Source organism: Mytilus trossulus, chromosome 5 (genome assembly GCF_036588685.1).
Source record: "Mytilus trossulus isolate FHL-02 chromosome 5, PNRI_Mtr1.1.1.hap1, whole genome shotgun sequence".
Classification (NCBI taxonomy): Eukaryota; Metazoa; Mollusca; class Bivalvia; order Mytilida; family Mytilidae; genus Mytilus; species Mytilus trossulus.
This window is the reverse complement of record NC_086377.1, coordinates 57,931,253-58,075,431: the sequence shown is the minus strand read 5'-3', so window position 1 is coordinate 58,075,431 and position 144,179 is coordinate 57,931,253. Positions and strand designations below refer to the sequence as shown.

The following is a 144,179-nucleotide window of genomic DNA, read 5'->3' as shown; positions in this document are numbered from 1 at the left end:
AGTAGCCAGTACTTCGGTACTGACAAGAAAAAACGGATTTTCGTGTTATTAAAATTTGTTGTTACAAAATATTAGAAATTTAAAAAAAAATAAGGAATGTATCTCCATAATGCAAAGCTCTGATTCCTTTCACGGATTTCGCTATACTTTTTGGACCTTTTGGATTATAGCTCTTCATCTTTTATATAAGCTTTGGATTTCAAATATTTTGGCCACGAGCATCACTGAAGAGACATGTATTGTCGAAATGCGCATCTGGTGCAAGAAAATTGGTACTATTAATTTTATTACTACCACTGGGTCGATGCCTCTGCTGGTGGACTATAAGTCCCCGAGGGTATCACCAGCCCAGTAGCCAGTACTTCGGTACTGACATGAAAATACGGATTTTTTGTGTTATTAAAATTTGCTGGTACAAAATATTAGAAATTTGAAAAAAAATAATTAAGGAATGTATCTCCCTCATGCAAAGCTCTGATTCCTTTCACGGATTTGGCTATACTTTTTGGACCTTTTGGATCATAGCTCTTCATCTTTTATATAAGCTTTGGATTCCAAATATTTTGGCCACGAGCATCACTGAAGAGACATGTATTGTCGAAATGCGCATCTGGTGCAAAAAATTGGTACCGTTAATTTTATTACTACTACTGGGTCGATGCCTCTGCTGGTGGACTATTAGTCCCCGAGGGTATCACCAGCCCAGTAGCCAGTACTTCGGTACTGACATGAAAATACGGATTTTTTGTGTTATTAAAATTTGCTGTTACAAAATATTAGAAATTTTAAAAAAATTAAGGAATGTATCTCCCTCATGCAAAGCTCTGATTCCTTTCACGGATTTGGCTATACTTTTTGGACCTTTTGTATTATAGCTCTTCATCTTTTATATAAGCTTTGGATTTCAAATATTTTGGCCACGAGCATCACTGAAGAGACATGTATTGTCAAAATGCGCATCTGGTGCAAGAAAATTGGTACCGTTAATTTTATTACTACCACTGGGTCGATGCCTCTGCTAGTGGACTATTAGTCCCCGAGAGTATCACCAGCCCAGTAGCCAGTACTTCGGTACTGACATGAAAATACGGCTTTTTTGTGTTATTAAAATTTGCTGTTACAAAATATTAGAAATTTTTAAAAAATTAAGGAATGTATCTCCATAATGCAAAGCTCTGATTCCTTTCACGGATTTCGCTATACTTTTTGGACCTTTTGGATTATAGCTCTTCATCTTTTATATAAGCTTTGGATTTCAAATATTTTGACAACGAGCATCACTGAAGAGACATGTATTGTCGAAATGCGCATCTGGTGCAAGAAAATTGGTACCGTTAATTTTATTACTACCACTGGGTCGATGCCTCTGCTGGTGGACTATAAGTCCCCGAGGGTAACACCAGCCCAGTAGCCAGTACTTCGGTACTGACATGAAAATACGGATTTTTTGTGTTATTAAAATTTGCTGTTACAAAATATTAGAAATTAAAAAAAAATAATTAAGGAATGTATCTCCCTCATGCAAAGCTCTGATTCCTTTCACGGATTTGGCTATACTTTTTGGACCTTTTGGATTATAGCTCTTCATCTTTTACATAAGCTTTGGATTTCAAATATGTTGGCCACGAGCATCACTGAAGAGACATGTATTGTCGAAATGCGCATCTGGTGCAAGAAAATTGGTACCGTTAATTTTATTTTTGTACTAAGTTTCAAGTTGATTGGACTTCAACTTCATCAAAAACTACCTTGACAATAAACTTTAACCTGAAACTCGCACTTTCATTTTCTATGTTCAGTGGACCTTGAAATCGGGGTAAAAAGTTTAATTTGTCTTTAAAATTAGAAAGATCATATCATAAGGAACATATGTACTAAGTTTCAAAATGATTGGACTTCAGATTCATCAAAAACTACCTTGACCAAAAACTTTAACCTGAAGCGGGACAGACGGACGAACAGACGGGCGTACGGACGAACGGATGGACGAATGGACGAACGGACGCACAGACAAGAAACATAATACAACTCTACTATCGTAGGTGGGGCATAAAAATATTACTGCACTACCTGCATATACGTTTAACAAGAAGAACAGAGAATGGATTAAGTCAAGGAGACAAACAGCGGACAAAAGAACAGAAAAAGCCCGAACGCCACTAATGGGTTTTAACGTACCGATAAGATCGTGCACTTGAAGGATCTCTTAATAACTACTTAAATAACATGTCATATCAACAAAGCATCACTTTTGGCATGAAAATCCTTAAACTTACAAATATTTAATATTCCTAATGAATGTAAACTGAGGTATTCACTTTAAACGCACAGAATGTATGATTGGTTTTTTTTAACTCACAAACTAACTGTGTTTGTTTTCTTCACACATCGTTGTCAACATAATGGATTTTGATGCGCCTTTATACAAGTGAGAGTTATAGCTAGCTTTTAAATCAAGTTTAATCCCCAATTTTCGGCATTAGAAAACTTCTGTACCAAGCCAGGAATATGACAGTTGTTATCCATTCGTTTGATGTTTTTTTTCCCGACATAGTCGGTATAATTTCGGTTTGTGCCCTTTGAACTTATGGACGCTGCATTATATAATTGTTAATGTAAACTTTGTTGTACGAACGTACATGACTTTTAGAGCGCACCTGCACATGTGAATTTTGGTGGCATTAGTTTTATTGTTTTACAGTCTCAGATGTCCATTTACAAATCCTTTCTATACCTTTTGTTTGCCTCAACCAAATGTTATGAACATTATCTACAATTGTTTTTACCACATTATTCAGATCAAGTACGCATTTGGGTAGCGTCAATTCTACAGTTCTTGATTTATGTCACTGTTTAACAATGTATACACATTTACAATTTGTTTTAATAAAGATTTACATCAGCATAACAATTGAAGTAGAAAATAATTATGGATCAATTATGTCATGTCTGTCTAAACAAATTAATATAATGGATGATGTTGACATTGGCTATGCATACCAATGTATACCATGCAGTAATTTTTTTTATAGGCATCTGATTCTGACTAACTTCATTTTTTGAGATTATTGGTAGTTATCAAAGGTACCAGGATTATAATTTAGTATGCCAGACGCGCGTTTCGTCTACACAAGACTCATCAGTGACGCTCATATCAAAATATTAAAAAAGCCAAACTAGTACAAAGTTGAAGAGCATTGAGGATCCAAAATTCCAAAAAGTTGAGCTAAATACGGCTAAGATAATTAACGCCTGGAATTAAGAAAATCCTTAGTTTTTCGAGAAATTCAAAGTTTTGTACATAGGAAATTTATGAAAATGACCACATTATTGATATTCATGTCAACACCTAGATGAACCTTTTAAAAAAGTTTAGTACTAAATAGTGTTGGTTTTCCCGTTTGAATGGTTTTACACTAGTAATTTTGGGGCCCTTTATAGCTTGTTGTTCGGTGTGAGCCAAGGCTCCGTGTTGAAGGCCGTACTTTTACCTATAATGGTTTACTTTTTAAATTGTTATTTGGATGGAGAGTCGTCTCATTGGCACTCACACCACATCTTCCTATATCTATTAGCAGTAAAAAAAATGCCTTTAACACACAAATGTGCAAATTTGTATCAGTTTAAAAAAAAATAAACTAATTTTTACATCATATTATTTCAGATGAACGGAGCAGCACTTCCATCACCTGGAGAATTTACAAAAAATATCGCAAAGCGACTTGATACAGAAGTACTAAAAAGAAGGATTAAGAGGCAAAGTCGTTAGTTCAAGAAAAAACGGAAAAAGTAAGAAAGGCGATTTATTATCCACGAATCTGTTTTATATCAATCAGAAATTGCAAAAATAGATTTATAAATATTAATGCTGTAACTATTCCATCGCCATTGAAACTGGAAAGAACGGAATCGTTTACATTTTTTTTTTTGAAATAACAGGTTTAAGTAGAATCAGTGATACTACTCATATAGAACCTGTGCATGATAAAGAATTATATCAATCTTATGTCTTACCGAGATGGGATATTTCTGTTGAAACCTCAGAAGTTAAGGGAATTACCTGCCGTTTGGCTAAGAATAGAATTTATGTACATGGACAGGAAGTTGGACATGACATTTGTAATTTTGACATGGCAATTATGTCAAACAAATTAAAGGAGTTCAGTTATTTTCTTCATTTTGTAATGTTACTTCTGTTTTTCTCAACACACTTAAAATATCTAAAAAGGATTTCCCCCTGAAATGTAGTAGACGATAACAAACATTCAACTCTTATTTTACAGTATGTTTGGTTGGAATATAGTACACACAATGCAATAGAAGATGTACAAGCACTTCAACATCCCTTTCACCAAAAAGTAATGAATACATGAAAACATACTGATCTATATCGCATTAGCTATTGTAATTGTAAATTTACTGATGATAGATTAGTTCAAAACAAACAACAAAATACTTGCATAAGACTTGCAAGAAATTGCATATCTTTATCACACTTACAAAAGAGATTCAAACGGAATAAAATCATTGTTTCAGGAGTTTAACATTCCTACCAATATTGCATCTATATTTGTTTCTGCTTTTGCAACTGAACAGTAAATTTGTATGTCAATAGAAATTTATGTTATGTTCATTATATAAATATACACAAACATTTTATCTTGCCACAATGTACACCATCATGACCAAATGACACAAATATTTACACTTATTGGTCACCGTATGGCCTCCATGAATTAGAAAAACACATACTGCAAATTCAGTTATCAGTTATACAGGTAAGTTTTGGTTTATTGATTTTGATCCAAAATCTTGAATATCAAAATTTAAACAAAACTCGATATTGGAATTTACGTGACTGTGTATATTTACATTCAAAAATGAGTGAAAATCAAAACTGTCAGTATTTCTTATTGATGCCATTTGGGTGATGTACATTGAGTTACTTTATCCAAATGCTTTCCCGAACCTGTTGCTGGGTATCACTCCAGTGAATGTTCTGTTCAATAACTTGAATTTTCGTGCGGTAAAGGTCGTGAAGTTTTTGACAGTTTGTTCTACCTTGATTACATTTACATGGATCAATGTTTATTGTATACACATACGTATAGAGAAATCCTGATCTTTAAACTTTCAAAATTACTTCAATAAATATGAACAATAATACAGATAAGATATTCAATCAAATGCGCTTTTCATTCTGTGGACATGGTATTGATGTTGTATTTCCTCTTACTTCGTATGAACTATTAATCTTGATTGACGTCATTTGATTAATTGAGAAATAAAGATTTTCAACTCGAAAAAAATCATTTCAAGAAAAAAGGGGGTCGTTGGCTCCAGACTGACGCACAGTTCCTTTCAAAAAGATGACATTCGTGTTCATCTTTTACACAGATTTTTTTATAGGAGTCAATTCTAATTTTCGAATTATTCCTTGAACAGTTGAAGAGAAAAATTCTTGTTAGGGGACGTGGTATGAAACTGAACCTCGTGAATAACAAAATAACCACCCCCATGACGAACCACAATTTAAAGTGTCTATTTTTTCAATAACTAGCTAATTAACAAACTTAAGATTAATCCTTTCATCGCACTAATTGGTTATGGATTACCTGGATACCTAGAGGTGTCACAATGATAGAATACAGATCAATGGGTTTCACCTGTATACATGTAATTAAATTGTCAGAACAGGTCGTCAGTATGAAGAAGTTGACTTCTTATTTTGAAAGGTTAATACAAAAATTTTTTGTATTTTTAAGTGAAATTTCCTTCTATAATTGCATTCTCCAACTGATTTCTCTGTATTCTCTGTTTTAAATTTCATTTATGTACATTTTGAAAAAAACAATCATTATGAATGAATGAAATAAAATTTGTTTATCTATCTCTTTGAGACCCCTCCCTTTTTTCCTCCAACATCAACAGCAATTCAAGCACTGAAGTTGGTACCGGCATTTGTACAAAGTGCAACATTTGATGAAATTAAACATTTTGTAGACTTTTACTATACTGATTTGCCGAGTCTATCTACAATGCCTTCCGTACTGCGTTTGTGGCAAAAGAATTGCGAGTCAATGCTTTCAAAACTGTAGCCGGTGCTCTGAAAGAATGTTGCAAAACCGACTTTCCAATTATTTCTGTTATCTTAAAATTCAAAGCTACCATGGGGGTGACGAGTTGCGAATGTGAGCGATCCAACAGTGAGTTATCACTTCTAAAAACCTACATGAGAACAACTATGGGACAATCGCGTTTAAACGGACTTGCGTTGATGCATGTGCACTACAGTTTGGAACTAAAAATAAAACAAATTATAAAACCCCGCGAGCTTGATGTCGAATGACCTGATAAACGACTCTTAAGTTTGTTAAATTAGTAAATTTTGAACAATTTTACGTAAAACTATTTTAACCGATTCGGAACATTTTAGCTAAAACTTTTTTACAGCTTGCCTTATTCAGATGAAAGTTGAATGTTGTGCTATTTTAGATTGCAAGATATTGTATAGAGTCTTAAATAAAAATCAGTTTTACATGTCTTTAAATGCCTTTATCTAGGAATATGTGCACCGCACGGTGTTGTCCAAATTCATGATCTTCCATAATGTCGAAGGTATTTTTTAACCTTTTTCATACCACTCAATATTCATTTGGGACCACCCCCAAATTTTTTTCTTGATCCGCCACTGTCAAATCGTGTCGAATTGTTGTGAAACATATGCAATACTTTCCTTTCGTAATGATTTACCTGCAGTCGCGATTTGAAGTGTAAATAAAATGTTCGGTGGTGTTGTTTAATTTTGTGATGACTAGGTACAGATGCATGGACAGTGGTAACAATGTCATTACTAGTATATAACCAGTTGGTGGATTGGCTACAAAACTGCTGTCTGCATGTGTTACATATAATACCATGTTCAAAAATGTTCCTGTTCAATGTGTTGAAAAATTGTTTGTGTTATTTTGAAGTTTTTCTACAATGGCCTTTTCCGTATGAGCATATTACATGCGACTTTGGGCCTCATTACAATGTAATCAAATCGCGTTATTGGTTATGTACAGACACCTACTTCAGATTGACGACAATTCTTCCTTACATATACATACATTACTCATATAAACACAGCAATGGGAAATATGTTATGATTATGGATAGTTATAAGAATGCACACAATAAGCGACACATTATTTACTTTTTTCTTTAATGAAATGATTTATAGTCAGAATCCATTATCAATATAGCAATTAATCAAACATCATAAAAATATGATGGAAACATTAAATTTGAATATGTCAACATTAAACAGTGCAAAACATATGTGAGATATTTGAACCCTCTCTCCTTGAAACAAGCTTTCATTGACAGTTATATGCTCCAACGATGAAGCCACGTCGATGCTTGTAAACTTACCTGTTACATGTAGGTAAAATTAAGCGATAGTCCGAAATATCATTGAAAAGTTGTGTAAAGTTATTAATGACACACAAAACAAATTTCATTTTTCAAGGACAAAGTTGCATAAATTACAACAATAAAAAAAAACTTTATTTTGGTTTGAATTGTCCTTCGAAGGGGATTCCTTGTTTTTACCACCTAAACACATCCTAATTTCACATATTTGACTTTAATCCTTTTTTGAGGGGTTACCTTTACAATTTTTTTCAACATATCATGATATGGAAAGATAGAGATATTGATTAAAGATCATCAAATATATAAAAAAAAAGATGTGAAATGATTGCCAATGAGACAAATATTTATCAAAAGAATTATTTTTTATAGTTTATTGCATTCTTTCAACACTTTTTGAAATTGGCCCTTTTTCGAAAAAAGTTCAGGGGTATTTTTCCCTACCTCTTTATGAATCTTACGTTTTTCATATGAGTTAAAATAACTTAAACAGCTGGATTGAACTATTTTTGTTATTAAAAGAAAATCTCACTATCTATTAAATGTCTTAAATAGATAATTTAGTATTCAGGCCAATGAAATCAAATTCTAGCATTTAACGATTTTATTTATTTCTTCAAATCGAAACAAAGTGATTACACAACTAATATATATTCAAATTACCAAATTAACAATAGATAACCATTTCTGTTTGGGTCGCCTATATGTTATTTCGTTGCTTAACTCCATTATATAACAACATTTTTCAAAATTATTTTGAATTCACTAAATGTTTTTTTTTTAATTTAATGTTTTCCAAATTAAAAAAAAAATGATTTGTCTTTGATTTTCTCATCAGTCTTTACAAACATGTATGCACCATACTAATCACTAAATAATCACAAAATGTATATAATTTTTACAGGAAGAAAAAAAAAGTCCATATTTAAGGAATATATGGTAGAACCGAAAATATATTTTTACAACAGTTCCTTCTAGAAACTAGCTTTTGATCATAATAAGCTTTTGTCCAAATCTAATAGAAATCCAGGATAGTTTCAGATTTTTTTTTAAAACTTCAAAAATTTAACCTAATGTTATGTTGACTTGAAGAAAAAAAAGTCCATTTATAAGTCAAATACTGAAAAGACAGAAATAAAAATTTTACAAAATGTTCCTTTTGATACTATCTTTTAATCATTAACAAGCTTCTGTGGTAAAATTCCCGGAAAGTTATTTAAATTGTAGAAACTACAAACCAGAGTAAATGTAATGTTAACTGGTAAAAAAACTAAATCCATTTTTTAAGTAAAATGGAAATAGATAGGATTTGTTGTTACAAAGTTTATATCTGGATACTATCGTGTTATCAAAAACTCGCTTGTGTTCAAGTTAGATAGGAATCCAGGATAGTTTCAGAAAGGTATTAAAATTTAAAAACTTTAACCGCAGAGTCGCCGACGACAGATATAGCATCCGTCTGTCTCGCTTTTGAGAACGATTTGTTTTCGCATCGGATATACACTAAACCTAAACAATTAAAAACAATATAAATTTGAACATTTCAAATACTTTAAAAAAAAAACGTATCATACAAATATTTACACAATGCAATCAATGGAGATAATAAAAATAAGAGCATTTCGTTTTCAAGCCAGAATTCAAAATTCATAAAGTATGAAAATAACAAATACATTAGATCGTCAAATACATCAATAACAATAATGACATTTAAAAACATTAACGGTACCAGTTTAAAAAGTAAAAACACAAAAAATACTGAACTCCGAGGAAAATTCAAAAAGGAAAGTCAAAAATCAAAAGGCAAAATTAAAAATCCAAACACATCAAACGAATGGATAACAACTGCACCAGATGCGCATTTTGTAAATTAATGTCTAGATAAGGCTATCAAAGAAGAAAATATGATTCAGTCCTTTTACACGCTAAAATTGAAAAATCCAAACAATATTACAAATTTACTGAATTGCAACCTTCTTATATTTTAAGGTTCGTCGAATACAAAAAATCAGTGATTTCATTCATCAGATTTTGTCTAAACAATTGTAAAAACGACAACTCACACTGTATACAAAACTACTAAAACTTCAAACATTTCCTGATATATTTTTATCAAAATACAAATATGAATCGATGTTTTAAAAAAATTATATTCCGCTAAAATATGCATTCCACAAAGATTGAGATGTGTGTCAAAAGATTTATTTTGGTAAAGCCATAGATTGTATTTTTTTTTAATTAACGTTGACACCGCGACAGCATACTTCAGTCTTATTCATTGTTATTTTATATGATATTGTGTGATATCAATCATAACCAGGTGCATACAACTTACTTTGTAAAAACATAAAAAAAAAAAAATCAACATTTTTATTTGTCAACACAATCAAAATAAAATGAAAAAAAATGATTTACGAATATTTAAAATCTATAAGAATGAAATACAAATAAACTGCAATACAATTTTATTACAAAACATCATGTTTACAACTATATACAGAAAAACAAGTTGCAATTTTAACCTACTACGCTATTATGTTCATTGAAACAATATTATTCCACTGTTTATACATATAAAAAGCTTAATCAATAGTTGATTGATTGTGGCTTTACCACGTTTCCTCGTAAAGATCTTCATATTCCATTCTGAGGATCATATTACCATTTGAATACATTGTGCGAAATTACGCGCGGTTAATGAACATAACGTTTTGAACTTTTTATTCTTCTCAAAATAGTGGTAGCAAAAATCATGATCCTGTTAATATTTATTTCAGCGGATAAAAGAAAAAAATATGTTAATTACATTTTTATCCGTGCTGTTTATCAATGGGTAATTCGTGTTTGATTCAACTTATTAAAACAAGCGGATATGAAAACAATTGTATGCCAAAAAAAATATAATGCATTGAGATAGTAAGCAAAGCAGAGGCAGTGAAATAAAACATACATTTCCCTTTGCTGAGGGACATATGAAGATTAGTTTTCTTCAAAGCATATGCAAACTTTAGAATACCTATAACAGAAACTTAAGTCAAACAATATCAACGGTACATACACGATCAAAACAATAATAAAGACCAATAGAAAGCATTAAAAAAAATCAACTAATTATAAACATCAATATACATGATATACAACAGAAATAAAACAAAATCATAAGCTTAAATGATTTCAAAAATAACATATACTTGTTTGCTAAAAAATAATCGCAAAAAACTCCAAATCTTTTTTTCGGAATTATTTCATATTCGAAACTCTAACTTATATTACCAACTTTCCCTTTTCTCATAGATTTTAACAGACACGTGAAATAAAAGACTTAACTACATTAAAGTTGGAAGGGGTTATATGCTATTAATCCATTTCCTGTTATGCCAATTTCCATTGTTTTGAATTAAGATACAAAACACAGTACATTTTTTTGTATGTTTCAGCGTATATGTAATAATATAGTACTTACCTTATTCTTGATTACAAATCATAGTGTGATGAACTGAGTAAGCTTACCTTTGGACGTGTGATCTCTTAGCTTCGACGTTATGTAACTATTACTGATGACTTCTTACCTTGTTTAACCCTTTTTTTGCATTACCTCAACTTTTACAGCGACGATGTGTAAACATATTGTTGGTACTAGTGCTTTTAAAAAGGTATTTAGCTGAACGCTTTAGTAGTCAACTCCATTCTCAATTTTATCTTGGAACATTTGTATCAAATAAGTCACTTATTACAAGTTTTATATAAAATAACCTCATGCATTTGTGGTATCAAATAATACATTATGAACTAGTGTTTGATGAAATATTTATTTGCATATGTACATTGTAAAGGAATAAGTGAAATACCACAGGTTAAAGGTAATTTTTATTCACATAGTTATATACATTGTTTTGATATACATGATATAAGTGAAAACAAACAGGTTGACTAAATCTTTATTTACATAATAATATATACATTGATTAAAATAAGTGAAAACTAACAAGTTGACTCAAATTTCTATATGTATGTGTTCATTGCTATTAAATAATTGAAAACTCCTACGTTTATTGAAATCTTAACTCACAGTATATACATTATTAAAAACAATAATGAAAACTCATATGTTAACTGAGCTCTCTATTGACGCTTTTCCATAGTTATAACATAAGTTAAAACTCCAAGACTTACTTAAATCTCTATTTACATAATTATGTACATTGTTATGAAATAAGTGAAAACTCAAATCTTTATTGAAATCCTTATTCATATATTATGCACCTTGTTTTAGACTAAGCGAAAACTCACAGATTTGGTTAAATCTGTACTGGCATATTATCATTATTATAACATAAGTGAATACGTATTGAAGTCACCAACAAAGTTTGAATATTCAAATCAAATATGGTACTAACACTAGTGTTAAGTAACGTGAAACGCATGTTTGGTACCATGATGCAAAATAAGTAAAAGCATTTAACTTTTGATTTCAGAAGTTGAATTCTCCTTCAACAGATTTCGCCTTGTATTGAGATAATCAATATGTCCTTTCCTATTTAGCAATGCGATTTTTTCAAAATTTATCTTATTAATGTATGAATCAAGATTTGCCTGAAATTTAGAATTCATGAAAATCCTATTCACATCAATGTACTGCTTTGCTGACTTGGTCTTTGTCATATCATCAAACCATCTTTCTATGTATTGATTTAACACTTCTTCAGGAAGAACAATACCAAAACGTTCAAGACGATTTTCCGCCTTTTCCTTAATGTCATCTTCTGCTAATACAAACATTGTATTCACAAAATCTCTACTTCCCGTCCGAATAAGGTTTGCAATTTTTCCTCGAGTAAGTTGTTTCATGTAGGTTTGCAGGGATATCCGAAAGGTAGCATTCATAACACATCTATTAATGTCGAGACATTTTCTTACAGAATCGGTTTTAGTCAAAACACCAATCAAGATTCCAAGGTATTGCTGTAATAAGTCAACAGGAATAACAATTCCAAAATTTTCATAGCGATTCTCAGCACTGTCCTTGATGTCATCTTCTGTCATAACAAACATTGCATTGGCAAACTCTTTACTTCCCGTGTTAATGATCGTTTCGATTTTGTTCCTTGTTAGTTGTTCGATGTAGATTCGTAAAGATTTTTGAAACGAGTCATCATTAAAACACCTACTTACAACTATGTAGTTATTTAACGAAGACGATTTCACCATACCATCAAACCACCTATCAATGTATTGCTGAAACATATCACCAGGAATAACAATACCAATATTGTCTAATCGATATTCAGCGTTTTCTTTGATGTCATTCTCTGTCATGACAAACAAAGTATTCAAAAATTCATCCGTTCCATTCTTTAATATACCAGCAATTGTTTTCGTGTTTAGCTGTTTCATATAGAAACGTAAAGCAGTGCGAAATGTAGCATTCATATACGATCTATTGTCATTCACGAAATTTTGGGGAGATTTGGATTTTGTCATATCATCAAACCATCGTTCAATGTACAGCTGTAACAGATCAGCAGGGATAACAATACCCAAACATTCATTTCGATTTTCTGCATTGTCTTTGATATCATTCTCTTTCAGTACAAACATTGTATTCAAAAATTTAGTATTCACATTTTTAATTAAAGTTGAAATTGTTTCTGTGCAAAGTTGTTTTGTGTGGGAATGCAATGCAGTACGAAATGAAACATTTCTAAATAGTCTATTCTCATCCATGTAACTTTTGGGCGATATGCTTTTTGTCAAATGTTCAAACCATTTTTCTATGTATTGTTGTATTAAATCATCCGGAATAACAACACCAAAACATTCAATTCGATTCTCAGCGTTGATCCCTTCTTTACTCAAAACAAATATAATATTTAGCAAATCACTATGTCCATATTGAATGAAGGAAGCAATTGCTTCTTTTTTTATTTGTGTTGTGTAAGTATGCAAGGCAGTACGAAATGTAATATGCATCAATGGTCTACTCATTTCTATAAAATATAGAGAATTTGAAGATTCTGTCAAATGATAAAACCATCTATCAACGAATTGAAGTAACAAATCATTTGGTATAACAATGCCAAAACGTTCATATCGGTCACGAGCCCTATCATTTATGGCCTCGTCTGTCATGACAAACATTGAACCAATAAAAAACTTGGGTGTAGTTTGAATCAGATAGGCAATCTTTTCTGTGTTTAGTTGTTTGATGTAGGACCGGAAGTTAGTACAAAATTTTTCATTCGTCAAAGGTCTGTTTTCAGCCATAAGAATATCTGGATACTCTGCATGTGTCAAATGATCAAACCATTTTTCAATATAAAGATGTAACAACTCATCAGGAATAACAATACCATAAGGGTCCACTCCCATACTAGAGATGTCGTCGATGTCATTCTCTGTCATAACAAACATAATTGTTAGAAAATCGGCCGTCCCAGTCTCAATGAGGACAGCTATTTGTTCTATGTTGAGTTGTGTCATGTAGTTTCGGAAGGCAGCACGGAAATTTAAATTCATCATAAGTCTGTTCTTTCCTATGTAACACGGTATCTGGTCGGATTTTGTCAAAAAATCAAACCATTTTTCAATATATTGCTTTAACAAATCATCAGGAATGATTACACGTAACCATTTACATGAATATTCTTTATCTGATTTGCCTTCTATGTCATTTTCGTTCATAACAAACATTGTACTCAAGAAATCGATGTCTGCAGTTTTTATTAATTCAGATTTTTCTTGATTCGTTAGATGTTTCACAAAGTCAAATAACATGTTACGGAATTCGAAATTTTTGAAATTTCTATTTTCGTTTATTTCTCCGTGTGCAAAAGATGAGGTTACCATATCATCAACGACCCTTTTGATGTACATTTGCAGTTTTTCTGCAGGGATAGTTATCAAGTCTTGTGCGCTTTTAGTGTTGTTTGAAACAACAAATCGTTCCCTGAGAAATCTGCCATTTGAGTTTTCTATCAGTAAGCCTAGAAATTGATCTTGGGTTCCAAAGTAATAAGCTAGGAAGTCAAACAGCTTATCATGTATAGTTTGGTATATACCTCTGTCATAAATCACAAATGTTCCTGTCAGTAGTTCAAGTTGTGTCTTTAATGTCCTACCCGTAATATTTTCATGTATATCACACACCTCTACAATGTCATGTATATATTCTTTTATTTTAGGATACTTTCCTGTAAGATGTTCTTCTTCTAGCTTGTTGTTGAATATAACCAGCAAAAGAAGCGCACATAATTTGTACTTACCTTCTTTACAATCGTTATACATGTGAGTAAGATCTTTTTTGTAAAATGTAAATGGGTCATTTAAAAACATTTCAATTGTAAATTGTGGATTCGTTTTCTGAATATTATATAATTTACATAAAAGGGGAAAAAACTCATATTGACCTAAATATTTCAATGCTTCCATTGAATGTTCTTTGAAATAAATTTTCGACATTTTCTCTTTTTCGTCCGACGTCAAACTTAAACTCTCAGAGCTTAAATTACACTCACATGATTTGAAGAGCTCTAAATTTCCAAACCCCTTATCTTGAAAAACTTGTAGTCTGCATGTTAAAATCAACTTATATTTACTGTTTTCTAAAATACTCTCTATATCTTTTATTGATTTCTTCCATTCTTCTATCCGACTTTGGTTTACTGTAAAATGTCCACACATATCGTCGATAATATACAATGTTTTTCTGTCCGATATATATTGATCTCTTATTTCTTTTGCATCTATCACAGTAATAACTGTGTACCCATTTCTGTCCATTCGGAGAGCTACATGCCTGACAAGAGCAGTTTTCCCACATCCAGAAGGCCCTGTCACACTTACACACTTATAGTTGCTAAAACTTGAAAGTACATGATTGGTCGCTCTTCTCTCTATGAAAAGACTGTCATCCTTCTGCCACATCTCTAGTGTATCAATCATGAAATCTAAAATGTTTATGAAACATATATAGCTCACGCTAGTTATATAACATTCATATTAGTTTTTAAGTTAGATTACGACATTCTATTGTCATCAATACATTCAAAATAGATAAGGAAAAAAATGCAGCAGGAATATCCTTGGCAAAAATATTCGACAAGTAAAAGAATAACAGGATAACGGATATTTTAACAATCACAGGACCGAATGAGAAATTCAATAATTATAAATACTATTTTCCGATTCGATTGAAATATTAACATATATATATACATATTAATCATTGTATTGCATTTCAGCTAATCGAAAACATAAAGTCTCACACATATGAATATTTGCTTTTAAGGTTAAACCACTTCAGACAGCTTATCCCCGGAATATAGATAACAACATTTTTGGACAAGTAAACATATCTACAACTTCTTTTTCTTATAATATGAATATTACATCTTTCCCCCCATCGGCTGTACCCGCATATTGATAAACATGAAGAGTACGAGCCGCACCTTTTGAAAACTATATATATTAATATAATAGCTATTGATTTATGAACTTAAATCGGGTTTGTTAAATTTACTGTTTACAGCTTTGTTCCTCCCTATATTGATGACAAATAACTAATGAATTATTTCGTACAATTACAAAAATAAAACCAGCAGAAGTTTAATTTGTAATTATACGTCTGTAATATCAGACGTTTATGAAAAAAGTAATCTCCTTAGACTTGAAACTGTATATTGCTAAAGGTTAGCTATGATCCATATAACCATGTTACTAAAGAGGACCTCATAATCGTATAAGAGAGAGAGGTTATTTTTCTTTTACCAAAATATTGTCCTCCGTCTAGAATAGATTAGAAACAATACAGCCAGGTCACACAAAACGCTCTTTCTGTCTTTTGAAAAATTGGTGTAAACAGGAAAAATCTCATAAAAATTATTATAAGTATTATTTAAATAAATGTATATTTATTCGAATATCACATTTTGAAAATAATTAAGTGATTGTACCAAACGATAAAGCAGCTAACAATAGGGTGTCAGTTAATGTAAACTCTACACGGACGTTCTCAACAATTAAATTTTAAAATGTATTTCCATTAAGTCCGTACGTTCTACTGACAGTCATATATACTAGTATCACGATTTAGTCGTAAACGGTCATTTTGGTCTGAGAGAAAAGCTTCAAGACTTTTACGATCTGTAAGACGCTGTTCCAATCAATTGTCTCGTCAGGTAATCAGTCCCTTAAGACATTTCAAGATGAACAAGACTGCATCTGCTAGCGATTGTCTTAGATCCGTTTCAACGAAGTCAGACCAAAACATATCAAATCTCAAAATTCACGTTCAAAATTGTCAGACCATGTTTATATCCGTTCAGTATGCCGATATGATATCACGATTGACGCCCCTTCTGCTTGATAATGCATTTTAGATTAATATATATATATATTAGAATTTAAGATAAAAAATTGAAGATTAAATCCTCTGTTGATTTTTTTATTTTTGTTGCTACTTTGTTGAGGAACTTATAAATCATTCGTCAATATATGTTGCTTATTCTTTAATAAATGTTAGTATATTTATTTAATTTACTTATAAAATGCAGGGACTATGTTAAGTGTATACACACAAAAATGTTTATTTAACCATGAAATTTTGTGAACCCTGTATTAAAATGTTTTTTTCGTATTTGAAAATTAGTAATGGAAAATCTTAAACGTAGCGTACGAAAATAAAGAGATGTGGTTAAATTCCAAATGAGACTATCCACAGCTATAAAGCGGAGGCAAATTAACACATGCGTATTTTTGTTTTATGTCAGTTGCTTTTATTCGTTTTCTGTTGATATGTTGGTTGTTTTTTTTCCTGTGAGTTACTCTATTAATCTTTGAAAAGCCTCTACTACCATAGCTTTGTACTGTACAATATATTTTTAAACAATTAATCATTTTACACAGTGGTGCGTCTAAATACCACATGATGCCAGAGTACATGAAGCTGATCATGATACTCCATTCAGTCTGTGTCGAGACTGCTAAAACTATAAATAAAGTAATACCATAAAACGAATTTTATTCAAGCAATGTTATATTTATTTGTTAACAATATACTTTACGTATAGAACTAATTATATGGCGTAAATCAAAAAAAAAATCCGTTTTATTTGATTGAGTTCAATGGCACGTGCTAGTAATCAACCGGATCTACAGGTAACAAAATCAATGATCCAAAACGTAAGAACGTACATGACTATTTTAAAATTACACGCATGATTTTTTTTATAAAAAGGTGCCGTAGGACTACAACTAAATAAATAATTAATGAATTTGTGTATACGTATTAGTATTTAAGCTGATGATGTTTGACCGTCAGTTTTAATATTTGCTTTGTTTTATTTTCATTGAATAATGAATTTGAATCTATTATTGCTTAGTATGTGTAATTTAAGGTTCTTTCAATATTATATATTTCTAAACACCAAAAACCAAAAGATGATGCAAATTATTTGATCGCTGCATGGCAAACCATTAAAAAAACATGTACTCATTGGGGAGTTTTTTTTAGTATTCAAGAGAAACTATTCACTTCTCGTCTTATTATAGCTTAGAGAGTATTCTTTTAAATTGTGTAAGTTATAAGAAGTAGTGTATATTTGTATTCTATTGATTTTGCAACATTGTATCACTGAATATATACATACATTTTGTATTCCACAACTATATATACTTTAAATTGTGAATTAAGATTGATTGCTAGTTGCTTAAAGTCCAGACCTTACCCCCCATGGATTTTACTAACCCTCTATGGATCCGTAGGGTGGGAGTAGCGAACCATATAACTTATAATATTACTTGATATTCATTGAAATGATAACTTGAAGAGGTAAACAATTATTGTAATAGCAGGTCATCCTTACATTCTTATAAGTCGATACATAGTTTGACCTATGCAATAATATTTTATTGGAATAGCGGTAGTCTGATCAATTCGAATGCAACAAGCTTAATCAAATTTCGTATTAAATGCAAACTTTGCGTTATCTTTGCGGAGCATTTATAAAGTATTTAAACTAAAATAAGAACTATAATAGCTGCCTGAATAGCTCAATTTCTAATTGTTGAAAATAAGCTCCTAGCTGCAGACATAAACATCTGGGCAAGAATGGTTTTGTTTTTCAAGAAAATTTGCATAATTCTGAAAGCTATCTATTATTAATCTTCAACTCTATCAGAAGTTTGAAGAAATGGGGGATTGAAGTCTAACTGTAAATGTATCGATATGTTGTAGTATTGTCAATGAGAAACGCTCTAAGAGACAAAATGAAACAGACATAAAGAACTGTAAGTCATCGTACAGCCTTTAACAATGAGTAAAAACCATACCGTAATTATCTTCTGTTTCTCAAATTTGCAATGACTACAATGAAACTTGTTTAGGAAACATTTGATTTAATGATAATGCATATTCATTTATTCAAAATTAAAAAAATAATCAAACATATTTAGATCTCGTTTTCAATGTTCATCCCGGTATCTGTAATTTTTTAAGGGTATAAAAATGATCTGTTCCGTCGAGTTGACAAATTTATCACCACGGCTTCAGTCTGTAATTGCATAAACAATTATTTGCAATCACCATGATCACTTGTAAACCCTTAAATATAAAGAATCAGATGCTAAAATTAATATTCAATAAATAAATACTATTTCGACAATCTGTTGATTTTTAACTGAATTCGCAGCGGTTAACGCAGCAGTTTGACTTTGAGCTACTTCTTTTTTGTTAATTATCAGATGGGAAATAATCCAATAGAAGAAGTAAGAATTAAAATTGAGTATTTTTTTTATTTAATTAAGTGGACATGGTACACTAAAAGTTAACATTAACCGTCTTTTTTCTAATTTTTATTTTATCTTTAAAGGAGTAACCCCGGATAAACATTGTTTCGTCCTTTTTATGTTCAAATTATAAAAAGTTTAACGGGACTGAAGACGGTTTGAAAACATCTTCACGTAATTTTGTATTCACGGTCTGTTTTGGTCTGACACCGTTGTAACGGATCTAAACAGCTCGCTAGAAGATTCATTTATTTTTCTTAACATGCCTTAACGCACTGATTCACCTGATGAGACGATCGGAACGGCGTCCTTAAGTTCTTAAAAGTCTTGACGTTTTTCTCTAGAGGTAAATCCCGTCGAATAAGATATAATCTTACCAAAATGACCGTTTCACACTGAAATCATGCTACTAGTGATAGTAAACGAGCATTTCATTTCCACATCACAGCTAAAGGCTTTGTCTTTATATTTGAAGGTCCCTATTATGGTAACAAAAACATACTCACACACACACACACACCAACACACACACATACACAAACTATCGATTCATTTCGTCGTGTAGTAAGTGTTTTGTTAATCTTTCCAGGCTTGTTTAACAAAGAACCTTTGATTAATATTTGTTATAAGATATATAGAAAGAGTTGAGGTTTTTTTTTAAATGTTTGGAGTGTAAACAATTCTTGGATGTTATAGATAAATAACATTCATGTAATGGACCTTTTGATTCTGTTGACAGTTTTGACTTTTCAATTCTTAACACGACACTTCCAATCATTTTTTTTTAAATAAAACATTTCCTCTTCAATTAAAAAGTCGTTTTGGCAAATTTAATTGCAAAATTCTAGCTGTATTTATTTAAAACCTTTTTCTCTGATAAAGAAGTTAATATGCCTAATATGACCGGTGTAATGAGATGATTGAACACGTATTTTAAAGTTTGTAATGTTTTTCAGTGATTTGACTATCATTTAACTGTTAGAATCAGTTATGCTATCTGCAGCTGTCCAATGTTGTTTAGAAAGAGGAGGGCTATTCTTAAAAATATTGGACAGCTAAATGTAACATAATGGTTTCTTACAGGTAAATGATAGTCCAATCACTAAAATAAAGAACGAGTACAACAATATAATGACGTCACAGTGTTTTATAACATACCTATGTATTACTCCATTAACCATGTTAACATGGTCTATACCGATACAGCAAGTTCATAACACTTGTATTAAAGGATTTTCAAGGAACTCAACGTGAGGAAAATATAGAACTTTATATCTGAACATGGGATAACTTTTCTGTTCGCCAATTTCACGTCCATGGATATTTTGTCAACATTGTCCGTTTCAAGAATTCAAAACTTTGTATTCAATGATTTTAAGTTGTGAAATATATTACAACTTGTGTTTAGCATAAGATACGTCTTATGTTAAGTAAGGCGTAAAAATAGCAAAGCCAGAGGTGAATGTCTTGTATTAGCCAATGACTTGGGACAGGCGCAAAAATGCGGCTGGATTAAACATGTTTGTGATATCTCAACCCTCCCCCTATACCTCTAGCCAATGTAGAAAAGTAAACGCATAACAATACGTACATTAAAATTCAGTTCAAGAGAAGTCCGAGTCTGTTGTCAAAAGATGTAACCAAAGAAAATAAAAAAAATGACAATACATTGTAATATATAAATAACAACAGACTACTAGCAGTTAACTGACATACCAGCTCCAGACTTCAATTAAACTGACTGAAAGATTACGATTTCATCCTATGAACATCAGGCACAATCCTTCCTTAGTATCATACCATCATAACATATATGAGAAGAACATAACCCTTGTCATGCCAACAACTGTTTTTTAATAAATGTGTTTACTTTTGATGCAAAGACCCTAAAGTAAATCAATATTAACGCCAAAATATGCAATCTTTTATGTCCTGACAACAGTATCGTAACTATATCCCTTCATTATAAGTCTTTTCAAAGGTTTAGTTAGTTTATGAGCTGACACCTCTGTGCTTTAAAAAGAATATTTCCATAAAAAAATGGATGTGAAATACCTGAACGTATAAGAAGTCTACATGTTGAGTTATATTTACGAATGATGTCCTTATACCGGTGCTAAAATTTAGTAAATGTTTTGACTAGTTTGTGATATCGAAAACCCTGGTGTAATAATTTTTCAGTAATACATAAATCTCTCTCGTTAAAATCTAAAACATTGTAACGTACACGAGCGAATCGTACAAGTTGGGAAATATAAACACCGTAAGATGGTAACAAGGGAACGTCACCATCTAAAAATGGATAATTAACGATAGGAAATGAAAAATCATCCCTTTTATCATAAATTTTATATCGACAGAGGAACGTCATCAGTATTGCACAGGCTGACGTATCTGTATTAGCGCTGATTTTCTCATATTTAATAATTTATAGTATAATACCCATTAGGAGCCCCGGACATAATATTTAACTATGTTATCCAGTTGTCCTGGCATTGGGGTATGAATCGTGGTTCTTTATACTAAAGGTGTTTCGAAAGTCTTTTCCATATAACAAAGTTTTATTGCGGATTTGTCATTCTCGCCAAATGATTATAAAACAATAAAGGAAAACATACGGAACAAAAAACTCAAGCTCAGATAACATTGTTTAGTTCCAATTTAAAGAAGTTGCAATAGAAACTTGTTATTAACAATGCCTTTATGTTGGAAATAGAATACAATACCATTGATTCCGATAGGAACATATACTGTTATATTTATACCTGTGGAAAAAATATTCAAAAATATTTTGTTTTCTTTTTTGAACTTATATTATGAAGGATTCCCATAATAGAAGAAGGACCTAGACGTAGGCGTTCAATGAAAATACAGCTATATTTACCAGTCATTCCATTTCTTCTTTTTCTTTCGTGTTTCATCCTCTTTCCTATCAGACAAATTTAAAATGGGAATATCATTTGACTGTGTCAGAATATCAGCATGATCAGAAATAATAGAATTCATATAAATTTTCACTGATGTTGACATTAAAACAATGCTGCAGTAATTTTCCGATTTTATCATAAATAAACCAACACTTGAAAAAGGAATACCACTGATGTCTTATTGGTGCTCTGACATTACATCTTATGTGGTTTAGCTGAATACTCAAACCATATCTTAATATTTTGTCCAAACTGATACTTTTACCTAAACCTGAACTCTAACTCGAAAGATAGCCTAAGTAAAAGTACCTGTAAATCGTCTTAAATTATAAATGTTTCACAAATGGTAACGGGTTTTTACTTCATCATTGAATGAATTACCATAACAAACAATAAAAGAAACTTGCTCGTGTTGTAAAACCGTCTAATGTTGGTACAAAAGCACATTGCTTAATGTCACAAGAAATCATATGAAGTAATTCTAGCCTATACACATAATAAACTTAGATATACAGAAAGAGAGAACTCATTTAATTGAATATTTAGGTCTGTTAAATTTCATATTTTAGGTTTAAAAAATTGTTAATCATCGACAAAGGTCAATTTCACCTGTTTTTAGGGATGCGCTGTGTCTATCGAATTCGTCATTCAAGTGATTCCAAACTGTCAACGTTGATATTATACTCTGTTTTATTTAATCAATCTTCAGCTAAAGGTTACATTGAAGATCACATCAATACATCTTTAGGTCGAAATAATCATTTGTAGGTGAAAACTTCATTATTATTTTTTTTCTAATAAGCTTATTTAACAAATTTGAATCATACTGTATGTTAATGTCAAGCATTATTTTCCAATTGCACTTTCATTAACGATCAAACAAAATATCTCTTTTGTTTATTATCTTTTTTTATATATATATATCTCATAGCTACAATCAAAAAGTTGTTGAATAACTCACCAATATACAGTAGTTCGAGATCAAAGTCGGATATATCTGTTTCCTCTATTTTGGTAGCATATTCCATATAACAGATATCTTCTTTCAGAAATTCAAGAAATGCAGTATAGGAAGATGACGCATTTTTTCTAATAATTTCTTCTAAAAGGTGTCTAATTTTCTCTTGTCGGCTTGTGTTCTCTGATGTTAGTACTGTATTAACCTGCTGACTAATAAGCTCTTTTGAAAATAATTGTTCAAGTGATCCCGGTTTAGCAATGTTTATTTCATGGACTATTGTGTTATACCATTTGATCAATTTAACTGTTTGTTTCTCTATACCTGTTATGCAATATAAAACAACAATTGATAAACGATTAGGTAAAATGTAGGCTCTCCCTTATAACTATCAAATATTTCAATATGTCAAGCGGACACTTGCTCATTTTATATTTTATCCATTTAAAAAAATAGTACTATTACATTGCTTGAAAATTAGTTACACGGCATGACCGTGAAATGTGTTGAAACGATGTCTTCATTAACTGATTTTAGTCTTTAGTTTCCTATGTTATGTTTTGTCAACTATATTTGGTCTGTTAGTCTTTATCTTTTTTTGTCGTAACATTGTCCGTTTTTTGTTCGACTTTTGAAAGTCCCTTATGTCTATTTCGTCTCTTTTTTTTTCACCATGTAGATCAACATTTTCATTATTTTTAATCCTTTCGAAAATGCTTAATTCTGGAATTGAATCATACTATTGTTGTTGAATCATCATTAAAAAAAAAGATTATATGGAATCTTGATTTGAATTCTTAAAGAATGTATACCATCTGGAAAAGGGTATATCCAAAACTCGTTCGTCGAAGTAAACAGAAACGCACAGAAGTGAAGGAAGGAACAAGTATAAAGATATTACGTTTGACGCCTTGAAGAATACGAACATTTAAAGTACTACTAACCGATGACAATGACCGATCTTTTTTTTAATTTAAAACCATTCTAGGATTGGTACAAGCATTGTCTGATAGTTTGGTATTCCGTGTGAGTTAAGAAGTAGTAGTAAAATCGTATGATATCAAACACACATAAGCATAATTACCATTGTATCGATTGTGATACGATATTTATCCTCTTGAGACAGTTAAATTTTCATATTTAAAATTCAAATGACGAGAGTGGATAAATATCGGATAATAACCAATAAGGAACTGAGATCAAACGGACCACATGTTCATCATTTTTTTATACAATGGATACAGAAAGGTGAAAATTGACGAAGAATTAGAGAAATTAAGTATATCTGGTTTAGGACACAAAATCAGTACATGAAAGTAAAAACAAGCACAAAAAGCAAATGAGGCTTTTAACACAGAGTCTACATTGTAACAACTGGTATTATATCAATTATTTGAAAGGGATCTACCTGCTATTTCGTCTTTTTGTGGAACATTCTTTAAAGTCAAAACTTTGTCGGTTACTATTGCTTCCATATTTGTCACAAGTTGTGTATGACACTGTTGATCAGATTCTTTCACCGCTTCAACAAATATATTAAAAGCGTTGTATGGTCGATGCATCAGTATTTCTAAGAGCCTTTGGTTACGAGATGATTGTTCTGCAAGGCTATCAATATCTTCTCTGTCGTCAACAGTCATGATGCATTTAGAAATTAAGTTATCCAATACCTGTTTATCAAGTATCGTACAACGAACAAGTGTATCTTTGAATTCTTTGAAAGCTCCTGAAATAAATAAGGGATAAAGGCATCTACGCTGAATATAATCAATTCATAATAATGGTCTTTATATCGCTAATGAATACATTTACCTTAAGGTAGCACAGTGCAAAGATTTTGTTAACTTCCGATCTCCAACCATTGAAATTATGTTACATGTTTAAAACTGCATATAGATTAATAAAAATGGTTTACATAGATAGATAAAAGATGTCTCCTTAAATGAATGCAGTACTTTAGTTATGTAATCATTATGTAATCAATTAGTATGCAATTAACGGCAAAATCTTGGTCAGTTCACTTGCATGAATCTAGCTCTATCATCTCTTTAACAATACAGGAGATTTGAACGAAATCTCAATCAACACAGCAGATGCAACAAAAATAGTATCTCAAATTATCGCTATCGTAGTGCATTCTCTAATAAATCTGTGATTAGATTAAAAATCCTTACCACATACAAGTAGATAATGTTTGATTAGGTATTAAATTTTATCTATACATTCTATCCGAGATCTGAGAAATCTTTTTGTAAATATTGGCTTTAGGAACAACATATAATACAAGCGACCCTCTCAGGATATCAATGTAGAAAAATTTTTCAATTGGAAGTGGAAATTTCTTGCAAAATTTTATAGACAGAGTAAAATTCTCTGTTACACAACTTTGAAATTCTCGAAAAACTTAAAACTTTCTTATCCCAGGAATAAATTTCACTAGACGAATTTGGCTAAAATTTTGGAATAGTTGGTCCTCAATGCTCTTCAACTTTTTTTACTTTTTTGCTTAATAACTATTATGATATGATGATTCTTATATAGACGAATCGCGCATCTGGCGTATTAAATTATAATCCGGCTAGTAACTTTGATTACTATTTACACCACTGGGTCGATACCACTGCTGTATGACGTTTCGTCCTCTAGGGTATCACCAGCCCAGTAGTCATCACTTCGGTTTTTGTCACGAATATCAATTATATGGTCATTTTTATAAATTTTCTGTTACAAAACTTTATATTTTATTTGAAAAAATAAAGATTTTCTTATCCTAGGAATAGATTTCATTAAACGTATTTGGCTCATTTGTTTTGGAATTTGGGTCCTCAATGCTCTTTTACTTTGTACTTGGTTGGCTTTATACCTATCTTGATCTGAGCATCACTGATGCTTCTTATGTAGACGAAATGCCCGTCTAGCGTATAAAATTATAATTCTGGTACGTTTGGTAACTATTTACACCACTGAGTCGATGACACTGCTGGTGAACGCTTGTCCCCGAGGTCATCACCAACCAAGTATTCAGCACTTCGGTGTTGAGATGAATATCAATTATATGTTCATTCTCATTATTTTTCTATTACAAAACTTTGAATTTTTAAAAAAAAATAAGGATTTTCTTATCCAAGAAGTAGATTACACAAGAGTGCACACGCTGAAATGTCTCGCCTTCTTTACAAATCATTGATATTATGTTGATAGTCCTAAGTATCAAAGTTTAATAAAAACTGTCACATAAACCTTACATTAACCAAGATAACTAAACAAAGACCAATGAGCCATGCAAATGAGGTCAATGTCAGATTAACCGTGCCAGGCACACATGTCCAGCTAGCAATGCTTCCATACAACAAATATAGTTCACCTATGACTTATAGTTTAAGAAAAATAGACCAAAAAACTTAACACTGAACAATGATCAATGCACCATAAAATGAGGTTGAGGTCAAATAAAACCTGCGCGACTGACATATAGATCAAATAATATTTCCATACACCAAATATAGTTGACCTATGGCATATAGTATTAGATAAAAAGACAAAAACTCAAAAACTTAACTTTGACCACTGAAATATGAAAATGAGGTCAAGGTCAGATGACATCTGCCCGCTAGACATGTACAACTTACAATCATTTCATACAACAAATATAGAAAACTTATTGCATAAAGTATGAGAAACACAGACCAAAACACAAAAATCTAACTATAACCACTGAACCATGAAAATGAGGTCAAAACCAGATGACATCTGCCAGTTGGATATGTACACCTTACAGTCCTTCCATACACCGAATATACTAGCCCTATTGCTTATAGTATCTGAGATATGGACTTGACCACCAAAACATAACCTTGTTCACTGATCCATGAAATGAGGTCGAGGTCAAGTGAAAACTGTATGATGGGCACGAGGACCTTGCAAGGTATACACATACCAAATATATATAGTTATCCAATTACTTATAATAAGAGAGAATTTTACATTACAAAAAATATTAACTTTTTTTCAAGTAGTCACTGAACCATGAAAATGAGGTCAAGGAGATTGGACATGTGACTGGCGGAAAGTTCGTAACTTGAGGCATCTATATACAAAGTATGAAGCATCCAGGTCTTCTACCTTCTAAAATATAAAGCTTTTAAGAGGTTAGCTAACGCCGCCGTAGCCGACGCCGGATCACTATCTCTATGTCGAGCTTTCTGCAACAAAAGATTCAGGCTAGACAATTAGACGTATTTGGCCTACCTTTTTGGAATGTTTGGGTCCTCAATGCTCTACACCTAATTGCTTGTTTGGTGTTATATCTATTTTGATCTGAGCATGACTGATGAGTCTTATGTAGACGAAACGCGCGTCTGGCACCTTTGATAACTATTTGATGTTATAATTGACTACATAATTATTGTATGATACTATCATTGCATTAATTGGAAAGAGTAATATATTAGCTAGCCATAAATACTACTTTAATAAATTTACAAGCACTATAAAGAAAATCATAGCATTTAAAAACTGGGGAATTTGAGGTATAAAATCTTCATATTGTGCTACCTGAAACTGTATTTTAAAAAAATAACGACACTCACGATGTGACTTTGATTCCATAAACAAGTTTGTGACATCTTGTAACAAATAATTTTACGGAAAGTTTCCGCCTACTTCATTCTATAAGTTAGAAGATCTCCACACGAGGCATTGTTTTCTTATACCGCCATTTGTAGACTGCGAGTGATCGATGATATAATCAGCTCAGTAATCAGTGCGAATGTATATGAAATGAACCCTTCTTTGTATTAGACTGACACTGATGTTTAAAGAACTACTCTACAACGTAACAGTCTACTTGATGAACTATTACATTACTTGAACATTCTGAAATCTTGTTTTCATTTCAACTTCTGAATGACGCGAGGATAAAAGAAAAGCTTAAAAGGAACATTTTAAATTCTTGAGTTTTTTTTCCGAGTTTCTTTCCTTGAACAGTCGTTCTCAAGGCAAGAGTATTGTTACACGATCACTGAAGCGGTCTCTTAAATTTGGGATTTCGGTCACTATTTTCGGAGTTCTTCACACTTTTGACAAGACGTTATAGAATAAAGCCAAATACGTATTGACTGCATATTCATAGATAATTTTTCTATGTTCATCATTCTTTTGATTTTTTTTAAAAAATAATGCCAAGTGACCTCTTTCATTACTTTTTAATATGTTCTTGGCTACCTAGAAAAAGTGAAAATATCAAAATAAAGGGACAACAATATTTAAGTCAAGAACGACATAGTTCTATGGCTAAATTTAAAAAAAAATAACATCTTAAGTGTCTCTGAAAGTTATACCTGTTGTGTTGCTACAATAATTTGAAAATAATCTTCAACTAAATTTAAGATGCAGTATAAATATCAAATTGTTTTACAATTCCACCAAAGTAAAAAAAAAGTTTTAAATTTATGAAAAATTAAATTGTGAACATTTAAATCAATAGAATAACTTTATAAAATGTTTTGTAATTAAATTATATACACATATAACGTTCATAAACTATCTAAAGCATCACTACTTAGCCAATGAGCTCACTTGCAGCTTTTCCCTTGTAAAATTGGAAATGAAATATCTAGAAAAAGGATAACATTCATGCTACATTAGATTTATATACAACTTTTATATTCATCGAAAATCCAGGAAATTAATCAATCATATACTAATTAGAATTTAAAAGAGTCGCATCATACCGGTCGCATTTAGATCTTAAAAGAAAAATTGTATTTAAAGAGAAATCCTGTTTGTTAAGATTGTGTAGAAGTTACGTAAAGAAAGTCGTAAAATATTTTAAAAACTATTAAGAATTGACAGGACACTCTTAACAAGGTAATTTATCTAGAAGAGATAAATCTTAAAGAGAAGCAAAAGATACCGAAGGAGTTTTCAAACCTAATGGCATGGTAAAAACAAAACAAGAAAAACAGAAAAAAAGGACTGAGGAACAAGAAGCCTACCATCAATCCGCACGTGTTTCGGAAATGTTACCAGAATTTGCTGTACATGTGACATCCACCAATATGCTCGTGTAACTACAAACCTGGCTTAAAGTCTTAGTTTGTAGGTTGCTTTCGAGAACGTAACTGTTGATACGATAACTGGAACATTTTGTAATTTCAAAGGATTCAAACAAATGTCATCACTTGCAATTCTTGATTGAATAAATTTATTGTAAAAAGCAGCTCTCGATCAAGGAAATCATAATGGGATATGTAAGCTGTGTTAAACCTGGTTTTATAAGTGTCTACACCTTGCACGCATATAACAGTCGCATAGAGAATTCCATTATATCGACAGCAGTGTGTGAGCAACACAACCACTCGTAATAGGTGTTATAATTTTTTTTTAAATCTAGCATCTTGAAAATGTTACTTTCACAGAATTGTTTGTTTACATTAAAACAGATGTTTTCACAAAAGTTCGATGAGGCACGTGACAGATTCAGTGATAAACTGTATAACACTTGCTACAAACCTAGAAGAATCGATATTTCAAATTCGTTTTAAAGTTTAAGTACCCAATAAATAGTTTTAAAATGCATTTTTGATATTATTGTGAACACATTTAAAGTCCTAATTGTCTATGCTTTATGTAGATATAGGAAGATGCCGTATGAGTGCCAATGGGACAACTCTCCACCAAAGTCAAAATTTCAATGTCAACCATTATAGATCAAGGTACGGACTATAAAATTATAAAATATCAATTGGACTGGCTTATCTCAATTAAAAAAATCGTTGTAAGACAAATTAATATACAATGAAAGAATAAATTTGATCTAAGATACAATGTAAAAACAAAGTTGATACCTAATATAACTATTTAAATACCTTTAGAAGTCCTCACATTAACGTCTTTTTTGACTGACAGTACTTCTGTAAGCAAAAAATATACCGATGTCTTTCACATTGAACTTATACTAGGGACAAATCGACTAAAGCATGTGTATTAATACAGCGACTGCTTTATATCATGTGTATTACAACTAAAAAAGTAAATAAAAAAAGAAAAACAGAAATAATTTAAACTTTACAGGGATATTATATAACCACACCAGGTGATTTCTTATATCTTTCTCTTTTATTATAACATGATGCAGATATAAATTGTCGACAACAACGTACTTTCTGCTCGTCACTTTCTATATAAAAAAAAAATACGGTATCAGTTGGCTAAATATTGTCATACGAGCGAAACTTTATAGTATCATAGAGACGAAACGTTTTGATATAACGAATAATACGCCTACTGTATTTAATATGTTTGATGTTCCAGAAGACAAAGCTTCGCGCAATACTGTTTTAAATGCAAAAAACAGTATTTGTATAATACTCATGTCTGCTTTAAAAGAAAAACAAAACATAGAAATATTCTGAAAAAGTAGGTCAAATTATTTGATTTGAGCGAGACAGATCTGTTACATAAACACTAAACGTTTTATATACTAAAGTATACGCTTGGTGTATTTGATGAATTTAACAGTTTATAGGATGAATGCACTGACACAAATAAATTATTTTTGGGAATGCACGTTCAGTTTCAGAATTGTGAACTTGTCATCTAGTATCTTAATACAGATAACTCTGGTATAATTGCGAATGTCCATCAATAGACAAAAACACAATTTCAGGAAAATATTTACATTAAAACACGTTGCCATAATTTGACAAACAAGCTCTTCAATGCTCTAACAGATGCAATATTAAACTGTGGGAAGTTTTTATAATGAAAAAATCGAAATCTTTTTTTTTATAAGTTGTTTCAATAACTTGTAAACTTACTGAATATTGCATATTAAAGGGGGATTTAAATGATCATGGCGCTGTTTGAATTAGTTCTTTCTGATCTATATTCTCGATTTTTTTTCAAAATGAATGCTCATGTTCAAACATTTTTAAGCCAAAGCATTATCAATACAATCTTACACCACATCTTCCTATATCTATTAACAAGCGTAAAATGGTTCCTTCTGTAACTAAAGATGTCGTAATTGATCAATGAATTATTCAAAAAATGTAGGTAATGAATCATGTTGGTAACGGTGCTGATAACAGAGCTGACTATACCCTGAAGGGAAAGCAATCAATAACCAGCGGCAATTATCCATTGCTAGAAAGGGAAACAACTCCCTACAATTAGTGCATTTAATTGCCTTTCTGAGATTATCTTCCCCAGGAATAATGACAATATTCCAATTGCACTGATTATTGATAGCATTGCAAATAGAAATCTTAACAATTTTCTATCATCTTGGAGGAACACTTGCTAATAGAAATAGGAGTAAAATTCTAAATATATTGTTATGCAACAAAATCGTTGGAAAATAATTTTTTTCTGAAACATTACCTTTTTCAATACTTTTAACAGATGTTTCTAGTTTTGCTATTTGTGAAGTATGCTCAGCTAGTTCATTGCTATTGTCTGTTAATCTTTCGACTATACGCTTGATATTGTTATCAAGACTGCCAAGTTTTCCAAACATATTGTAGTCTAAAACTATAGATTTCGCCTCAGCAGTATCTGCAACGTCTTGTTGGTTTCCTAGTCCGTTTATTGCCTAAAAATGTTTATATGTACAAGTAAAATCAAAAAGATGCTTATTTTTTAAAATAAAAACAATATGATTATCATATTGAAGTAATCGTATAACACATACGACCCTTTGTACCTGTCAAATTCTTAAGACAAACGAGAACCAACATCCTACATTTTAGCTTATGTTGCTAATAAAGGCCACAAACGTTAGATACAAAGTTTCAAATGCAAACATCTAGCTGCTCATTTCAAAACTGAAAAGCTAACCAGGCATAGATATATCATAACTTTTAGTTTTTTTCGACATGTAGTTAACCTCTTTGCTAATGTGGGATCCTTTTTGCTGTGAGGGATATATTGACGCACAGACATAGCCAATGTCTAGTGCAGAACTGGTGCCATGCTTTCTGCACTGCAAAAATAATGCAACCATTCTGAGAATTATGGGGCCCATTTTAATGCAAATAATCCCTTTAAGGAATGTGCTTTTTTTCTAATGGAAGTCCAAATATTTTGTTTACATCCTGGTTAGCCCCTTTTGTACTCCCTACTCTCGTATTTATTTCTAATTTGATCTTTTCCTAAAATTGCAATAAATATTTGACACTGGATGGTAAGCAAACAAACAAAAAACAGTCAACTATTACTATGAACCGTTCACATTCATTATTAGACAGAATGGATACATTTTGCTTGTTGTCTCTCATATCAACTACCTACGCTACTGTTTTATAAACAATGTGACCAGTCTAAACACTTGAAAAACATTGTATGTTTTTCTGTAGCGTGGTATTTTTAAAACATTAAATATATGTGTGTTTTTTTACTTTTACCAACAGATCATAATAATGAAAATAGATGTAATACCAGTTCCAAATCCATCCATATTTTCTTAAAATCTGCATCAGATAATTTGCCATCACTTGAATGCGAAATTAGGAAATTTTTATAAAATTTTATCCGAGCTATATGAGCACTATCGGAAACTTCCGCAACAGGCGGTAGGGCATCAAATCCGAAGGCTGGTGGTGAGACATTTGGTTGCAAATGTCGTAGAAGACAAACCATTAAAGTTACATCTAAATCCGCAGAGGAAACTGCATGTGAACCTAAAAAACATAATGAATGAAAGTTAGAGATCACCCCTAGTTTTTGGTGGGGTTCGTGTTGTTTATTCTTTAGTTTTCTATGTTGTGTCATGTGTACTATTGTTTTCTGTTTGTCTTTTTCATTTTTAGCCATGGTCTTGTCAGTTTGTTTTAGATTTACGAGTTTGACTGTCCCTTTGGTATCTTTCGTCCCTCTTCTTTCAAAGGTACCCGGCTTATAATTTGATACGCACGTTTCGTCTACCCAAGACTTATCAGTGACGTTCAGATCAAAATACAAAAAAATGTAGTTATAAAGCCAAACAAGTACAAACTGGACGAGCAAACTATGGTGATCAATGCCTTGGATAAAAAAAAAACATAATTTTATAATGAGAAAATTTATAAAAATGAACATATGATAGATGTTCATATCATTACAACAATGCTGACTACCTGGCTGGTGATACCATCGGGAACGAAAGTCCAACCAGCAGAATATCCATACAAGAACTGTAGATTATATTCTTTCCCTACTTTGTACCTAAAAATTATTGTATATCTCTACCAGTGTGACGTATACAGTCTGACGCCAAACGCGCGATTCTACGTCCGAGTTAAATGTAAGTCTTTCAATCATTTATATGCTGATTTTTGCATAATGTTGACTGCTGTACCTCTAGTTTTCACATTTTTACCAATTATGTCTGGGTTTTTTTTGGTTTATGCATCTAATGCGACTGTCGTACAAGTGAGAGGTTTTGGCCTATGAAACAAGGTTCATCTTCATAAGAAAATGTCTGTACCAAGTTAAGAATTTGACAGTTTTTATCCATTCGTTTTGTGTTTTTGAGCCTTTTATTTTGCCTTTGATTGGGGTCTCTCTGCGTTGAATTTTCCACGGAGTTCAGTATATTAATGATTCATCTTTTTAAATAAAATGGCAGATTAGTACACAAAAACACATCGGTATGAAATTTTGAACATTTTGCACCATTTTTACATGATCAAACACAATTTGAATACAGTATTAACATGATTAACTTAAAAAATCAAATATTCTGGAATTGAAATAATCCCCGAAGGCGTATCAAATATATAGCAATACTACGTTCCTGTGAAATCATCCTATTTGGATGACGTATTGCATTGCTTGATTTTATTAGTCACGATTCGATAATTTTTTCCTTTTAATTTCAAGTTCATAATGGTGATTTGTTCGTCGAATTATATTTTTCTGAGTATATTCATATTTCTATACCATAAAATGTATTAAGAATAGTTTCTGTAATAAAAAATTACCTGAAGAAGGATATAATATATTCCACTGATCCTGGTACAATACTCTTTTCTGTCCTATATGTTTGTAAAGGTTTGAAAGTATTCGTTTATTTGGTGGAGATGACAAATCTGATTGCAAATTAGAATGAACACTGTCAAAATACCTCCTTAGTGCCGTTGTTCCTACTCTGTAGTTTAGGTAAACAACGCGAAGAAAATTATCTTCTTCCTTAGTTATGTTGGTCGCCATGACCACCCACACATGCGCTCACATAACATACAGTTAGAATATAATTTTCGGAGAATTTTCAACTACCAAACACGCTTGCTTTGTTCCCATATGGCTGGTATTCAACTACCAACCGAAGTCTTCTGCAAAAGAATGTCAAATGAAACATGATAATTAAACATTTGAAATTCTTCGTTGGATAGAAATCGACTATACAAATAAATATGCTACCCTATTTCTGGTTGGAAAATATCTACGTAAAGTAGTTACTGTTTGGAATTGAGTTGTTATAATACGTCTAGACAAAAAATCTGAAATTAATCTTTTAAATGTTTCATTTTGTAGGTATAAGAATGAGAGCCAATGAAACAGCTCTCCCTCCAAGTCAAAATTTGTAAAATTTAACCATTACAGTACAAGTACGGTCTTCAAGGTTTCCCTTTGTGAATACAGCTGTTTCTTAAACCACGCCTCTTTGTGGGGAGATTTAGAATAGTCATAGAAAATTAAGTTTGTTTACATACTGGTTTTGATCTGTAGGTTGCATCTCATAGTGACATCATTTGGGAAAGTTACCAGAAAATATACCTGTAAATAATTTTTTTATATTGAAATCAATGGTAACCCTACAAAAGACTCATCAGTGACGCTCGAATCCAAAAAAGTTCAAAAGGCCAAATAAAGTACGAAGTCGAAGAGCCTGAAACAAAAGTGTAAAAATCAACAAGTCAGGACCTTGTCCTTGTTCGTCTTGTAATATTTAAATTTAGTTTCTTGTGTACAATTTGGAAATAAGCATGGCGTTCAGTATCACTCAACTAGTATATATTTGTTTAGAGGTCAGCTGAAGGACGCCTCCGGGTGCGGGAATTTCTCGCTACATCGAAGACCTATTGGTGATCTTCTTCTGTTGTTTTTTCGATGGTCTGGTTGTTGTCTCTTTGACACATTCACCATTTCCATTCTCAATTTCATTTTAACCTTGATCAAACGCAACTATATACAGTAAACTATAACTTTTTGAATTCGAGCGTCACTGATGAGTCTTTTGTAGACGAAACGCGCGTCTGGCGTATACTAAATTTAGTCCCAATCCACTGTAAATAAATATGTTAAAACTAAACTATGATGAGTTTATTGTTCCTGTTAAAACCTTTAAACGCAACTATAAACGCAACAAACACAGGTTAATGAAAAAAATTGTGATACGGTAAACAGTTTAATTGAAAAACGTTTTTTTTTATAAAAGAAATACTATAGTAGTTTGATTGTTCATAGACCGAAGAAGTGAAAATTTATAGTAATACTAAAAACTAATGGAAGTTGATTAATCGAGATATTACCTGTAAAAAAACATTAAATAACAAAAATATCCCAAATTAACCAATGTCTTAATTGTATGTGTGGATCAGGAACATAGTTATCATCCTTTTATTTTTGTTGTACAGGAATATAGTCCCTAGTTAGGACAATGTGTTAATTGCCTATTTTTTTGTTATACCAATTACAAATGTATTTCTTCATGTGTTATGCCTCAATAAGCAAGAAGGGGGGAAATAGGGGAATAAATTTTGAAGAAAAGAAGTGATTTGGTCCAGCTGAAAATTAAGAAGGCTAGAGGGTGCAAAAATAAGCATTTGTTTTTTATTAAACATTTTATTTATTAGTTTATTAGTTGTAACTTTATCATGATACAAAAATCATCCAAAAAAATCAATACGTTTAGGCCCCAGATGCTTTAGTTGCAGTTAAACTAAACGATTGTAAAATTTGAGTAAGTTCTTTTTTATTCCGATATTACCATTATTTCTCCAATTAGGTCAACCGAATAAAATTACCTTATCAATTATGTGTGCTTCTTTCGAAGGCAGATTGTGAGTTGAAATGAACGGTGACCCCATATTTTTATTTCATTGTTCTATTAAAGTATATGATGAGGTTCATTTATTGAAAAATAAAGCGAAATGCTTTATTTAAAAATGATATATACCCACGAGCTCCATTAACATAGAATTTGCCATATTTTGAGTTAGAGGCGATGATTTTTGTTTATATGTTTGATATAATTTATCCCAAAAGTAGTACAACAGTCTGCATATTACATATTATTGAGAAAGCGCCGATCATTTTGTTCTGTTTTCGTTTATTGTCTAAAAGGATTGCACTACCGAATAACTTTGTACTCGAGCCATGTTGCATGAACTCAATATATTTCAGACGCAGCTCATATATACATGTCTTTACAATTTGAATCTGCTATCCTAACAATAAAGATAAATGTCGTGGCTGTTGAACTTCATATTGATAAATGTGTGTATCAAGTATTATTTCTGTTTGTAATAACATTATAATCTATAGTTCGATTGCACAATTAAATGAAACAATGAAATTTTAAAAAAAGGCGTACAAAAAGTTCGCATTATGAGACAGAAAAGAAACAAGAAATTTGAAAAGTCTAAAAGAGGGACGAAAGATACCAAAGGGGCAGTCAAACTCATAAATCTAAACCAAACTGACAACGCCATGGCTAAAAATGACAAACAGAAAAACAGAAAAACAATAGTATAAATGACACGAAAAGACATGAAAGAGAAAACATAGAAATAACTAATTAATAAAAGCTTTATTATCAAAAAAAGCTCAGCATGAATTCGTAAAAAAACCCTCAAATATATCATAACAGTTCCTGCTCGTCCCTTTCATCTTTCTTTGGAGAAAAAACTTATCCTCGATATGCATAACATATGATCGTCTTATATAGTTAATTAAATTCGTCTTACTACTACATTAAAACCAGACTTTTACCCGAGCAAAACAAATGTTGCATGCTTGTCAGTGATGTAATGTTCAAAAGTTATCAAATTACATATTACGCAAAGATACGTCAAGGTATGGATTTCAACAATTCACGCCGTATTTCCCGTCTATAATAAAGCTCCGTTATAACATAGTATTTAAATCATTAGGTCCGCACGAGGCAAATATCAACAAGCTAAATTAAGACGAAGTCACTCACAACTACACCAAAAACTGGCAATTTTTCTTAGTGCTCTAAATCTAAAATAAGAAGTGCGGTTGAAGGATTGAAATTCATGAGCAACTCTAGACAATAATGGTTTATGATCAGTCTTTGCTAAAATAACTGGGAGTAACTTTGTTAAAAGAGAACCAGTGTTCAAGTTTTCGCACAATTTGTCTTCTTTAACGATCAATCGTTGGAAAATGTCTGATTTAGAGAATAAATATTACGTCAAAAACATATAGTGTCATTCACTTTATATGAGATATATATGGCTGCTTATATTTTGCTCAAAGATGTAGCGAATGAAGCAAACACATATCTCCACAAATATATATTTAGACTAAGCAAACACAACAAGTTGTTAAATAATTGTTAAAAGTAGGTTAGCGGTATAATTAGGCTTTGGTAACACTTGCAGATAGCAGTTTTTTTACTACTGCATGTAACAGTAATCCACGCAATATCTTTACAGAATTCACGTACATAAAATAAGACAATAACTTCAAATACTACAATCTCCATTTGTTTCATTTGATGTTATCCATATAAATTTGTAATACCATTAAATTTACCTTTACTGGTATTCATAAATTATAAAAATCTTGTTATCCTCTTAATGGCGGTTATAAGATAAAAAGTTAACTTTTCAAATGAGAAAAAAAACCAATTTATTTTTCAAACATGTTTAAAGTATAGTTTATAATATCTAATGGCGAGTTGAGATCTCACAAACATGTTAAACCCCCCCGCATGTTTGCGCCTGTCCCAAGACAGGAGCCTCTGGCCTTTGTTAGTCTTGTATCATTTTAATTTAGTTTCCTGTGTACAATTTGGAAATTAGCATGGCGTTCATTATCACTGAACTAGTATATATTTGTTTAGGGTTCAGCTGAAGGGCGCCTCCGGGTGCGGGAATTTCTCGCTACATTGAAGACTTGTTGCTAACCTTCTGCTGTTGTTTTTTTCTATGGTCGGGTTGTTGTCTCTCTGACAAATACCCCATTTCCATTCTCAATTTTAAATATACATAAGGTATTTAATTATACTAACTAATATTTCTACAATATTATTTTCTGTACATTGAAGTTGGTACTTTTACTTTGTTCTCCAACTATATCAGGCGTTTAATCATCATTTGTTAAGTAAGTACGACCAAAGTTTTCAAATCAATACTATATTAGATATTTACTATTTTTGCTATTCTAGAGACAAATTTAGCGTGATTCATCTAACTCCATTTGTAACGGCCTAACATCGATTGAAATAGCATACATCTCGTTATATATTCCCAACAAATGTTTATCGAATGCAATTCGATTATTACATTACACTTTTATGAAACTTATATTTTTTCCAATGAATATTTTGTTTCGATCGGTAACATTTTTGCCTATAATGTATTTAGCAGGACTTTAAATTCAGTAAATATTTTAGTATTGGTTATTTACATGATCAATGATTCACAGTTTAAGAAAAACATGTAATCCACTGGACACTAATATTTGTATAGAGCTACAGAAATATGCCCATTATAGATTAATAAATGAATACTCTCAACAGTGTTAGTTAAGTCGTATTGACTCTTGCATTATTTTCATCTGAAGTTCAAGTATTTGTATATTTTCTAATCCAAAATTAAACACAGGTTACTGCTATCTAATAAGTATATTTAAGATTTTTATCGAGAATGGAAATGCAGAATGTGTCAAAGAGACGACAACCCGAACAAAGAGCACACGTCAGCCGAAAATCACAAATTGATTTACAATGTAGCGATAAACTCCCGCACAGGGAGTAGTCCTCCAGATGGCCCCTAAAAAAATATTATACTAGTTCAGTGATAATGGACGTAATGATAAACTCTGAATTATACACGAGAAACTAAAATTAAAAATCAAACACGACTAACAAAGGCCAAATACTATTGACTTGTGATGTCAACGTGTATTTGTTCCACCTAACAGAAGTTCCAGTGGAAACTTTATTATAAACAATGTCATAATACCTGTACCTGTTGGAACAAATATTCCATACTATTTATTCCGTTAGGAACATTTACTGTATTATTTCTTCCTGTGGAAATAATATTCCAGAATAGTTTTACCATTTGGAACTTATATTATGAAGGAACTTCTATTCTGTGACAGTGACATGCAGGCGTCAAATTGCGGCGGGGTTAAACATGTTTTGAGATTTCAACCCTCCCCCTATACATCTGCCCAATGTAGAAAAAACCAAACGCATAACAATACTTTTAGCAAATCTCAGTTTAAGAGAAGTCCAAGTCTTAAACGAATGACAATAATACATAAATTAACAAAGGACTACTAGCAGTTACTGACCTCAATTAAACTGGTTGAAAGTCTCTATAAGTGAATTAACATTAAAATAAATTACCTGAACAAATAAAATGTCCTTGCTCCGATGACAGAATTTAGTCAATATTTTGACTTGTTTTAGATAACGAAACCCTTGGTGTGGTAATTTTTCAGTAATACATAATTTTCTCTCGCTTAATTCTAATTCGTTGTCACATACACGAGCGAATCATACAATTTGAGATATATAAGCATCATTAGATAGTTACGTCAACATCTGAAAACGGATAATTAACATTAGGTAATGAAAAATCATCTTTTTTATCATAAATTTTTGTATTAAGATTTCCGTTAAAGATATAGATATCAAGATCGAGGAAAAGACAGTGGTCATTGTTAGTATTAGCTTTATTTAAAGTTAGTTCAACAGGTTTATTTCTTTAGTATACAAACCGAAGTTGTCATTATATAGAGCCAATACAACATCTAAATTGTTTTTTTTTTATCGTATACCTATAGCTAGCATTGGCATGATAGCTTTTGCATATGTGTTATGAGCGGAAGTACACACGCTATAATATCCCGAGCTGATAACCCATAACAGGTGCATTTCGTGCACAAAACCCATAATAGTGCCCCTCGTACAAGTTACTTCCGGTGTTTCCGGTATAGTTTTTATTTTCATTGTGACGTCAGATATTTTTTTATGACGACGTAAAAATTTACAGGAACTATTGTGGGGATAGTTTGGTACTTGCTAACAAATGTCATTGACAGTTTAGAATCATTTTATAGTACAACAAACATGAAGTAGCAAAGATCATAAAACTCTTCCAAAATTGCAATGTTTTAAAATGCCTCTATAGGAAATGTTACCATAAATATATAAGGAGGTAGTTATTCTGTTGTTGAACATTTATAGTATATTTGATTCATAATTCAACTTCTTTGTAAAGTTTTTGACTGTTTTAGTTATTGCATTTATTTATTTGCATTACAAAAACAATTGTCGGAAGTATATTATAAAGCTATTAATACATGGCCTTTTCTATATCAGCCTGGGTATCATCCATCGACCCATATGAGCATCTCGACTCCGTCTCTGGATGATATGGGGTCTTTAGATGATACTCGGGCTGATATAGAAAAGACCATGTATTAATCTCTATGTATCGATTGTTTACAATGGGTTTTTTTAAGTCATCAATTGTAACTCATAACTGTTACAATACAAATATATTTGCTGTCAACAGTCTGAGTATAGAAGAATAGTACTCCTATTTAGATTCGTTCTATGGAGGTCGTTTTTAATGTACATTTCTAAAAACATATATATATAATATTTTGGCCACGAGCATCACTGAAGAGACTTGTTTTGTCGAAATGCGCATCTGGTGCAACAAAACCGGTACCGTTGATTTTATTTATAGATATAGGAAGATGTGGTGTGAGTGCCAATGAGATTAGACACTTACAGTTCAATAAGTTAAAATTGACATTAAAAACCCTCTTCACTAAAACGACTGTTTATAAAAAAAAAATATTGGGAGTTCTATTGTTGCCAATAATAATGTACTGTATATACTTATACTTATTTATACCTGTAGGTATATTTCATCAATGAACTAAATTTAAGAAATCATATAATTTAAAGTGAAGACAACTGTTTGCAAGTGATTAAGCATAACGCATCTTCGGATCAAAGCCAAATAAGTCAACAAGTTCGTAAAAAAATCCTTTAACCTGAACCTAATTAAAAAGTTTCTAAATATCTATTTCTGGAGAAAGGACATAATGCAATTCGATGCAGCATATCAAGAAAATCAAAACTCTACATAATGATTGACAGAGTAAAGGAGAGCAATGGAAATTGATAAAGACATAAAATTTAAAAGCACATTGAAGCTCGAACGAAGGTTGTTATTGTAAACAGGAATTTTAATATAATTTACTGTATGTAGAGGGATGCGTAGTAAAGATAAGTATACACTAATACTAACACTTCCCCTTTTAGAAGAAGACATAATTCTCACATATATTTGATTTATCTTGTAAAGTAATTCATTTCTTATATTGAAATGGAGAACGTACAAAAAACTACCTACCTTAACCTGATTGAAACATTATATGTTTACTCTTTTGAAAGAAAAAGTTTAAGTTTAAATACCATACTACATTACAGTCGATCGCCTTTCTAAATGAACAAGAAACGTATCTTTATAAAAAGTATCAACGCTTCAGTAAACGAAGTCTGATCAGCCCTTTAAGTCTTAAATATAATTTGTATTTCTATTACATTTGTTTACTGTAATATACTGACGGACTTTACAAACGTAACACTCGATTAGCAATTCAGTTTTTCCATTTTCAAAAACATATGATTCATGCAATACTAAGTTTTATTAAACATTGATTAATTTCTTCTTTGCTAAGGTAAGTTTGAAATTCGAAATTTGAATTTGATATCTCCACGCTTAACGTTAAAATAGTGTGGTTTGCACTAAAATTTTCAGTATTGGTCGTGGCGTGGGGTGTTGTAAATACGGCGCCAACACAACGCAGAAACGTCACTCATTCTTATATTGTATCGTAAAGACTTGTTTACGAGTGACGTGTATACTTTAGCTTTCTATAGATCGATTACATATGTATAACATGCAACGTTTTTTTTTCTTAATTTACGAATGCTTGAAATTTTGTTCACAGACCCAATGAATTTGAATAAGCTCAAACCGATTTAAAAAGCGAACAGAAATGTTGCTCCCTTAATATTTACAAAAAAAGCAGCCGATTTAGCTAGGGTATATCTTTTAGCAACATTCGAGAGTGCAGAACAAAAGAAGAAACGGTTGAACGATTTAAGTCAACAGATTGAATATTCGATTTGATCGGAAGATAAATATGAAACTCTGAATACAGATGATTATACTTGAGATTTAGAAAATAAGTTAAAAAAAATGGGTTTTTTCGTTAAAATAATTCGAGCAATCTTAAAAAAATCAACAGCCCTCATTAGTCTATCAAACATTGAATTATGAAGCACCCAATTTTATTCCAACTTCAATTTAAAAAAAATAAACAACAGAGTTATATCGCACTATCACTGTCAATGTTTAGCAATTAAACACACCGCCTTTCGAAATTAACTTTACAGTCGATTTTCAGTTCCTGAATAGAAATGTTTTTGACTTTTTCGAATCAGCAGTACATATGAATCCAAGTCAATCCGACATTCAGAAATTAAATTATTAAAAATCACACCTTGATGGTGAAGTATCTCATTCTATTGATAGGTTTGCATTTCCAAAGGATAATTATGAAAACGCATTCAACGTAATAAAAAAAGATACGGACAATCGAGTGAGATCACACTAGCACACATAAAAGCAATGATAGTCGTTACACAACCGAACAATTGTCTCTTTGACACATTCCAAATTTCCATTCTCAATTTTAATGATTTAGTCAGTTACCAAGTTTTTTAACCATATAGACGAATTGGACGCTTAAGAACAATAGCAAGACACTAATTAACAACGCATTAATGGAAACAACAATTTTAAGCCAGCTTAAAAGGCCGTTAGCTCTCTCGTTTGAATTGTTTAACATTGTCTTATCGGGGCCTTTTATCGATGACTATGCGGTATAGGCTTTGCTCATTGTTGAAGGCCGTACGGTGACCTATAGTTGTTAATGTCTGTGTCATTTTGATCTTTTGTGGATAGTTGTCTCATTGGCAATAATACCACATCTTCTTTTTTATAAGATTAAGTTTTGGTGGTCAATATCTCAGATACTATAAACAATAGGGCTAGTATATTTGGTGTATATAAGGACTGTAAGTTGTACATGTCCAACTGGTAGGTGTCATCTGACCTTGACCTCATTTCTCTCTCATTATAAGTAATAGGATAACTATATTTGGTATGTGCATACCTTGCAATGTCCTCATGTCTGTTGGACAGTTTTCACTTGACCTCGACCTCATTTCATGGATCAGTGAACAAGGTTAAGTTTTGGTGGTCAAGCCAATATCTCAGATAATATAAGCAATAGGGCTAGTATATTTGGTGTATGGAAGGATTGTAAGGTGTACATGTCCAACTGACAGGTGTCATCTGACCTTGACCTCATTTTCATGGTTCAGTGGTTATAGTTAGATTTTTTCTCATTCTTTATGCAATAGGTCTACTATATTTGTTGAATGGAATGATTGTAAGGTGTATATGTCTAGCGGGCAGATGTCATTAGACCTTGACCTCGTTTTCATGGTTTAGTGATCAAAGTTAAGTTTTCAAGTTTTGATCTTTTTATCTAATATTATATACCAAAGGTCAACTATGTTTAGTGTATGGAAATATATCATGATTTAAATGTCAGTCCCGCAGGTTTTATTTGACCATGACCTCAATTTCACGGTTCATTGCAAAGTTTTTTTGCCGAGCCTGCAACTTTTTTTTGCAGAAAGCTTGACATAGGGATAGTGAATCGGCGGTGGCGGCGGCGGCGGCGTTAGCTAACTTAGGACTGTAAGGTGTACATGTCCACCTTACAATCCTTCCATACACCAAATATACTAGCCCTATTGCTATTATCTGAGATATTGGCTTGACCACCAAAACTTAACCTTGTTCACTGATCCATGAAACGAGGTCGAGGTCAAGTGAAAACTGTCTGACTGGCATGAGGACCTTTGCAAGGTACACACATACAACATATAGTTATCCTATTACTTATAATAAGAAAAAATTCAATATTACAAAAATCACTGAACCATGAAAATGAGGTCAAGGACATCGGACATGTGACTGACGGAAACTTCGTAATATGAGGCATCTATATACAGCATCCAGGTCTTTCACCTTCTAAAATATAAATATTTCAAGAAGTAAGCTAACGCCGCCGCCGCCGGATCACTATCCCTATGTCGAGCTTTCTACAACAAAAGTTGCAGGCTCGACAAAATAATATTAACCATCAGAGCCAAGTTAAAACTCGAACGATGTTTTGTATTGTAAACAGAAATTTAAATATATTTCTCGGAATGTATAGGGAATCATAGTAAAGACAATTATACCCTTATACTTGCAGTCCCCCTTTCAGAAGAAGACACAATTCTAACATGTTAACGATATATTATTAATAGTATGTCAATTTTTATGTTTTAATAACGAACGAATAAAAACTGCTTACCTATACATGATGCAAACGTGAGATCAATACCAAACTACATTACAGACGATCACGTGATAAAATGAACATAAAATGTATCTTTCTATACAGTATCCACGCTTGATTGCCCTTTATATTATAAATATAATTTAAATTCATGTGTACTTGACTGGAGTATAATTAATAGTTATCCCACAGGGACGCGGTGTGTCAGTGTAAGATCACTAATTACATAAGATGCATGTTTCATTATAATACATTATTCTGATTGGCTAGCTGCACATCATGGTTTTTTTTAAGCAATTGCATTTTCCCAATAAAAATCCTTCAAGATAACAGAGGTCCGACAATAAAGTGCACAGGTGATTTAAATGAAACCAGAGGCTCTAAAGAGCCTGTGTCGCTCACCTTGGTATATGTACATTATTAAACAAAGGACACAGATGGATTCATGAACAAATTGTGTTTTGGTGATGGTGATGTGTTTTTAGATCTTTATTTACCGAACCTTCTTTTGCTACAATTATTTCTATCTATAATGAACTTGGCCAAATAATAACAGTGGAAAGTATTTTCTAAAAATTTACAAAAATTAATGAAAATTGTTAAAAATTTACTATTAAGGGCAATAACTCCTAAAGAGGTCAACTGACCATTTTGTTCATGCTGATGTATTTGTAGATCTTACTTTTCTGAACAGTATTGCTGTTTACAGTTTATCTCTATCTATAATGATATTCAAGATAATAACCAAAATCTGCAAGATTTCCTTTAAATGACGAATTCGGGGGCAGCAACCCAACAACCAGTTGTCCGATTTGTCTGAAAATTTCAGGGCAGATAGATCTTGACCTAATAGACAATATAATTCCTTGTCAGAATTGCTCTAAATGCTTTACCGGTTTCAGAGTTATAAGCCAAAATCTACATTTTACCCCTATGCTCTATTTTTAGACATGACGGCCATCTTGGTTGGTCGACCAGATCACGCCACACAATTTTTAAACTAGATACCACAATGATAAGTGTGGCCAAGTTTGGTTAAATTTGGCCTAGCAGTTTCAGAGAAGAAGATTTTTGTAAAAGAATACTAAATTTTTTGAAAAATGGTTAAAAATAGACTATAAAGGGCAATAACTCCTTAAGGGATCAACTGACAGTTTTGAGCATGCTGACTTATTTGTAGATCCTTATTTGCTGAAGATTATTGTTTTTTACAGTTCATCTCTATCTATAATGATATTCAAGATAATAACCAAAATCTGCAAGATTCCCTTAAAATTACTAATTCGGGGGCAGCAATCCAATAACGGGTTGTCCTATTTGTCTGAATTGCTCTAAATGCTTTGGTTTTAGAGTTATAAGCCAAAATCTACATTTTACCCCTATGTTCTATTTTTAGCCATGATGGCAATCTTGGTTGGTTGACCAGGTCACGCCACACAATTTAAACTAGATACCCCAATTATGATTGTGGTCAAGTTTGGTTAAATTTGGCCCAGTAGTTTCAGAGGAGAAGGTGTTTGTAAAAGTTTACAGACGAGGGACGACGACGGACGCAAAGTGATGAGAAAAGCTCACTTGACCTTTTAGGTCAGGTGAGCTAAAAATGATAAGATTCGTGCTTTCATGATCCTAGCTAAAAATGTAATTATAAGTATTGAATGCTTCTTTTGTAACTTCATATGGTTTTAAAGCGTTGACCGTGTCCACATTCTTAGAATGAAGCACGTCTGCTATTCATACAAAATGTACTCCTAGGTAATGAAACATGTCAGCTTGTAAAGATAACTTCAAGACATTTCTAAAGGAACTGTTAAACAAGAGGTAAAATGCTCAACTCACAGAAATTATTCAATCATATTTTGTTACAAGAACAAGAGTGCACACACTGAAATGTCTCGCCTTCTTTACTAATCATAGCTATTATTTTGATAGTCCTAAGTATAAAGCTTTATTACGACTGTCACATAAACGTTACATTAACCAAAATAACTAAACGAAGACCGATGGACCATAAATATGAGGTCAAGGTCAGATGAACCATGCCAGGCTGACATGTACAGCCGACAATGCTTCCATGAAACAAATATAGTTTACCTAATACTTATAGTTTAAGAAAAATAGACCAAAACACAAAAAATTAACACTGAGCAATAAACCATGAAAATGAGGTCAAGGTCAAATAAAACCTGTGCGACTAATATATAGATCATAAAATATTTCCATACACTTTATATAGCTAACCTATGGCATATAGTATCAGGTAAAAAGACCAAAACTGAATAACTTCAACTTTGACCACTGAAAATGAGGTCAAGGTCAGATGACATCTGTCCGCTAGACATGTACACCTTACAATCATTCCATACAACAAATATAGTAGACCTATTGTATAAAGTATGAGAAAAACAGACAAAAACTCAAAAATCTAACTGTAACCACTGAACCATGAAAATGAGGTCAAGGTCAAATGACACCTGTCAGTTGGAAATGTACACCTTAGTCCTTCAATACACCGAATATACGAGCCATATTGCGTAAGGTATCTGAGATATGGGCTTGACCACCAAAACTTAACCTTGTTCACCAATCCATGAAATGAGGTCGAGGTCAAGTGAAAACTGTCTGACGGGCATGAGGACCTTGCAAGGTACGCACATACCAAATATAGTTATCCTATTACTTATAATAAGAGAGAATTCAACATTACAAAAATTCTGAATTTTTTTTCAAGTGGTCACTGAACCATGAAAATGAGGTAAAGGACATTGGACATGTGACTGACCGAAACTTCGTAACATGAGGCATCTATATGCAAAGTAAGACGCATCCAATCCAGGTCTTCAACCTTCTAAAATATGAAGCTTTTAAGAAGTTAGATAACACCTCCGTCGCGGTCGCTGTAGCCGCCAGATCACTATCCCTATGTCGAGCTTTCTGCAACAAAAGTTGCAGGCTTGACAATAATTAATGAACTAAGTGAATTTTACTTTTAAAATTTTAACATGGTCATTATTGATTTGTTTTAACATTTGTTCAAAAGTAACAAAACACAACAAGTCAGCTTGTGAACAAGAATGTGTCCATAGTACACAGATGCCCCAATCCCATTATCATTTTCTATGTTCAGTGGACCGTGAAATTGGGATCAAAAATATAATTCGGCATAAATTAGAAAGAATATTATCTAAGGAACATATGTACAAAGTTTCAAGTTGATTGGACTTCAACTAAAATCAAAAACTCCCTCCACCAAAAACTTTAACCTACTGCTAAACAAAAAGTTGAATGCTCAACTCACTGGAAACTGTTTTTATTTATTTTTTAATTTACTTTGTGTTTTTTATGAATTAAAATAGTGAGCATTTCTTTGATGAGCAGAAAATTAGTAAATTTTTCCTCATCCAAAACTTCCTATTCTATTAATGCTGTCTTTACTTTAATCGTTTGAGTCATGTGCTATAAAAAGAAGCTTTTGAGCAGAGTACATATATGTAAGAGTAAATTATATTCGATCACCTTTGGTTTTGTAACTGGAGAGCATGAATTCATTACAAAATTGCTGGTCTGTTTTAATGTAGCACGTTAACAGACTGGAGGAAAGAAGTACTTCCTTCCCTCAACCGCTAACAAATGACTTAGTATATACCATATTGTCTAAGGGAGGCTATCCCGTCTTACCTCACCCACCTGTAGAGTCCTCATACCATTGTGACTCTCACAACACATTCTCTAGCAAGAATACCTCTCTTCCCACCGTTTGTTTTTTTTTGTTTTTCAGTTGGGCGTCAATAACTCAAGTGAGCAGGAATTTCATTACAAAATTGCTTTCCCCACTGGAACTCTAACCCGGGACCTCAGTTTCAATGCAGTACATTAACCAATTGAGCTAAAGAAGTACTTCCTTATGACTGACTAAGTTTCTACCACATTGTCTAAGTATAGCAATCACATCACAGTTTGTTCAATCAAACAATCATCATCAATTAATATTAGCATTGAGCCAGGGTTTAAGGAGGCTCGCGGGTATAAGATTTTCAGAAAAAAATTAAACATCTAATAATTCATTACAAATTTTATAAATTACCTTAGGTAGTTGTTACCTTATCATATGGCACAAAAATCATTCCAAACCAGATGCTCCGCAGGGCGTAGCTTTATACGACCGCACAGGTTGAACCCTGAACGGTTGGGGCAAGTATGGACACAACATTCAAGCTGGATTCCGCTCTAAATTTGGATTGTGATTAAATAGTTGACACAGCATAGGTTTCTGACACAGAATGAATGTATTCAAATGAACTTAAAATTTTTGTTTTCTCTTAGAGCAATTCACTATGCTGTTGAATATTAATCCTCTCAAAAAAATGTTTGAAGAAATTTTCTTTTTATTTATGAAATTTCAAATGAGAAAAATTGAACCCAATTTTTTAATCACATCCCCCTTTCCCTTATTCCAAAACTAATTTCAATTAAAATATTCTAATGGAGTTTGCAACAATTACTACTCATTTAAATACATCATAAAATATTAAGATGTAAAAAAACTGCTTGTTATCACTGAATGGTAAAGATTATTTAAATTTATCAGTTGGTAGTAAAAAGTGAATATACATTGTATATTGTATATAACAAAGATTTAATTTGATTCTGGACAAAGAAAGATAACTCCAATTAAAAAAAAATCTTGCAGATATTTCTTGCTTACTATACTGGACAAAGAAAGATAACTCTTAATTAAAAAAAAATTTGCTATTTCACAATATTGTGAAATTAGATATTTCTTGCCATTGCACAATACTGTGCAATTGAAAAGACTTGCTATTGCACAATACTTAATATAATAATTTTAGATCCTGATTTGGACCAACTTGAAAACTGGGCCCATAATTAAAAATCTAAGTACATGTTTATATTCAGAATATCAAAGAGGCCCAAGAATTTAATTTTTGTTAAAATCAAACTTAGTTTAATTTTGGACCCTTTGCACTTTAATTTAGACCAATTTTAAAACTGGACCATAAATTAAGAATCTACATACACAGTTAGATTTGGCATATATCAAAGAACCCCAATTATTCAATTTTTGATGAAATCAAACAATGTTTAATTTTGGACCTCGATTTGGGCCAACTTGAAAACTGGGCCAATAATCAAAAATCTAAGTACATTTTTAGATTCAGCATATCAAAGAACCCCAAGGTTTCAATTTTTGTTAAAATCAAACTAATTTTAATTTTGGACACTTTGGACCTTAATGTAGACCAATTTGAAAACGGGACCAAAAATTAAGAATCTTCATACACAGTTAGATTCGGCATATTAAAGAACCCCAATTATTCAATTTTGATGAAATCAAACAAAGTTTAATTTTGGACCCTTTGGGCCCCTTTTTCCTTAACTGTTAAGACCAAAACTCCCAAAATCAATACCAACCTTCCTTTTGTGGTCATAAACATTGTGTTTAAATTTCATTGATTTCTATTTACTTTAACTAAAGTTATTGTGCGAAAACCAAGAATAATGCTTATTTGGGCCCTTTTTTGGCCCCTAATTCCTAAACTGTTGAAACCAAAACTCCCAAAATCAATCCCAACCTTTCTTTTGTGGTCATAAACCTTGTGTCAAAATTTCATAGATTTCTATTAACTTAAACTAAAGTTATAGTGCGAAAACCAAGAAAATGCTTATTTGGGCCCTTTTTGGCCCCTAATTCCTAAAATGTTGGGACCAAAACTCCCAAAATCAATACCAGCCTTCCTTTTATGGTCATAAACCTTGTGTTAAAATTTCATAGATTTCTATTCACTTTTACTAAAGTTAGAGTGCGAAAACTAAAAGTATTCGGACGACGACGACGACGACGACGACGCCAACGTGATAGCAATATACGACGAAAATTTTTTAAAAATTTGCGGTCGTATAAAAATCAATTGGTGTTGGCCCCAGCTGACTTTTAAAATGTTGATATCATTGAAAAAGCTCGAAATTATCTCCCTTTGGTGCAAAAATGCCCTTTTTTTGGCATTAAAATTGAAATATCTTTTTTTAATTATGGGTGACCTATATTTTTTTAATATTGTTTAAAAAAAATATACATAAACTAAATAATTGTAAAATTTAAGCGATTTCGGTAATTAGGTTCTTTTTTTTATTTCAATATCACCTCTTTTTCTCCTATCAGTTCAACAGAAAAAGAGTACCTTTTCAAAAATGTATGTTTCTTTCGATGGCAGATTGTGAGCGTAAATGATCGGTGACCCCTCTTTTTTATTTTATTTTTCTATAAGGTATAAGATAAAGTTCATTTATAGAAAAAATTAAGGAAATCTTATATTAAATTTAAAAAAAATGATTTAGACCCGCAAGCCCCCTTAAATCAACGAAAGTTTACTGTCAGTCTGATAAGTTCGATACTTTTTAAACCTTATTATTCTTCACTTAATATTCATTATTCTCTACTCTGTAAACTCCATTCAGACAGTCTTCAAAACATAACAACCATCTAAGTTTTTCTGTTGTTTTATTATAATACAATTACACAATGTACAATGGTTTGTTTAACATCAAGTGTACAATACTGAGTTTTGATTTATCATTTTGGCAATGGATCTTATAACACAGTTTTTGAGATAACAAGAATTGAAATTGACACGGTAAAACAAAATGGTAAAACATAATACATGTAGTAATGTAAAGTTTGTTTACAACAGTTGCACGTAAGGTGGTACCTACCACTACAGGGAGATAACTCTGTAAGGTCAGCTAAACGTTTTAATTACGTTGCAATGTAAAGCGAATATTAAGCTTCTCAATGATCAACATATATAACCAGTGTATTTTTTCTGATAAAATGGTTGGTTCCAAATTTTTGATTTTTTTATATTTTTGTTAAAGGGTCAAATTAAATACTTTGTCAAAATTTAATTAAAATTAAACGCGACAAATTAATTTTTGTCAAGGTGTGCAGTACCTCCTTAATGTTCACTAGTACAATGTAGTAATGACTTATTTCACCATCTTAAATTTAAACATGTGCTAGCAATCACATGCTTACATGTGCTAGCAATCACATGCTTACATGTGCTAGCAATCACATGCTTAGTTTTCTTTCACTGAATGAACACTTAGAGACTTAGTGTTTATATCTGAGAACATGATACATGTAGTTATGCAAATTTTGTTTACAACAATATAGCTTAATGTCTGCTAGTAGTAATTCTTTATCCAGGAAATACAATTGAAAGCCAATTCATTAAGTATTATGTGCGTGGCTGTATTTGAAATTCCAAATTGAAAGGGTTTGTTGTTCAAATTTATTTTTATTTCTGAGGGTGGTGGGTGTTTAAAAAGTGCCGGTGAAACTCTGGGGGAAATATTATTTTCTTGAAAAGGCCTTATCTGGTTGATTATTGTTTTTCACTACTCTGAATCAAAATAACCAGCTTTTTAAAATATTGGTATATATTAATAGTTTATACATCAGATTATCATAATTAAGAGAGCAGGAAAAATTGCAAAGTCATTGTCCTTTTTCCTTTGAGAGATACATGAAAGCCTTAGAAAACTTGGCAGTAAATAATTCTCTCTAGATTTTTTATACAATTATCATTGGCACATTTTTCTTTCCAAAACTAGGAAACAATAACATGGATTTTATAAGATTTTTCAAAACTGGCTTTTTAAACTATTCGTAATAAAAATCATTGGATATAAATTTTTCAATGAAACCACCAGGGGAATGGCAAAATATTCCTATATATCACATAAAAAACAAAAGAGACGAACATCGCAATGTCTTAGTATTTTTCTTAGACAAACAGTGTATAAAAAAAATAATCTAAAAATTGTAAACGTTAAGTTATAAATTTTTTGCATCATAAGTGCATTTTAGATTTACCCTCCTCAGGATTTTAAGGCCAAATATTCAATAATAATTAATTCAATTTTATAATTTTTTAACAGTAACAATTCGTCAAATCACTTTGTTAGATGACTCTACAAAACATTCATATATGTTGATTTGTTATTTGATGAATAGTTTCCAATGCTATTTTTAAACATGGTTTTGAAAGAAAGAAGAAATATGTGGGTTTCTATTCAGAACCTAATATTGTTTTATTTTGAATTTGGTTCTTGTTTTGAAATTGATTTTTTATATTTATGTATAACAATACACCGTGTTTACTTTATAAGTAGAATCAATATGAAAATTGTTTTGAAGTAAAGTCTAGAAAAAAAGACACTGTATTTTAAGAGATCTATAGAGACAAAAAAATATATGTAAAAATGTACATATAAACATATAAATTTACACCAATTAATTCTAGAATTACTATCAATAGATCTTATCTTTTCCAACAGCATTTGAAAAATATATAAACAATATGTTTAACATACAAAATGCAACCCCTGGTTAAGTCTTTCAATAATTACTTCATAGATTGACAGGTCATATGACCAGCGACATGGCAGATCACATGATCAAGTCAATAAATAATCCATTAGTCACATGATCAACATAAAAATAACATGTAAAAATTATAAGATAACAATGATATATTTACAATGAATAAAAATCTCTAACAACATTTAGGGCTATTCCATTAACATGAATGTGAAAGGGTAGTAAGGATATCAAAATATTCCTTCAACCAAGAACTATTTTTATAAAGATAATTTTGCAATGTGGTAATAGACAAATACTGAAAAAAAGACCTATGACCATTTTTTAATAATTTAACTTTCCTTCCTACTCTCCCCCATACATTTAAATGGAATAGCCCTAAAGTACAATAACACTTATTAATTGACATAAAAAATTTCAAAGGTTTAACTAATCACATACATTAGCTTTGCTTTTCATCTCAAGCTGTTTAGGGAAAATCTATAAAAAGTTTAATAGGTATGCAAAAAAACTTTTTTTTCCATTCATATTTATGTGTTGATTGATTGATTTGACTTTCATTAATGAGTATTGATGTAGACTAAAAGCGCATCTAAATATATAATTTAAAGTCCGATGTTTGCGTTTTTTTCTATGTAATTCTTATTAGTAAATACCTTATTGCACAGTTAAGTTCTGAATAAAAAAAAAAAAATGTGTCCCCATCCGTACTATCATTTTCTATGTTCATTGGACCATGAAAATGGGGTGAAAATTCTTAATTTGGCAATAAAATTAGAAAGATCATATCATAGGGTACATGTGTACTAAGTTTCAAGTTGATTGGACATCAACTTCATCAAAAACTACCTTGACCAAAAACTATAATGTGAAGCGGGAAAGACGGACTAACAGACAGAGGAACGATTAAACAAACAGTTGAACGGAAGAATAGACCAGAAAACAAAATGCCCATAAATGGGGCATAAAAGTTGAAATCATATTAGACACAATTTGTTTATAATGAAATTTACAAAAATGGTTCCCTTGACTTTGGAATGATATGTAAACATTCATAATATGGAAGTGAACACAATATTTGATTCAGTTATGCAAAATATCTTGTTTTCTTTGGTATTTTAGCCAAACTACTGTGGATTCATTATAATTAGTTGGATACTAATTTTCGTTGGTTTCGTGGGTACAGGTGAACCATGAATTCACATGTTCAAAGAATAACATATTTTCCATATGCTCTGTATACAGAGATTGGCAAAACAACGAAATCAAATATCCACAAATATGCAAATTTGCAACAATTCACGGAAATTGATACCCACAAAAATAAATGAATCCACAGTATACACATATTTACTGCATTTGGCAAAACAAATGTGACAATCCTTTATCTAAGTGTTCAATGGTTAGTGTTACTTAGCTAAACATAATAGCACTATAAGTTTTTACCACAAAATAGCTACAACAACAACATATTTACGGCACAGTTTGTAATGCCGTTGCAACGAACATTTAAGTGATTTTTTTAAAGTGTCCGACCTGATCAGATTTCTACTTCCAAGAAAATATATACTTCTAAATTCATCCTAAAAAGAACCCCCGTGGGCGGGGATCACTAAGTGGCATTGTTTGCAAAACCTCGTCCAAAAGTTGCAGAGGTCGATGGAGCTGTACCTCTATCCAACATGGAGTCTCTTTAATGCTGTGTCTTGGGTAATCTGGACCCCAGCCTTTCACAAAGCTCAACCTTAATATGCACAACCTCCGTAAGTCATCAACGCCTATCCCTGCAGCCGCACTTAAACCTGAAAGTAAAGAAAATTGCAAAAATAAAAAAGCACATAAAAATTTATGAATTAACACTGTAATAAAACAAGAATGTGTCCATAGTACACGGATGCCCCACTCACACTATCATTTTCTATGTTCATTGGACCGTGAAATTGGAGTAAAATCTCTAATTTGGCATTAAAATTAGAAAGATCATATCATAGGGAACATGTGTACCAAGTTTCAAGTTGATTGGATTTAAGCTTCATCAAAAACTACCTTGACCAAAAACTTTAACCTGAAGCGGGACAGATGGACGAACAGACGGACGAACGAACGGACAGACGGACTGACGAACGGACGCACAGACCAGAAAACATAAAGTACCTCTACTATCGTAGGTGGGGCTGTGTTTTGAGACTGTCCTTTGACATAGACATGGTCAGTCTTTGGTTTATGTATAAAGAAAATTTACTGTATTTTTTTCAAATTTCTCAATTTTTTTATTTAATTTACTGGACTTCAAAACCAAATATAGAATAGATATTTTTTAGCTGATAATACTTTTATGTTTCCAGATTTTTCAAATTGTTAAAATTCCTATCTAAATGAGAAAAATCCAACATTATCCTTTTATCAACGCTCGATCTTCTTAGTTACTTCTTAAAACATGGGAGAGGAAAGTTTACTCAAGCTTGGTAATGGGAATTCATGTTCATAGAATATTGTGGCCAACCTCTTGTAAGACGGTCCTAATTGTGAATTTATGTGCAACTTTCATAAATTTCCATGACGATTTGACAAAATCATTAATATCTTATAAAAATTTAACCCCAAACTGAACCTTCATGTAAACACTGACAATGGTGACAGAGTGTCGGATTGTTATATCTTTTTTCCCTATAAATTTTCTTGCTTTTTCAAGTTGTAAAATTGTTATCTGAATGAGAAATATCCAACATATGTTTTGTAGCATGAAAATCAAATGAGATTAAAAGATTTTGAAATAAAACCCATTCTGAAAATTTATCAAGGAAACATATACAAGACTTTAAATTTATAAGAGATACCAATTGAGGGCACTGTCTGTTTTATTAATTTGTGCACATAGTGATCTTGTTAAAGAATTGCAAGGTTACCAATACTGTAAATTCAGAAATTATTGCGAGGTTTTTATTATTGCGAATAATGCGACTGAGTTGTAAACGCAATAATTAAAACTCGCATTTTGTAATATTTTAACTGAATTAAGCATGACTTTTCTCAAAATCGTAAAAATTAAAATCGCATTCTAGTGTAAAATGACAAAATCGCAATAATAAATGCACGCAATAATTTCTGAATTTACAGTAATAGAAATCCACAACATTTGTAATAATACCATGACTTTTTTTATAACTTTAAATTACGAAAAATGTGGAACAAAAGAATGTTTGGCAAATTTTCACTGTAAACATTCTTATTACTTTTAATTAATCTTAACATACCGACAGCAGGAGCAATGCCACCAACTGAAGCAGGTCCTGGAACATTTCCTGCCACAGCAGCAGCCTGTGCAGCAGCTGCCGCCTGGGCTGTAGCCGCTTGTTGTTGCATCTGTCTATGACACTGACGAATATCAAATACCTAAAAAAAACATTTCAAATGTTACAATATGTAAGGAGATGTGGTATGATTGCTTATGAGACAATTATCCAAAAGTTCAAATGAAGTGGATGTTGACTACTAAAAGTCACAGAAAGGCCACCAGCAATGAGAAAATAAACAAATTGTAAAACAATTATAACATTTACCAAAAGTTAAATTAAAGTGCAAACAATAAACAAAAAACATGTTTTTTAATACACCTGTCCTATTAATACATGGTAGGGGCATGTTGTTCAGCGGTGTCTTTTAATTTGTTGATGTGGCTCATAGGTGTTTCACATTTTTTTGTTTTTTATAAAGATTCAACCTTTGGTTTTTCTGTGAAAATTGCTTTAAACCTGTCATTTAGTGAGTCCTTTATAACTTGCTGTTGGGTGTGAGCTTAGTCTGTGAGTTGAAGGGCAAACTTTGACCTATATGTGTCTACTTTTAAAACATTAGACTTTTATGGTGAGTTGTCTCAATGGCACTCATAACACCTCTTTTTATTTATGTTGAATGATAGAAATGACTATAGCTCAATCACAGACCTAGCTAGACTTGTCAGTTGAGAATGTCCGTTCAATTTTATTAAGAGGGAATGTGCTGACTCAAAAAACTAGAGGATAAGCATAGGGAAAAAAATCTCCAATAACTCCAAGAGTGTTTTTGAATATTTATATTTTTCAATGGGTATATCAGAAATTTTCTTTTTAGAAATTCTAGTTTTTGTCTTAAATGCTAATTGCTTCAAGTTATCTTCCCTAAAACTATTCCTGGAGTCAATTTCACGAAAAAAACTTACAACTAAGATTTGTCGTAGGTCCTGAACAATTCAATATATAGTTTACAATCAATCTTAGTCGTAAGTTTTTTTTGGTGGAATCAACTCCTGAATTTAATCAAATTGAGAGATAACTGATCCTGAATGAGAAAGCGTCAAAATTTTTTGTATTCAAATCAAAATTGTTTTTTTTATATCAGGTATTAGAGGTTGATCAGTGTTTTCATAGATATTATTTATTATCTTCCAATTTACAGTAAATTCCCAATTACCTTTATATATGCACTGGGATATATTTTATGGACAGCATCCCCTGGCGCTCGGCCAGCCTCACGGTCAAGGTAATAGCTCTGTACAAATACACTGTGGTCACTGACACACCTGATCCATACATCTCCCTCACCTCGGTAATCCAACTGTACTCCTTTACCTATGTGTAATCTAAAACACAAAATAAAACAATTTTGGAACGTAGGTGCAGATGGACGAGGGTAAAACTACTATCTGTACAACTGGAACTATAAAACCTTTGTGAGCATGGTCTCATACCCCAAGCCCTACAGTTTTACTCGGCAAATAACATTACACCTGATTCAAATAATCATTACTACTAAAACAAGAATGTGTCCCCAGTGCATGGATGCCCCACTCGCTCGATCATTAATGAACCGTAAAATTGGGGTAAAATCTCTAATTTGGCATTAAAATGAAAAATTTCATATCACACAGAACCTGTATACTAAGTTTCAAGTTAATTGGACTTCAGATTCATCAAAAACTACCTCGACCAGAAACTTTCACCTGACGGATGGACAAAGGGATGGACAGATGAACAGACGCACAGACCAGAAAACATAATGCCCCTCTACTATCTTAGATGGGGCATAAAAATAAACTGATAAAAGTTTCATGTTGATATGCATATCCCTATATTATGTCCTCATTTACTAACTAGTTTCATGAAATTCTGACGGGCAATTTAAGAGAAATTGTGATGATTAACAAATTGTAGCGGTAGTTTATTTAAGCCAAAATTTTCAGTTCAAAGGGACATAACTCATAAAAATAAATTTTACATTAACTTCTTTAGCCTAACATGCAACCACTATTTTTCTAACTACATTTATCATTATACAATGTTATATATTATTTAAATTCATGTACACATGGTACTGTAGATTCATTTATTTTCGTGGGTATCAATTTTCGTGGATTGCTGAAAACATGCATATTAGTGGATACTTGATTGGTTTTGCCAATGTTTGTATACAAAACCTATTGAAAATATGTTATTCGTTGAACATTTGAATTCATGGTTCACCTGTACCCACGAAAACCACGAAAATTGGTATCCAACGAATAATAATGAATCCACAGTAATATGCTTGAGTAACTTTTTTATTCTTACCGAGCCCGCTCGCTTGCTTCAGTTCTATGGACATTGGAGAGCTGTCCTAAACAGAATCGGTCTAAACTGGATGGGTCAGTATATCCATCAACCTTCACTGTGGAATAACTGTAGGGAACTTTAAAAGTTTCACCAACTTGCTGATCAAGTTCAAAATAAGTAATGGTGCACCAGAATTCAGGAGCTGAAATAAACAGAAAATTATTATTGAAGGTTTGTAGGCAGGTACTACTGTAAATTCAGAAATTGTTTTGTACATTTATTATTGTGATTTTGTCATTTTGGACAAAATATGTTTTAATTTTTGCAATTTGGAGAAATATCCTGTTTATTTCATAACAAAAAATATTTAAAATAAGAGTTTAAATTATTGCAATTATAACCTGGTCGCATTTTTTGCAATATAAAAACATTGCAACAATTTCTGATTTTACAGTACCCTGTGAAAGAAGACAAGATATTCATGCAATTAGACAATTGCAAATGTACTTTCAGAAAAGTTAAGTAAATATTGAAAAACCAACCTTTTTCTTTAGATTTTGCATTCATTAATTCTAATTTTCTTTACAACAAATGTTGAAAATTTGTAAGGGTTCCGCGGAACCCAGTGTCTCGCATATTTTTGCTGCAAATCGCAGGCTCAACAACAATGAGGAAAAAACTCAATAAAAATATTCCTCTTGTTACTATTTTATGATTGTAAGAAAATCTAAGTCCATTTTAAAGTAAATTACAGAAAAAACGGAGTAATATTTTTACAAACTTTACTTCTGGATACAATCTTATGATCATAAATAAGCTTCTGTCCAAGTTTGGTACAAACCCAGGATAGTTTAAGAAAGTTATTAAAATTTTAAAAACTTTAACAACAGAGTGAATGTAATGGTTCCCCGCAGAAAAAACTAAGTCCATTTATAAGTAAAATACAGAAAAAATGGATTTATTTATTTACAAAATTTTATGATCATAAACAAGCTTCTGTCAAAGTTTGGTAGAAATCCTGTTCCTGTTCCTGTTCCACATGTGCACTTGTAATGTAATACATTGGTAGTATAATTTTACTTACGAGGCTGGTTAGTTAATGGTGTTAGCATTTCTTGACTTTGTAAATGATTGTTGTTCCCTGAAATAAAAAAAAAAAGACAAATTTCAACATTTTTCAATGCACAGAGACATTTTATCAGGGTTCAAATTAATGAAAGAATGTAACAATAAGTTGGGAATGTATCCATGGGACTGATGATGCCCTTGCTTGGATAACATATAAAGATTAAGGGACACAATTGAAGAATAGTGAGAGTTACACCCCCTCCAATTTCAACATGATCTGAGTTTTGTTGTATTTAGTATTGTGTATAAGTTTCAAAACAATTGGAAGAGGCAAGGCCTAAATCAATATATTGTTTGTTTCCCCAACCCCAACCCTGCCAAGTAATGTGTGGGTAGGTAGGTAGGGAAATCATTTTATTTTTTTCAAAAAGCCTGAATAATATTATAGTATTGGACGATGCTGCAAGCCGAAAAATCTGAAAATGAATAAAAATAACTTCGACTTAGTTTTGACAATAAAATTTTGTGAGTAGCACCGTTTTTGCAGGGTCGGTTGAGATTGTTGAAACAAACAATATTTTATTTTAGGCCCAATCTCTAGTGGGAAAACAGACACATTATTTAGGGACAGGTGTGCATATGGACAGGTAATCTATGGTACATTTATTGCGTCCCTCTGCTGAGACATAAAAGATTTTGAGTACATGTAGAGATGACGAGAATTTTTAATACAGGTAGCAAAAATGTTACCATGGTTGCAGACTTACAGTACTGAGGTTCTAGGTTTTGTGTATAGGTGGCAGTGTTGTTCCCCGTCCATGTAGCACCTTCAGGAGCAGCTGCAACGATAAAATATCAATAATATTTCAGTGATTACAGAATAAAAATGTAGGCAGCTTGGTTGTTCTAAAAATGCAGGCAGTTATAAAAGCTCTACTAGTGGCAACCAAAAATTTCATACATGAACATTGCATTATAAAAGAATATACAAGCATGTGGTTTACAGAGATCATATCAGACAGTTGCTAACTCAACAAAAAACAAGAGTGTGTCCCAAGTACATGGATACCCCATCCCCACTTTCATTTTCTATGTTCAGTGGACTGTGAAAATGGGGGAAAATTTATAATTTGGTATTAAAATTAGAAATATCATATTATAGGGAGCATGTTTACTAAGTTTCAAGTTGATTGGACTTCAACTTCCATCAAAAACTACCTCAACCAAAAACTTTAACCTGAAGCAGGACAGATGAACAAACGGACAGACTAACGAATTGACCTGATTGACCATATTAACCTCAAATAAGTCAAATAAATCAAACATATCATAATAATTATAAGTAATCCTTATCTAGAGATGTGTCAACAGTTACATTTTAAAGAAAAGTAATTGATTAAATTAAATCACATGTAATCAGATTTTGGGCTGATTAATGATTACAATGATAACTTGAAAAATTGTTATCTTTTTCTACAGATATTTAATGATTACAGTTACATCACAAGTCTGTTGCCAAGCAATGAATCAGAAAATATATCAAGCTCACATTATGATTGTAACAAAAATTTCAGGAACTTCTGAAATCTAGTTCATAAAAAATTACAAAAACAAATTAATTGTGGTTTGGACGATTGTAAATTTACAGCTTTCCCTTCAAAGTAAAATGGTCACTTGTTAAATCATACTTGGAAAGCTTTAGACCTTTAAAGCACTTCTTTAGTTTTAAGAACAATATGTTAACTATGATTGATTTATTTACTGATACTTTCTCATGTCTAGTGGCAAATACAAGACATGGAAGGACTTCCAATCATGCCCATTGTGCCTGAAAGTTTGGACCATGTAGCTCTGTGTACAAATTGTGTGACAAGATGTAATCAAAGTGCTTCAATTTATCAGTGGGGAAAAACTTAAATATTGCATTATGTTTAGTCAAGTTAGCATATCAATAATAAGAGTCGTCTCTCTTAGACCAGTTATTGGATTTTGAGTATTACGACATAAATATGTATTAGGTTTCTTTTGATTTTTCTCTTGATTTATTGTGACCACGCATGTACATGTGCTGTGAAATAGAAATTATTGCTGTGGATTCATTTATTTTCGTGGGTACCATTTCTCGTGGATTAAGGAAAACTAACATGTTCATGGATAATTAAATTCGTGGTTTCTCCGAAGTCTGCATTCAAGCCTATAGAAAATGTGTTATCCGTTGAACATTTAATTTCATGGTTCACCTATACCCACTAAATCCACAAAAATTGGTATCCAACGAATAATAATGAATCCACAGAAATTGAAAAGAAGTTATTTAATCTATGCCAAAGTAATGCATAAAATTACTTACTTCTAGGAAAAGGACTTAGGGCTGGTTGTGCCTGAGATACATGAGGTATTTGGTTGCCATAACAATCCAACGGTGACTGAGGAACACCATGGGCATGACTGATGGAACTGGCAGCTGTGATTGGATAAAAATTAATCATGTGACTAAACGTACATATCAAGTGATACATTAACTAAAGTCAGCTGTGATTGGATAAAAATTTATCATGTGACTAAGTCAGCTGTGTTCAGGTGTTGAAAAAGAGATTTAACTTAAAACTTTCAAATGTCATTCCAAAAAAATATGACAAAATATTACGTGCAAAACTAACAACAATAGTTAAATTTGTAGGAAAACAAAGTTTTGAAATACCATTGAATTATTTTTTTTCATAAACAGAAAGTGATTCTCATAAAATTCTTGACATTTGCACATTTGACATTGAATTAAAAGCAGAATGGTAAAACTTACAAGCAGAGCTGCAAAAGGCAGACAGGTACTGTGGATTCATTCATTTTCGTGGGTACCAATTTTCGTGGTTTGAGGAAAACTTACATATTCGTGGATATTTAATTTCGTGGTTTTGGCAAAGTCTACACTCATTCCTTTACAAAATTTGTATTTCGTTGAACATTTGATTTCATGGTTCTCCTGTACCCACGAAATCCACGAAAGTTGGTATCCAACGAATATTAATGAATCCACAGTAATTCTTCATTCTATAATATAATCAATTTTCTGCTATTCTGTATTTATCCTTCATTACATTAAGGAATTTTCAATGGTATTTTCAAACGTAGTGTACTTAAGTCAAACATCAACCATAGAACAATGTAATTTACTACAGCTAAACTTAAAACAATTCATTGCAAAAAATTATCAGTAAAATAATTGTGAAATTCAAATACACTTAATGAAAATCTTAACTAAATAAATTAAACTTAATAACACAGTTTAAAAATATTATTTAAACATGCACGTTACAATGGATCTTCTGTCTGTTATATCAAGGGAATATCAAAATAAAAAATCTCTTTTGTTCATTTTTATTGCTAACATGCCTGAAACAAATAGCTTTAATTCTTAAGAGTTTTTCAAGTTTCTACATATAATTTTAAAACACATGGTTTTGAAATAAGAAACTACAACTCAGAGCAATTTTTTTATCCCCAACAGACCCAAAACAAGCTAATCAATGATTAACTGGGATCATCCTTTTCAGACAGTAAAATAACCTTGCTAAAGTTAATGATTTCAAAAGTTGTTCTTGTCCTCATTTTGTACAAAATATTTGCCACTGAAAATTTAGTAAGCAACAATCAATCTATGATAGATATCAAACAGTTTATAATGGGAGTGAAAAGGGGAGAGAAACTTATAGATCATGTCTAATTTTGTGGACAAGTCATGTACTCTTTATTTGGTCTATCATAAAATAACTGAAATATTATCACACCTAGAAATATGACAACCTGAAGAAGTTAATTCTTACTAAAATCTAAAGTCTAACTACTGGCTGGTGGAATTGATAATATACAGATCAACTGTAGTGTATCAACAAACTGTGGATTCATATATTTTCATGGATAATTTTCATGGATTAAAGAAAATTGCATTTTTATGGATGTTTGATATAGTTGTTTACCAAAAGTATGCATTCAAGACTACACTTTTTTTTTATGTCATTTAAATTTACAATTTACCAACACCCTTCTTATTACAGGGGATCAAGCTTGCTTTTAATAATGAAAGGTCCAGGACCATTTTAAACTTTCAGTGAAATATAAACTAGAGGCTCTAAAGAGCCTGTGTCGCTCACCTTGGTCTATGTGCATATTAAACAAAGGACACAAATGGATTCATGACAAAATTGTATTTTGGTGATGGTGATGTGTTTGAAGTTCTTACTTTACTGAACGATTTTGCTTCTTACAATTATATCTATCATGAACTTTGCCCATTAGTAACAGAGAACTATATTTGGTAAAAATTTACATAAATTTACCAAATTAATGAAAATTGTTAAAAATTGACTATAAAGGGCAATAACTCCTTAAGGGGTCAATTGACCATTTAGGTCATGTTGACTTATTTGTAGATCTTACTTTGCTGAACATTATTGCTGTTTACAGTTTATCGCTATCTATAATAGTATTCAAGAAAACCAAAAACGGCAAAATTTCTTTAAAAATTACCAATTGGAGGGCAGCAACCCAACAACCAGTTGTCCAATTCATCTGAAAAATTCAGGGCAGATAGATATTGACTTGATTAACAATTTAACTTCTTGTCAGATTTGCTCTTGATGCTTTGGTTTCATAGTTATAAGCAAAAAACTGCATTTTACACCTATGTACTATTTTTAGCCCTGGCGGCCATCTTGGTTGAATGGCCAGGTGATCGGACACATTTTTCAAACTAGATACCCCAAAGATGATTGTGGCCTAGTAGTTTCAGTGGAGATTTTGTAAAAGATTACTTAGATTTATGAAAAATGGTTAAAGATTGACTATAAAGGGCAATAACTCCTAAAGGGGTCAACTGACCATTTTGGTCATGTTGACTTATTTGTAGATCTTACTTTGCTGAACATTACTGCTGTTTACAATTTATCTCTATCTATAATAATATTCAAGATAATAACCAAAGACAGCAAAATTTCCTCAAAATTACCAATTCAGGGGCAGCAACCCAACAACCGATTGACCAATTCAGCTGAAAATTTCAGGGCAGATAGATCTTGACCTGATAAACATTTTCATCCCATGTCAGATTTCCTCAAAATGCTTTGGTTTTTGAGTTATAAGCCAAAAACTGCATTTTACCCCTTTGTTCTATTTTTAGCCGTGGCGGCCATCTTGGTTGGTTGACCAGGTCACGCCACACATTTTTTAAACTAGATACCCCAAAGATGATTGTGGCCAAGTTTGGATTAATTTTGCCAAGTAGTTTCAGAGGAGAAGATTTTTGTAAAAGATTACTTTAACGAAAAATGGTTAAAAATTGACTATAAAGGGCAATAACTCCTAAACGGGTCAACTGACCATTTTGGTCATGTTGACTTATTTGTAGATCTTATTTTGCTGAACATTATTGCTGTTTCCAGTTTATCTCTAACTATAATAATATTCAAGATAATAACCAAAAACAGCAAAATTTCTTCAAATTTACCAATTCAGGGGCAGCAACCCAACAACTGATTGACCGATTCATCTGAAAATTTCAGGGCAGATAGATCTTGACCTGATAAACATTTTTACCCCATGTCAGATTTGCTCTAAATGCTTTGGTTTTTGAGTTATAAGCCAAAAACTGCATTTTACCCCTATGTTCTATTTTTAGCCGTGGCGGCCATCTTGGTTGGTTGACCAGGTCACGCCACACATTTTTTGAACTAGATACCCTAATGATGATTGTGGCCAAGTGTGGTTTGATTTCGCCCAGTAGTTTCAGAGGAGAAGATTTTTGTAAAAGTTAACGACGACGGACGACGACGGACGACGGACGACGACGACGGACGACGGACGCCAAGTGATGAGAAAAGCTCACTTGGCCCTTCGGGCCAGGTGAGCTAAAAAGAAGATGTGGTATGATTGCCAATGAGACAACTATCCACAAAAGACCAAAATGACACAAACATTAACAACTATAGGTCACTGTACGGCCTTCAACAATGAGCAAAGCCATTGTTGAAAGGTCCTCCATAAGAAATTAGATGGTTGTGTATTACTTTAAAGAACAGTAGATCCTCGACTTTTGTAATTTAGAAATTAAAAATCCTCTCCTTAAGGATGTATACCTCTGAGGAGCCAAAAATTTCTAGAATTAAACTTTTTTTCTAAGCCTGATTTTTGGGTTTATAAGACTGTTACAAAATAATTGGTGAAGAAAATATCATATGGTGGTGCACTTCTTTTTTTGCTACAGCCTTTTGAAAATGCCCAATTTTGATGATTTTCCCATTTTTCATCGATTTTTACCTATTTTTGGGCTATTATCGTGAAAAAAATCACAGTTCCACAATTAAACTTTTTTTCATACTTTCTATAAAGATGAAGTGGACCAATCTGAATGATTTTTACTTACAAAAACTATAGGTAGGTGTTAATATAAGAAAGTTTTATCATATTTTGACGCTTTTTTGTGTAAAATTTACCTTGCTGTTAATTTTGTATTTTTGTGATTTTTCTCAGTTTTGAGAACAAAATGCATATTATTTCAACTTGTTTGTTATAAATGATTGAAAAAATACATATCTAAGAAACTAGAAAAGACCAAAATGATATGGGATGTACATGATTCTTGTAAAATCTTTTTTTGTATCCCTCACCCATTTTCTCAAAATTTTGGCTAAAAATACTGACTTGATTGGAAGCAAAATTTGAAAACTGGATTACTCATAAACCATTCATTGTAAATACAATTTTTTTTAACAGATTTATGTTTGATTATAATATTTAAAAAAATCATTGATATTTTCCACTTCCGTGTCACATGTTTTGGAAATAATTGAAGAACGAGATTTCAATGAGACTGAACGAGACTGTAAAGTCAGAAGAATACATCCTTAAGAAAAGACAGGTCCTGGACCTCAAACTCTCACTATTTTAAACCCCTGCTTATTCACGAAAAAACTGGTACCCCTAAGTTATAATGAATCCATGTAGCCCCTTAACCCTGTTATCTACACATCAATCTACTCTATAAGCTGCCTAAAATGTAACCTAGAATAAATAAGCAAGCAGCAATCTAGAAGAGCTGTAAGTTTGGTAGAAAATCATCAAGTCAAATTCTGCTCCATAAGTCACAAGTCTAATGCCCTAGACTAGTAAAGTTTTATTTGGAACAGTAAGGTTTGCAAAACATTGATAAGACACAACAGAAAATAGGTCTCTATGAGATGAAGCTTAGAGATAAGATCTAGGAATCAGTATGTAAACAAAACAATTTTTTTATGAATAATATAATATATATACATATATCTCTCCAGAAGAGGCCTGGTTTTTAAAACAGCTGTATTAACTAAGTGCAACCTTCTAGGGTTATAGGACTGTATACATGTCCTTTACCATCAAGCATCAAATGGTCATTTTTTTTATACCCATAGGGTCAATAAGTTAAAATTTTACCGTGATTTGTCAAAAATGTTAAAGGTCTCAAATAATTATTGTTACTGTTATTTTTGGATAAAATTTAATGTGATTCTTCAAAATCAGTCAAAATACATCAAGTTCATAAAATCTGCATGAATATTTTTTGAGTTTTTATCTGAAAACTGGAAAATCACGCCTTTTGTATGAATAAAGTCCCATTCTCCAAAACCAAAAATCTGAATTTCTTTGAAAACCAAAAGGAAACTAATGTCATTATATTTCAGCAATTTACCAAAGTTTCATGAAAATAGTTCAAAGCATTTCTAAGTCACAGTCAGAAACTGAATAATCACCATGATCACCCATGTTATAAGGAATAAATAAACGTATTTACACTTTTGGTATTTAGCTTAATCTTGCCTCCAAATGACCTTAGATCTACTCTGAATCACCCTTTGACTTCAAGCAACAATCACTTTTAAATTGTGACGTCAACTATTTTAAATTATGATTTCAAAGTTTACGGGAACCTGTGTGATTTTACATAATGGCAGACAAATTTGCATACAAGTGTAAATACGTCTATTATGACAACTCAGAAATGCAAAATCTGAAATTTATCGAAAATTGAAAGAGAGCTTGGATATAAACAATTCACATAAGTTTAATGAAAATTGTTGAAAGCATTTTGGGGTAATTGTCGGAAGTGTTGATCACTGACTGACAACAGCATATCATAGTAAGTACTGTACAAAGTAAAAGAACAAAATTAACCAAACTCAGAGGAAAATTCAAAAATTCTCTAATCAAACTGAAAAATCAAAAGCTCAAACAAATCCAACAACTACATGAACTTTAACATGGAAAGCTAAAAAGAACACACATATCTATACATGTACTATTATAGAAATTCACATATAAAAGGATATACAAATGTAGGTAGACATACAATATAGGTAAATATGCAAGCAAGCAAGACTATATGTATTATGAAGCAGACGTGCAGTTACATCACCATAGCAACTATATTCTATGCAAAATAAGCCATTAAATACAATCTGTCAATATCAAGCTTTCAGTGCTATTTTTTTTCTATCAGTAAGTCTTTTAAATAAAGTACTTTCCAAAAAAAAAGTTAAGACCTAATCTCCAAATATGATCTTATTTTCAGAATCTCTGAAATAATACTGAAAAGTAGTAAGAAATTTATGCTAAAAACTGTTTAATTTTGTTTTAATATCTTTATAAAAAATATTTTCATCAAATTGACAAAAATTAAATTTAAAAAATCACAAAATTCAAGAACATATATACTTGTTTCAGTGAGCTTGTTGAACCTACTCCTTTTGAATTTATTTTTCATAAGTTTGTGTGAATTGCAATAATTAACAAATGCATCAAATTTCAAATTAAAATTATTATTTTCATGTTTAATATTATGACTCTTTTAAAATGTTTCCCTTTACTTTTGGCTATTTTTATTGAAAAATTAAATTGAACTTGACAAACATGTTTATGATTAGTAATTTAAAAGTGATTCAAATCAGTGTATATAAAAAGCTTGAATATGACAGTCTGTAACACACACAGCCAAACATTAACCTGACTGGGGAGAAGGTGAAGACAGGGGCTGTGGGGACATGGCGTGGATAGGGTTCGGTCCAGCCTGCCCCGCCCCCGCCAACTGCTGTGTCTGGTGTAGCTGCTGGTGTTGAACTGTGCTCTGAGGGGTCGGTGACCCTTGACCTAGATAAACAACCAATTAAATAAATCATATCTCCTAAAAAAATAACTCAATGATAATTGAATTTAACTGACGTCTGCCAACATTTATTCATTCAGCTCTTGAAATTAAATACACTTTAATATGCAGCATCATCAAAGAAACAAAATGATCATGTTTACAAGAGTTAAAATTATTGCATTGTGGGAAAAAAATTATTATGTAAACATTTTATTGTTTGTCACCTTAAAACTTTTATCATAATCTATTGAAATAAACTGTGTATATGAACTTTCCTCAAAAGAATACAATTTATAAAGGGAAAGGGTAAGGGCTGTTCCAGAAAATACTATGTCCTCCCCAGGGACGGCACTTTTTTTTAACCCCCACCACCCACAGAAATAAAAATAAATTAGAACAACACTTCCTTTGCATTATGGTATTTCAAATACAACCACCCACATAATATTAAAAAAAGTTGCCTTCCCTGGGGGGGACATAGTATTTTCTGGAACAGCCCTAAGCATGTTAAGGTGGTACCCAATACTTTCACTAAAATTAATTTGGCTCATTTAATTTTCATAAAATTTGGACAATGTATTTACTTTGACCCTCTAACATGTCTAACAAAAATATATCAAAATTTTAAAAATTTTGACCCAACCGTTTTGTCAGAAAAATTACACTGGTTATATAGTAGTTTGACAAACACCAATTTTAAACATTGAGAAGCTTAACATTCCCTCTACAACACAAAGTAATTAAAACGTATAGCTGACTTTACAGAGTTATCTCCCTGTAGTGTTAGGTACCACCTTAAAGTGTTAAAAAACCCAACTTTTTTTGGCATATAGTTTGAGGTTTATTCTAAGGCCTGTGCCTGATGAATAACAGAGATCATTTTGATTCTTCGACACACATTGCTTGTTGCAAGCTTAACAAATGATGAACAAGGGCGAGGGAAAATAACCATAAAAAATCTATTTTAATTTTCATAATGCTTAAAATTTTAATTTAAATTTCAAATTATTATAATATAGTCAAACAGTTAATATTTTTTAAATTTCAAATTTAAAAGCACAATTTAAAGTCTATGATGATGCTGCAAAATTTTTTAACTTTCAAAATAATCAACTTAACATTACAAATTTTATTTACAAAAAAATACATTTAAGCTGACAAATCATGCATGATTTTTATAACACAGCATTTCATTGGTCAATACAAAAAACATTTATTTAAAATTAAAAGTGATTGGCTAACAACACTTCTGCCAGTCATTCAAAATCAAACAATATAATTACATTACAGCAATGACTATTTTATCCTTCTAGGCCCTGAAACATCTTATTGTGAACATTTTCTGTGCAATTGTCCATCTACTATGTGAAATTTAGCAAGGTCAACTGTTTTCAAAGCAAGTGAGCTAGAAATGCAGATCATAAATTGAAAATATCATAAATAAATACCAATTTAAAGTATTTATAGACCTTTTCCTACTTCCTTTATTATTAAAATTGTTAAATTATTCTTTTTCTCTATTACAGAGTCAGAAACACACATTTATTCTGCATGTGGTTTGTTGATTTCTCAATGTCACATTTGACATGCCATACTATGAAAACAATGTGTGTTTTCTGAACTAACATTATAATTTGAAACCACTAATTAGCATAAAATAGACACCACATGACAGCATCAACCAATGATAACCTACCATGTTGACTACTTGCCCCTTCCATACCGATATCACTTCCATATTCATCTTTCACCAGTCTGGTGGGTGGAGCTAAAAATAATTAAAAAAATAATGAATCAGTTTTAGTTCTTGCATTGAGTTCAAATTCAAAATCATTGTCATGGTTACATCATTGAAGTAGGGATTGTCAAACAAAAAACTAAAATAATATATCTAAACACATCATATCTTACTTCTGATATTTAAATTCAAATCGAAACCATGCCAGCTGATGTAATGGTTTCACACTTTCAGTGAACCACGCTAAATAATGTATGTATAAGCCTGTCCCAAGTCAGGAGCCTGTAATTCAATGTTTGTCGTTTGTTTATGTGTTACATATTTGTTTTTCGTTCACTTTTTTATATATAAATAAGGCTGTTAGTTTTCTCTTTAGAAGAAAAGAACGCATGTCTATAATCACATATACATATCTGTCAACCTGTGACGATGAAAATGCAGGTCATGACCTGCATTGAGGAATCAAATCTCAGGTCATAACGCGTACAAACTTTTTCGAGCTGAATTTCAGTATTAATGGTACATTTTCTTTTAAACATACCATTTTTTATATAGAAGGAAATTAGACTGTGATAAAATATAGTAATATAGTTAAAAAAGGTATAAATGTAAAAAAAAAAATTCAACTTTTTTTTTAAAATTGTATAAAGGTATATAAATAATAAAAATTTAGTTTTCAATATGTATTTGAATTTTATATTTATTAACCCTTTCCTCCATAATGACGCTTTTTGACGCCACCCCCTTTACTCCATAATGACGCCTTTTGACGCCTGTGTAGTAACTCAGTTGAAATGCTTTGACTACAAAATGTCTGCATCAGACTTAAAAAAGTTTGTATCCAATATGAAAAGAATATTTATGAGGATATCTGACTTGAATTTGATTGATGAAATATTTGTTTTTCACAATGCATTATAACTTTAAACCTGATGATTTTTTTTTATTGAAAATAATCCTATGCGAATCAAGTATGTGAAGAAAAAAAATCCATGGAGGAAAGGGTTAATGATTTAATCTTTTTCACCCATAAAACGTAAATATAAGGAATAATTTTGAATGGTGACAAATAAGGGGAAGTAACTCTAGAGTCTATTTGAAATATGTTTACAATTTATTTACGACCTAAAGCTAAGGTAATTGGTGTTAATTAACAGTTTGTTGACACCAAAGCTGTCAAGTGAAGCCATACACTTAATGGGTCACTTAATTTGACAGTTTGTATAGCTAAATGAACTTCCTGTTCATGGAAGAATTACGAATTTGCCGGTATTTCAAAGGAATATTACTTATGAAATCAATCTCAAAGCTAAGAAAAACGGGTGAAATCGGGTCATTTTCGGAATTCCCGGGTTATTTGAATGACCTGGCGGGTGTCCCGGGTGATCCCTCATAATTGAGAAAATCTCGGGTCACACCCGCAGAATACGGGTCAGTTGACAGGTATGCATATAGAGTTCAACAATCGGGGGCATTACTTAAACAAGTAACATTTAAAATTACCTAAACAAGCAATGTTGAAAACGAGGCTATTTTAAATATAACTTGTATAAGTAACTTTTCTAAATATTATTTTTATAGGTGTCCAACTATACAGATTTTACTAGCTTTTACAAATTTTCACGGTCATCTGGTTATTTTTCCCATGAAATATAAAATCTAATCTTTCTGAAACACTAATTGCCTTTCTGATGCACTTATCTTACATATCGACGCTTTTGGGTCAAAGATTTGTCTCTTAGGACTATTAAAATATAATTTCCTCAAAAATCTTGAAGGTAGACATATATAAATAGACAGAAACCTGTGAACTAATTAAGACTTGCAGTTATCTATAATTTGTAACCCAAAACAATTACATATGTTCCTTAAATAAGTGTTATTACTAATTTTTTCAAAGATGTATAAAATAACTTATTCAAGTAATATTTTTGTCATTTTTTTTTTGAAGTAACCCTTTATCTCTATACTCCTCTTAAATCTAATAAATTCTTCATTTTATGATATAAAATGCTGTAAAAATTCATGAAAAATACATTAAGTCCATGTTTCTAGTGAAATTTAAAATAACTCTATTGAGTAATTTTAAATTTTTTTAAAACAAAAATTACCTATATAAGTAACTAAAAAAAAATACTTTTAAGTAATGCCCCTGACTGTTCAATGGTTACTGTATCAGGGTTCTCACTAGGAATTTTTCATGGTGATTCGTGGGACTCTTCATTTTTTTAAATGGTGAGTCCCAGAAGATTTTGATAAGTCCAGGATGTAATTTTTTGTGTGTTTATATGATAAAATATGATGAAATACAGTGTATAACTATATGTATACTTATGATATCTTGGTTTCACTGTACACATTCATTGATGTAATTACCTGCATGCTGTATGGTTAATCCTGACAAATCTAAAAATAGAAAGAAACACAATCATGACAATAGTTTAAGTTTAAAAAACAATGCAAAAAAAAAAGAAGATAAAATTCTGTAAATTAAGAAATCTTGACAAAAAAATTGTTATTTGATAGGTTTGACAAAAATGAAAACTTTACTTTAATATTTGATACATCAATTGTTTATAATATATCAGGAAACCTTAAAAATAGAGTAAAGAAATACACCCCCTGAATTTAAAACCGGACTTTAATAGACTTTATATATTCTTTAATATATAAACATTGGTAACCAACAATACAAAGACTTTCTAAGAAATTTCAGATAATATAAAGCAAGTTAAGACATAGCTCTTTTCATGATAATACACCTGACAGAATGGAGTGTCCATTGTAAATCATGGGTTACAATATGGTGTTTTATGTTTTTCTTCAACTTAGTAGTTCTTGTTGCATCTAAGAATTTTCTCTCTTTATCTAGTCCCTTGATTTGAAAGTTACTGTCAAAATCAAACAGAAAGTTAAAGTCCTGTATTGACCCTCATATTTACCTATCCCAGGGGAAACAACTCTCTCATAATGATAAGGATTTACACAGACGCTATCCTGCTTCAGGTCAAAAGCATACTGACAGTATTTGACATGTTTCAGTTCATTTTTATGCAAATCAGGCCATCGCCAAATACGAGCATAAATCACATGAGGGAAACCTTTCCTTCCAGCCACCTGTAAATATACAAAAACATGGTAAGAATAAGCACATTTTTGTAAGACAAATCATTAGGGCTATTTCTTTAAAATGTATGTGGGAGGGTAGAGACTTTCAAAATATCCCTTTAAACCAAGAACATGTCCTTCAGCTGGCCCCTAAACAAATTTATATACTAGTTCAGTGATAATGAACGCCATACTAAAATCCAAATTGTACACAAGAAACTAAATTAAAAATAATACAAGACTAACAAAGGCCAGAGGCTCCAACTTGGGACAGGTGCAAAAATGTGGTGGGACATGTTTATGAGATCTTAACCCTCCCCTATACCTCTAGCCAATGCAGAAAAGTTAACACATAACAATAAACACATTAAAATTCAGTTCAAGAGAAGTCCAAGTCTGGTTTCAGAAGATGTAACCAAAGAAAATAAACAAAATGATAATAATACATAAATAACCTTTTTCATGTATATGCACAAATGTATGTTTACAAATTTTTTACCTGAAGTCTCCCATCTAATGTCCGCTGGATTGTCACACATTTAGAAGGATGTGCACCATTTGTTGTTATAGCCGTGATCAAACTGTCCAATTCATCCCTTTTCTCTTTCAGTTTTTTCACCAAGCTTTCAATGGCCCGTTTGGCAAAGCTTTCACTCTCTCCTCCTTGCCTATGGCACATTAGGCTGTGAACAATACTTAAACAGGCATCGGCTGATGTTGGAGCCTGGGACCCCATGGTGGTAATGGGGTTTAACTATGTTCCTTAGTCTGAAAGATATAAAAGAAAGTTAGATGTGGTAATTTTTCTAACTCTACATGGTTTTAAGGCATGAATTTAATGCTAAAAAAATAGGGTACAATATGTAGATACATTTTTGTACCAAAGAAAGGCAAATATTTTTTTAACTGATTTCTTAGCAAGAAAAGTCCACTGGCACTGATTTTAAGAGAATTATTATAAATAATAAATGATAAAGCTTAATCAAGAGGCAGTATATTCATTATCCAAAGGGACAATCATAAGCTCTATTCGACTACAAAAAGCTTTCACTCCCTCTTCCTTGCCTATGCCAGTATGGCACATTCGGCTGTGAACAATGCTAAAACAGGCATGAGCTTATGTTGGTGCCTTGGACCCCATGGGTTTTAACGATGTTCCTTAGTCTGAAAGTTATAAAACAAAATCAGAAGCTGTCATTTGTTTTAAATTTATGCCTTAAAATATTTGTTTTTTTTATTGTTTTTCTTTTGTTATTTTGTTTATATATATAAATCAGGCTGTTTGTTTTCATATTTGAATTGTTTTACATTTGTCATTTCAGGGCTTTCATGATAGTAGTTATCAAAGTTACCAGGATTATAATTTAGTACGCCAGACGTGCATTTCATCTACATATAAGACTGATCAGTGACGCTCATATCAAAATAGTTATTAAGCCAAACAAATACAAAGTTGATGAGCATTGAGGATCCAAAATTCCAAAAAGTTGTGCCAAATACGGCTAAGGTAATATATGCCTGGGATAAGAAAATCATTAGTTTTTCGAAAGATTCAAAGTTTTGTAAACAGAAAATTTATAAAAGAGACCACATAATTGATAAACATGTCAACACCAAAGTGCTGACTACTGGGCTGGTGATATTCTCTGGAATGAAACGTCCACCAGCAGAGGCATAGACCCAGCGGTCTAATATGGTATGGGTTTACATGGTTAACCCAGTGTTGAAAGCAGTATGGTCACTATGGTGACCTACAGGTATTATTGTGATGTCAAAATTTTTAAGGAACTTTAGTGATGTTCAGTATTGGTGGACAAGTAGCAATATTTAAGGTGTATTATACGTGTAGAAGCCAATGATAAAATAAAGAAAGGACCTCTAGAGTTATTGGTCCGTAACACTGGAATAGCAGAAGCATGTCAGAAATCTCATGCATTTAAAAGTTGTCCACTACTTCAACTTCTACTAATAAACGGCCACCATCAATAAGTTGATTATTTTGCCACTTTTGGATGCGCATTTAAAATTTAGACAAGAAATAAGTATTAGTTTGATTTGATTTTTTTGCTATACAGTGAATTTAAAAACATTGGTGGCAGTATGCATGTGCAGAGCTCCAGATAAGAATTCACAAATTGGGGTTTTTACCTACCATTTTCTTATATAATTGGGTGATAAAGGTTTTTAATTGCATTGATTATCAATTCCAATTCACCCCTCAGGTTAATATCAAATTAGGTTTTTCATCACCAAGCTCCTTAATGTATTGGGTTTTTTCATCGACACAATATTCAATATTTAGGCAATATCAACCCCAATTTTTTTCCATCTTGAATATGTTTCTTTCTAGTTAGCTGTTTATTTGGATTAGGGTTATGCATTGTTATGGTTAGGGTTATTTGCTAGCTGTTTTATTTGGTTAATTAACACTGAGGAGCAATTGTAGGTTCAATTTGAGTCCTGTTTGAAACCTTTTGCCAGTTTTGTATTTTCTCACAAAAACGGATATGTGTATTCACAGGCACTCGTCGTCTTATACCTTTATATAATAAATTCTGAGACCAGTGTCTGATCAGTGCCTGTGTGCATGGTGTGTGTATTCATTAATTAACCGTAAAATGAATACAAAATAGTCAAGAAACTCTAATTATACTTGAATGATTTTGTTTTATTCAATTTACATAAATCTGGGTTTATTTGTCTTTAATTAGAACTTTTTGGTTTCTGATGCTTATAAATCATTTCATAATTGATTTGGCCGTTCACTTTTTCCAACTGAATTCGTTTTTGATGAAACCCCGTGTTTATTAGCAATGTTCTCGTTATGGTACGCACACACGCCCGTGCGGGTTCGATGGACGCTTCCCTAAAACACTGGCTGAGTCTTGTTATAATCATAACTTTCCCTCAGTTTTCCAAAAGAAGCAGAAAACATGCTTCTATTCAATATTTTTACCGGATAATCACTTTCGTTTTAATTCAATGTATGTTATGAAAAATCCCTAGCAATGCGAAAAAAATATAACTACATGACACACGCTAATTAGATAAACACCAAGAAGATCGAAATGTTTACAAAAACACATGTACCTATTGAGTAGACTGGTTCCCGATCGCAATATTAAGTATGTTACACACATATACCAATAGAGTATGGCTAATAGCTAATACATTTTTGTACCTGGAACGTATTGAGCAACTGAAAACTCAAACAGGGACCATATTCAGCTACTTGATGCAGGGATCTATTTTTAGAACGACAGGAAATTTCCAATTATAAATATTATAAAAATAGTTTACCCGACGACTGTAAACAGATAGGGGTAAATAACGCAAATGGTAGCCAATAAAAGGGTTGATAACTCATGGTTTTGGCATATAATTGGGTTTTCCATTGAAATAATTGGGTTGTTGAACCCTGCAATGGACAATTGCATTGGGTTTTCTATTATTTGTATTGCGTGATCACGCAAATATGCAGCTTATCTGGAGCTCTGCATGTGGTAGGGCAATCCAGTCTTGTATCGTTCTTGGGTAAAAAGATTCCTATCGCAATTGGGTCCTACATTGTACAAGATGGTACTTGGTATCATGACTATATAGGGTTAATTGGTTTTATATGTAACAGAAAAATACAGACCTATTAAATAACAATAAAAGTTTAAAACATGATAAATAATGTTTGTTTATAAATAAATTATATTTTGATAATTCATATTTCTTTTCAATTACCACTTGTTCCCAAATATTTTTTACTAAATTTTTATTCCTTTGAATCCTTCAATATTTATTCTAATTAATTTATTTTTTACACAATTCTTGATCATTCTTTATTTATACTTTCAGAAATTAATCAACAAGCAGATAATAATTTCCAAATGAACTATGCATCAAATCTATGCCATGTGCATGCTTTGTTTACACCTGAACAAGTAAGAACAAAGAACTACAGACTTAATACAAAAATTAAAAAATAAAAAAAAATATGGCCTCGTATGATAATGTCCCCACTCCCAGCATACTATGTCATAGCCAGACAGACTGGTGCCAGCTTCTGGAGGCCATTTGCCGGCTCCATTTTACTTAATCAATGAAACTTCAGGTGTGGAAATTATCTCCTCATTAACATCAGGTTATTATTGATTACTTACCCGAGCAACGATCAATTGTTAAGTCATCATTTTTAATTCATGCTTAATTTATTTATTTTTTCATGGCGCGAGTAAAATCAAAATAAACCAATGCGTCTGCGCTGATGTCGTTAAGTTTACTTCCGTTTTAATTTGTTGTTATTTGAAGGGGCACCTTGCAGGGGAAAGGGGGGGGGCATCATTTTCATCGTTTATATTTTTAATCGCTTCCTCGAATTATTCAAACCAAACCATTTACTAATATTTGCTGATGTCATTAATTTACTTCAATTTAAAATTGTTTATTCGAAGGGGTACCTTGCAGAGAGAAAGAGGGCAATTATTTTATTTTTATTATTTATAATCACTTCCTCCAATTCAAACCAAAATATTTTTAAAGTCATTTAGCATACACAAAACAAAATAGTAGTGTAATATTAAGAGCAAAACTATAAAGAATAAAGTCACAACATATACCAAACTGACATTAAACAGTTAAAGGAGCATACACTAGCTACGATATTACATGTCAGATATATATAGTTGGACCCCCCTTTTTACTCTGGGTTGGGAATCCCCCTTTTTAAATCACTAATGAATTTTAAATAGTGAAATAAAATTTCGCTTTTACCAGTATGGTTCAATTTGGCAAAATAACCTATGCTTAAAAAAATATTGACTGATTCACTTGCAAGTATAACTTGATAATTCGACCTTATTGAATCGTTGTGGGAACTTCAATTTAACCCTTAGCTATAAGTTTAATTTTCTAATTTGTAACTTGTAAGGGTTCAGCGAAACCCAGTGTCTCGCCTTCTTTTTTCCTCTAGATATTTAGTCTATCTTTTAATTGTAAGAAGCTTCTGTTCAAGTTTTGTAAAAATCAAGGATAGCTATAGATAAAGGAAGACTGATGTGGTGTGAGTGCCTATGAGACAACTCTCCATCCAAGTAACAATTTAAAAAGTAAACCATTATAGGTTAAAGTGCGGCCTTCAACACGGAGCCTTGGCTCACACCGAACAACAAGCTATAAAGGGCCCCAAAATTACTAGTGTAAAACCATTCAAACGGGAAAACCAACGGTCTAATCTATATAAACAAAACGAGAAACGAGTAACACGTATATATCACATAAACAAACGACAACTACTGTACATCAGATTCCTGACTTAGGACAGGTGCAAACATTTGCAGCGGGATTAAACGTTTTAATGGCTCCAAACCTTCTCCCTTTTTCTGAAACAATAGCCGATAACATCACAACATAGAAAAACACACGATAAAATATCAATTGGCAGACTTAACTCAATCAAAAAACGTATGATTACACAATGAACGAATACATTTGATCTGCGATATCTGAATACAAATGCACAGTTAATTAAATATTAGAGACAAACATTCATGACCAACAATGTAAGCTAACAAACAAATTCAAACAAAGCCATGGCAGGACATCACTGAGAAATATTTAACCAATCAAAATTCACTTTAGAAAAAAACCGGTTTTAAAAAAATAATTATAATCTTGAAGTTTATACAAATGGAGTAAGAATAAGTGAAAAATTGAAGATATTACAAATAATCAAAGCTGGTGTACAGACAAAATTAAGATCCATATAAATAAAAAATAACAAAAAAGCATTATAAACAGTATCAACAGGTCGAATTAAAAGAAAATACGATTTGAGAGTCCTCGCAGTTGATGACAGCTAGTTAAAAGCCAAAACCAATTAATAATAAAAAATCATGCACCAGAGACTAAAATCAACTAAAACACATAACAGGGATTTAGTATTTTAACGTCATTAATAGTCAAAGAAGACATGACTTGTGTATATAGATTGTGAATTTAAATAGACTTGAAAAAAAACTTTACTGACTGCAGACTATATGTAACTTAAACACATTCTAAACCCCATTCCTGAACTTGTTTTTCATATTGGAGTCTTCATTAAACAGTCTTTAGAACTGAGGGAGTCAGACCCGTGTCAGGCAAGGTTATGATGGTGTTTTTACATACATTTATAATTCAACTCTAATGTTCTATTATTCTATATATTGTATTGTATTTTTTTGTATTTCATTGTATTACATTGTATTTCATTGTATTGCATTGTATAGTATAAAATTAATGTTTTATTGTATTGCATATTATAGTATAAAATTAATGTTTGATTGTATTGCTTGACCCTCATGGGTGTAATTTTGCAATAAAGATTATTATCATGTTATGTTAAATGGATGAAAAACTTAGTCTATTTTTTAAGTAAAATATGGAAAAACAAAAAACAAAATTTTAACCAAATTTCCTTCTAGATACTAGCATCTGATCATAAACAATTATCTTCTGTTCAAGTTTGTTACAAATCCAGGAAAGTATTAAAATTTTAAAAACATTAGCCACAGAGTGAATGTAATGTTTCCTGACAGAAAAAAACTAAGTCTAAGTAATATACGGAAAATAGGATGACTTTTTTTTTTACAGAATTATACTTTTGGATACTGTGTTATGATTATAAACAACTTCTGTCCACAAGTTCGGTAGACATCCAGGATAGTTTAAGAAAGTTATTAAAATTTCAAAAACTGTTAACCTAGCACAGAGTGAATATATATTTGTGGACGCCGCCGCCGACGACTCGACGACGACAACGAATGTAGGATCGCTATCATGTCTAGCTTTTTCGACTTTTGTCGAAGGCTCGACAAAAAGAACAAAAGACAAACGAAAGAAAACAAAACACAACATAGAGAACTATAACGCATCGAGCAACACGAACCCACCTAAAAACTTGGGTGATCTCAGCTTCTCCGGAAGGGTAACTTAGCAGATCCTACTCCACCTGTGGCAGCCGTCGTGTTGCTCATGTTAATACAAACAAACAGTACGAATTATTACGGAAGGTCATCTTCTTAAAAAGGGTACGGGATTGTAGTAACGATAGTATGAACTATCATATATTCTAAGTCCGTCGCCCGTTAATTGATATATCAACGGAAAAAAAAGTAAGGTGGGATGTGAGGGCAAATCAGTGGAAGATCCAGGGGGAGGGGTTCCGGGGGTTGAAACCCCCTTTTCTAGTCGATCAATGCATTTGAATGGGAGCATATAGTTGGAACCCCCCCCTTTTTACTCTGGGTTGGGAACCCCCCCCTTTTTAAAATTGCTGGATCCGCCACTGCAAATCATAGCCACCAGCGACTATGGTTGAAAAGGAGGGTACTATTTATTCTCGCTAGTCGTTTTTAGCAAATTATAAGCGGATTTAGTTCAAACAATATTTTATTGTTCATAAACTGCACGAGATATTATACAAAATAGAGATAATGGCATTCGAAAACAAGACAAAATCCGTCAAGACCTTATATTAAAAAAAAATACAATATTAGGAATCTAGTATAAGAAACTCGTGTAATGTAATTTTCAAGCGGATTTATAGGAGATGTGATAATATAGCCCACTACTTATGGAGCCGGCTACATATGAGGTTAATGCATAGGCCATTTACATATTTACATAGATATATAGGAAGATGTGGTGTGAGTGCCAATGAGACAACTCTCCATCCAAATAACAATTTAAAAAAAGTAAACAATTATAGGTCAATGTACGGCCTTCAACACGGAGCCTTCAGTGGCTCACACCGAAAAACAAGCTATAAAGGGCCCAAAAATTACTAGTGTACAACCATTCAAACGGGGAAACAAACGGTCTAATCTATATAAACAAAACGAGAAACGAGAAACACGTATATATTACATAAACAAACGACAACCACTGTACATCAGATTCCTGAGTTAGGACAGGTGCAAACATTCGCAGCGGGATTAAACGTTTTAATGGACCCAAAACTTCTCCCTTTTTCTGAAATAATAGCATAACATCACAACATAGAAAAACACACGATAAAATATCAATTGGCAGGCTTAACTCAACCAAAAAACGTAATTTAATACTCTCTGAACGAATAAATTTGATCGGCGATATCTGAATGCAAACATTCAAGGCCAAAAAGAAAACAAACAAGCTAGTCCAAACAAAGCCATGACAAGACACCACTGCGAAATATTTAACCCTTCGAAAATATTCACTTAAGAAAAAAAAAAGGTTTTAATAATACAGGTAAATCTTAAAGTTTATACAAATGTAGTAAGGAGAAGTGAAAATTTGAAGATATTCCAAATAATCAAAGCTGGTATATAGACAAGATCCATATAATATATAAAAAAAAAGCATTAAAACAGAATCAACAGGTCGAATTAACAAGAAAATACGATTTGAGAGTACTCGCAGTTACTGACAGCTAGTAAAAAGCCAAAAACAATTAATAATAAAAAAATCATGCATCAGAGACTAAAATCAACTAAAACACATCCTAGGGATTTAGTATTTTAACGTCATGAACAGTCAGAGAAGACATGACTAGTGCAATGCCAAAAATAAATGTATCGACAGGAAGTAGGATAGTGAGTAGCGACTTCTATAGAGATAAAACAATTAACGTGTCTGTGTCTCTATACATCCCGCCTCAAAAGAAGATACAATTTAGTTATGTTTTAACTTGCTAATGACAAGATCGATATTAGTGCCAATGTAAACTATATTCAAAGATCTTATTACCATATTGGTACGATAACCCTTATTATAAGTTTGTTAAAAGGTTCGATGAGTTTACACGGATCACATAGTGATTTTCTCGCTTTAAGTACAATTTTACCATAAAATTTAGATGTGAAATACATTTTTAATAAGTTTTCTACAGGTATAGCCAAATTTACAAATCTTTGTATCTATGAAAGAATTTAGTAAAAGTTTTAAGTAATTTATGGTATCAAAATCCCTGACACAACAATTTCCCAGTGATATATTGATTACATTCGTTAAAATCTATGACATCAGAACACACACGGACAAACCGAACGAGTTGGAATATATCAACACCGTATGATGGAGCCAAAGGCACATCGCCGTTTAAAAAAGGAAAAATAACGAATACGAAATGAAAAATCGTCTCTTTTGTCGTAAATTTTAGTATGAAGTTTCCCGTTTGAAAGTGAAATGTCAAAATCTAGAAAAGGACAACTGCTGCTGTTTATGTTAGATTAAGTTAAAGTAAGTTCTTTTGGGTTCATTTCTGAAGTATATTTAGAGAACTCTGGATTATTCAACGAAAAAATATCATCCAGATAACGATAGGCTTTACATGTCCTTCTTCTAAAATTGCCTGCTTTATGAGCCCCCCCCCCCTTATTATTTGAGTCCAAGATATCATTCGCAAGTATATATAATATAAATACTTTTAAAAAGTCTTCATTAAGACTATGTATGTTTTGTATAATGTTCCAAAGTGTCGCCAATTCATTTGATTATGTCCTAGTTTGGTATGTATGACGTACGTGTACATATACATATCTATAATATATATTTTTTAAATAAAGCCTTACCAAATTAAATTAAGCCAGTCTGTTACCGCAGCCATTCAATTACTTAGTACAATAATGTAAAATTCAAGTCCAATCTCATTGTTCGATCCTCTTCAAGTGCAATGGTTTAAAAATTGATAAGGAAGTACTGATATCTGAATAAATGATATTTTCACACATTTAGCAGATTTTTTATCACACATCCGATTAATCCCATGAATCTTTGCACGTGACAGAATATACATCGTTAAAAAAAAACTTGGCGTTGAAGCATATGACAGTCTACATAGGTTAACAGGATAGCAGATAGTGGTTGGCAAAATCTACAGAAAAAAATGGACCAAGATATTAGGAAAAAGGAAAAATGGGGCAAAAAAAAAAGAGAAATGAAAAAAGTGTTATAATATAAAGAGTAGAGAAAAAGGATAAGTGTATTAGAATATAGAAAAAATACATAAAAATTACAAGACTAAAGAAATGAAGATAAGAGAGTTTTTCCTGATTACAAATCTTTGAATTTTTAGAAAAACTAAGGATTTTCTCATCCCAGACATAGATTACCTTAACCGTATTTTGCACAACTTTTTGGAATTTTGGATCCTCAATGTTCTTCAACTTTGTACTTGTTAGGGTTTTCTAATATTTTGATATGAGCGTCACTGATGAGTCTTATGTAGACAAAACGCGCGTTTGGTGTACTAAATTATAATCCTGGTACCTTTGATAACTACATATCCGATTGCACGTGTTTAGATAATCAGGAATTTTCCAAATAAAACAACAACAGTACCAGAATCAAACATGACGTTGATCTCCGCAACAATGGCTATAGGTCACACTACTACCGCCTGAAACAATAAACAAACCCCATACTTCATGTTCATTTAGGCTAATACTAACCCTTGTTGTCAGATGTATATGTATGGTCGTATGTGTTTTGTAGTTTAAACGTGGAGTTGTGTACCTCTGTTTAGTGATGCATATTTATCATGTGATGTAATCTGTCTCTTTGAAATAAACGTACCATGGCAATGTATGTGTTTGTATTGCTCTAATCAGATATAACTTTAGCGGGCATGGGGAGGCAATCATATGTCTCCTTATGTACGTTATATGGTGGAGGACCCTGGCATCCGGTCCTTATCCTTGGACAGTTGTGTGGAAACACAACATCAGAGTAAACTGTAAAAACAAAACAGTTGCATAGGTTTTGACACGGTAGCGATCATAAATCACGAAACACAACCATGAACATTAAACGGAAATATCACATGTCATGAAGGTTTGACAGCGCTTAGCAATACTTGCAATGGAACTTCGATGGGCGTTGCTTCAAATTCAGTTTCTGCACCCTGAGACTGCTATAACAGTGTTCTATGTGATCTACCGATTTAGACTTGATAATTAGTGGTTTTAATTGTACTAACATGAGCAACAAGACGGGTTAAGTTTAAACATATTTATTTATAGTGGATTGGGAAACAAGTTTTGCAATTTATATTAATCATTTGCCACTTTGCTGCTGCGAGTGCTGCCTTGTAGCGGCATTAGCCTACTCTTTTTTTCGAAATCTACAAGGGTGTCTTTAACGTGCAAGAGATATGTCTCTCTCTTAACACGGGTCAGCCATTTATCGTCCCCTTCCGACGGAGTACCATCGTTTCCTCAAGACCATACTCGCAAATGGTGTCAAGGGAGAGTCGAAAATTGAGTTCCGGAAATTTTCATCTCGAACGGGAATCGAACCAGAAACCTTTGTGTTAGAAGTCCGATGCACTAAGCACTACAAGACGGGTGCCACACAGGAGATCACATCCAGTTTTTGGTGTGGGTGCCACACAGGAGATCACATCCAGTATTTGGTGTGGGTGCCACACAGGAGATCACATCCAGTTTTTGGTGTGGGTGCCACACAGGAGATCACATCCAGTATTTGGTGTGGGTGCCACACAGGAGATCACATCCAGTTTTTGGTGTGGGTGCCACACAGGAGATCACATCCAGTTTTTGGTGTGGGTGTCACACAGGAGATCACATCCAGTGTTTGGTGTGGGTGTCACACAGGAGATCACATCCAGATTTAGGTGTGGTGCCACACAGGAGATCACATCCAGCTTTGGTGTGGGTGTCACACAGGAGATCACATCCAGTTTTTGGTGTGGGTGCCACACAGGAGATCACATCCAGGTTTTGGTGTTGGTGCCACACAGGAAATCACATCCAGTTTTTGGTGTGGTGCCACACAGGAGATCACATCCAGTTTTTGGTGTGGGTGTCACACAGGAGATCACATCCAGTTTTTGGAGTTGGTGTCACACAGGAGATCACATCCAGTTTTTGGTGTGGTGCCACACAGGCGATCACATCCAGTATTTGGTGTGGGTGCCACACAGGAGATCACATCCAGTTTTTTGTGTGGTTCTTATTTCTCAGTCTTTAGTTTGATATGTTGTTGAATTCTCGCTACATTGAAGGCCCATTGGTTGCCTTCGGATGTCACAGTGTCTGCTCTATGGTCGGGTGGTTGTCGCTTTGACATATTCACCATTTCCTTTCTCAATTTTATGTGTTTTGTGTAATGTTTGTCTTTTTTCTTTTTAGTCATGTGGCATGAAAGCATGCCCCTTTGGTATCCTATGTCTCTCTCATTTTATGTACATGTGCGTATATATATTCCAGCTACACGACGTGCAGAACAATACCAATATATATTTTTTTAAATTATTTTAGAAATTATACCTCTGTTTAGGATTAATAGAATATACATTTGTTATTAGTCTTTTTCAACTTTAGGATAAGCTCTTAAAATTAAATATATGACTATCGTTATCCCAAATAGAGCTTAATTATTTCCAAAGATTTATGCATTTGTCTTTTGAATTTTAAATTGTCAACATGTAGTTAATTTTCTATATATCAACAGCAATGCATTCTGTTTGGCTTGATGAAGCCTAAATTTCAAAGATTAGAATAACTGAATATGACAATGATTGTATGTTAGCTGGAAAGCTATTTTCTTTAGAATTGATGATTTCTAACTGCTGAAAAAAACACAAAACAGTTATAAATCACAAGATCCTTGTTAAATTATCATAATAATGAATAATAATTATTATTTCTATTTGTTATTCTTGCATTTGTGGGACATTTTTATAAAGATGACAGCCAGAAACATGCACTTCAGCTTCGTACAAAACCTATAGATGCCCATATTATCCGCCGTTGAAATGCTCAGTAATAAATGTTTGAAATGAACGGAAAATACGGATTTTAACTCTCCGTGAAGGGTTTCTTTTTTAGAGGCTTCGGTCTGGTTTAATTTTTGTAAGGAGACCAGATTGTATCAGCTGAAAATTATTAGACCGTTGTTGATCATGAACTCGACTCAACAAAAACATTAAAAATTCTGCTACATACAAAGTAAGGAAAAAAAGAACACAATCCCCAAAGCGTATAGTTCTAAAACGGCCATATTCTTGTCTTGTATGAGGAACCTGTCTTTCAAAGGCACACCTCTGTCTCTGGTTTCAAATTCAGAGTAAAAAAAAGGGGTGTGTTTTTTACTATTTAACCAGAGACAGTCTATACTTATACATGTAATATTAATAGACTGATTAACACCCATTAAAAAGGTATTTTGAACTTTCAAAATCTAAAACATTATTTAGACATGTTAGACATACCGGTACCTATTTGTGTAGTCTGTAAATGTTAGAGCCTATATATATGAGGGGGGATAGGACCTGTATCGGCACTCCGGGATTGGAGGTTTTTAAGCTCTGGATTTCGGGATTGACCCTTTCAGGATCTGGGATTTTTTTTTTCTTCGAATATTGGGACATCAGGTTTCGTGTTTTTAAACCTGGGATATCTGGAGTTTGTGTTTTTAAGCCTGAGATCTCGGGATCAGGACCCCTCCTATCCCCCCTCATGTATAGCCTGTGTTTAGTCCAAATAATTATGATGTCTGGCAATTAAGGCTATTTTAATTTTCTTCTGTGACCCCATGCCATTCCCAGAAAAAAAAATTAGCCTTGTCATATGTCATTACTATTCGGACTAGCCTGTATTATACAATAGGCTCTATATCACCCAGAATAATATTTTTAATAGGTTACAGAGCAATAGTAGTTAAGACTAAATATTTGTAACTGGTTTCAAAGCAAAAGTAGTTAAGACTAAATCCAAAATGTTCAAAAGCAACACAACCTTTTTTTACCCGTCAACCATGTCAACATATTTAATACACCAAATCTTTTTAGTTTAATTGTTTCTAATGATTGTGGCATCACTAAATAGATTTGATGAATACATGACGTATAGAATAGTGACTTGGAATGGAGAGTTGTCTTATTGGCACTGATGTCACATCTTCCTATATCTATATTATATTGTAAGGTGTAAAGATCTGTCATCAAACCTTCACCTCATTTTCAAAGTTTATCATGTTTATTGGGCACTTTTAATTTTCATACATGTATATAGTTAGCACAAAAATTAGGAGATGTACATGTACATGATATTATTGCTAATGCCAGTAATGGTAGAATTCTGTGTCATCTTTTTTTCAATAATTTGTCAAAATGCAGTTTTAATCATGCTTTTTTTTATTTTTTTTTAAATATAATAACATTTAAAGTATGGGTCACTGAATATAAAAAAGAAGATGTGGTATGATTGCCAATGAGACAACTATCCACAAAAGACCAAAAAAGACACAAACATTTTACAACTATAGGTCACCGTACGGCCTTCAACAATGAGCAAAGCCCATACCGCTTTGTTTCACACTACAGGTTGTGCAAAATTGTCACTAAAGATTATGCATGGAAAAAACAATTGTGTGTGATAAAAAGAAAACTAAACCATAGAATCTAAAGATAAGATATGAGAAGATAGCTCTTATATAATCAGTCAGGGGACTTACTGAAACAAAAGATTGAACAACACAAAAGAAAATATTCTTGTAACATAAATTGGATTTTTTCCTTTGATGTTTTTATGAAATAATTTGCTTAAAAAGTGTGGTGAGGGAAAATCATGGTATATTATATGCAAATTAATGTTGTACCATACTTTGCTAATTAAATATGCAACTCAACTAGAATTCAAAGGAAAATAGGCGGAGCTTCAGCCATGGTATATAAACATATTCATGCTCATGTTATTCCATGGCTGAAGCTCCACCTTTTCAGTTTTAAATGTATCCGCCTCTTGAATGTTTAGGAGACTGTTAAACGTACTAAAAGGTCAAGATCTTTATATGTTTTCATTTCATAACAAAAAGCAAAAAATTATGTGTACCCAAATCTTAAGAAACCTTTTCAAACTATATAGGATTGTTACGAATTCCCCTAATTTTGGAAACAATTACTAAATGTGTCTTCTTTAAGTTGTGATAAAAATGAAATGTGAAACTATCATTTCCTTTGTAAAGATCCAATTAAATTTCGATTTAAAAAAGGGGGTACCTATAGAAAAAGGAATAAATATCAGCTACAAATATCTGAAAAAACATGGGTTTTTTTGCAACAATTAGGGGAACGTACACTATCTACACTCCCTGGATCCGCTACTGTTTAAATACAGTGTTTTATCATTAAAATTGTGTTTTAATAAATAATCGAATTTCAATAATCGAATTAATAAAATAACGGAAGAAAGCAGTTTGTACGAAAACTAGAAATGTATAAATATGCATTTTTCAATGAGATGAAAATTCTGTAAAATATTATTAATTTGTATGATACTTGAAAACATAAAAAAACAATTCTTACTGCCATTAGAATAATTATTTAATCCTTGTCTGACGCTGGAATCCAATATTTTTGTTTACCCCAGTCTGATGACATTATGAAGTTACTTGCGCAAACAACCATACACGGGGAGCAAAACGAAATGAAAATCGGGAAAATCTTACATTTTATTTCCTTTTTTGCAAATTCAGGGGTTCTATTACACGAAATACACCAAAGATCATACATGAGGCGCAACATTGACTTGCGCTAGCTTCCATTTCATTGGATAAAACTGTAACGTGATCAATTTCCAATATAAGTTGAAGGTCTTGAAGCTGTCAATCATTTTATTTATATTACAAATTTTATATACTATGTGTCTTACTCATTAACATATTTAAACAAACTCATCCTACGGATTTGTTTGTTTAAATATGTTAACTCGTAAAAACCATGGTATATATAGTACTTATCACATTTAAACCTTACAAAGCACAAAATCATAGAAAGTATTCAAGAGCTGCACTTCAAGGTGTATGAACTATCAAAAGCAGTATAAAAATTTTTGCACCCTTGATTACACCAAAACTTATTCTGTACAGTTTTAACATCTTTAAATTGCTTTAGGCCACACTTAAAAATATTTCGGTTTGCCCAAACTCTACCCAAAGGTTAAGACAGTGGGTAGGTAGGTAGGCATTTTCATTTTTTTTTTCAAAAAAAGAAATTGAAGTATCAGATGTTTATTGGTCTTCATGCCTATTTGATTAAAAAAAAATAACTTCTTCAAATCAGGACAAGAAAAGAATTTGAGTAGGCAGCTTTGTTTTGGGTAGGTAGCGCTTGGGCAAACAAACCTATTATTTATTATGGCCCTAACTCTTTGTTTTTTTCTTTTATAGGACTTGACCATTGCCATGGAGTATGGAGTTAATCAAGAAAAGATGTAGTAGACCTGTTATCTGTCTCGCCTGTCTCAGTCTGATAATTACATACCTAGTGTTGTCATGGTTACAAACAGTGCCCTCTATACTCCATGTTCATTTTGTACGACAGATTTGGGACAAGGAATATTCTAGATGTCAGCTTCATATCAACAGCATTGCTAATTTACCGAAAACTAAACAACAGCCTGTTTATCTTACGGTAGCGCTCTCAGGTCGTCTTGGCAACTGGTTATTTGCATATGCATCACTTGTTGGAATTGCTAGGAAAAATAAAGCGTTATTATACATCAGTCCTGAATCCATCAGAAAAGTTTCTTTAGGAAATATTTTTAATATAAAAAGTGTGCGAGCAGTTAATGCATTATGTAGGCAATCAATATGTGAAGATTTACCATGTGCATATGATAAGAAAATGGAGTCACTTCCTGTTTCGAACATAACAATTCATGGCTATTTGCAGTCTTGGAAATATTTTAAATATGTTGAAAAGCAAGTTCGAGAAGAATTCACATTCAAAAAGACCATCATGTCAAATGCAGAACAAATATTTCGTCAGAATGTTCAGAATAATTTTTCTTTTCAGACAACATGTATACATGTTAGAAGAACAGACATGATGATTTCATCATCTGTAAAAATAGGTTTTAAATCTGCTCCACTGGAATATCTTCATAATGCCGTGAACCACATGCAACAAAAGTTCAACAATAAGGTCAAATTTCTCGTCATCTCCGATGATTACAAGTGGTGCTTGAAGAATTTAAAATTTCAAAATTCTGTTGTAATTCCAAGGAATACTCCTGGGATAGATCTAGCATTATTGTCAATGTGTAATAGTTCCATTATCACTACTGGTACCTTTGGTTGGTGGGGAGCATGGTTGGCCAATGGTTATACAGTATATTATAAAAACTACCCAGAACCTGGATCCAGATTGGACCGTGAAACAGTTAAAGAGGATTTTTACCCTCCTTACTGGGTTCCAATAAACAGTGCACACAATCAGTCTACATCAAGTTTCTATATCAGTGTTATAGTCATTTGTTCATTTTTTCTACGATGATTTGACATAAATGTAATATATCTTTCAAAAGGGCTCTGTATTCTTACCATTGATTGCTCTTAAGTTCTTAACCAAAGGAAACTAATGATTTTAGAGCTCAGTTCATACATGTTTTGTATTTTAGACTGTTTGCATTTTACATGTCTCAAATGTACAATTCTTGCCAGATTTTTATGAAATGTTTTTCAATGGTTTATACAAATGTAACAGAAATGTATATAACATCCGCTTTTAGAATCAGTGGTAATTAACTTTTTTTATGAATTATGTCTCTTAAAAATATACCTTTATATAGAAAATTAAATTCTTAGCACTGTAACTCCTGAATTTGTTGTAGAGTTTTTATAAAATTTATGTCCTAGTTCAAAATCTGGGATGAATCTGAAAATCAGCATTGATCAATTTGAATTATTTTTACATGAGTTATGTCCCTTTGAAATTTAATTTTTTTTTACCATTGCATTGTAACCTTGCTCTTAAACCTTTTGTCTCAGTCCACACCCCCCTTTTTATCAAAACTGTTTCAAAGATTTATATCAGACAATAACCAGTGAGTTGCTGGAACTTTGCAGACCATTTTTTTTTTATTTGTAAGTTATTCTACACTGGTTTTCATACATGTGTGCATCTCTGAAGGACACCTACAGGTGCGGCAATTCTCGCTACATTGAAGACCCATTGGTGGCCTTCGGCTGTTGTCTGCTCTATGGTCGGGTTGTTGTCGCTTTGACACATTCCCCATTTCCTTTCTCAATTTTATGTAATGATTTTGTATCATTAATCATTACACAATGATAAATGGAATCAAAATGAAAAACTGTTAGATTTAAAAATATTTACATGCAAGTATATCTTTATTTATTATGTATAATTTGTATCTACAACAGTGGTTCAGTTTATAAAGTTTTACTTACTCTTATACATAAAGTATTAAGATTATTAAGAATCGGTGCTTAGCAATAAGTTTTGTTTTACACCAAGTAAAAAGCACCATTTAAAGATCAGTTTCTGATTACAGATCAGTGTGATGTTACTTGCTCTAGAGGACTATAACAATGAGAACTAGCTTACAGTCAGTTTCATTGTATATTTTGCTTACAAAGGAAATAAAGGAGCAGATTGAATTTTCAATTGTAATTGTCTACATGGTGTATTTTAAACATTATTGTTTATGTTTAGTTTTTATAAAAACCTAAATAAAAAAAATCAGGGCATTCACTTTTATATTTTATTATAATAAAATCGCAAATTTTACCTATGCAATTATCTTAAGAGTTTTAAGTGCATTTTGTTATTTAATAGTTTAATATCAGAATCATATTCCTCCTAAATCTATTCCATTATATACAATTAGTGAACAAGTGGATTTTACTTACTGGTACAGGTCATTTAATTTCAAAGATATGGGTTACTGTGGATCCATTTATTTTCGTGGGTACCAATTTTTGTGGATTAAGAAACACTTGCATATTCATGGATATTTAATTTCGTGGTTTTTCTGAAATTATCATACAAACCTCATACCCGTAGCCAGGGGGGTTCGGGGGGTTCGGACAAACCCCCCCCCCCCCCTTGAAAACTATTAAGCACTGTTAAAGTCGATGTTCTGTTCGAATTGTGACTGTTAAAGTCGAGTTTGTGAGTCAAACGAACCCCCCTTTGGAAATTCCTGGCTACGGGCCTGAACCTATAGAAAAATTATCATTCGTTTAATATTTAATTTCGTGGTTTCATTGTGCCCACAAAATCCACAAAAATTGGTATCCAACGAATAATAATGAATCCACAGTATATCATGGAGCAATTTTTGAAGGCCTTGCACAATTACTTAATATAATTTTGCAATGGATTTCTTTGCTTAGTTCAAAAGATTTAAGCTTGAACTCTAATAAAATGTTAAATAGCAAACCAGCATGTTTTGACCTCCTACAGCTTGAGAATTTAAGGGGTTGCAAATCAAATTAGTTGTACATGTATAAGTACATTTTTGGAGATGATTAAGGGGAGATAATTCAAACATTGAAATTAAAATAAAAATGACTTGAATAAGTATTACTCCTGACAGATAATGGTGATGGAGACATAGAGAAAGATTTTCTTGAACTATTTGGTCAATGAAATTGATAAAAAGTACATTAAAATTAAAATTAATCTACTGTTTTTGGTATAAAAAAAAAAAAAAAGTCCAGGCAATTTTCAAAAACCGTGAAGTCAATTAAAACCTAGGTTAAGGGAAGTAACTCTGAAAATCTTTACTATGTTTGTGACAGTCATTTTCATAAATATACTCTAAGCTTCTAGGATACATAGATTACTTCAATCTGTTCAATCAGGTAAATGATTAAAACAAATTGATAAAACTTGCCTTTTTTAAACGAATAACTGATTTAAAGAGTTATCTCCCTGAAGTAAGGTCTACAACCTTAGTTAAACATTATCAACCAACAGAATGAGTGGAAATCAAGTGAGGGTTTTATTTTTAATGCTGTTCAACTTCATATTTTATTTGGCCTTTTAACTTTTATTTGAGCGTCACTGATGAGTCTTTTGTAGATTAAACGTGCGACTGGCACAAATACAAAATTTAAATCCTGGTATCTATGATGAGTGATTTTACCTTAGTTGAGATTTTTTTATTTTTTTCTTGTCTTAAATTTCACTTGTTAGGAATATCACTATATGTCTTATATTAAAAACATATTTTGTAAGGCATTATGACAAATTAATTATATATAGTCTTATCATACTCTTATACATGTATTTATCTTGTTTATACATTGATTAAATTTGATTGTTAAGTTTTAAATGATTTGCAATTATTGTATAACAAATACAGCATTACTTTTGATTAAATTTTGAAATAACCCTTTGTTGTTAATTCCCTGTTTGTTTGGCTTGCAAATATTGACTTGCTTTTAGACATTCCGTCTCCCAAAACATTCGTCAAAAAATTCTTGCTCAAACCATAAATTCAATTATTTCAGCAATAAAATCACATTTTGTGACATGCAACACTTAATTAATACAGGTATAATTTTGCAAATGGTACAATATAAAGTAAGAAGATGTGGTATCATTGCCAGTGAGAAAACGAGTTTGTTGTTATTCATTGTTAATTTTTTGTTTGGGTTGTAAATATTAACTTGCTTTTAGATATACTGTCTCCCAAAAAATTATTTCAAATATTCTAGATCAAACTATAGATTCAGTTGTTTCAGCAAAAAAACACATTTCTTCTTCAGGCTCCATGAATATTTTGATTTTGTGACCTGCAACACTTATTACAGGTTTAATTTTGCAAATTATTCAATATAAAAGTTTGAAGATGTGGTATGATTGCCAATGAGAAAACTAGTCACAATAGTTATCAAAGGTACCAGGATTATAATTTAGTACGCCAGAAGCGCGTTTCTTCTTCATAAGACTCATCAGTGACGCTCAAATCAAAATATTTATAAAGCCAAACAAGTACAAAGTTAAAGAGCATTGAGGATCCAAAATTCCCAAAAAGTTGTGCCAAATACGGCTAAGGTAATCTATACCTGGGATAAGAAAATCCTTAGTTTTTTGAAAAATTCAAAGTTTTGTAAACAGGAAATTTATAAAAAAATCAGAAGAGTTTAAATGACATGGATTTTAGGCATTTATAGATCACACTATGGCCTTCAACAATGAGTGAAACCTATTCTGTAAAAACAGATATATAAGGTTCAGACAAGAAACGTGTTACAATTCAAACGAGGAAAAAATGTCATAAGTTGTAACCATACAATTTAGGAAAAAGCAAATATGACAGAAGTGATCAAACAACAACCACTAATTTTAAAGGCTCCTTAGTTTTGACAATGTAGCATGATTAAAATATATGTGAGCAATTCACCCTTTCCTAACCTGAGACAGCGTTATAGCAGTACATCATAAGAACAAACTGTAAAAAATGCAATAATTCAATAGATACAAGCAGAACAGAAAACATTTAATGAATGTTTTTGTTGTTTATAACTCTATTTTCCTCAAAGAACATCAATGAACTTCTGCATTAATATCAACCAGAGATGAAATATTGTGTCCAGATATGGTGAAATGTCTTACTGCAGACTGTTTCCTTGTTATGTCTGTGGGTCTAAAAACTAGAGGCTCTCAAGAGCCTGTACCGGTCTCCTGATTCTACTTGGGTTTTTGAAATCATATAAAAAGTTATAATTTGGCTACAAAGTAACAACACTTGGCCACCACCTTATAAGGAACATTCATGCCATGTTTGCTTTAATTCAATTCAGTGGTTCTCTAAAAGAAGACATTTGTATGTATTTCCCATAGGGTCCTATGTTAAACCAAGTCCCCTACTGGAAGCCACCTTGGATGATGGATTGGCTACAAAGTAACAACACTTGGTCAGCATGTCATAAGGAACATTCATGCTATGTTTGACTTCATTCCATTCAGTGGTTCTCTAAAAGAAGTCATTTGTATATATTTCCCATAGGTTCCCATGTTAAACTAATTCCCTGCTGGCAGCCATCTTAGATGATGGATCGGCTATAAAAAGCTGGGTTCATATTCAAATTATTCATCTTCTGGTTCTAATTAAAATGTTGTTTTTTTCTATTTGACTTGTACCAATCACATATCATCATCATCATCATCATCCTTTAATACTGTCTGCTAACATTTACTGGAGCCTAAATACTAGTTGCTCTTCCCATCAAGATTTTGATTTAGCACACATGGTGAAATTGCGATTTCTAATGTATATTCAGCTACTGTGGATTCATTAATTTTTGTAGGTATCAATTTTTTGTGGATTTAGGAAAACTTACATTTTGTGGATATTTTATAACTGGTACACGGTTTTACCAAAGTATGCATATAATCTTATAGAAAATGTGTAATTAATTGAACATTTGAATTTGTGTCCATAAAATTCATAAAAAGAGGTACCCAATGAGCATCACTAGTGTAAAGACCCAACGGAATCCTATTGAATTGAAAAGTCTCAAAGCTGGCCTCACAAAGAAATGTCACAATCACAGGCCTAACACTTGTTCACCTCAGACCTATAGTAGATGCTCAGAATGTCGCCATTTTGATTTCATGAACTAAAAACGTTTTAGAAAATCAGCAGTTTATCAATAAAAAAAAGAACAGAATCATTCAATCTTACTTTTAGAATGGTTTTATTTAATTTCCTAGCAAGCATCACCAATGATCTCTGGTGTTGTTCAAAATTCATCTGACGTTGCAATTTCAATTGTGACGTCAATCACGTGCAGCCAATTAGAACATGTCTTTGTACCCAAAGCTTGAGAAGAATGTCATATTAGTATTCTGTATATATTCTATTGGCCTGTTGAAGGAATTCATACACTTCTTGATTGGAATTTTACAAAACCAGGGGTGTTAAACCTGTGGCAAAGCATGAATTATTGAATACTGCTAAAGGGACATTGCAATTATAAAGCATCTTAGGAATACTTTGAATTATGAAGCCATAAAATTAATTCCTTTCAATAAGAATAAGAAGTAAAATCACAAAAATACTAAACTCCAAGGGATATTCAAAACGGAAAGTCCATAATGGTATGGCAAAATCAAAAGTTCAAACGAATAAGAAGTAAAATCACAAAAATACTAAACTTCAAGGGAAATTCAAATTGGCAAAATAAAAAGTTCAAACACACCAAACAGATGGATAACAACTTCTCAACTTGGCACAGACATTTTCTTGTGTAGAAAATAAGAGTGATACTACTGTAGAGTGTGAATTTAATTGGATTGAAAAAAAGTGACTTGTATAGAAGTACATGTTTAATTGATTTATAAATATAATTAAAAATACAAAACAATATGAGACCATATGACAATAAAATAATTGTTAAAAGACATAATGACGTTTCAGGCTATTCCCCAAAAATGATGTGGGAGGGCAGGAAGTGAATTTTTTGTTATGAAGGCACCTTTGAGGGCTCTAAATGGAGGTCCTTCATATATCATGTATATGTATTTTTCAAATTTTGATGCTTTTTAAAAAAATCTCTATTCTTTTATCTCCCCCATTATTCTCTATTCTTATTGTAATTCCATTCAATAATTCTCTTTATTCTTCAAATTTTAGCATTTTAAAATCATTCTCTCTCCTCCTTCATATCTCAGCTCCCAATTATTCATTTTTTAATCTACATTTATTTTTTATTTTTTTTCTGCCCTTTATTTTCACTGTATCTTTCCCCCTTATTTTCTATTCTGTAAAACCCATTCAAATCCTCCAATTTGCAAATAACTAAAAAAAAAGTATGTTGCATTAGAAATATTTAGAAGTTAGTTCATACCCTCCCTCCAGATCAATTTTAATGGAAAAGCCTATAGCCAAAAAATACCTTAAATAAATAAAAAAAAATACATATTTTAAAATGTTTAACATGGATAAAATATGTTTTAAAAATAAATATGATAAAATATATTGCCAGTCTTAAGATTCACATTAAAATCTAATTATATATCACAATTACATTACAATATATAAAAGTTAATTGTATATAAAACAGTAAAAAAACTGAGAAAAATATTTAGCCACACAAAATTTCACATATTGCAAATATACATTGACTCTAAAATCTAAGGCTCCCAATAGACAATAAAATTAACGATAAAAAATTTGAAAATATATAATTTAATTCAATTTCATATTCTTCAAGTTTGTTGCAAAATAATACCTCAAATCTTATTTAAATGTATATGTAAAAAGAAAATACTGTTTTCTCATTTAAGAAATCACACCTTTGTAAAAATTGCATTCTAATTAATTTGATATAAAATCTTACAGCGAATTTATGGCTACAGCGTTCATCTGCAATTGTAAACGGTACACTTCATCCAATATTTTCCGAAACTATTAAAAATGGTAAAAATGTTTTGATATTGTTTTAATTCTAATAAAATGTTTGACTTAATTTTCCATTCCAATGGCAAATTTTACAGGACTTATGTCGACTATGGTGGTAGCTTTTTCAGAAGAATGTCAGATAAATTATCCATTGTTATTAATTTGTCTATAACCTCTAAGTAAGATTTGTGCTCCTACAAAAGAAAAAAAGAATATTTTTAAAAAACAATTAGATAATAACAATCAAGAGTTAGAGGATTGTTATGGAATATCCTTCTTTGATGATACATGTATCAGATATGTTCATTTTGTCGTAACTACAACCCCAGCCCATTTACACCAATGTAACCATAAAGGTGGTACCTAACACTACAGGGAGATCACTCTGTAAAATCAGTTAAACGTTTTAATAACGTTGTGTTATTACATATATTTATTTACGTCAGGCGTATGAATTTTCCAATTCAGGTAGCGGGCTAATTGTAATAACAATAGAGTAAGAAGTTCCGTTAGTATTTAAAGTCGTGCGTGCACGAGAAAAGTTATCGACAAGGGTGGAGACCATCTGACGAGTAGTGTATTTGTGTATAGGAAGATTTGTAATGTCCGACACTGAAGTATCCATACCAAGTAAGGAGTCCCTTGAACCAGATAAAAATTCCGACGAACACGTTAGTAATGCAGATTTGTTTTCATTGTTCACGACCTACATGAACACCAAGTTGGCAGGGATTGAGAGAAACTTGGACGACAAAACCCACAGCCTTGCAAAGAAGGTGAAGAAAGTCGAGACCACGTTCCGTTTTAAAGGGAACCAAATACAGTTTGAGTTAAATTCTGACATTATAGACAGTATTGACAGAGCCGTATAATACATTGACAGTAAGAGGCCCGCTAGAGCTACGAAGCTTCTTGAAGAGTCCAGTAAAGTACTTAAGAAGCGTAACAAGCTGATCCGGATAGCCGATAAGTCGGAGGGTGGCTGGAACACAGTGCAAGAGTATTTATCAGATGACGTTGCCAGTAACTCTGAGGATGAAAAACGTATTAGAGCGGCGGAAACTAGAGCTGTTAGGAAAATTAAGAAGACAAAGACAGAGAAAAAACAAGGCCGTAAAAGACCCGCTGAAGCAGCAGGAGCACCCAGTCAAGGTAAACATAATGGCGGCAGCTTTATTCCTACTATTTCTACACAACAGCCATTTCGTGGCGGCCAGGGCCAAGCTGGCCCGAGTAGACAAGCCAAGGCCTGAGACATGTGCTATTCATGTGCCAACTTTGGGCACTGGGCTAGAGATTGCCGAGCTAAGGACAAAAAATCTGGATACAGATGAGGTGCCGTTTAAAGAGTATGGACCACACAGTGACATTTTTCGGGTACATAATAATTTAATTTTGTTTAGCTCATATTGTGATTATGAAGAGGGTTTCAAAAATATTCATGTAAAAGGTAGATTACAAAAATCTCTTATTTTTGGCAAAATATCGGAGCATCTAGTTGTATTCTTGATGTAATTGAAAACAGGTATAAAATCCAAATGAGAAATGAACCAGATAGTGTAATTTTCCAAAATAATAAATCTGCTTTCATGCATGAAAAATTTGTTGATTCGGCAATTGAAGATCTTGTTATTTCAGGGTCAGCTGAGGTTGTTAACGTTAGACCACATGAAATAAACCCGCTAACGGTATCTGTCAGTTCGAAAGGTAAAGAAAGGTTAATATTGGATTTACATCATGTTAATGAACATGTAGTTTTGAGTAGAATTAAATTTGAAGATTTGAAAACAGTCAGTCAATATATTAAGTCTGAGAGTTTTGGGTTTATTTTTGATTTAAAGTCGGGCTATCATCAGGTAGACGTTTTCCATGCACACAGACAATATTTGGGTTTTCAATGGAAAAACAAGTTTTATGTTTTTACAGTACATCCATTTGGTCTGAAACCAAGCGGTTATATATTTACTAAAGTTATAAGACCGTTAGTTAAGAATTGGCGGAAAGACGGGATTAAAGTAGTTGTTTATTTAGACGACGGGTTCGGTGTAGCTGAAACGTCTGATATATGTACTTTACATTCTCAAAAAGTGAAAACAGATCTAATTAATTCAGGATTTGTACCTAACAAAGATAAGTGCAAATGGAACCCATCGCAAGATTTAGACTGGTTAGGTTTTCACTGGGATTTGAAATTGGGAAAACTTTCAGTTCCAGACAAAAAATTAAGTGATATTGTTCAGTTATGCAATTTATTACAAACAGGTTCACGAGTTAAAATCAGAGATTAAGCCGCATTTTGCAGTAAGATGATCTCATTGAAGCCTGCTACTGGTTATGTCACACAGATTATGACTAGAAATATTTTCTCGGTGATCAATCAACGTAAGCATTGGGATCAATTTGTAAATATTTTTACCTTCCCAGATTGTATTGAAGAGTTGAGATTTTGGCAAGAGAATATTTTATCGCTAAAACCTTCTGATTTGTTTAATATTTATTCAGATTTTCATGTATTTACGAACGCGAGTGACACAGGCGCTGGTGGCTTTGTCTCAGATACAGCTTATGTTTTTCACAAGATGTGGTTAAATCATGAGAAATTTAGAAGCTCCACATAGAGAGAGATAAAAGCGATACAAGTATGCTTAAAATCTTTTAATAAAGTACTTAGAAATAGTACGGTTACTGTACACACAGATAATCAGAATGCTGTGAGTATAGTGCGGAAAGGCAGTAAGGTGCCCGAGTTACAGAACTTAGCTTTAGACATTTTTAATATTTGTGTTTTACATAAAATTTCTTTACACGTCATTTGGGTCCCTCGGGAGCAAAACAAACTAGAGGCTCTAAAGAGCCTGTGTCGCTCACCTTGGTCTATGTGCATATTAAACAAAGGACACAAATGGATTCATGACAAAATTGTATTTTGGTGATGGTGATGTGTTTGAAGTTCTTACTTTTCTGAACGATTTTGCTTCTTACAATTATATCTATCATGAACTTTGCCCATTAGTAACAGAGAACTATATTTGGTAAAAATTTACATAAATTTACCAAATTAATGAAAATTGTTAAAAATTGACTATAAAGGGCAATAACTCCTTAAGGGGTCAATTGACCATTTAGGTCATGTTGACTTATTTGTAGATCTTACTTTGCTGAACATTATTGCTGTTTACAGTTTATCGCTATCTATAATAGTATTCAAGATAACCAAAAACGGCAAAATTTCTTTAAAAATTACCAATTGGAGGGCAGCAACCCAACAACCAGTTGTCCAATTCATCTGAAAAATTCAGGGCAGATAGATATTGACTTGATTAACGATTTAACTTCTTGTCAGATGCTCTAGATGCTTTGGTTTCATAGTTATAAGCAAAAAACTGTATTTTACCCCTATGTTCAATTTTTAGCCGTGGCGGCCATCTTGGTTGAATGGCCAGGTCATCAGACACATTTTTCAAACTAGATACCCCAAAGATGATTGTGGCCTAGTAGTTTCAGTGGAGATTTTGTAAAAGATTACTTAGATTTATGAAAAATGGTTAAAGATTGACTATAAAGGGCAATAACTCCTAAAGGGGTCAACTGACCATTTTGGTCATGTTGACTTATTTGTAGATCTTACTTTGCTGAACATTACTGCTGTTTACAATTTATCTCTATCTATAATAATATTCAAGATAATAACCAAAAACAGCAAAATTTCCTCAAAATTACCAATTCAGGTGCAGCAACCCAACAACCGATTGACCGATTCATCTGAAAATTTCAGGGCAGATAGTTCTTGACCTGATAAACATTTTTATCCCATGTCAGATTTCCTCAAAATGCTTTGGTTTTTAAGTTATAAGCCAAAAACTGCATTTTACCCCTATGTTCTATTTTTAGCGGTGGCGGCCATCTTGGTTGGTTGACCAGGTCACGCCACACATTTTTTAAACTAGATACCCCAAAGATGATTGTGGCCAAGTTTGGATTAATTTGGCCAAGTAGTTTCAGAGGAGAAGATTTTTGTAAAAGATTACTTTAATTTACGAAAAATGGTTAAAAATTGACTATAAAGGGCAATTACTCCTAAACGGGTCAACTGACCATTTTGGTCATGTTGACTTATTTGTAGATCTTACTTTGCTGAACATTATTGCTGTTTACAGTTTATCTCTATCTATAATAATATTCAAGATAATAACCAAAAACAGCAAAATTTCCTCAAAATTACCAATTCAGGGGCAGCAACCCAACAACCGATTGACCGATTCATCTGAAAATTTTAGGGCAGATAGATCTTGACCTGATAAACATGTTTATCCCATGTCAGATTTCCTCAAAATGCTTTGGTTTTTGAGTTATAAGCCAAAAACTGCATTTAACCCCTTTGTTCTATTTTTAGCTGTGGCGGCCATCTTGGTTGGTTGACCAGGTCACGCCACACATTTTTTAAACTAGATACCCAAAAGATGATTGTGGCCAAGTTTGGATTAATTTGGCCAAGTAGTTTCAGAGGAGAAGATTTTTGTAAAAGATTACTTTAATTAACGACAAATGGTTAAAAATTTACTATAAAGGGCAATAACTCCTAAACGGGTCAACTGACCATTTTAGTCATGTTGACTTGTTTGTAGATCTTACTTTGCTGAACATTATTGCTGTTTACAGTTTATCTCTAACTATAATAATATTCAAGATAATAACCAAAAACAGCAAAATTTCTTCAAAATTACCAATTCAGGGGCAGCAACCTAACAACCAATTGACCGATTCATCTGAAAATTTCAGGGCAGATAGATCTTGACCTGATAAACATTTTTACCCCATGTCAGATTTGCTCTAAATGCTTTGGTTTTTGAGTTATAAGCCAAAAACTGCATTTTACCCCTATGTTCTATTTTTAGCCGTGGCGGCCATCTTGGTTGGTTGACCGGGTCACGCCACACATTTTTTAAACTAGATACCCCAATGATGATTGTGGCCAAGTTTGGTTTGATTTGGCCCAGTAGTTTCAGAGGAGAAGATTTTTGTAAAAGTTAAAGACGACGGACGACGACGACGGACGACGGACGCCAAGTGATGAGAAAAGCTCACTTGGCCCTTCGGGCCAGGTGAGCTAAAAAGCTGATTTATTAAGTAGAATAGTAGATGTAGATGATTGGAGTGTTTCCCCTGAATTTTTTAGATTTGTGGATTTGATGTGGGGCCTACACAGTTTTGATAGAATACTGAAAACGCAAAAACTAAAAGATTTAGTTCGATTTATTGGAATCCTGGTACATCAGCTGTAGATGCTTTCACAAGTAATTGGTCTTGTGAAAACAATTGGTTAGTACCTCCAGTTTCGCTAGCATCTAAGACAAGCAACCATTTAGTTAAGTGCAGAGCAAAAGGCACTTTGGTTGTCCCTAGATGGCCTTCGGCACCATTTTGGCCTTTACTGTTTAACGAGAATTTATGTTACAAGGAATACGTGGAAGACATATTAGAATTTCATGAGAAGGAGAGAATTTTTGTACCTGGACATAACTTGAATTCAATATTTGCAAAAGGGAAATTTTCCGGTACAGTTCTAGCAGTAAAACTAAATGCTAATATTTAAAAACTTTTTTGTAGAAAACGTTCGTCACTGGACATGGTATTATTTGGTCATCGGACTATATTTGTACAGATGTACTTTGTCACCGGACCTTCACTGGAAGTGTACTAGCCTACTTGGTCACTGGACCCCTGAGAAGTATTTTATTTGGTCATTGGACCTTTTTTGTGTTCACCACTGGGTGATAGTTGGTCACTGGGCCACATCTGGCCATTAGAGGTAATTATATTTATATATTTAAGTTGATTCAATGTTTTCCTTTTAAAAAATGTTAAAAGAAGGTTTTGTTTGTAGAAAATTTTTTCATCCGGATTTTGGAATGACAGTGACCGTGTACACAGTTCAGAATTGAAAAGACTTCTATTTCATTTATATTCCACGGTAATTGATTCGAGAGCAAAGACTACCGTCTCCAAGTATGCTAACGGTTTTAAAAGATTTTTAGCATGGGCACAAAAATATCCAGAAATAGAATCAATCCTACCGGCAAGTGAATTGTACATAAGCCTTTATTTACAACATCTCATGCAGACAGTAAAGCATTATAGTTCAGTTGAAGGGGCTTTCTACAGTATTAAGTGGGCACACAAGTTAGCAAATTTAGTTGATCCTTGCATATCTGATTTAGTTCGTAGTATAGTAGAATCTTCGAAACGGATTTTGAATAGGCCTGTACAGAAGAAAGAACCAGTAGATGCTACTATTATAAAAACTTTGTTTAAAAGATTTAGTAATCCCAGGACACTTAGAGATTTGCGATTATTATCTATTTGTACGGTTTCATACGCAGGATTCTTGAGATATAGCGAACTTTGTTCAATTAAGGCCAATAATCTGACTTTCAAACCAGAACATTTAGAAATTTTTATCTCTAGCAGCAAAACAGACTGTTACAGGAAAGGAAAAAGCGTTGTTATAGCCAAAACGAATACACCATTTTGTCCTGTAGCAATTTTGTTAGATTACATAAAAGCAGGTGACATTGTTTTAACTTCTGATATGTATATTTTCAGATCAATTGTTTATGTTAAGAAATATAACAAATTTGTTTTAAGAAACAATAATGCAAAACTGTCATATACACGTGCAAGAGAAATCGTTAAAGCAGCACTATCTTTCATTGGTTTAGATGCCAAATTATTTGGCCTTCATAGTTTTAGATCAGGCGGTGCTTCTGCAGCCGCAAATAATGGAATTTCAGATAGACTCTTTAAAGCGCACGGTCGTTGGAAAACCGAAAACGCAAAAGATGGATACATTGCTGATAATCTTGATAAACGTTTGTCTGTTTCTAGAAAACTCGGCATCTGACATGCTTTCTTTGTACACTCGAAGATGGTCACCGCACCTGACAGTCTCTATAATGGTGTTTTCTTTATTAATACAGAAACAATTTCACTGCAAATAATTGATACATGCGTATTATTTTTTCGTAGTTGGTATATTAGGTTGTCGTTGAAAAATAAGGAGCCTAGAGCATATAAATAATTTATTTTCGGTTGAACAGAGTGAATTGAGAAAATAAAGCTAATTTCCTAAAGCATGTAGAGCAAGATTTTAGTTAGCTTGCTGGCTTTGTTTTTATATTGTACAATCATTAGGATAACACCCAATTAAATTCAAATATTATATATACAGGTTAAACTTTGCCTATATATATTGTTTAAAGATGTCAATTTTATTTACAAAGCTTGTATAAACAATTATACAAACAAAGCAAGCAAGCCAACCAAAGTTTTGCTTTACATGCATTAGGAAATTAGCTGTAAGGGAATGTTTAGCTTCTCAATGATCAAAATAAGTGTCTGTCAAACCGCTATGTAACCAGTGTAATTTTTCTGATAAAATGGTTGGTTCAAATTTTTTGAAATTTTTATATTTTGTCAAAGGGTCAAAGTAAATATTGTGTCAAAATTTTATGAAAATTAAACGAGCCAAATTATTTTTAGTGAAAGTGTTGGGTACCAACTTAAACAATGATCATGTTTTTTTAAAACATGAGCAACACAACAACCTTCCAGAGCATTTGAGATCAACCACAGTTTTTTTATGTTTTGTTTTGTGTACAATTATTGTCTTTTGATCTTTTTCTTTTAAAGCCGTGGCTCTGACATTTTTTTTTACGACTTGTGAATGTCACTTGGGTATCTTGCAACACTCTTCTTTTGTATTTACTTTCAAGCAAAATATTTTTTTTTCTAATATGACGCTGAGAACACACGTAATTCGCATTAACTAATTTGAATTACTTTAATTTGCATTCAAAAAGTTTTACGTCCTTACGTCAGTTCTAATTCGAAATTCAATGCGTGTCAAATTCGTTTTTGCTGTCCAAACGACGTTAACATTTAATTCATATAAACAAAAGTGTATTTCTAATGCGAATTGAATAATTTGAATTAGACAATTCAAATCAATTTGAAGAAGATTGTGTGAACGCAATTAGCAAATTCAATTTAAATGTATGTGTGAACAAGGCATGAATATCAACGAAATTTTTTTTCACCTTGTCCGGATGGTTGAAAGATCCTTTCAAGAAGTTCACAGACTGTTTATCATAGCTAATGTTCAAACCACACTGTTCACATTCTGAGATCACATGATCAGTATCTGTAAACATAAACAACTTTAAGAGGTTCTCCACAGGATATTTGGATGCTTTTGAGCTACAGGCTGTATTCATAGTCTGCAAGGATTGTCTCTAAAATGGAAAAAAAAAATATTATGTATTAAAGGACCAGTGTAAAAAATAAAATGGATTCTATTTAGGGCCTTGTATACTTTAAGAACTGTTTAATCAAAGCATACATAGTTACCATGGAAATAACTGTGAAAATGGAGTAACTATGCTAGATTTTTAGTTAATGATAGTTGATGACTGTGTTTGATATGAAGTTAAAACTTTAAAGTATCATTTCTTCATGTGAGTGAGTGCTTTAATATTGTGTAATGTGCTTCATTTTGTGACAAGTTATAGTTTAGGAGACACATCAATCATTAAGGGTCTCACTTATAAAAGGATGAGGGCTATTCCAAAAGCAATTTTATAGTAGAGTAGGTCTAGTCACTTCCCAATGTTAATTCCTGTTCTTGTAATAGACTGGACACTCTAAAAATCATTTTCTTTCTAGAATATTCTTCTTTCAAATTCTTTAAAATGATTTCTGTTTCTGTTTACAAATTACCTAATTGTTATATTTGAATTTGGCATTGGTTTATAATCGTTTGTCTTTTGACTTTAGCTGCATGGGTTAATGTGGCAACAAAAATATTTTTCACATTTTTCAAACACAAAATGTATCCGTAATTTCAAACAAGATTTACCTGGATGTTTGAAAGATGGCGATGTAGAGCACACAGTAATATTGGATACTGTTTACATTGATAGTGGTGGAGCAAACGAAGACACCTGACATTATTTCCTAGCATGTATTCAATACTGGTCCTATAACATAAGCTAATGAGGGATGAAGTCCTGTAAAACAAATTTATCTCTCCTTTAACTCTTCAACTTTTCATTTCAAAAACAATGTCGTAAACATACATAATACAATTTCCAGCATTAATATTTATTTTCTGCTCTTTAAAGTACCTTTTAGTATAAGGTTAAGCATTTAATGTACCTTTTGGTGTAATTAAAAAGGCAAAGCATTGAGATCTAAATATAACAAGTTCAGCTATGCAACATCTTTTGCTTCATGGGGTTGTTGTCTCATTGCTTTACATGGACAAAAAATTGCTACCATGATTTCCACATGAATATCACATGAAATTCATCTCAAAGAGCCGATACATGAATAACATAAAACGCATGTGAAAATTTCCTTTAATGCATTCTCAAATAAGTAAAATTCATGAATCAGAACTAATTTGTTCTTGAAACATACATTATGCATAAATGTATAAATATAAAAAAAAAAGACAGTTCTCTCATAAACAAACAAAAATCAAATTGTAAAATATGTGTCTTTTTCACAGTTATATATAGATTCTTACATTGATACCAGTGGATTATCGGATTTATCCAATCGAGATAGTTAAATTATCAATTTTAAAGTTCAAGCCACCTCGGCGAGTACTTTAAAATTTATAATTTAACTATCGAGATTGGATAAATCCGATAATCCTCGAGTAACTATTTAAGAATCTGTTTCTCTAATGATTGAAAAGACATTTTCTTTTTTTGTTTACCGAGAATTCCCTTCGAGTGCCTTTCACATTGCACGAAGTTGTCAATTTCATTAACCCTGTTATCATATTTTGGTTCATCCAGTCAGCCAAAAAGGTCATGACCCTTAAAATCATCCAATGATCTTCTGAGATCACCAGCAACCACACGTTGATTAAATGTTTTTATACAATGGGTTCGAAAAGGGATAAATTTCCATAGAATTAGAGAAAATTAAATATGAATTATAATAGTTGACACTTTGTAATGACTAGCTTTACATCTGTCTTACCGTAAATCTTTACTTAAATCATAAAAGTGCATCAAAGCATCAGTCTGACCCAGATTATACAATAAATAAACACTTTCAAACTCCTGTCTGTTGTCATGGTCACCAGGTACAACTGAGTATACATATAATAGTCTTTTCAAACATTCTTGTGTATGTTGGTTGTTAATCTTGGGGTCGAATCTTGCTATTGGTTCAGTACATAATCTATGAATAAAATGACAACTTTATCATAGTTTGAAAATATGAACATAAATTTGTATATAAAATATCGACTAAAATAATATCTATGCCTACATTAAACAGACATTCAACCATATATGACCCAAGACCAATGTCCAAAAAATTGAATCTCCTCCCAACTACCATAATTCAGTCATTTCATTGGTTTAGCTCCATTATGTCTTTTGGCTGTAACTTTTTGATGAAATCCTGTCTTTTTTTAAATAGTGGTTAATTTGTTTGTTATTTTTCCGACATTTTCTTTAAACATGTATCACTTTTATATTTTTTTTAATAAAAACATAGAAAAGACTGCAATGTTATTTTAAGGTTATTGTACCAAAAAATATATTATAACTTATTGTACCAAAAAATATATTATAAACTGTAATTTGATTATTTGAAAGATATCACCATTTTCCATTGTTTTGCACTAGACTGTTGTATGTACATTTGTACTGATGTAGTAATTTTTTTAACATGCGTAATCATAAGTGAATGGTCTTCATAGCACATTTTTTCTCAGTAGAGACAACCAAGATAATTTTAACTGCTAAATCTGTTTCAACCTAAAAAAATGTATGAATGCAAAAATGTAAAAAGTTTTTACTGTAAATACAGAAATTATTTTTATTCTTGTGAAAATGTGACAGGGTTATAATCGCAATAATTTAAATCACATTTTGAAATTCTAACATGAATTTAACAGGATTTTTCTCAATATCCCAAAAATTAGAATCGCATTTTAGTCTAAAATGACAAAATTGCAATAATATATACTTCTACCTGTATCCAGCATAGATATGAAATCTTGCTATTTTTTCTAGTATGTTTATACCACTGCTGCCCCCTATATTCTGTATCACCATATCTTGTCGAACACATCGTAATCGGTCAAAAACAAAATCGTATATATCTTTCCAGGCAACATCTTTTCTCGCTGATATACTGAAAATTGAAACAAGAGTGCACACACTGAAATGTCTCGCCTTCTTTACTAATCATTGATATTATGTTGATAGTCCTAAGTATAAAGCTTTATTACAACTGTCACATAAACTTAACATTAACCAATACAGCTAAACAAAGACCAATGAACCATAAAAATGAGGTCAAGTTCAGATGAACCATGCCAGGCAGACATGTACAGCTTACAATGCTTCCATATAACAAATATATATATAGTTGACCTATTACTTAGAAAAATAGACCAAATACAAAAACTAAACACTGTGCAATGAACCGTAAAATTGAGGTCATGGTCAAATAAAACCTGCGCAACTGACATTTAGATCATAAGATATTTCAGTACACCAAATATAGTTGACCTTTGGCATATAATATTAGATAAAAAGACCAAAACTTAAAAAATTAACTTTGACCACTGAACCATGAAAATGAGGTCAAGGTCAGATGACATCTGCCTGCTAGACATGTACAATTACAATCATTCCATACAACAAATATAGTAGACCTATTACATAAAGAATGAGAAAAACAGACCAAAACACAAAAACTTAACTATAACCACTGAACCATGAAAATGAGGTCAAGGTCAGGTGACACCTGCCAGTTGGACATGTACAACTTACAGTCCTTCCATACACCAAATATACTAGCCCTATTGCTTATAGTATCTGAGATATAATGGACTTGACCACCAAAACTTAACCTTGTTCACTGATCGATGAAATGAGGTCGATGTCAAGTAAAAACTGTCTGACGGGCATGAGGACCTTGCAAGGTACGCACATACCAAATATAGTTATCCTATTACTTATAATAAGAGAGAATTCAACATTACAAAAATTCTAAAAAAAAATTTCAAGTGGTCACTGAACCATGAAAATGAGGTCAAGGACATTGGACATGTGACTGATGGAAACTTCGTAACATGAGGCATCTATATACAAAGTATGAAGCATCCAGGTCTTTCACCTTCTAAAATATAAACCTTTTAAGAAGTGAGCTAACACCGCCGCCGCCGCATCACTATCCCTATGTCGAGCTTTCTGCAACAAAAGATGCAGGCTTGACAATAAAACCCCAAATTTGTTTTACTTTTTTGTCAGTTATTATATGCCTACTGAATGGAAAATGACTTTAATAAGGGGGGCTATTGTAGTCGAGTATAAAACATAATGGCAAGGGGGTGGGGTGGTGAGCTATGGATTTTGTTTTGGAAACAAAAAATGTTTCCAGTTTTTGGCCCTGAAAAAATATTGTTTGTTTCCCCCTCAGCTGCACTATATATATATATAATGCTAAAATTGATTTCGACTTGTCACCAAAATTTGTCCTGAAAAAAATCAATAGCTCACGCCCCCCTCCCCCTCCACAAAAATGAAGTAAATAGTTGCTGCCTAATTTATTTGAAAAGGTCTTCCCGAATGGACTTGACGTACACAGAAATATTTGCCACTGGTCTTTCTTAAAAAAACGATTCACGCATAAATGCATGACTAGAAAAAGTGTGAGGTAAATGATATGTTTGTCCAGTATCTCAGTTCCATTAAATAACACGTAAAATAAATAAAAAAAAAAAACGTTACCTTATTCCTTTACCAAATATTCCTTAGAGAAGAAATACCATTAGAAACGAACAAAAAAGATAAAAAAATGTAGTGATCCCTAATATCTCAATCCTTTTTTCCCGGCTGTAAGCATGCTGTTGCAGCTAACGTTTTCTAATGCGTTATCGAGACATCTCTAGTATATTCAAACTACAAACTACTGCAAATTATAAAAATTGCTTTAATAAAGTAGCAACCATATAACTTAACAAAAGGGGGAGGGTTATTATTTTTTTTTTTATCTGAGTCAGATTTTTTTTGCGCGTACGTTTTTATTCCTTTTTTTTCGATGCTGGTGATCAACTACTTTTTTTTCAATATTAAACACTATAATGTATGGGGAAACTCTTGATTCAGAATAATTTTTTTTATCATCTGTATGACCATTTTTTTTTTATCAAATTGGGGATCGGAATATTTCCATTCCCATCCCCCCCCCCCCCCCCCCCTTTTGAAGTCAAATGGTTGTTCCCTTACCGCTAGAAAAGTTTTACAAAAATTTTGAATTCAGTTATACGTAATGAACATTTAAATGACATATAGTTTACAAGTGGGAACAAATATTATGTACAGGTAGCTAAACAAGGTGTATAGATGTGAACAAATGTAATGTGAAACCAGTGTACACTACACTAAACTAATTGTAAACATGTTTACTCTACACGGCGTTTGTTGTGAACACGGCCTAAGATGTGTATACATGGTATTAGTGTATAAGATAGCATATAATATCTGTGTATTAGATAGTGTATTATATGACTGTATACAATAGTGTATAATATGAATGTATACAGTAATGTATGAGTTGAATGTATACGATAACAACAACAACAACAACAACAATACTTTATTTTAAGAGGGTTACACAGTTAGCTATATAACTAATCTTCCCTGAGGCCCTCGTAATGAAGAATCAAACAAAACACAAACATATACTAGTACATTGCATACATACATTAACATAAAAAGTAAAGTGTGATAATAATGTTCAATACAACTTGATAAAATGTGATGAAAAAATAAAGATGATGACATGATCAGTTTTAAATATTATTTATACAGCTAGGTTGATTTCAATAAATGATCTGTTATTTTGTATTTGAAAGAATTAGTATTTGTAATATTTCTTAACGGTATTGGCAAATTATTCCACAAGAATGGTCCCGAATACATAAAAGATTTTTTGAATAATTCTGTTTTTGGTTTAGGGAGTATGAGGTTTCCTTGAACAGCATTTCTCAAGGGTACGGATTTCTGTCTGAAACATAATGAAACTTGTTAGTAAGATATGATGGGGCATCATTATTAATGCACTTAAATGTCATCACTAACTTATGATATTTTATTCTCTGTTCAACTGTCATCCAGTTTAAGTGTTTGAATAAGGGTGCAGAAGGAGCGAATGGGTCTGTTTCTAGTATTAATCTAGCAGCCCTCTTTTGTAATTTTAATATCCTTTTTAAACCCTCACTGCTACAACTACTCCACACTATACAACAATAATCAATAAGTGGCAAGATATAACCATTATAGAATAATTTTCTGCAGTCTAGATTTAGAAATTTTTTAATCTTTAATAGTAGATATAGTCTAGATGATATTTTTGAGCAGATCAAGTCAATTTGGGTTGTCCATGTGAGGGAAGGGTCAATTTTAATGCCTAAAAGACTTTCGCATGTGGAAGATTGTATCACTTGATTGTTAATAGTTCAACAACTCTCATTGTAATGTGGCATTGCTCTTTGCTTCGTTCCAATAATCATAGATTTTGTTTTATTTTTATTGATGAACATATTGTTATCATTGCACCATGCCTCTACACCATGTAAATCTTCTTGTACCTTTGACTGAAGAGTTTGATAACAATTACCAGAAAGATGTAAAGTTGAATCATCGGCATATAAATCAGTGCAACAATTTTTCATATAAATAGGAAGGTCGTTTATGTATAATATAAACAGAAGGGGGCCTAATATGGAGCCTTGGGGAACACCACACTTGATATGAAGTTTTTCAGAATGAGCATTACCAATTTGTACTTGTTGAGTTCTTTCATTCAAATACGATTGAAAAAAAGAAACAGCAGTATTATCAAACCCATAAATTTCAAGTTTTTTACAGAGGATATCATGATCTACTTCATCAAAAGCTTTCTTAAAATCCAACAGGACTGCTAAGTTGATATTACCATCATTCATATCCTGTATCCATTTATCTATGATATTGATAAGGGCAGTTTGGCAAGAGTGTTCTTGTCGAAACCCAGACTGTGCTGGGTGTAAAAGATCTAATCTTTTAAGATAGTCAAACAAATGTTTTGAAACATGCTTTTCTAAAAGTTTTGATAAAACTGGAAGAACAGAAATTGGTCTATAATTTGTTGCCATGAATTTTTCACCAGCTTTAAAAACAGGGGTTACTCTTGCATTCTTTAAAACACAGGGAAATGTACTTGTATCTATTATAGTGTATAATATGAATGTATACGGTAATGTATGAGTTGAATGTATATGGTAATGTATGATATGAATGTATACGACAGTGTATAATATGAATTTATACAGTAATGTATAATATGAATGTATACGATAATGTATAATATGAATGTATACAGTAATGTATGATATGAATGTATACGGTAATGTATGATATGAATGTATACGGTAATGTATGATATGAATGTATACGATAGTGTATAATATCTATGTATCAGATACTGTAGTGTATAATATATATGTGTATAAGTTAGTGTATAATATCTGTGTGTAACATATTGTATAATATCTGTGTATCAAATGCCGTAGTGTATAGATAGTGTATAACATATGTATCAGCTATTGTAGTCTATAGATAGTGTACAATATCTGTGTATAAGATAATGAATAGTATCTTTGTAAAAGATGGTGTTTAATATCTGTGTATAAGATATTGTAGTATATAATATCAGTGTGAAAGGTAGTGTATAATATTAGTGTATACAAGTGTAATATATATCTGGAATTTATTTTACTAACCTACCAAGAAGATAATCGACAGTTCTGACTAAAACTTCTGGAGGTCGAAGGTCATCTGGACCAGGGTCTCGTTTACCTGCTGCTGGCCTACTGTATTCTTTAACCATTTTATCTGTATCAGTCTGAAGCCTAAATATACGAAGAAAATGTAAAATAAATACAAAATTACCCCCCCCCCCAAAAAAAAAAAAATCCCTCTCGCTGGTTTTAAGTGATTCCTTGATGCAGGTTTTCTTCATTTTCTATTTTTTTAATGTCATTTTCTCTTTTCCATTATTTGGACTCCTATTATTTGTATCCATTATTCTAGATCTCTATTCCTTTCAACTGACGAACTTTATGTATTATTTTGCACTTAATGAAAACAAACAACTTTGAAGGTTGACAAGGTTTCTTTGTCAAATTTTTCATATACAAGCCTTTTTAATTTGTACTTTTAAAAATTGTTAAAAATTTAAAAGTTTGTTATTTACTAAAATTGGTATCCAAATTCATATTTAATGACTCCACGTACATGAATAGAAGAAAATGGTTACCCTGTCTATACATCCAGTCTAGACATTTTTTTAACTTTGATTACATGTATTTTCTTTATGAATTAACTGAAACGTGTTAGCCTTATTCATGCACTAATAAAGCTTGTTAAAATTAAAGTCAAATCGTCCAGAAAATTTAAAACAGATTTTACAATAAAAAAAAAATACAAGTATTCTATTTGTGTTACATATGTTACAAACAGTTACCTTCCATTTTGTAATGTCTTTTCAAGGAAATGTACTAATCTTTCTCTAGTTCTTCTGAAAAATAAAAAAATAAAAGCAGAGCATTATTTCATGTATTTAGATTAAGAGTTTATTAAGAATTCTAAAAAAAAATTGGAAAGGTTAAGATCATGCGATGTTACTCCAGGTTTGTCATATTTAGTTTTATTTTGACTCTTATGCAACCATTTATGAATGGTCACACCATTGTGATCATGTATAAACAATAAAGGTAAGATTGTGCTTGATATTCATATAATTAAGAAATCATCTCTCACTCAGTTAAATTGAGGTCTGGAGCTGGCATGTCAGTAATTGTTAGTAGTCTTTTGTTTATTTATCATTTTGCTTAGTTTCTTTTGTTACCTTATCTGACATTGAACTCTGACTTAAACTGAGTTTTATTGCTCATATTTCTTCTGTGTGTTTCTTTATTCTTCATTGTCTAGATGTAAAGGGGAGGGTTGAAATGTCACAAAACATGTTTAACCCCACCACATTTTAGTGTCGAGCCTGTCAGGAGTCGCTTGACTTTATTAGTCTTTGATGATTTTTAATTTTGTTTAATTATATATATGTAGATTGTTTTGGAGTTTAGTATGGCCCCTATTAAACTGAACTAGTACACAATTTTTATTTAGGGGCCGGCTGAGGCCGACCTCTTGGTGCAGGATTCTCTCAGTGTGTTGAAGAACCATTGGTGGCCTTCAGCTGTTGGCTGCTCTTTGACATATTTCCCATTTCCATTCTCAATTTTTATTTTCAGTCTCTACACTTCAACCATAACAACTGTCACAAAACCAACAAAGACTGTACGTCTTCTATGAGTGTACACATACATATCTGTAGAGCAACAGAGCCAAATATATGTCATTTGGTGGTTTATATATGGGGACGAAGTCCCCATTCACAGTAGGAAAATCAATAATTTTTTTTTAGAAAATTCTACTTATGAACTCAAAATCATTAACTTTTTTTTCAGATCTATTTCTGTTTCCGGTCTTGTTGGCATATTTCTTTGAATAAAATGTATATTTATCAACAAATATAGGAAGGAATTCAACACCCAATCATTTTTAATAATTGTTTGAAAAAAACTTTCCTCATAACAGCGCTTCTTTAATTACATTGAATATGACATCAAAACTTAAATCCCTAACAACAGAACCAATATCTGAAAAGTCGAGGTATTTCCGTTTCTTTTACCAACATGTTGGAATTAAAAAGAAAAAATTAATACAGACTTCGTCCCCATTCACAGGTTATGACTGCCTCATATAATTTAATGGGACATAGTCCCTAATTATGATCATTGATGATTTATTGATGATAGAAAATTAATTATTGATGATTTATTGATGATAGAAAATCGTAAATCACAGATCCACGTCACATGAAATTATCTCTCTTATTAAATCAAATTCAAAAAGAAGCTCATATTACAGTAACTAAACAAGATATTAAAACAGCAGCAAGAATTTTAGTTAATAAAAAGTGGCAACATAGATGGGATAATAGTGATACAGGAAGATTTTATTACAATTTTCATCAGACTGTCAGCAATAAATCAACATTTGATTATCCAGATCATAAAACAGCAAAAATTATTAGAAATTTAAGATCCGGATATATATTATTTAAAAAATTACCTAAACAAAATCAATCAAAATATTGACCCCAAGTGTGATTGTGGTCAGTGTGATTGTGGTCAATTAGAAACTGTGGAACATTATTTATTATTTTGTGAAAACTATGAAGAGGCAAGACAAAAACTTATACATGAGATATACTTTCATGACTTTAACACGGGGTAACTTATAAAGTGAGAAACGGAATCGAAACGAAACGAAACGAAATATAACGAAACGAAACGAAATACAACGAAACGCAACGAAATATAACGAAACGAAACGAAATGAAAAAATAAAGAAACGAAACGAAACGAAATGGAAAATGAAAAAACGAAATACAACAAAATAAACGAAATAGGCCTATGGCTATATATAATATATCTTTAACATTGTTATAGGAGGTTAGGATTTTGATTTTAAAAAGGTGGTGTAATTAATTGGTTTTTTTTATTCCAAGTTCCGAGTCCAAGTTAAGGGGGCTACCATTTAATTGGGGTTTTTTTTGGGGAGGGGGAGGTGGAGAGGGCTATGATGAAATTAAAAAAAAAGCCTGCAGGACAGGGATTTGAGTATTAAAAAAGGCAAGACAGGATTGTTTAGTAAAAAAGAAGGCAGGATGAGCAACTGGGCAAAAAAACTGGATAAATTTATATAAAAAAGGCAGGACCAAATATAGTGAAAAATAAAAAGGCAGGACAGAGATTACAACTAAATAAAATGCAGGACAAAAAATTTCATCCTAGCCCATACAAATCAAATGGTATCTCCCTAAGTTTGAATTGGCCAGGTTAAATTTGACAAGAAATTACAAATGTGAAATGGTAACGGCTGACGAGTAGCCATAACGAAAACTAAATTGAACTGAAAAAGAGATCTGAGGTGAACGTCCTGTGTTTGAACCTCCCTTTTTACCAAACATGAACTTGAATGGAGATATACATTTGGAATGTTTTTCTCCTGGATTGGAGACCCCTTCAATCTTTTGAAAATGATAGGATCCGCTGCTGACATCGATGAGAAAGAAAATCAACATACCTAGATGGTAAAAAAGAGTCCACCATGTTTTAAGTGATTAACAAATATCTACATCGTGTTGCAAGCTGATTATCTCAATATAGATATATTGAAACATCTTACTGACAGCAGTTCGGACTTGTGTGTAGGTTAAACCAATATCTTTGGTTAAGTTGCTTTCAAACTGAACCATGAAATCATTGCTTTTGAGTGTAGTTACTTTTGAAAGTAGTTTAGTCCGACATATAGACAACGTTCTGTTCATCAGACTAGACTACTCAAAAGGGCGGGTGAATTCGTTTGAATTGTTTTACATTTATCATTTCGGGCCTTTTATAGCTGACTATGCGGTATGGTCTTTGCTTATTGTTGAAGGCTGTACGGTGACCTATAGTTGTTAATAACTGTGTCATTTGGTCTCTTGTGGAGAGCTGTCTCATTGGCATTCATAATACCACATCTTCTTTTTTTGTAAAACATTTAGCGACTTGAGAATTTCAGAAAAGGTATCAAAAGTCATATATATAGGTAATTTGGGACAGGATAATTGTTTTTCTAGCCCGGCTCCTCCTTTTTCCATAAATTTTTGTTTTGTTTTTTTGTTCTCTTTTAATTTTAACGCTTATCTGTATATTATGATCATTTATTAAAGGGGGGATCAGGGCAGAGGCGGATTTAGGGAGCCCCCCCTTTTCTGAAACATAATTGGTTGCTTATATAGGGAATCACTGAAGCATGACCGGAGCGGACCCCTTCTGGATCCGCCACTTCGGAGGGGCCCTGATCCCAATATCCCGGGCTTAAAAACATGAAATCCTGAGGTTCTGAATTTATTATACAAATTAAATATCTCGACATCCCGAAATTCGAAAAAAGAAATCTCGGATCCCGAAATGGTCAATCCTGAAATTTAGATATTAACAACACCCGCTCCAGACGTCCTGAAAGTGTATTTTCTTTTTACAGTCAATTCTCAGTTTAATAATTGATCCACAGCGGTCATTGATGCCCAGATATCAATACTTTGTTCGGCCAACATTAGTGATTAGTTGGCACAGTTGGTAAACAGTTGGCGTTGGCAGGACAACACGAGACCAACGTTGGCCCAACAACACTCAGCCAACAGTTATTTTGACACTGTTGGCCCCTCGTTGTCCAAACAACACTCAGCCAACAGTTATTTTGACACTGTTGGCCCAACAACTTGGCACCAACTGTCATTTTTGTATGGTTGGCCAAATGTTGGCCCAACATTTTCTTACCAACTGTTATTTAAGTAGTTGGTCCAATGATATTCGACTTATGTCGTCCATTGGTTCAGTGTAAGATCTTCTTACTTAACCCCCTGAACAATTTTAAACAAACGTTATTTGAATGCTCATTCTTAGAATATATTTCATGACAATATTGAAATATAAGCCAATATTGTGCCAACAATATGCCAACGTATTAAGTACTTATCTCTCGTTTTATACCACGGATTTTTATTTATTTTTTAAATATTATTCCAAAGTGCAAACAAAAAGATGTGCTCTTCATTCTCTTTATCTAATATTTCAAATCGGTGTAGTCATCTAAATGTATTTATCTTATTGTTTGAGTGTTTTTTTGCGCAAACAAAAAATATTTAAACCAGCCCAAAAAAATAAATAAAATTTGAATATAGTTTCATTGGAAATTATTCATTAAGTTCTTCTGATCATTTGACACGAGTGGATTTTTTTTACTCTATATATTATCTATAACACAATACAGTATAGTCCATAATATACTGATTACTGGTAAAAAATAACATGGAAAGCATAACAAAACGTTGTTAAAGACGTTGGCAAACTGTAGTACGACCAACAATGACCAAACATAATTTCAAAACTAGACTACGTTGGCGAGACTGTTGGCAAACAGTTAATACTGTTGGCAGATTGTTGGCAAATAATTAACTTTGTTGGCATACTCGGATGTTGGCCCAACAGAGACCCAACTATTGGGCCAACGAAGGGCAGATGAGCAAAATGACGTTGGCCCAACATAGTTTTCCAACGTTGGCCCAACACAGTCATGTTTGCTATCTGGGTATATTATTCAGACCCTCCCTATTTAATAAACCCTGTGACTGCCGTGGAGAGTAAACTCGAAAATGATATCAGACAGAAAATACACTTTATTCGTAGTACATGTATATGTATTTGTTTCAAAGTAAAAAGAAAAACACAAACCGGAGGTCTAATTTGACTTTGGTAGCAATACACAGTTAGGAAAACAACTTAAAATTGACACTCATAATTTTTAAACACCCTCTTTCCCCCCTTGTTTAACAAAGAAAGTTTTATATGTGTGTTATGCTTGTATATACTTGTAGAAAGACAATCTTCCATAGATTTGATTTCTAATGGTCATAAGGGTGAAATATAATCCCTTTTGGGTGTAACCATGGCAACAATTTGCATTTCTTAGATATAAAATATAGCAAAAAAAGGGGGGTGAACGTGTCACAATAGTCTCCAAAATTTGATCTAAAGGAAAATTTCAATGAATTACAGTGATACCTTTCCTGAATCCATAGGTTTATATCTATCAAGTGGTAAAAAAAAATCATATGCTTTCCTGCTCGTTTTTCCATAAAATTGGATTGAAAAGATCGAGCGCAAAATCTTTGTTGATAAACACTACTATAATTTATGGACCTATGAACGGTACGGATAGGAAAATACGGACTGTCAATCATAGAAATGGCCTATAAAACATGTTAAAATCAATCTAAATGTTCATATAAACCCACTAAGAAGGCTATATTATTTTTCAATTATCTAAAAATCAATTGTATTGTACAAAAACTTTCATAATTAAAAAATTCACAGGGGCCATAATGCGAAACTAAACTTCTAACTGTGTATTGCTACCTTAAATTACGTCCAATGACGGATATGAGACAGAAAATACACTGTTTTCGTAGTATTAATGTATGTTCAAAGTATACAGAAAAACACAAACCGGAAGTCTGATCTGACTTAAAATTTCGCCCAATGACAGAAACATATCCGGACGTCTTTTTTCTAGTTTTTCACCCCAAATAACTCAATCTGAATAATCATATGAATGGATGACAAATGCGATTATGCACTGAACCCATAGGACACAGAGGCATGATGATTAATTTATTGTGGAAAGGAGAGAATCGACACCCAACATGAGGTCTTCTCGTTTAATAATATAGATGATACTGTTTTAACGTGGTTGTAACAATGATAACTACATCAACAGCACCAAACAATTGTATAACATAAGGGTCAGATCATTTCGTTTCTTTATTTTCCATTTCGTTTCTTCATTTTTTCATTTCGTTGCGTTTCGTTGTATTTCGTTTCGTTTCGTTGTATTTCGTTTCGTTTCGTTATATTTCGTTTCGTTTCGATTCCGTTTCTCACTTTATAAGTACCCCTTTAACACAGGATCGTTGCATATTGATTTGGAACTTTTATTGTCAATGGAAAAAAACGACAATGTCTCCGTCTCTAACGAAACACTAATGCGTTTGTTGGGTGACTTTATTTGCAAGTCGCGCTGTTTTGATTAATGAAATTTTTTTATTTTTTTTTATTTTAAATTTTTTTTTTTCCTTAATTAATAAATGTATATATTTTTAATTTTTGTCAAATTATGTTAAGCGCAGTTGCCACCTAAAAGTATATATTTTAAAGTACAAGTGAGTTGTTAACCAGAGTGAAATATATACACGCGAGATTTCAAAAATTACAAGGGAGACAATCCAGTGTCAACAGCGACACCTACAGAATACAGAATAATATTGATGATAGAAAAATCAAAAAAAAGTTTTAGTAGGGTTTACAGACTAGAAAGCGGCATATAACGGAATTTCGTCACCGCCTGAAAAAGCAAGTTAAGTACCTTGTGTTCAATTAAGGTAAATAAGATTTTTTTTCTGAAAAAAGTGGCTCAAGTGCCTGCCAGGATATAAAATTTTATGAAATATAACCCTGGATACTCTCCCAAGGCTGATTTAAATATGTATTTTCTCAAATCAAGCTAACAGGTAGAGTCAATAATTATCTTACAGCTCTATCTCAGCTGCAGGGCACATAAAGTTGCAAGTTCCCACTTTGCAATTTCCAAAATTTTTGTTTTCGTTCATGTTCAATGTAAAATAAAAGCTTTTATACAACAAAATTTTAGTCTAGGATAAAATCGCTTAGCTGAGAATGAGATGTATTTTATAAAGTTAACACCAAACTCGAAACAAGAATGTTTAGTTTTCCGGGAAAATTGTAATCCTTGTCAGCAGTACGTTTCAATTATGGTTATGTTTTAACAGTAGGCCAAAAGCACTATACGTCGGTTTAGCCAAAATTTCATCAGTTAATGTAATTGATTTTATAAAATGTTATAGCAAGATTTATCACCTTATATGTTGACGTGGAGAAGAAAAGATGGTAAATGTTATCTTAATCTTATTTTTCTCTCTCACAATTTCTCCTAATTCATGTAATTTTGCATTGAAATGTTTGGCCCAAATTAAAGCTTAACTTAAAAGTGGACCCAGCCCAGTTACATAATAAATAGTGAACTTAGAATATAGCTACCCTTTTTGTTCTTTTATTCCATTAACCAACTAGAACAAAGGACAATATATCACATTGCCACTGTTTCATCTTTACATTGTGTATTAATAAATTATTAGGTTGCAACCATTTAACTTTTTAAAAAAGGGGGAGGGTGTTATTTTTTTTTTTCTGAGTCAGATTTTTTTAATTAATTTTTCAATGATTTCAAATCATTTTTTCAAAATTTAACATTATGGGGGAAATTTACATTCAGAATATTTTTATTGTCATCTCAGAATATATTTTTTTAGGAAAAAAATAATTTTTCGTCCCCAATAACAGTAGAAAATTCAATAAAAAAAAAAATCGGGAAAATTTCCCGAATTTTTCATTGTACTAATGAACTCAAGATCGTTCAAATTTTTTGTCGCCTGTTTTTGAAATCCCGGACCTGCGCAGAAATCTACAATGTACTTCCTTTTTCCGGTTTTGTTTGTATGAATCTTTGAGTAAAATATATATTTATCAGTCTAGTATAAATAGGAAGGAACGCAATACCTATTTCATTTTTAATAATTCCTTAATATGAAAAAATGTTACATGATGATAGCGTTTCTTTGTTTACATTGCATATGACGTCATGAATTAAATAACGTCACAACTAAAATTCCTAACAACAGAACCAAAGTCGGAAACGTTACAGTATTTCTGTTTCTTTTTTTTATAACAAATATTTAGGTTACAAAAAAATAATTCATACAGACTTCGTCCCCATTTACAGGTATTGCCTGCCTCATATTAAACCTAACATGCAAACCTTTGGCTGTATTTGGAGACAGGTTGTGCCGATCCTATGACTTAAGTCACGTAAAGCTCAACATAGGGATAGTGATCAGGCGGTGACGTTAAGTTATTTCTTAAAAGCTTTTTACGTAGAATAAGTGCTTTTTATATTTACAGGAAATGAAAGAGGTTGAAGAAACAGAAGAATTTGTAACCATAGCAACCAAAGCTGTCCAGTCACATGAAAAACTTCATCTGCATTTGAAAAGAAACAGATTGAAAAATGGACCTAAAGATGGTACACTACCATAACTACAGTTTAATCTTGCCCAATTAGAAAAAAACAGCTATTGAGCTTGATTTTTATATTGTTTACAAATCCAACTTAAATAAAATGATTCACACCAACTTAATCTCAGATATTAAAAAAAACAACATTTAAGAATGGACCAAAAGATAGTGCAGTTCAGGCTTGTCCACTTAGACAAAAGATTACTGTTATACATGTTATATATTTTGAAAATCCTACCTTAAACATGTTAAATAATGATCGAGTCAAATAATCTCAGATGTCGTAAAATAAGTGGAAAAAAAGCTCAAGCTTTCAATTGCCATCATTTAATATTTTCAATTTAGAAAAAAAAAACCTCCCATATTGAAGTTTAAGTGTCATTTCTCTTAGTTATTCCTGAATAGAAATGACTATACATCTATAAATAGATACATTGTACATCTTCAACTGCCTTCTGACAACATTAGACATGCTTTCAAATACTTATTATAATTTATGTAAACAGTTTACTTTTTCAGTTCTAATGAAATCCATTCAGACCCTGGATAATTTGAGAGAAATCAAAGCGACAGCAGACGGTTCCATAGCTGGATTTGAGACTCCACAGATCCAAGATGGCTGCCTTGTTGAACTAAAACAATTAACCTTGATGCATATTCCATCATCTGTTACTGACGAAACTAAGACAAAATTCCAGAAACTGATATTTGAAACTTTTAAAGGTACCTTTATGCATTTGACATTGTGATTTTAAGGATATTCTCAACTGAAATTATAAAATTCTAGAATTGAAAATTGATACTACATGAATATAAAGTCAGAAGAGCATTAGTTAACGAACAATACAAGTTTAAAATATTGAAAGATTATGGAGCTCCTTTTCAAGTTTTTTGTTTTGTGTTTTAAATGTGGGGAAAAGGCTGACTCAGACTTTCACTTTATATTTGCATTGATATTAGGGAGCTACAATTTGATTTTTATGGGGGGTCTAGGATGAAAAATTTTGTCCTGCATTTTTTTTTAGCTGTAATCTCTGTCCTGCCTTTTCATTTTTCACTCTGTTCGGTCATGTCTTTTTTTTTAAAGTTTATCCCGACTTTTTTTACCTAAATTATCGTCCTGACTTTTTTTTTTTGCAAGTGTCTCATCCTGCCTTTTTTTTTTTTACTCAAAACTCCTGTCCTGCTATTTTTTTCAAATTTTATCCTAGCCCCCCCCCCCCCCCCCCCCCCCCCCCCCCCCCCCCCCCCATAAAAATCAAATGGTTGCTCCCTTTTTAGCTCACCTGGCCCGAAGGGCCAAGTGAGCTTTTCTCATCACTTGGCGTCCGTCGTCGGCGTCCGTCGTCGTCGTCGTCGTCCGGCGTTAACTTTTACAAAAATCTTCTTCTCTGAAACTACTTGGCCAAATTTAACCAAACTTGACCACAATCATCATTGGGGTATCTAGTTTAAAAATTGTGTCCGGTGACCCCGCCAACTAACCAAGATGGCCGCCATGGCTATAAATAGAACATAGGGGTAAAATGCAGTTTTTGGCTTATAACTCAAAAACCAAAGCATTTAGGGCAAATCTGACATGGGGTAATATTGTTAATCAGGTTAAGATCTATCTGCCCTGAAATTTTCAGATGAATCTGACATTCCGTTGTTAGGTTGCTGCCCCTGAATTGGTAATTTTAAGGAAATTTTGTTGTTTTTGGTTATTATCTTGAATATTATTTCAGATAGAGATAAACTGTAAAAAGCAATAATGTTCAGCAAAGTAAGATCTACAAATAAGTCAACATGACCAAAATGAGCAGTTGACCACTTTAGGAGTTATTGCCCTTTATAGTCAATTTTTAACCATTTTTCGTAAATCTTAGTAATCTTTTAGAAAAATCTTCTCCTCTGAAACTGCTGGGCCAAATTATTTAAAACTTGGCCACAATCATCATTGGGGTATCTAGTTTAAAAATTGTGTCCGGTGACCCCGCCAACTAACCAAGATGACCGCCATGGCTATAAATAGAACATAGGGGTAAAATGCAGTTTTTGGCTTATAACTCAAAAACCAAAGCATTTAGAGCAAATCTGACATTGGGTAAAATTGTTAATCAGGTGAAGTTCATCTGCCCTGAAATTCTCAGATGAATTGGACAACCTGTTTTTGGGTTGCGGCCCCTGAATTGGTAATTTTAAGGAAATTTTGCTGTTTTTGGTTATTATATTGAATATTATTATAGATATAGGTAAACTGTAAACAGCAATAATGTTCAGCAAGGTCAGATTTACAAATAAGTCAACATGACCAAAATGGTCAGTTGACCTCTTTAGGAGTTATTGCCCTTTAAAGTCAATTTTTAACCATTTTTCGTAAATTTTATATATCTTTTACTAAAATCTTCTTCTCTGAAACTGCTGTGCCAAATTGATCCAAACTTGGCCACAATCATCTTTGGGGTTTCTTGTTTAAAAAATGTGTCCGGTGACCTGGCCATCAAACCAAGATGGCCGCCACGGCTAAAAATAGAACATAGGGGTAAAATGCAGTTTTTGGCTTATAACTCAAAAACCAAATAATTTAGAGAAAATCTGACATGAAGTAAAATTGTTAATCAGGTCAAGATCTATCTGCCCTGAAATTTTCAGATGAATTGGACAACCTGTTTTTGGGTTGCGGCCCCTGAATTGGTAATTTTAAGGAAATTTTGCTGTTTTATATTGAATATTATTATAGATATAGGTAAACTGTAAACAGCAATAATGTTCAGCAAAGTAAGATCTACAAATAAGTCAACATGAACGAAATGGTCAATTGACCCCTGTAGGAGTTATTGACCTTTGTAGTCAATTTTCAATCTGCTTCCTTTGTTTAATATTCACATAGACCAAGGTGAGCGACACAGGCTCTTTAGAGCCTCTAGTTTGGGTATCAAATCAAAAGAAAAGAAATATAGTATCTACTTAAATTTTGGTGAATAGCCTTTTATGAGCTATTAAAGTATCTGACATATGAAAAGAAAAATTGGTGTTAATCAATGGACAAGATATTTACACTAATAGAAAACAAGGAGTCTAAACAAATGGCAAAAATTCCTAAACCTGACCCAAGTACGTTCTTAGGCCTTTATTTGTTAGAAATCAGATTTAAAGACAAATTTCTTGAAGCTCACATCTAATGCATGATGGTAACAAAAATCCAAACTTAGAACACCCAAAATTATTTCCAGGTCAGAGAAAAGCCAACACATTTATGATACATAAAAATCTCAATTCAGTTTAGAAAAAATAGTCCAAAGTACTTGTTTTTTATGAACTTTTGCCATCACAGAAATGTAATGAAATTGTCTGAAAAAAAATATTTCAGTGTTATTATATTGATTGTACATTCATTTGGTTTTCACCATTGATTACAGGCAGTTGTAAGAAAATTCTTTGTGCTGTACTGGTTACCTGCCCTTGGTATGAAATGACACAGAAAGAGCGAGGGGAACAGGCACGACATAACACAGTCTATGTTATCTATATGTCAGATGACAAGCAATCCATGGCTCCTGTCAATCAACATGTTCTTGATGAAGCTTTTGTATCTGATCAGGTATATGATAATGATAATGATAATGATATTGATATTGATAATGATATTGATAAAGATATTGATATTGATAATGATAATGATAATGATAATGATATTGATATTGATATTGATAATGATAATGATATTGATAATGATATTGATATTGATAATGATATTGATATTGATAATGATATTGATATTGATATTGATAATCATTATGATATTGATATTGATAATCATTATGATATTGATATTCATAATCATTATGATATTGATTGATAATGAAAATGATATTGATATTTATATTGATAATGATATTGATATTGATATTGATATTGATTGATAATGAAAATGATATTGATATTTATATTGATAATGATATTGATATTGATATTGATATTGATATTGATAATGATATTGATAATAATATTGATATTGATAATGATATTGATAATGATATTATAATGATATTGATATTGATATTGATAATGATATTGATATTGATAATGATATTGATATTGATATTGATATTGATATTGATAATCATTATGATATTGATATTCATAATCATTATGATATTGATTGATATTTATATTGATATTGATAATGATAATGACAATGATAATGATTATGATAATAATAAGTCATGTAATTTGTATCTCATTTCTTTATTTCCCTTTTTGCTGCCTTATCAAACATCAAGCCAAGATTACTGATCAAATTGGTAAAATATATTTGTGCTATGGGTTGTTTTGTACTTTCAGTTATGTTTTAGCTTTTCTTTTATGATGAAGACTTGACTTTAGATTGAGGATGAAAAACAGCAATACAAGTGCAGTTCCTTTGCTTTTGTTATTCTCAGGTGGAAGTGTGTACTTTTGTGTTATGCATTAACCCCGCCACATTATTTATGTATGTGCCTGTCCCAAGTCATGAGCCTGTAATTCAGTGGTTGTCGTTTGTTTATGTGTTACATATTTGTTTTTCATTCATTTTTTTCACATAAATAAGGCCGTTAGTTTTCTCGTTTGAATTGTTTTACATTGTCTTATCGGGGCCTTTTATAGCTGACTATATGTGGTATGGGCTTTGCTCATTGTTGAAGGCCGTACGGTGACCTATAATTGTTAATGTTTGTGCCATTTTGGTCTTTTGTGGATAGTTGTCTCATTGGCAATCATACCACATCTTCTTTTTTTTATTCACGAACTTTTTATTAATTATGAATTGATTGATTGATTGATTTACTTTGTTGGAGTTTTAACCCTACTTTTAAGTGCCACTTTTTGGGCTATTTTGTAGCAGCCAGATTTAATTGGTGGATGAAGCCAGAGTCCCAGAAAAAAATACTGAACTTCGTTAGGAAAACTGACAATCTTAGTCAATTTAGATTGGAGTCGAGTGCACTATTACATTGTATTAATGGTAAACACAGGTCATGAATTTGTACCTTTGTTTTCCATGTGTTTGAATTTAATACATGTATTGAACATGATTTTATTTCTACAGGGTTACTTGTATTCAGAGGAGCTGTACCATTTTGTATATTTCTTAGCTAAGGGTAAAACTAAATGTTTAGAAGTTTTGTATTGTTCTGAATCAGCTGTCCTGTATGAAGATGAAGCCTGGGTCAAGTTGAAGAATAATCTACAACATAATATGGCTATGGGTAAGTGCAATAAGAAGAATGGGCAAAATTTCTTTAATTGGCTAATAGCTCGTAAAGGAACATTACTTTCTCCTTGGGGAAAAAGGGGAAGGGGTTCAGGGTTGATATCCGGTTTTCAGGTGTTCAAATTATTTTGGGTCTGTGTTTTATAAGGACCTGTCTTTTGTCAGAGGGGATCTTTTGTATTTGAAAATTATAGGATCCTGTTACTTTAAACATTTTATTTAAAAAAATCATGTACATGACATATACATATAAATACATTAATACATTAATACATTAATACATTAATACATTAATACATTGATACATTGATACATTAATACATTAATACATTAATACATTAATACTAAGGGATTTGGAAACAAGGTTTCCTTTATATTAATATGTCTCCCTGTGAAAAGAAAAAGGGGAAATAACTGCAAATAAAAAAATATTTTTGGGCAGCAGTGAGTGTTTCCAGGCGTTTGTCATGACTTTCTCACCCAATCACAATCCTTACCATGAAAGGTCAAGACTGTCTCACCCAATCACAATCCTTACCATGAAAGGTCAAGACTGTCTCACCCAATCACAATCCTTACCATGAAAGGTCAAGACTGTCTCACCCAATCACAATCCTAACCATGAAAGGTCAAGACTGTCTCACCCAATCACAATCCTTACCATGAAAGGTCAAGACTGTTTCACCCAATCACAATCCTTACCATGAAAGACACTATATATGCCAAATCGCTTTGAATCTACTAAATATTGTGGAATTTGTTTACGGTAAACATAAGTAGATTTTCATCTGACTGAGTTTATTGCTGCCATACAGGAATGTTTTTATATTATATTGATTGACCAAAAACTTTTAGCTTTCAGTACTGTAAATTCAGAAATTATTGCGTGCATTTATTATTGCGATTTTGTCATTTTACTATTGAATGCGATTTTAATTTTTACGATTTTGAGAAAAGTCATTCTTAATTCAGATAAAATATTACAAAATGCGAGTTTTAAATATTGCGTTGAAAACTCAAACGCATTATTCGCAATAATAAAAACCTCGCAATAATTTCTGAATTTACAGTATATCTCTTCCAACAACTGGTAAAAACTTTAATGAAATATTTTAAGATAAGTATAAATAAGGAGATGAGATACGAGTGCTAATTAGAAAACTCTCAATCCAAGTCACAATGTATAAAAAGTCAACAGTTATTATAGGTCAAAGTACAGCCTTCATCGTGGAACATTGGCTTACATTGAACATCAAGCTATAAAAGGCCTGAATATGACTGGTGAAAAACAATTCAAACTGGAAAACCAACAGTCTAATAGATATAGGAAGATGTGGTGTGAGTGCCAATGAGACAACTCTCCATCCAATTAACAATTTAAAAAGTAAACCATTGTAGGTTAAAGTACGGCCTTCAACACGGAGCCTTGGCTCACACCGAACAACAAGCTATAAAGGGCCCCAAAATTACTAGTGTAAAACCATTCAAACGGGAAAACCAACGGTCTAATCTATATAAACAAAATGAGAAACGAGAAACATGTATACTGTGAAAGTACTTTAATTCGTGGGTATCAATTTTCGTGGTTTCAGGAATATTTACATGTTCGTGGGTTTTGAAATTCGTGGATTTTAGTTTTCTAAAAAAAAATGAAAAATTGAAGTCTTTAGAAACGACGGTTACACTGAGTCTGTATTGAAAGAAAAATTGCTAAGTAAACATTGACCCGTATAAATCGTAGTGAAAACACTAATTAACTCAAGATAAAGTGATCAACAGATTAAAGACCATCAAATGTGTTAATTAGGCCATAAACATGTCACTCTAATAAAACAGTAACATAATCAAACATATCTTGAATTGTAAAATAATTCTTATCATAATCAATTCAAGCCCAGCATGGAATTATTATTTCCCATATGTACGAGAACTATGGGGATATACAATGAACACTTTATCATACTAGCGTATCAATACGGAAAATCTGACTTTCATCGATCAAAAATAGTGTATGAGAATTAAAAGATAAAAAGTTGTACAGTATTAAATGGATATAATCCTGCATGTAGTTGTAGTTCATAGTTCATTTGCCCTGTGACTACTATTGTACAGAGACTACTATAACACAGTATTTTTATAGTAGTCTCAGTATTATAGTATTCTCAGATTTGGCGTTTTAAAATATATTCTCTAGGTCATTACAGTAGTCAAACCTTCATTATGTTCATCTACATGGATATCTGTCCATGACATGATTTGGACATTGGTTGTTTTATTTCGTTGGACACTTAAATTCGTGGATAAAAACATCCACGAAGACCACGAAAATTGGTACCCCACGAATAAAAGTACTTTCACAGTATATTACATAAACAAACGACAACTACTGTACATCAGATTCCTGACTTAGGACAGGTGCAAATATTTGCAGCGGGATTAAACGTTTTAATGGATCCAAACCTTCTCCCTTTTTCTGAAACAATAGCATAACATCACAACATAGAAAAACACACGATAAAATATCAATTGGCAGACTTAACTCAATCAAAAAATGTATGATTACGCAATGTATGAATTATATTCTGTAGGTGTTAGAGGATTTGTGGAGGCATGTAAAGGACAGTCTGTTGCTGGTATTGGGAAAAAAGGAAAAGATGGGAAATTTAAAGTTAAAGATACTACAACTTGTCAGCAGTTCTGTGATAGTTTTAGGTAAGGTATCTCTGACATGGATTAATTTTTGGGTTAAAAATTGCATCCATGCAACCATGTGACTGGGTCAATGATTTTCCAAACTTTACCACTCAAGATACACAAAATATAGTGCATTGATCAATATATATATTATTCAAAGTCTCATGCCAACAAGACCGAAAAAGGAAGTAGATATATGCACAGATGTGGGGATTTAAAAAAAGTCTGGAAAAAAGAGTAATTAGCAGAATGAAAATTTTCCGGAATTTTTTCATTTAAAAAAAAAATTCTACCGTAATTTGGGACTTTGTCCCCTTATTAATGAAATTTGATAAATTAGTTACCTCCCTTTCCATCCTCATTGTCAGTAAATCTGATACAAGAAAAAAGGAAATACAACATACAATGAGATAGAAAAAAAGTGATCTTTAATACATCTAAAACCAATAAATTATCTCCTTCATAGATTAATTCAGATAATTTACCTCCCTTTTCATATTCATGGTCAAAAGATCTGATACCAAATAAAGAAAAGAAAGAATTTGAACTACTAAAAATTGATGAACTATCTCCCCTTTATTTTGTTAGATTAATGCAGCATCTACAGAATTTACTAGATAAGTTACCTCCCTTTACATCCTCATCCTCAGAAGATCTGATACCAGAAAAAGGAAAGAAAGGATTGGAACTACTCAAGTTATTGTATCAAGTATGTTAAATTATGTACAAATTTTTAAGGGCCAAGCATGGATCCAGAATTTTTTTTACAGTTTGGTCCCTTTTCAATAATTTAATTTTTGATGTAAATGTCTTTTGATTGGCTGAAAGTTTTTTAGCTCACCTGTCCCGAAGGGACAAGTGAGCTTATGCCATCACTTGGCGTCCGTCGTCTGTCGTCTGTCGTCCGTCGTCTGTCGTCGTTGGTCGTCGTCTGTCGTCGTCGTAAACTATTTCAAGAATCTTCTCCTCTGAAACTACTGGGCCAAATACTTTCAAACTTTAACTGAATGTTCCTTAGGGTATCTAATTTATAAATTGTATCCGAAGTTTTGATCTATCAACAAACATGGTCGCCATTGCTAAAAATAGAACATAGGGGTCAAATGCAGTTTTTGGCTTATAACTCAAAAACCAAAGCATTTAGAGCAAATCTGACATGGGGGTAATATTGTTTATCAGGTCAAGATCTATCTGCCCTGAAATTTTCAGATGAATCAGACAACCTGTTGTTGGGTTGCTGCCACTGAATTGGTAATTTTTTTTACTGGGCAAAATACTTCCAAACTTTAACTGAATGTTCCTTAGGGTATCTAGTTTGTAAATTGTATCTGAAGTTATGATCTATCAACAAACATGGTCGCCATTGCTAAAAATAGAACATAGGGGTCAAATGCAGTTTTTGGCTTATAACTCAAAAACCAAAGCAGTTAGACCAAATCTGACTGGGGTTATATTGTTTATCAGGTCAAGATCTATCTGCCCTGAAATTTTCAGATGAATCAGACAACCTGTTGTTGGGTTGCTGCCCCTGAATTGATAATTTTAAGGAAATTTTGCTGTTTTTGGTTATTATCTTGAATATTATTATAGATAGAGATAAACTGTAAACAGCAATAATGTTCAGCAAAGTAAGATTTACAAATAAGTCAACATGACGGAAATGGTCAGTTGACCCCTTTAGGAGTTATTGCCCTTTATAGTCAATTTTTAACCATTTTTCGTAAATCTTAGAAATCTTTTACAAAAATCTTCTCCTCTGAAACTACTGGGCAAAATACTTCCAAACTTTAACTGAATGTTCCTTAGGGTATCTAGTTTGTAAATTGTATCCGAAGTTATGATCTATCAACAAACATGGTCGCCATTGCTAAAAATAGAACATAGGGGTCAAATGCAGTTTTTGGCTTATAACTCAAAAACCAAAGCATTTAGAGCAAATCTGACATGGGGGGTAACATTGTTTATCAGGTCAAGATCTATCTGCCCTGAAATTTTCAGATGAATCAGACAACCTGTTGTTGGGTTGCTGCCCCTGAATTGAAAATTTTAAGGAAATTTTGCTGTTTTTGTTTATTATCTTGAATATAATTATAGATAGAAATAAACTGTAAACAGCAATAATGTTCAGCAAAGTAAGATCTTCAATTAAGTCAATTTGACCAAAATTGTCAATTGACCCCTTAAGGAGTTATTGCCCTTTCAGAGTATCTAGTATAAATTTTATATTTTATTTCCTTGTATGTCAAGAAACATAGCTACTATGGCTAAAATAGAACATAGGAGAAAATGATTATTTTTTTTGGCTTTTGAAGAAAATAGGACGATCCAAAAAACATTTAAATAAATTGAAAAGCCAAAATATTCATTGATGAGAGATTTAACCAAAAGAATTAAGGTGAGCGATTCGAGCTCTTGAGAGCCTCTTGTTTGACTATCAGCTCTTAGGCATAATTTTGTCATGTGACTGTGACATCATCAAAGTTTTTTTCATGATTTACTCCATAAAAACTGAATTTAAAATAAATTCACAAGTAATGTTTTTTTCTGTCTATTTAAAATAACTAAATCTTTGAAATATCCTGAAGTTGGTTTTGGTTCTCTTACTTTTGTTTGCCTCAACCAAATTTTAACTTAAGTTTGTCTAAACCAAATGTTATGACACTTATACACAATGCCTTTACCTCAAAATACAACTTTTATAACCTTATGCTATGATTAAAAATATGTTGCTATTAAATTTTTTGTCGAAATGTAATGAATATTGTATATAAAGAATATTACATATATTAGATATATCAAGAGATATATTTGTGGGTTAAGGTTATCTAAAATTTTGAAGAAAACTGATAATTTTGGTGGAATTATGCAAAAAATATAGATCTAAAGAAAATTGAGGAAAAATACATTTCTGTGTTTACCCATGAATAATAACATGAATAATGAATCCACAATAATTTTCAGAACACAGATGTTTCCAAGAAGGATATTTTTGAAGTATTGACTTCATGGAGAGATGATGTTATGACACAAATAAATGAAATAAAGTTTACAAACGGACAGGAATTTGAAAGTATTGTGGGTAAATGGCAGATGGAAACAAGATTATATGGACGAAAAATTACACCATTGAAAACTGGCAAGTACAATGAAATTTTGAAGACTGACATGTGTAGATTGGAGAAGAAAGGAATTTTATATAGAGAATTAAGAATTAATTTAACACTGACAAGAGTTGTATCATAAACAGATATATCATGTTGAGGAGGGGTATTTCCGAAAAATACCAGTCGAGAGAATGTTAAATTTCGCGAGCCGTAAGGTGAGGGAAATTCATTCTCATGACTGGTAGTTTTCGCAAATACCCCTCAAGAACATGCTATATATGTTTAATTACACCGAATGTTAATCTTCAAAACGCATTGATAATCATGACGTTACAAGCGTCCAGTCAGATAGAGTTTTTTTTGGCAAATACCACGGCAGAGAGGGTAAAAAAGGCATATCCTTTTGGCAAATACCCCGGAGGCGTTAAAAAATGAACGATATTCATTTGACAATAGTAAATTAGTGAAAAATACACTGGCTATCAACCAATCAAAACCCAGGATTCTTACATTACATAAGGTGCAATTATAAGCAAAATAGTTATATTATTCTGTTCTGAGAGTAAGTAAATTAGAAAATTTTAAGTGGTAACAGTGGCGGTTCTAGAAATTTTCATTAGTGGGGGCATACTGGCTGCCTAAGAGGGGCTCCTGTCACGCTTCAGTGCTTTCCTACATAACTAACCAAATTATTTTCTGAAAAGGGGCCCCTCCTAAATCCGCCTCTGGGTAAATGCTGAAATCAAAAGTTAATGATGTAATAGATTAATCAGTCAATAACCTATTTATTTATCTTTTAGCATATTTTCCCACATATATTTATGATTGCACATTATTCTCTATTCTGTATTTTCCTTTTTCTCTATTCATCAATATGCCTTTTAATCTAGATCTCTTTATTTCGCGTTTACTCCTTACTAACAGTTTTCGCAGCGATTTAATCTCGCGATTTTCAAATAAGCTTGATGATGTTGATGTAGTTAAATAAGTAAAGATGAAAAATTGTGCTATTTTCATTTCAGACTAAAAAGTGATTAAAATTTTAGCGCTTTCAAGTAAAATCATGTTTAACTCATATAAAAAATTTCCAAATGCAAGTTTAAATTATAACAATTATTAACTGGTTGCATTTTTTCACAATAATAAAAACATCACAATAATTTCTAAATTTACAAAATATGTTGAAATTTTGCAGGTTTAAGCGATGATCATAGTAAACTATGCAGCCTCATGACTGAAATTGGGGGACCAGTTAACAAAATGGAACCAGAGCAGATTATATTAATAGCCAGAGCAGGCAGTCATATGTATGGATTGTCTACCCCTGAATCTGATGTAGACTATGTTGTCATTTATGCAGAATCAACTGAGGTATGAAATTCTATTATACACCTTATCGCTATTTGTCACTTGTACTGGATATCACACAGGTTCCCATAATTTTTTGTCGTCATAAAACAAAATATCTTATGCCACAATGGAAAAGTGATTGTTGTATGTGTCAAAAGTTTAAGCGGCGGGGTCAGCTGGGATTAACGATAAGGTGTATTAAGTGATTGATTGATTGATTGGTGTTTAACACCACTTTCAACACTAATATGCTTTTCCGTGGAGGTCTGTTTTTAGATCACCTGGCATAGCCATGTGAGCTTATGCCATCACTTGGCGTCGTCCATCGTCCGTCGTTTTCGTCGTCTGTCGTCGTAAACTATTTCAAGAATGTTCTCCTCTGAAACTACTAGGCCAAATACTTCCAAACTTTAACTGAATGTTCCTTAGGGTATCTAGTTTATAAATTGTATCCGAAGTTTTGATCTATCAACAAACATGGTCGCCATTGCTAAAAATAGAACATAGGGGTCAAATGCAGTTTTTGGCTTATATCTCAAAAGCGAAAGCATTTAGAGCAAATCTGACGGGTTAAAAATGTTAATTAGGTCAAGATCTATCATCCCTGAAATTTTCAGATGAATCAAACAACCCATTGTTGGGTTGCTGCCACTTAATTGGTAATTTTAAGGAAATTTTGCAGTTTTTGGTCATTATCTTGAATATTATTATAGATAAAGATAAACTGTAAACAGCAAAAATTATCAGCAAAGTAAGATCTACAAATAAGTTAATATGACCAAAATTGTCAATTGACCCCTTAAGGAGTTATTGTCCTTTAATGACAATTTTTCACAATTTGTTCATCATATTTGCTAACTTTAAAAAATCTTCTCCTCTAAAACTACTCAACCAAATTCAACCAAACTTCAAATGAATGATCAGTAGGGTGTATAAAATATATTTTGTGTTTTATTTTCTATTTCGTCTAAAAACATGGCCGTCATGGCTAAAAATAGAACACAGGTTAAAATGCAGTTTTTGGCTTATATCTCAAAAACTCCAGCATTTAGAGCAAATAAGACAAGAAGTTAAAGTATTTATTAGGTCAAGCTCTACCTGTCCTGAAATTTTCAGCCGAATTGGGTAACTGGTTTTTCAGGTATAATGTGCCCCTGAATTGATGATTTTAAAGAAATTTTGCAGTGTTTGGTTATTATCTTGAATATTATTATAGATACAGATAAACTGTTAATAGCAAAAATGTTAAGCAAAGTAAGATCTACAAATAAGTCAATTTGACCAAAATTGTCAATTGACCCCTTAAGGAGTTATTGCCCTTTAAAGACTTTTTTCACAATTTGTTCATCATGTTGACTTACTTTAAAAAATCTTCTCCTTTGAAACTGCTGTATCAATTTCAGCCAAACTTAGGCTAAATGAGTTTCAGAGTATCTAGTATAAATTTTATATTTTATTTCCTTGTATGTCAAGAAACATAGCTCCTATGGCTAAAATAGAACATAGGAGAAAATTTTATTTTTTTTGCTTTTGAAGAAAATAGGACGATTCAAAGAACATTTAAATAAATTGAAAAGCCAAAATATTCATTGATGAGAGATTTAACCAAAAAAATTAAGGTGAGCGATTCAGGCTCTTGAGAGCCTCTTGTTATTGATGGAAGAAGCTGGAGTACCCGGAGAGAACTAGGAAAATTGACAATCATAGACAATTAAGATTGGAGTCAGGTGTACCTCTGCCGTGAGGGATTCGAACTCAAAATGTCAGTATTAAAGGGCTAGTGATACAGTAGTTCAACTACATAGACCAATCAGACACAGAAGACCCTGAACCTTATTAAATAAAATTAAAAAAAGCATGAATATTTTACCACAAAAGTATCAAGAGTAGTATGTTTTTAATCAATATTTATGCATTTGTGTCTGAATTTTTCAACCATTAACAAAAGAAATAACCAGAGGGTTCACAAACTATTATGCTATTGAAAAAAAAGAGAATTTCCTCCTTAGGATGCAGGGGTTTGGAATGAGCAAACATGTTATGAGAAGATTAGTTTAATGAATAATTATCTATTCTTATAAAAATATCAATTTATCTTCTATTTCAATGCCAATTTTTTTTTTTAAAGAAGACACTTTTGTTTCAAATTGACTTGAATTATGAATTTTTAATGATTATGTGTTTGTACTTATTTCACGTATTATGATAATCGTAGATTTATACATAAATACCAGTGTATAAATAACCAAGAGCCAAGAGAGAATCATTCCTTCCAAATTTATTGCATAGATGTAACATGCCAATTTGTAATTTTATATGTAATTTTCTCTGCTATATATTTTCTTAATTTGAATTGCACAGACAACATGCACCTATTTAAGCATCTAAAATTTAGCTGTTATAAATTTCTATTTTAGACTGTTTTGTGTGCATGTAAACCCTTCAAAGACAACTATGAAAGTCGAGGACCAACCAAACCATTTGAATACGGAGCATACGAGGCTCGTTTGTTCTGTGAAATGTTATTAAAAGGAAGCGTTGTTATTGTGGAGGTAAGGGATAAAATCAGTGATAGGTGGCGCCACCTATTCTCAACTTGAACGATATGATATTCAACATTGACACGGTACAGTAGACATCTCAATGTTGATAATACAGATAAAACATCTATCAATGGATAAAAAGCATGCTGGAAAAAGTTGAAGATGAAAAACATTTTATATGTGGATGTCCCCTTTATAATCTCTTAAAAAAAGTTTTAAAATAAAAAAAATTATTTATTTTAAAATGTTAAATATAAGTGGCAATTTCATTTGACTTTATTTTTAAGAAAACTAAGATGTACATGTACAATGTATTGGAAATAATTGTGGAAATAAATGATGTTTAATGAGGTTCTGGGGGGCAAGAAAATTGAGAATAATGGACTATAGCCAAAACTTAGGACATTTTTTATATTCATAATCAAACAGTTTCTAAAACATGTTTGCGTGGTAAATTGTTAACTGAAAATAATTTTAAACTTTTATTTATTTTTTCATTGCACTTATTAATCATAGATTTATAAATTTATCATACTAAAATGTACAATGTATATCAATTTAGGCCATATTTCAGCTTATTGTTTCATTCACATTGCTTTAATTCACTACATAACATTTATGTTTTATGGTTTATTATATCTTTTTAAATGATTTACTTTTATCACATTATGACTTCGATGGCATTCATATCACATCTTTTTATTTCTATGTTTTGAAATATTTATTTGCTTCTTTTACAGTTAGTTTTCACTGAAAACCATGATTATTGCAGTAAATACTGGGATGTAAGTAAGATGGCTTTTGTAGTTTTATGATGACTTCATTTATTTTAATACATAGATATAGGAAGATGTGGTGTGAGTGCCAATGAGACAACTCTCCATCCAAATAACAATTTAAAAATTAAACCATTATAGGTTAAAGTACGGCCTTCAACACGGAGCCTTGGCTCACACCGAACAACAAGCTATAAAGGGCCCTAAAATTACTAGTGTAAAACCATTCAAACGGGAAAACCAACGGTCTAATCTATATAAACAAAACAAGAAACGAGAAACACGTATATATTACATAAACAAACGACGACTACTGTACATCAGATTCCTGACTTAGGACAGGTGCAAACATTTGCAGCGGGATTAAACGTTTTAATGGGCCCAAACCTTCTCCCTTTTTCTGAAACAATAGCATAACATCACAACATAGAAAAACATACGATAAAATATCAATTGGCAGACTTAACTCAATCAAAAAACGTATGATTACATACCAATTTTTCATAGAATGTGAAAAAATTGCACTTTTCACAAATATTTGGTGGTTTTGAAAAAGTCTGTATACAAACATATAGCTAATTTATTCTTGGTTGATCCTTAAACATTTCAACAAGTGGCTTTAAATAATTATACATGTATCTACAAAAACATGAAAATTTAGTATCCTACAAATGATAATGAATCCACAGTATATATGATAAGTTGTCTGTTATTCGACTAAAAACTCAATTTAAACCATTATTCACACAACAATTTATTTTATGACAGAATTTATGTAAAGAGAAGGAGAAATTTTTAACAGAAAGAACTATTCAGCAGTATTTAGGCTTGATCCGTAACAATTTTAACATGCTTGACAGTGAAAAACACAAAGGGTGTCCGAAGGACAGAAAATTATTTTATCAGGTAAGATTATATATAAAAAAGAAGATGTGGTATTATTGCCAATGAAACTACTCTTCACAAATGATGCTGAAATTAAATCCAACCTATAGGTCACTGAACGTCCTTCAAAATGAACAAAGTTTTATTAATGCAAAATATGTGACTGGGTTATATTATGTTAATCGCAATAATTTTAACTCATATTTTGAAATGTTTTATAAGAATTAAACAGGGTTTTCTCAATAGTGCAAAAATTAAAATCACATATTTGTTTAAAATGACAATTTCCCAATAATAAATGCACCCAATAATTTTTTAAATAACAGTAGTCAGCTATAAAAGTCTCCAAATTGACAAAACTGTATCTTCCGTTTATGGTCATGAAACACATAAACATTATTTTGTGTTCTGTGTTACATTTAGTTGAATCAAACAAACAAACAAAAAATGGCACAAAATCAGATATTTTTATTGTTCGGTTTGATTTTATCACCCATAAAGTTCTTTTCCTATTTTGTTTGTAGATATTTCACAAGATTAACTGTGTGGAACAAATAATGAAAGGAAAACTACCTCCTGTCAAGTGTGAAGGAGAAACTAGAGAATTTATAATGAAAATACGCAAAGATCCTCTAGAGGTAACAAGTGTTTTTATTCATTTAGTCTCTGTTTTTTTGTGTGTGTCTAGAGGTTGCACTTTTGGTTATAAAGATGCTGTGGATTCATTTATTTCGTGGATTGAGGAAAACTTACATTTTTGTTGATATTTAATTTTGTGGTTTTGTCATTCTCAGCATTATATTCATGGTTCACCTGTACCTTCAAAATCCATGAAAGATGGTATCCAATGAATAATGATGAATCCACAGTATGCGTCATTGGTTCTTCAACAATAAATACCAGAAGACAGGATATAGCCCAGAGTACTTAAGGTGGTACCCTACACTTTCCCTAAAATTAATTTGGCTCGTTTAATTTTCAGAAAATTTTGGCAAAGTATTTACTTTGACCCTTTTACAAAATTATTAAAAATTCAAAAAATTTGAACTAAGCGTTTTATCAGAAAAATTACACTGGTTATTTAGCAGTTTGACAAACACTTACAGACCTGCCAACTATCCCGATTTTCGCGGTATCATCCCGATTTTTACCCCTCAACCCGAATCCCGATATCGGGATGGTAAAATTAGTCAAAATCCCGATTTTCAACAAATATACCCGAAAAAATTGTTGTTTACCGATTTTGAAGTTTTTCTGAACAATTTTTATTGTATTAATAATACAATTTTTAAAAATCCATCATTTTACCTGGGGACATATTATGACAAGTTAATGACCCTACGCTAATCAACAGTCACAACAGGTGTCATAATTAGTGGTTGTATGTAATCAGATTACCTAATGGGTCGTTACAATCCTAAAAATTAATTGTATAAATTTGGTCAAACAGCCTTTCAATTTTAATCAATTTATCATACAAGCACAATTTGCAACATTTGCCGTAGTTCCACATCAAAATCATAATTAATTGAAAGATGAGAACTGTAAAGAACTCTCAAGAAAACATTGTTTATCTTGAAATTTGTTTAATATTTGAAACCAGACATCATGTGTCTGTTGATCTAAAATCGACGCCATTTTGTATACACTTCTACTGTGTTACTGTATATGCCTCCTCAGGTAAGAGCACCTCTGAATACAAAGAAAGATAACTCAAATTTAATTCATTTTCTCATTGATACTGATATAAAGACCATGAGTAAGACTAAATCAAAATCGGGGTTCATCCTTCTTACTTTAGGACATGTAGTTTTAGGTGTTTTGAGTCAAGGTTCATAGATGAGAAGGTCTTTGGAGGGGGGAAAAGGGGGGGGTCTCTACTTTGAATCTTTTATTTTTAATGCCATTTTCTCTATTCCTTAGTTATTTTGTCAATTTTATAATTTAATAGTACAAGAATCATGCAAATAAAAGTAACCAAGGCCTACAAGCTCATCATTAGTATACCAAAAGAAAAAAGAAGAGAACTTATACTATTTTAGGAGTAAAAAACAATGCTCACAGAAAAGTCGCTAAAATTGTAACCCTTAAAAATCTTGTCGCGCGCTAAATCCCCCATGGAGATTTTCAAAAGTTGGCAGGTCTGCACTTATTTTGATCATTGAGAAGCTTTATATTGCCTTCAAAATGCAACGTAATTAAAACGTTTAGCTGATATTACAGAGTTATCTCCCTGTAGTGTTAGGTACCACCTTAAAGTGTCATTAAACACCAATAATCTATAATCAAATCATACATGTTCTTTTAATGGACATCATCAGAAAATTTCGTGGATTTTCTTTTTATGGAATTTGTACACAATATTTATCCTTTTCTGTAAGATATTTTATCTTTTTACTCTGTAACTAAAGAAATATACACAACTAATTTAACCTTTATATAATATATACTTCACATAAGTATAAGGCATACAATGCACTTTTGTAATGGGTTATTAAACATGCTTTTAATATGATTATCTCCTCTTTATTCCAAATTATCTCCATTTTATCAGAAAAAATGTTGTTAAAAAAGAAACATGACTCTATTTACAAATCAAAAAGCAAAAAGAAGAGAGTCTCATATAGAAAGTGTTCTTAATAATATGTGAAAATTAAAAGTTTATTTTATCTTTCAGGGACCACTGTCTAGAGAAAACTTGTACAAGATAGCAAAGGACAAATTTGACAAACTTTTAGATGACTTAGTGTTGAGAGAGAAAAGGCTGAAGGAAAATATGGATTACATCTATATGACTAATTGGTTGCTCTCTGTTAGAGGGATATGTGATTAAATACAATGTGCAATATTCTACTATATTTATAAATCTTTTTTTAATAAAATTTCTTGTATAAAAATTTGATTTTTGGAAAGAGGGAGGGGAGAAAACCTATAAGATGAAGAAAGATGGTTAACACTTTGAACATGCCCATAAAAAAACCATAAGAACCGAAAAATAACAGTTGATCACAGTTTGCTAAACACTCCCAGTAAACAAGAGGGAAATGATATGGAGGAACTATGGACAAATTCTTGTTTCTTTGTGCTTTAAGATATTGATTTGATATTTGATGTACTGTCATAAAAGGTTATGTTTTGTCGAAATGCGCATCTGGTGCAACAAAATTGGTACCGTTGATTTTATTACTACCACTGGGTCGATGCCTCTGCTGGTGGACTATTAGTCCCCGAGGGTATCACCAGCCCAGTAGCCAGTACTTCGGTACTGGCATGAAAATACGGATTTTATGTGTTATTGAAATTTGCTGTTACAAAATATAAGGAATTATTATAAATTAAGGAATGTATCTCCCTCATGCAAAGCTCTGATTCCTTTTACGAATTTGGCTTTACTTTTTGGACCTTTTGGATTATAGCTCTTCATCTTTTATATATGCTTTGGATTTCAAATATTTTGGTCACGAGCATCACTGAAGAGACATGTATTGTCGAAATGCGCATCTGGTGCAACAAAATTGGTACCGTTGATTTTATTACAGATCAAGTACAAATTTTGTTTTTGTCTGATGGATTTGTGCAGAGTTATGATCCTTCTCCTCTGAAACTACTGGGCCAAATTTAACCAAAGTTGGCCACAATAATCATTGGGGTATCTAGTTTAAATATGTGTCCGGTTACTTTGTCAACCAACCAAGATGGTTGTCATAGCTAAAAAATAGAACATAGGGGTTACATGTGAACCTCCCGACGGGAGTACAAAACTCCCGTTTTCAGGGGTCTCCTCCCGTCCTCCCGTTTAGGAGAAAAAACTCCCGTGTATGAAATATTTCATGAATGAAAATTTCAGACGCCATATTTGATCATTTCTTACTACTGTACGGGTGTAATTGACACCTGTGTTAAATTTTACCTGTAACAAAGAAGATGTATAATTCGGTGCTTTTCATTTGCGCCAATTGGCATTTCATTTGCGCCAAAAAAATCTTTCATTTGCGCCAAAAACTATATCTTTCATTTGCGCCAATATTACATGTAAGTACAGGTAAATACAGGTAAATACAGGTAATAATTATAGTATAAAACATATTTTTTTTCAAAAAGTCTTTTAATAATGAAGAAACATATTCCTCAGAAATACAGATAATAATAGTATAAACATCATACAAGTAATGTTAAAACCTGAATAAAACCTTGGTAAAATCATGAAAGTAATGTTAAAACCTTGATAAAAACAGAAAAGAAAGCACTATACACTGGAGTACATTATTGAGACATGTGTCAGCAGTATAGTAAAGTTACAAGTCTGTTCTGGTACAAAATTTATATTGACAATTGAATAATTTAACTTCTCTGCTCTTTTTTTTCTTTTTTCAATTAAAATGAATTAAACAAAAGAAGATGTGGTAGTAATGTCAATGAGATAACTATAGGTGACAAACAAAATTACCTTGTAGTTCTGTGCGTATTATCTTTGAAAGTCTTGCAGTTATATCACCAGATGCTTTCCGAACTCTGACTCTGAGTTGTTGGGATTCTACTTTCTGCTGGTTTACTCCATGGTTGTGCTCGTTTAAAGTTTTTATAATTGTTTTGCTGTCCGCATCAGTCGTAATCCTGGCTTTATATATAATTATAACCTTAGTGACTCTCAGTTTTGTATTAGAAATGAGTATGAACTC

At 32.1% G+C, this 144,179-nt stretch overlaps 4 protein-coding genes across 9 annotated transcripts; 2 read left to right on the top strand and 2 right to left on the bottom strand.

Annotated features, from left to right (window-relative positions):
• Positions 1-52,781: 52,781 nt before the first annotated feature.
• On the bottom strand, positions 52,782-78,095 carry LOC134718969 (mothers against decapentaplegic homolog 4-like). 3 transcript variants are annotated; one of them, XM_063581851.1, is made up of 13 exons: positions 77,849-77,957; positions 74,326-74,594; positions 73,661-73,835; positions 73,095-73,124; positions 70,677-70,748; positions 68,839-68,982; positions 62,165-62,278; positions 60,582-60,653; positions 59,831-59,887; positions 58,765-58,948; positions 57,629-57,797; positions 56,434-56,572; positions 52,782-54,981 (listed from the first exon to the last, which is right to left on the bottom strand). In XM_063581851.1, the coding sequence occupies exons 2-13, from the start codon at positions 74,560-74,562 to the stop codon at positions 54,758-54,760; spliced, it is 1,617 nt and encodes a 538-aa protein (XP_063437921.1). In that variant the 5' UTR covers positions 74,563-74,594; positions 77,849-77,957; the 3' UTR covers positions 52,782-54,757. The 3 variants fall into 3 exon arrangements, with proteins under 3 accessions (XP_063437921.1, XP_063437922.1, XP_063437920.1); XM_063581850.1 differs by lacking the exon at positions 77,849-77,957 and adding an exon at positions 77,978-78,095 and having other exon boundaries at positions 52,785-54,981; XM_063581852.1 differs by lacking the exons at positions 68,839-68,982; positions 77,849-77,957 and having other exon boundaries at positions 52,783-54,981.
• LOC134718970 (galactoside 2-alpha-L-fucosyltransferase SEC1-like) lies at positions 77,860-91,631 on the top strand. 3 transcript variants are annotated; one of them, XM_063581854.1, is made up of 2 exons: positions 77,860-77,928; positions 90,027-91,631. In XM_063581854.1, the coding sequence occupies exon 2, from the start codon at positions 90,049-90,051 to the stop codon at positions 91,132-91,134; it is 1,086 nt and encodes a 361-aa protein (XP_063437924.1). In that variant the 5' UTR covers positions 77,860-77,928; positions 90,027-90,048; the 3' UTR covers positions 91,135-91,631. The 3 variants fall into 3 exon arrangements, with proteins under 3 accessions (XP_063437924.1, XP_063437923.1, XP_063437925.1); XM_063581853.1 differs by lacking the exon at positions 77,860-77,928 and adding an exon at positions 86,700-86,806 and having other exon boundaries at positions 90,027-91,630; XM_063581855.1 differs by lacking the exon at positions 77,860-77,928 and adding an exon at positions 86,705-86,753.
• A 5,304-nt stretch (positions 91,632-96,935) lies between these two features.
• On the bottom strand, positions 96,936-121,509 carry LOC134718968 (germinal-center associated nuclear protein-like). Its single transcript, XM_063581849.1, has 8 exons — positions 121,353-121,509; positions 114,617-114,670; positions 113,874-114,002; positions 109,073-109,234; positions 108,068-108,271; positions 106,932-107,082; positions 106,114-106,308; positions 96,936-98,211 (listed from the first exon to the last, which is right to left on the bottom strand). The coding sequence occupies exons 1-8, from the start codon at positions 121,427-121,429 to the stop codon at positions 98,125-98,127; spliced, it is 1,059 nt and encodes a 352-aa protein (XP_063437919.1). The 5' UTR covers positions 121,430-121,509; the 3' UTR covers positions 96,936-98,124.
• Positions 121,510-121,627: 118 nt separating this feature from the next.
• On the top strand, positions 121,628-142,391 carry LOC134718967 (uncharacterized). 2 transcript variants are annotated; one of them, XM_063581846.1, is made up of 14 exons: positions 121,628-121,727; positions 122,799-122,919; positions 123,432-123,635; positions 126,314-126,495; positions 127,984-128,143; positions 130,737-130,860; positions 131,431-131,551; positions 133,804-133,978; positions 135,142-135,317; positions 137,714-137,848; positions 138,580-138,624; positions 139,384-139,521; positions 140,025-140,138; positions 142,178-142,390. In XM_063581846.1, the coding sequence occupies exons 1-14, from the start codon at positions 121,725-121,727 to the stop codon at positions 142,331-142,333; spliced, it is 1,854 nt and encodes a 617-aa protein (XP_063437916.1). In that variant the 5' UTR covers positions 121,628-121,724; the 3' UTR covers positions 142,334-142,390. The 2 variants fall into 2 exon arrangements, with proteins under 2 accessions (XP_063437916.1, XP_063437918.1); XM_063581848.1 differs by having other exon boundaries at positions 121,634-121,658; positions 142,178-142,391.
• Positions 142,392-144,179: the final 1,788 nt, after the last annotated feature.

Excerpts from the sequence above, each read along its gene's own strand:
- LOC134718969 (XM_063581850.1), bottom strand. The coding sequence starts at position 74,562 with ATGGGGTCCCAGGCTCCAACATCAGCCGATGCCTGTTTAAGTATTGTT. Across the intron at positions 73,125-73,660 it reads AGTTGTTTCCCCTGGGATAG|ATTTGTCAGGATTAACCATA; the intron begins GTAAATATGAGG and ends TTCTATTTTTAG. Across the intron at positions 54,982-56,433 it reads TGGCATTGCTCCTGCTGTCG|GTTTAAGTGCGGCTGCAGGG; the intron begins GTATGTTAAGAT and ends CTTTACTTTCAG.
- LOC134718970 (XM_063581854.1), top strand. The coding sequence starts at position 90,049 with ATGGAGTTAATCAAGAAAAGATGTAGTAGACCTGTTATCTGTCTCGCC.
- LOC134718968 (XM_063581849.1), bottom strand. The coding sequence starts at position 121,429 with ATGAACGAAAACAAAAATTTTGGAAATTGCAAAGTGGGAACTTGCAAC. Across the intron at positions 107,083-108,067 it reads GATTTAAGTAAAGATTTACG|GACTTCATCCCTCATTAGCT; the intron begins GTAAGACAGATG and ends TTTGTTTTACAG. Across the intron at positions 98,212-106,113 it reads CTTTCAACCATCCGGACAAG|GAGCACAAATCTTACTTAGA; the intron begins GTGAAAAAAAAT and ends TTTCTTTTGTAG.
- LOC134718967 (XM_063581846.1), top strand. Across the intron at positions 122,920-123,431 it reads GAAAAATGGACCTAAAGATG|TTCTAATGAAATCCATTCAG; the intron begins GTACACTACCAT and ends TTACTTTTTCAG. Across the intron at positions 133,979-135,141 it reads AATTACACCATTGAAAACTG|GTTTAAGCGATGATCATAGT; the intron begins GCAAGTACAATG and ends GAAATTTTGCAG.